The sequence below is a fragment of the Epargyreus clarus genome, unplaced genomic scaffold, assembly GCF_041222505.1.
Source record: "Epargyreus clarus isolate Ecla_fem2 unplaced genomic scaffold, WU_Ecla_fem_2.2 ptg000033l, whole genome shotgun sequence".
Lineage (NCBI taxonomy): Eukaryota > Metazoa > Arthropoda > Insecta > Lepidoptera > Hesperiidae > Epargyreus > Epargyreus clarus.
Window position 1 is genome coordinate 3,242,627 of NW_027332238.1, and position 144,179 is coordinate 3,386,805.

Consider the following 144,179-nt stretch of genomic DNA (forward strand, 5'->3'; position numbering starts at 1 on the left):
TCTACCTGCCAAATTTCAGCCCGATCCGTCCAGTGGTTTGGGCTGTGCGTTGATAGATCACTATGTCAGTCACTCACCTTTGAGTTATATATATTTAGATGGGTGTTGAGCGATACGATATAGAAAGCGATATGGGATACGGTATCGTATTGTATCACATGTTATATTGAGTACTATAACGATGCGATATAGATGATATTTTAGATATTACCAATTGATAATGATAGGAAATGATTGGTCCCAATCAGTAATAAGTCATGGATGACATTTCCTTCTTCATATTATACCTAGTAAAAAGTTAAATGTTCTTGTCTGTAGTCTTTTCTTTTGTTTTTGTAAAATTAAAATCAAAAATAAAAACAAAAATATCTCATTCAAAAATCAAATTACATTAATTAGAAAAATATTTTGAATTTCAACTATCTGCCACTGCTTCGCAAGGTATTTCATAATAAATAAACTATGGCAAAACAAATTTGTAACATATATTTATTAAATAAATAACATTTTATATTGTGCAATAACTTACGTTAATGGAGAATGTGGAACTGAAGCAATTTAGAAAATGTATTTTTACAATTTATTCTATAAAATACGCTCTTTTATAGTGTTTTTGGTCATTTATTTATTTATTTACATGCCAACAGCAACACACACAATTCATTATATAGTACTTAGAAGTACACTATAGTAGTATTAATAATATAAGGTTCGTATGAGTGTCAATTATAGGCATGAACAACGTTTATATATTAGTCTGTATTTTTAATTTGTATGGAACAATCGAACCATACGCAACCATTATAATGCTGACTGAGCATGGTAATAATGAAACAACCGCAACTGTTGCCCACTAGTTTCGATCTGTGCCATTTAACTATGATATAAGTTCTACTGATATAAGTAGTGGGACAGTAATGGGTTGCTGATGGTGATGATAAGTGCTACTTATGTGCTAAAATTTTATTTTTTAAAGAAGATAATGTATCAAAGTAAATGTCGAATTCCTTATCTATATTGCATAGTCGGTTGTATTCGGCATTTATCATGTGGGGTCCATTACAAATATTTTTGACTGACAATAGCTACTTACCATCAGGTGCACATGCTTGTCTGCTTCTCCTATATTATAAACATACAATATCGCAAGCTATAGCATAGCTTTAACTGGTCAACGCACTTAACCCAACAGTCACGCAAAGCGGTCACGAAAACTGTTTTTTATCGAAAAATATTTTTCATAAAGCCTCACCCGCCCAGATATGAAATGAAATTAACGATTTTAGTATAACTCTAACGAAAATTATAGTGTTTGTTTAAATATTTCTGTTTGATATAATAATTATAATGGATTTAGTTGTTTGAAAGTAGAGACTTTCAAGTTTATTTTTTCTTTTTTTTATAATATAGGAGTAGCAGACGAGCAGTCCAGCTGATGGTAAGCTACTAGCGTTTGGACATATGTAATCAGCTCCAGATAGGATTAGATATTATTACCTGAGGTCGGCCACAGATGCGCCGCGACCCCTGAGGACTAAGCTGGGACACCTCGGAAAAGTGTGTCTCTCTTACCACACACTTCAAACCAGAACACAGCAGCGCTACACTGCTGTTATAACAGAAATAGGTGAGGCGGTGGTGCCAGAGTCGAACCACAGAGGGTTCTACCGCCGTCAACTGTCATCTGGATTTGATTACAGATGTCCATGGGCGGCAGATGCCACTTACCATCACATGGATTGCACGCTCGTCTGCTGATTCTATTTAAAAGCCTTGTCGTTGAAATTTAACCTCTCAATAAGTGGGTCCCAGGTTGTAAACCTAGGCACCTCAGACTGATAAGTTACTAGCTGACCCGGCAAACGTTGTGTTGCCATATAAATGAAAAAATGTTAAGGGTGAACAACCCTTATCACTTAGGGGTATGAGAAATAGATAGCAGCCGATTCTCAGACCTACTGAATATGCGTATAAAATTTGGGGAAAATCGGTAAAGCCGTTTCGGAGGAGTACGGTAACTAACATTGTGACACGAGAATTTTATATATAAGATGTGCGTATTAGATATTAATTATCTCTTGTTTTAACGGTGAAGGAAACCATGAGGAAATCTACACACCTGAGAGTTCTTTAAAAAAATCTCAAAAGTATATGAAGTCTACCAATACGCACTTGGCCAGCGCGGTGGACTATGGCCTGATCCTTCTCATCTGAGAGGAGACCCGTGCCCAGCAGTGGGATAGTAATGGGTTGATGACAATAATAACAAAACATAATTCTATAGATAACTTCATAATTATTTTGAAGTATAAAAAAGCATCCAATATTTCAATATGGTGTCATATTTATTTCCCATGAGTATTCATCACATTTCATTACTAAATTAATATCTAATATAATAAAGTTGGGTATGTTCTGTCTGTTTATTGAAAATATTTTTTGATTTTGAATAAAATGTAGAACTTTGATGATTATGGCTTTACGTATTTGATCAATAAGAATGTGATTTGAAGGTGGTAGAGTCCTTTGTGGTTCGACTCCGGCGGCACCAACACCACACCTATTTCTGTTATAACAGCAGTGCAGTCCCCCTGATAGTAAGCTACTGCTGCCCATGGACACCTATAATCAACCCCAGATAAGATTATATTTCTACCTGAGGTCGATCACAGATGCGCCGCCCAGAATAGTCTAAAATCATCGTTTATTTATTTCTTTATGACTGATAGAACTTCTATCTGGAGTTGATTATAGATGTCCATATGAAATCACTGTTTTAATATAGGAGTAGCAGACGAGCATGCAGTCCACCTGATGATAAGTCACCATATGGGCATCTGTAATCAACCCCAGATAAGATTAAAGTCCTACCTGAGATGAGACACAGCGTTGCTAAACCTCCTGAGAACTAAACCATTATTATCAATCAAACTATCCAACGTTTTGTCTACCAATCGCTTAACAATTTCCGTGTACATACATCAATTTTCGATTTTTCACGGTCTAATGTCAAATCGATCTTTAGTAATGGATAGATTGATTATTAATTACCGATCGCCTTGCATAAGTATCTCTTCAAACTACACTGCTGTTATAACAGAATTGCTAAACAGATGTTTCGTACTCGCTTGTATATGTGTGGACCACGCACACAGCGAAACACATACGCTGTAGACGCGAACAAAGAAATTGGAACTGCGCATGCGTGCCAGACAGAGATAGAAGACCGGTCGAAGTGCATCCAAACACACGGGTGCGAAAGAGACGGGTATAGCTATAAATTTTCAATGCTTCCTCAGCTCTGCTTAATAATTATAAGGGTTTTTTTTTCAATTTCACAATGATAACTATTGAACTCGGTTTGACTCTGGTACCTCTGTCACAAAAAATCTGTTGTCAGTGTTAAGCGCTGCTGTGTTCTGGTTTGAAGGGTGTGGTAAGGGATCTGAGGCGTTTTAACTTAGTTATAAGGCCACGCATCTGTGGTCGACCTCAGTAGTACTAATCCAATCTGGGGTTGATTATTGATGTCCACGGTTGGCTGTAGCTACTTACTTCAATACTATAAAACTAAAACAACTTAATTACTGTAATATTATAAAAACATACCTACGGGGTTCAACTCCGGTGGCACCACTGTCACACCAATTTCTGTTAAAACAGTGTTAAGTTGTTTCGTTTTGAAGGGTGTGTAAGCGTTCCAATTTAGTTATAATGGGTAGCTACTCAACTGTGCCAATATCAGTACCCTTAGTGTGAGTTTTTACGTATTTACAAAAATGACTGTTTTTGTATTTATTGACGTATTTGCCCATACATTTCCAATCAGCGCCCCTAGCGGACTGTATCAGAACTGATAGGAAATGTATGAAAAATGCTTAAAAATACATCAGCGCCCCTAGCGGACTGTATCAGAACTGATAGCAAATGTATAAAAAATGCGTAAAAATACAAAAACAGTTATTTTTGTAAAAACGTAAAATCTCGTACTCAGGGTACAGGTACAATTCTAATTCTATCTGGGTTTGATTATAAATGTCTAAATAGCAGTGACTTACCATCAGATCCATACAAGAGATGTAGTCATTTTAATTCAATATTTTAAAAACGCCACGCACAAATTTTGGAACACGAGGCGTTCCAACTTAGTCCTCAGGGGTAGCATCTATAGCCTAACTCAGGTAGGAATCTAATCTTGAAAGTGGTAGAACCCTTTGTGGTTCGACTCCGGCGGCACCACCGCCACACCTATTTCTACCTTATAACAGTGTTAGGCGCTGCTGTGTTCCGATTTGAACGGTGTGGTAAAAGGCACAGACTTTTCCGAGGCGTTCCAACTTAGTCCTCAGGGGTAGCGGCGCATCTGTGGCCGACCTCAGGTGAGAATATCTAATCCTATCTGGGGTTGGTTACAGATGTCCGTGGGCGGCAATAAACACTTACCATCAGGTGGACTGCATGCTCGGCTGCTACTCCTATATTATAAAAAAATCTTATCTGGGTTTGATTACAGATGTCCATACAGTGACTTACTCAGGTGGACTGCATGCTATATAATTTTTCCATTAATTTTATAAAACGAAAGAAAATAATCTATTCCTTATCTAAAACAACCCTTTTGCTTTTAAATTTGACTCAAGGATGACTCCGAGCCCTTGGTTAAGGGCACAAGTTATAAATATGACAAAGGGTTGCCAAATATATAACCGACCCTTTTCAACGGGGATTGCCGTAAAAAAATTTTATTGTAACTTATACATAAAAGCAAAGGTGTTTGATTTTTTAAAGGTAAAACCCTCAGTGACCCCGGCACCACCGCCACACCTATTTCTGTTATAACAGCAGTGTAGCGCTGTGTTCTGGTTTGATGTGGTAAGAGACACTTTCCGAGGCATTCCAGCTCTATATTTTTCATACAAAATTTGCAACCTCAACCCTAGAGGTAAGGGTATCGTATGCTATAAATATCATAAGGGTTGCGAGCATAATATAACCCTTTAGATGAAATCGATTGTCAGTTCCCAATATTACGCGAAGTATATGGGGCGAATATATTATTTTATAATATTGGAGTAGCAGACGAGCACGTAGTCCACCTGATGGTACTACCGCCCATGGACATCTGTAATCAACCTTAGATAAGATTAGAGTCCTACCTGAGGGCGACCACAGCGTTACCTCTGAGGACTAAGTTGGAATGCCTCGGAAAAGTATGTCCTTTTGTCACAGGGCTCTATCTTTTGAATCGAATATACAAGTAAAAGCTAGATAACATTATTATTTTCAAAACTACAAATCACACTATAACAGAACTAAAAAGCAATAATTGTTGCAATCTAATAACTTTGCGATGAACTTTCTCTAAGGCGCTCGAACAATCTTGCCTCGAAAATCGTTAATCCTGAGGATGTTGATAAGGACAATGGTACAACATTATTAAAATCGTGTATTATCATCGGTTTTCGATAATTCGTCAAAATTTTAAATTAAAGTGAGCGATCAAAGTGGATAGAAATCGAGTTCAAAGATTCCATTACTTGTTACTTACATACATACCTACATACATACAACCCAAGCTAATAAAAGCGTGTTAAAAATAACTGGGGGTCGCCATACAAAAAATCGCTATTTTGTATCGTTTTTTGCTTCATCAATTGAACCGTAATAAGAAGACAGTACAAACCATACAAAAATTAAAAAAAAGGAAATATGGGTGGTACAAAGCCTTCATGGGCGAGTTCGATTCGCACTTTGCCGATTATTTATCCTATTTCGCCAAATTTTGACATCAAACCATACTAATTATTTTATACTTAATATTATTATACTTAATATAACTTATGAATGTTTTGTTTGTTTCAGATTGCCTCACTGGTTTCGGGAACAAAGAATCAGGTGCTTATATTCGATTAGATATTCTTTTACATATATTTTGGTCATATAAATGACCGTTTAAATAAAAATATGTCTAGTAAGAACCTTATTTAAGGTTCTGTACAAATTAAGAATAAGTGTTTCCGAAAAAAAATTGTGATGTTGAAAAAAGCTTAAACAAAAAATACAACGGATTTCTATGTCACTACAAAGTAAAAAATAATTTAAATAAATGTTGGTTTAGTACATATTTCTGAAGTCGGCGCTCATATTGGACCACACTTATGTCAAGGTACGAAAGTAATAATAATAATAATATATACTTTATTGTACCCATAATATGAGATAATAAAGACAACATACAAATATTAAACAATACAATAGGCGGCCTTATCGCTAATCAGCGATCTCTTCCAGGCAACCTTAAGGTGAGGAGTAAAAGTAAGGATGAGTAAAAATAGGTAGGGTGCAAACAACAGTAAAGTAGTGTAGTTAAGGAGTAAAAAAGAACCGCAATGAAACACCTTTTCAAATGAAAAAAAGAATAGAAATTGGTCCGGAAATACTCAAGTTATTCAATATAAACTTGAAATAGTTTTTTTCGATTTTCCGAGAAATACTAGTGAGAATTTTCGAATTTTCCACGAAATGGGACCACATGTGAAACTAGCCGCATACAGTGTTTGAATTATGTCGATCGGTCGGTATATCGCGAAATAATCGCTGGACACACATAACACACATATTATATACACGATGAATAGATAACCTCTTTCCTTTGGGAAGTCGGTTAAAAATACAAATGTTACTTCTAATTAACTTCGATGCTCTAGCATTGCCGACTTATTTTGCCGATACTGCAACTCAGGACCTGCTTTATTATATTTTTTAAAGTAAACTAAAAAAAACGAGTGTTTTATGTAGCCTATGTCACTCACAATTTCGACAAATCCAACGACACCTCAGTAAAAATCCGTCAAGCCGTTTAGGCTGCAGCGTAACAAAGAATGAGACATACATATAAGCATACATACATAAATACACACACGCACACACACATGCACACATACACAAACACAATTAACTGATCAATAGTATTATAAATATTTATTCATAAAGTCTACTAAAAACATGCTATGGAAGAGCGGCGCCACCTAACAATAAAACGCTCAAAAGATGGCTCCGATAATTGTCTGTTAAATAACCTATTGTGTACACCGCAATCATAGATTAGTAAAGATACTTCGCCGCCTTGAAATTGAATGAAGCCACAAACGGCTGATTAGTAAGTTCTTTTTTTCAATTCTTGACAAATAAAAACATTTTTAGAGAAAATTTACGAATAAATAACTAATACTGCGTAATTTACAGACTAAATAAATAATTATTTCAAATATTTTAGGGACATTTTAGCACGGAGACGTGGCAAAACTTTTTTACGCAACTATTTCAATTCACAAAACTGGGTACATTTTCTTGTTAGGAGTGAGTAATCTTTATTAATCAATACAATAAATATATTTTTGATATTTTTTATACAAACATACGCTTGAAAACCGTTACCCATTCGAGTAAAAGGTAACAAGTTGCATAGAAGTTTGTATGGAATTAAATCTAACTTTCTTAAACATGAGTATTAGAAAGTTACTTAAACATTACTTAACCCTGCTGTGAACGAGAAAAGCCTCTCAGAATTAATTGATATCCCACTGAGACATGGATTATACGCATTTTAGGGTTATGTTCTTTGTTTTATTTACTTCTTTGTTTTGAAGAGAACCCTTTGTGGCTTGACTCCGGCATCACTACCACACCTATTTCTGTTATAACAGCAGTGTTACGCGCTGTGTTATGGTTTTACTATATGTCTACTATGCTAAATACTATGTTTAAATTTTGAAGGTGGTAAAACCCTATGTCGTTCGACTCCGGCGGCACCGCCGCCACACCTTTTTCTGTTATAACAGCAGTGTTAAGCGCTGCTGTGTTCTGTTGTGGAAAGGAGACATAGTTTTCCGCGTTCCAGCTTAGTCCTCAAGGGTAGCTGCATCTGCGGCCGACCTTAAGTAGGAATATCTAATCCTATCTGGGGTTGATTACAGATGTCCAATGGGCGGCAGTAGCCAATTACGATCAGGTGGACTGCAAAAAAAAAACCCTTAAGGTCAAAAATACCCAGACCCTAAGCAAAATATGTCATGTTTTGTCTTCCGTACTTTTTCGTCCAATTGTTTTGTGTAATGCCCTAAGGGTAAGAATTCCGTAATTTAACTTAATGTAGGGCGCGAATGTTAGGTCTTATGTAAGGGTAGCAAATAAGGGTTTTGTTTCAAACGAGCATCCTGTCTTCTTGTCACTGCCGTATCGTAATCATCGTCAACCCATTACTGTCCCACAGCTGGGCACCGCGCTGGCCTAATGTGAATTGGTAGACTTCACATACCTTTTTTTTTGTTTACGAGGTGGAAACCTTAAAAAGGTACCCGACGACGTGGAAGCGACGCCGGGTTATGTGGGATTTTTACCGCTCTAAAACCACCCCGGTGGCCGTCCTCAACGCTTGTTGGAAAACTCCGGGATCTCTGACGGAACGCAACCGGAGTCCTCCAAGCGCGATGCCCCGATCGGGCTCTCCCCTGGGGGAGCAGTTTTGGCTCCTCCCACACCATCTGGTGTTTACGACGGTATGCGACCACATATACCGTCGTCCTTCCCGGGGTTGCTTGCTGGACGGTTCGAGCGCCCACTCTTGCCGCCCGCAACCCCGGAAACCCCTTTTAGTCGCCTTTTACGAAGACTTCACATACCTAAGAAATCTTTAATAAAAATGATTTCTAAGGTATGTGAAGCCTACCAATTCGCACTTGTCCAGCGCCGTATACTATGGCCTAATCCTTCTCATTCTGAGAAGAGACCCGTTCCCAGCAGTACAGTAATGTGTTAATTATGATGATGATGTAAAATTTTTCTCACGCTGCAGCACAAACGGCTTGATGGATTAACATATGAGGTGTCGTTGGATTCGTCTAATGTGGGAGTGACATAGACATTACATACCTTTTAAGCTATTTTTAAACAAAGCAATGCAATAAAATAATAATAACAAGTTTTCTGAAACTATTTTGCCGACGCTACTTAACCCGACAAGCGCTATGGCAACTCATTCGCGAAATGTGGAAATGTCGCAGATTACACAAGGGTTGGGTCGTTTAGACCCCGAGGGATATGTTTTAGTGTTGTCACTAATTTACTAAAGTGTTAAAACTTTAAATATATAAAGTTCTTAATAGTATATGTAAGTAGGAAGAAAGTCTCAAATTTCAATATTACATCGTCAACCCATTACTGTCCCGCTGGGCACGGGTCTCTCAGAGTGAGAAGGATTAGGCCATAGTCCACCACGTTGGCCAAGTGCGTATTGGTAGACTTCACATACCTTTGAGATTTTTTTTTTATAAATCTGCATAACTGCACAAATAAACCTGCATAAGGTTTCCTCACGATGTTTTTCCTGCACCGTTTAGCAAGTGATAATTAATTTCTAATACGCACATAACTTTGAAAAATCTGAGGTGCGTGCCTGGGATTTGACCTCGGACCCCTCGATCGAGAGGCCGAGTTTCTTAACCACTAGGCACAATTTTCAATATTTGGTAGGTAAATATTGGATAGATGCATTATTAATAATTGACATCATATCACGATCTGATCACGATACTAAGACAAAAGGTTTCAGATTCGATCCCGGACAAGCAAAGCATCTATTTTTAACCGACTTAAAATAAATTTATATTATAAAACTTTTTACGAATAATAATTATGAATAATAACAATAAATAATAAATAAATACATTTAATTATAAAATACTGTTACAATAAATGATTTTGCCCAAAGGGTAAAAACGGAACACTATTACTAAGCCTCCGCTGTCTGTCCTGTCTGTCACATGGCTCTATCTCCTGAACCGTAATAGATAGACACTTAAAATTTTTACAGAATATGCATAACGATGGCCGCTATAATAACAAATACTAAGAATAAAATGACTTGATAATAAATAGGGGTTGTCATATAAGAAACCATATTTTCAGTGTTTTTCACTTTATCTATTGAACCGTCATAAGTAGATATTTCAAATTTTCATTCATTTATATATGGCTGTCATAGATAAGTATAGATATCTCACCGCCTTGTAATTGAAGGAAGCCATTAAATGGCTTAAACGGCTGACAATTCTGTCAGTCATTTGATGGCTGTCATGGTGTAATTTACACGGAATAATGCCGACATGCGCAGTTAAATGGTGCAAAAACACGAAATCGAAAAAAAAGTGCGGAGAAATATCGTTTCATTCGTAAATGATCTAAAAACTACAGTTTTTTAATATTTGTCAAACACGAAAATAGATGACAGTGACAATTTCAATTGGCAAAATTCGTTATATTTTCTTGTTAGGAGTGAGTAATCTTTACTAATCTATGGCTGCTATGATAACAAATACTAAAAATGAAAAATATTGGCACGGAACCCACGGACGTTCGACTTGCACTTGGCCAATTATTCATTCTGAAAATGATATATTTCCTTTATATTAGGCCATGTTTTCACAAAATATGAATATCTGGAGTTGGGCAAATAAAGATGGTTGTTGGCGTGATGCCAACGTGAAAGATGTCAACTAGTTATAACATAGCTTATGCTCCGGTTTCGTCTGCTATATTTACAAGTTTTTATTTAACTTTAAGCGATAGCCTGGTTAAAATTCGGCCTCTCGATCGAGGCGTCCAAGTTTCAAATCCCAGGATTTTTCAAAGTTATGTGCGTATTAGAAATTAATTATCACTTGCTTAAACGGTGAAGGAGAACATCGTGAGGCAACCTGTGTACCTGAGAAATAAAGAAAAAAGTTCAAAGGTATGTGAAGTCTACCAATACGCACTTGTCCAGCGCGGTGGACTATGGCCTAATCCTTCTCATTCTGAGAGGAGATCTGTGCCCAGCAGTGGACAGTGGTGTCGCCGGAGACAAGCAAAAAAGAGTTCTACCACCTTGAAAACAACGTAATATGCCTTATTAGTTCGTTATCTTCGTGATTTGCACCTTATAACAGCAAATTTGAAGTGAATTTGCTGTTATAAGGTTTGAATTTTGAATGTTAAGGGAGACGTATTTATCCGAAGCGTTCCAGGTTAGTCCTCGAGGTAGCAACGCATCTGAGGCCTACAGACAAAGTCAAGCCAAGCCAAGTCAGGCCAAGGTCTGACAAGAATCATCTTAAAAAAATATCAAGTGTCACTATTATAATTTAAGAGATAGAGCCCTGTGACAGACGGACAGCGGAGGGTTTCGTTTTTACCTCTTAGTTACGGAACCCTAAAAAATATTTTTATGGGTCCAATCAGCACCCAGACCAAGGCCAAGTTAATTTCACCACTCAACCCATCTTGAGAAACGCATTCATAATAAAATATCAAATTAATCAAAATTTTGGATTCAATCCAAAACAAATCTTCTCCTCCATATATTATGAGGGTGCTTTCATATATTTGTATAAGCTGACCCGGCAAACGTTGTGTTGCCTTAAATAAAAAAATGTTAAGGGTGAACAACCCTTATCACTTGGGGTATGAAAAATAGATAGTAGCTGATTCTCAGACCTACTGAATATGCATATAAAATTTGGTGAAAATCGGTAAAGCCGTTTCGGAGGAGTACGGTAACTAACATTGTGACACGAGAATTTTATATATAAGCTTTTTACCCGACCGCGGAAGGTAATGTTTTTCGAGCGTATGTATTTATATATATGTATGTATCTATGTATGTATGTATGTATGTATGTATGTATGTATGTATGTGTCATTCTTTTGCGCATGCAAAGGCACAAACGGCTTGACGAATTTTAACATAATCGAAGGTGGTAGAACCCTCTGTGGTTCGACTCCGGCGGCACCACCACCATACCTATTTCTGTTACAACAGCACTGTAGCGCTGCTGTGTTTTGGTTTGAAGGGCGTAAGTAGTAAGTGGCTACTGACGGCCAAGGACATCTGTAATCAACCCCAGATTTGATTAGATATTCCTACCTGAGGTCCGTCATAGATTCGCCGCTACCCCTGAGGACTAAGCTGGAATGCCTCAAAAAGTATGTCTCTTACCACACTTCAAACCAGAACACAGCAGCGCTACACTGCTGTTATAACAGAAATAGGTGTGACGGTGGTGCCGCCGGAGTCGAACCAAGAGTTCTACCACTTTTAAATTCATTTAAATTATGAATGTAACAAGTTTTATTTTAAAGCAAGCGGGTTTTTTAGTCTATATAAAAAATCTATTTTGTCATTTCTGTCTAAACAAATAATATTCAAAATGAAACTTCTGCCGACTGTACCACCCCCGACCCCTAAATTAGTAACTACACGACCGCCCTCGTAATGAAATTTTCAACCATAACGAACTTGGGGACAGCGTACAACTATTGTTTGTATATATGTATATACTAGCTGACCCGGCAAACGTTGTGTTGCCATATAAATAAAAAATGTTAAGGGTGAACAAACTTTATCATTTAGGGGTATGAAAAATAGATCGCCGATTCTCAGACCTACTGAATATGCATATAAAATTTGGTGAAAATCGGTAAAGCCGTTTCGGAGGAGTACGGTAACTAACATTGTGACACGAATTTTCTATATAAGATGTGTACACATATATGCTAGTGATGTGACGAATATTCGTGTTCGTATTCGCAAATGTTCGCGCGGTTTTTCCTTCAAACCATAACAAAGCTGTGCTACACTACTGTTATAACAGAAATTTTTGTGATGGTGATACTCCTACGTACCTATTTCTGCCTAATAACTGCAATATTAAGCGCTGCTGTGTTCCGTTTTGGTGTGGTAAGGGAGACAGACTTTTCCGAGGCGTTCCAGCTTAGTCCTCAGGGGTAGCGGTGCATGTGTGGCCGACCTCAGGTAGGAATATCTAATCCTATCTGGGGTTGATTACAGATGTCCATGGGCGGCAGTAGCTACTTACCTTTAGGTGGACTGCATGCTCGTCTGCTACTCCTATATTAGATATAAAAAAAGATGTCCATAACAGTGACTTATTCAGGTGGACTCCATGCTCGTTTCTTTTCTATATTACAAACTAGCTGACCCGACAAACTTTGTACCGCCTCAAAATCTATTTATCAAATATATTCCATATAAAATATAGAATATATATATGGTGAAAGAATTTTTAAAATCGGTTCAGTAGTTTTTGAGCCTATTCATTACAATCAAACAAACAAACAAAGTTTTCCTCTTTATAATATTAGAATAGATAAAACGATGTCCATACAGCAGTGACTTATTCAGGTGGACTCCATGCTCGTTTGTTTTCTATATTACAAAAAACAAAACAGAACAATATATCAGAACATCGTATTATTTTTAAACGACGCCAATTATAAAGCGAACCGATAAAAATACACGCGAATGTTTTGAAAAGAATAAAAAACAAGATATTGTTCATTCAAAGCGATACAAAAGGTTGGAAAAACAGAACAAAGAGATAGGGACAAGTGTTTGTTCTTTGTTGTAATTTTGTTCTGTTCTTTTTTGCGATTTCCACAATCTGTTATAATATTCGACTGTTAATTTGTTTGATACTTGTTATAAAATTTGTGTGGGGAGATCGTCACATCTTTTTTTTATTTCGAGGGGGATTTCAAAAACCCGACGACGTGGGAGCGACGCCGGGTTATGTGGGATTTTTACCGCACTAAAACCCTCCCATGGCGCTTTTTGGAGAACTTCAGGATCTCTGATGGAACACAACCGGAGTCCTCTAAGCGCGATGCCCCTGTCGGTGTCTGCCCTGGGGGGAGCAGTTTACGCTCCTCCCGCACACTGGTGTTTACGACGGTATACGACCACACATACCGCCGTCCTTCCTGGGGTTACTTGCTGGATAGTTCGAGCTCTCACTCTTACCGCCGGCAACCCCGGAAGCCCCCTTTTAGTCGCCTCTTACGACAGGCAGGGGATACCGTAGCCCTATTCTAGTCCCGGGACTACACGGACAACCACCACCAAACCTGTCTATCGTGAAGTTCAGCGTGTCGGTGTGCGGGTGTGACTGACTTACATATGAGGAGCGGCTTAGTGCGCACGTGACGACATGTGATCGGCTTCAAGTAGAACCTGCTCTATATGGAGTTGTACAGATGTCCATTCGACAGTGACCACTCATTGCAAACAAGCTTGCAGTCCATCTGATGGTAAGTGGCTACTGCCGTATAGGCATCTATAATCAACCCTAGATAAGATTAGAGTCCTATCTGAGGTTGTCCACAGATCTGTCGATTTTAAGGACTAAGTTAGATCGCCTCCGATAGGTACCACACCCTTCAAACCGGAACACAGCAGCGCTACAGTGCTTATAAGGCTGAAGTACTTGCCAAAAGTTACTTATTTTTCGCACAAAAGTTAATTCAATTCAAATAGAAAACAATAGAAACATTACCCAAAAAAATAAGGCAACTCCACAGTTTTTAACAAGATTCATAGCAAATTAGATCTTACGAGTACGCTATACGGGTCATTATTGTCCGTAAGACAATTTCCTTTGAAGAAAAAATTTGTTGGGTTTTTCTTTCATATAACTGTTTATTCAGTAAAGAAAATGTTTGTTTTGAACCTTTATATTCTCTATGTATTTCTAGTCTTATATATATAAAATGTTGTTTATATAAGACAGTGTTTGCCCCTGATTTTGTCCACGTCATGATAGGTATAACATTTGAAGGTGGTAGAACCCTCTGTGGTTGGACTCCGGCGGCACCACCACACCTATTTCTGTTATAACAGCAGTGTAGCGCTACTGTGTTCTGGTTTGATGTGCAGTAAATACGACATACTTTATAAGGCGTTCCAGTTTAGTCCTTAAACGATGCATCTGTCGCCGACTTTAGGTGGAAATTTAAAAATTGTCAGGTGTCTTTTTTAAATTGTCAAATATTATTTTTTGACAATTGCTATGTTTTTAAAAATTGTCAAATGTCAATATTTAAAAAAAATGGCAGCTTAATTAACCGTTGTCACGATGTTAACGATGTCGACGCTGATGATGCCTGCTGCCACCATGACCACCATGACCAACGCTGACCGATACCGGTTGTCAATTGTCATGTTGACAGATGTCGATGTTTGAGCATTGTCAATTGACAGCGACTGTCAATTGTTATATTGTCTAATGCCGATCGTTACAATTGCTATCATTAAGAAATCGGTGTCTTTTATAAATTGTCAAATATCAATGTTTGACAATTACTGTTTTTCAATTGCTATCTTTTTGAAATTGTTAAATGTCAATGTTTGACAATTGCTGTATTTTAGAAATTGTTAAATGTCAATGTTTGACAATTGCTATCTTTTTGAAATTGTTAAATGTCAATGTTTGACAATTGCTGTATTTTAGTAATTGGCAAATGTCGATGTTTGACAACTGTTGTCTTTTAGAAATTGACAAATGTCGATCTTTGATACGCAAAACAGTGGATAGATTGATTTTTAATAACGGACCTCAACAATTAATATTAGATTTACCCACAGTGAAACGTAATAGATTTTAAGTCTCTTACAAAGCGCCAAAACCACAAGTTCTCATAAAAAAAATGATGTTCAAAATTTTTCAAAATCAGTGTAATTCCAGACGCAAATAGATTAGTTTGCACATCCGTACGCTAGTAACCAAAATTAACCAAACACCGTAACATGTAAATAACTTTTACCAAAAAAAAAATCAAAAAGCGCGCGTTTTATTTACGTAGTTTAAAAAAAAATGGCAGCTTAATTAACCGTGGTCACGATGTTAACGATGTCGACGCTGATGATGCCTGCTGCCACCATGACCACCGCTGGCCGATACCGGCTGTCAATTGTCATGTTGACAAATGTCGATGTTTGAGAATTGTCAATTGACAGCGACTGTCAATTGTCAGGTTGTCATATGCCGATCGTTACAATTGCTGTCTTTAAGAAATTGTCAAATTTTGATGTTTGACAATTGCTGTCTTTTAGAAATTGTCAAATATTCATGTTTGACAATTTCTGACCTTTAGATATTGTCAAATGACCATGTTTGACAATTGCTGTCTTTTAGAAATTGACAAATATTGCTCTTTGATAGGAAATACAGTGGATAGATTGATTATTAATAACGGACAATAAGTGACATCGTATTTACCCACAGCGAAACTTAACATTTAGGACTATTTTAAAGCGCCAAAACCACAAATTCTCATAAAAAAATGTTTTTCAAAAATTTTCAAAATCAGTGTAATTCCAGACGCAAATAGATTAGTTTGCACATCCGTACGCTAGTAACTAAATTAACCAAACCACCGTAACATGTAAATAACTTTTACCAAAAAAAAAATCAAAAAGCGCGCGTTTTATTTACGTAGTTTCAAAAAAAATGGCAGCTTAATTAACCGTGGTCACGATGTTAACGATGTCGACGCTGATGATGCCTGCCGCCACCATGACCACCATGACCAACGCTGACCGATACCGGTTGTCAATTGTCATGTTGACAAATGTCGATGCTTGAGAATTGTCAATTGACTGCGACTGTCAATTGTTATATTGTCATATGTCGATTTTTACAATTAGTGTCTTTTAGAAATTGTCAAATATCGATGTTTTACAATTGCTGTCTTTTAGAAATTGTCAAATGTTGATGTTTGACAATTTCTGACCTTTAGATATTGTCAAATGACCATGTTTGACAATTGCTGTCTTTTAGAAATTGACAAATATCGCTCTTTGATAGGAAATACAGTGGATAGATTGATTATTAATAACAGACAATAAGTAACATCATATTTACCCACAGCGAAACTTAACGTTTACTTAACGTATTTTAAAGCGCCAAAACCACAAGTTCTCATAAAAAAATGATGTTCAAAATTTTTCAAAATCAGTGTAATTCCAGACGCAAATAGATTAGTTTGCACATCCGTACGCTAGTAACCAAAATTAACCAAACACCGTAACATGTAAATAACTTTTATCAAAAAAAAAAAACAAAAAGCGCGCGTTTTATTTACGTAGTTTAAAAAAAATGGAAGCTTAATTAACCGTAGTCACGATGTTAACGATGTCGACGCTGATGATGCCTGCTGCCACCATGACCAACGCTGGGCCGATACCGGTTGTCAATTGTCATGTTGATAAATGTCGATGTTTCTTAATTGACAGCGACTTTTAATTGTCATGTGTTGTCATAAGTCGATCTTTACAATTGCTGTCTTTAAGAAATTGGTGTCTTTTATAAATGGCTATATATCGATGTTTTATAAATTGTCAAATGTTAATGTTTGACAATTGCTGTATTTTAGAAACTGCCAAATGTCGATGTTTGACAATTGTTGTCTTTTAGAAATTGACAAATGTCGATCTTCGATAGGCAAAACAGTGGATAGATTGATTTTTAATAACGGACCTCAACAATTAATATTAGATTTACCCACAGTGAAACGTAATAGATTTTAAGTCTCTTGCAAAGCGCCAAAACCACAAGTTCTCATAAAAAAATGATGTTCAAAATTTTTCAAAATCAGTGTAATTCCAGACGCAAATAGATTAGTTTGCACATCCGTACGCTAGTAACCAAAATTAACCAAACACCGTAACATGTAAATAACTTTTACCAAAAAAAAAAATCAAAAGCGCGCGTTTTATTTACGTAGTTTCAAAAAAAATGGCAGCTTAATTAACCGTTGTCACGATGTTAACGATGTCGACGCTGATGATGCCTGCCGCCACCATGACCACCATGACCAACGCTGGGCCGATACCAGTCGCTGCTGCAACGAAGCTGGAGCCGAAGCTGCTGCAGCTCCCCCACCCAGCGCTGATGCCTCAGATGCAGCAGCAGGCGCCCTTACATCACCACCAGCACCCTCATAGTAAGCTTGGTAAGTCCTTTGCTTTTTTAGGTTTGAAGGTAGAAAGAAGATATAATATTATTAAGAACCTCGTCAGATTATTTAAAAACCAACTTTTATAAGCCGAGAATATTAACTTTCCTAAATAAACAGAAAAACGATTAAACGAAAATGAGCAACAAAAGTGGCAGAGTAACGTCCTTTATAAAGGTCGGAAAAGAACTACTCAGTAGTCGATCTACAGTGCCCTTTTATACCCCCACTTTTAGTTAATACCCTCATTTGACAATTAAATTTTATTTACTCTTACCATCGTCCTAACAATATATATACATGTTGCTTTAAAATATCTGTATACATAATCTATTGTTTGATTTGTAACATCCTGTATCATAATGTATACAGGTTGATTTAAAATATATTTTTATAAGCCCCTGTATACATAATCTATTCCTTGATTTCTTTATGAAGATCGGAAAAGAACTACTCAGTAGTCGATGTACAGTGCACTTTTATACCCCCACTTTTAGTTAATACCCTCATTTGACAATTAAATTTTATTTACTCTTACCATCGTCCTAACAATATATATACATGTTGCTTTAAAATATCTGTATACATAATCTATTGTTTGATTTGTAACATCCTGTATCATAATGTATACAGGTTGATTTAAAATATATTTTTATAAGCCCCTGTATACATAATCTATTCCTTGATTTCTAACAACCTATATATATATAATATACACATTTTTTTTAATCAACCTGTATATTAAAACATGTCTTTATAAGTCCCTGTATCTATTGCTTGTTTTCTAACATCCTGTATGTATTAATCAAAACATTTTTTTTTCAAAATAGGCACATTGTTTCGTTATGGAGATAACGTTTCGTCGTTGCTTGATTTCTAACATCCTGTATAATATATACAGGTTGATTTAAAATATGTCTTTATAAGGCTCGTGAGCTTTTTATGTCGTCATAATTTATTGTGTATGATATTACCTTTTTATGGGCGACGTTATGTCGTTTTTATGTGACGGGGCCTTAAGTACCTGATGGGGTTGCTATCGTAAACTTACCTTCAATTTGCAGGACAGTGTTATCTTTATGCTTCGGTTATTTTATCTTTTGTGCTTAAAAAAAATTCAGTGTTTTAATATCTTTCTTTTAAATCCAAAGTGACATTCTTAATGATTTTTTGAATTTAATTTGGCATCTCTGACAGTCCGAGCATTTGCTTAAACGGTAAAGAAAAAGATTATGCTCGTATATATTATTGTAAGGTGCGACTGCCGCCCATGGACATTTGTAATCAAACCCTGATACCATTAGATTTCTATCTGAGATTTTTTTTATAATATAGAAGTAGAAGACGAGCATGCAGTTCACCTGATGGTAAGTGGCTGCTGTCGCCCATGGACATCTGTAATCAACCCCAGAGAAGATCAGATATTCCTACCTGAGGTCGACCACAGATGCGCCGCCCCTGAGGAATAAGCTGGAACGCCTCGGAAAGTGTCTTCCTAACTACCCCCTTCAAACCAGCGCTTAACACTGCTATTATAACAGAAATAGGTGTGGCCGTAGTGCAGTCTCCCTTACCACACTTCAAACCAGAACACAGCAGCGCTACACTGCTGTTATAACAGAAATATGTGTGGCGGTGGTGCCGCCGGAGTCGAACCACGATCATTCTACCACCTTTTATCGTTTCTTATAAACATTTTGTCTTTCTTTATTGATTCTTAGTGACGTAGATGAGGACATGCACACAGGCACACACACATACAAACACAGAAACACCCAGACCCAGAAAAAACTACACAGTTTTTTCAAAATTTATACAAATACCTACATGAATCGAACCCGGAACCCTTGCGTGGTGACCACTCCGCCACGCGTCATAAAATATTTCATAATGAATTAATGTAGGCGACTTTTATAATTATTGTCGACAGACATGCAGACACACCCTCTAATTAACTTATAGGGTTAGTTATGGTATATTAACTAAGGGTAGGTAGCACTGTAGGCCCATTTAAAGTTTGCATAACTATAAAAATACGAGCTTTTTCCCGCGGCTTCGCTCGCGTTACGAAGTAATATTTTCATCCCCTCTTTTATCCCCTTGGGGGTAGAATTGATCAAAATCCTTTCTTAGCGGATGCCTACGTCATAACATCTACCTGCATACCAAATTTCAGCCCGATCCGTCCAGTTTAAACTGTGCGTTGATAGATCACTATGTCGGTCAGTCACCTTTGAGTTATATATATTTAGATTGACGATAGCTATATGTGTTTGAAGGTGGTAGAGTTGGTAGTAACTGGTTCATAACAGCAGTGTTAAGCGCTGCTGGGTTCTGGTTTGAAGTGTGGTAAGGGAGACTGCACTACGGCCACACCTATTCCTGTTGTAATAGCAATATTAACTGCTGTGTTCTAGTTTGAAGTGTGGCAAGGGAGGCATAGTTTTCCGACGCGTTCCAGCTCAGTCCTCAGGGGTAGCGGCACATCTGTGACCGACCTCAGGTAGGAATTATCCTATCTGGGTTTGATTACAGTTGTCCATGGGCGGCAGTATCCACATACCATCAGGTGGACTGCGTGCTCGTATTATAATAAAAGCGTGTTAAAAAAGAGGAGACCCATGCCCAGCAGTGGGAGAGTAATAGTGACGAAGTTGTCAAAAGTATGTGAAGTCTACCAATACGCACTTGGCCAGCATGGTAGACTATGGCCTAAGTAAAGGGCTTAGAAACATTGATTGAAACCACAGAATATAAAAACAACACAACACTTTACCAACCACAAAATGAAAACTTTAACTCCACATACATTTTAAAACTACCCCTCTAGGAAAAGTGGGTGAATTATAAAAATCGAAAGCCACCCTCCACCCTCGCCCTAGGGGATGGTCGTGCAATAAATTTCACTAATTATCACACGGTGACCCACATTTCGCAAGGGTAGTTTAATTCAGACACGAAAAATTACTTCAAATATTATTACCTTACTAGTAGGGCCCATTATGTTCAGTTTTGAAGGAAGAAGCTTCTGTGATTCGATTCCAACATCACCACCATAACTATTTCTGTTATAACCACAGGCTAGTAAAGATTACTCACTCCAAACAAGATAATGTAAAGTTTTGACACTCAATTGTCACTGTCATAACAGAAATAGGTATGGAGGTGACGACGCCGAACCACTGAGAGTTCTAACACCTTTAACTTCTTTGTTTTATAATGTCCCACTGCTGGGCACGGGTCCTCTCAGAGTAGGATTAGGCCATAATCCATACGGTAGCTTACCATCAGGTGGACTGCATGCTCGTCTGCTACTCCTATATTATAAAAGAGAATCTCGTTAAATAACAATATGATATTAATGGTAGGTTATTAAAAATAATGGAGACTACTTAACAGGAAATGTATGTAATAAAATTTAATTATTTTAATTATGAATACTTTGAAAGGATTTTTATAAAGACAATGTTTTTGTTTTGCCGATGCAGAGGGTAATGTTTTGAGAGTATGTATGTATGTCTCATTCTTTGTCACGCTGCACAAACGGCTTGACGGATTAACATATGAGGTGTCGTCGAAATTGTGGGTGACATAGGTTATATTTTAAGTAATTTAATAATTGATAGTTATTGAATTAAAACAACAAACAAACATGCAATCAGTACCCTTACCATGAGTCAAAATATCCCACAATTTTACGTTACGTTTACTCAATCCATTATTTTGGTCCGTTTGCTTTTCTAGACTGAGTAAACGTAACAATAAGTGCTCAAGTATTTTTGTCTGCCTCACATGTTCGCAAAAAAGTGAGACAAAACATAAAGCGCCATTTTGTCAATTTAGACATTTAATGTTACGTTACTGACACTATAGTTGAGATACAATCCGCTAGGGGCGCTGATTGGAAATTGTTTGGGCAATACATAAACAAATACCAAAACAGTCGTATTTGTCAAAACGTAAAAACTCATGGTAAGGGTACAGTACAACTCTACAGAACAGGTTTTACCTGAAGCTGATTAGATTTGCCATATAAGCATGATGATCGCCTCATTTGTAAGTCAGTACATCCATGCTCTTCCACTGAAACACAAGAAGAAATCACGCAAAAATCTTATATATAAAATTCTCGGGTCACAATGTTAGTTACCGTACTCCTCCGAAACGGCTTTACCGATTTTCACCAAATTTTATATGCATATTCAGTAGGTCTGAGAATCGGCTATCTATTTTTCATACCCCAAAGTGATAAGGGTTGTTCACTCTTAACATTTTTTTATTTATATTGCAACACAACGTTTGTGGAGTCAGCTAATAATACATATAAACTAATAAAGCCATTTAAATTTATCTTTCAGAAAAAGTATGTACGATACTGTAGAAACTTTTTACAGATATAAATAAAGGACCATTCAAAAGGGCTGTGTTAGTTATTTCCGCTCCATTTGGCAAGGAGGATAAAGGTTAAATATCCATACATAATATTATAATATTTTAAATGTAGAGCCCTTCATCGTTCGACGCTAGCGGCACCACCGCCACACCTATTTCTGTTATAACAGCAGTGTAGCGCTGCTGGGTTCTGGTTTGAAGTGTGGTAAGAGAATCACACTTTTGTGAGGCATACCAGCTTATTTTTTATAATATTAGAGTAGCAGGCGAGCATGCTATCCGCCTGATGGTAGATGGCTACTGCCGCCCAGGGACGTCTGTTATCAACCCCAGATAGTATTTAATATCCCTACCTCAGGTCGGACACCGATGCGCCGCTATCCCTGAGGACTAAGCTGGAACGCCTCGGAAAAGTATGTCTCTCGTACCACACCCTTCAAAAGCACTGCAACGCTTACCGCTGCTGTTATAACAGAAATAGGTGTGGCGGTGGTGCCGGAGTCGAACCACAAAGGGTTCTACCACCTTCAACATTCTCTGACTTAACGAACGGATCTGTATTTGATCTCAGATAGGAATCTAATCTTGTCTGAGATTGATTACATTAACCATGTGCGACAGTAGCTTACCATCAGGTGGTGCATGCTCGTCTGTCACTCAACGTTTGACGGTTACATACCGGTCTGACGAAGGGTTCCGTATTCGATCCCCGGCCAGACAAATATCTGAATGTATTTAGATATCTGTTCTGGGTCTGGGTGTTTGTGTTCGTCTTTGTGTGTGTCTATGGCCCTCATACAGAGAAGCCTGTAAGTGTAGAAAGCGTTTATTTATTTACCTATATTATAAACGAGCTTTTGCCTGCGGCTTCGCTCGCGTTACGAAGTAATATTTTCATCCCCTATTTTATCCCCTTGGGGGTAGAATTGATCAAAATCCTTTCTTAGCGGATGCCTCATAACATCTACCTGCATGCCAAATTTCAGCCCGATCCGTCCAGTAGTTTGGGCTGTGCGTTGATAGATCACTATGTCAGTCAGTCACCTTTGAGTTATATTTAAATAGATACCCGCGTCAGCTTATAACTTATACCACGCCCGGACTCGAACCCGTAAAGGCCCGGCTAACGAACCGAGAGAGCGGACTATGGCGTGCAATTTAAATATACAGGTTGCTCTTTTTTGAAAATAAAATATTTTGACGCGCTCCAACGTAAATTACAGCTTTTTTACTTCAAAACGTAATTTCGTTTTCAGAATGTGGCCTTAATGTGATTGTTAGAATGAACTCAAAATATAAGTTAATTAAATTAAAATAGACATTTTTTGGTGAATATGATTACCTAGGTATATAAAAACGTTATGACGCTGGTAATTTATTTTATTTATTTATTTAAGGATCATACACAAAATTACAAAATACAACAGTTCTTACAGATCTAAATCTTAAAGTTAGTCTTTTTGTAATTTTAGTTACGTATGAACACAACATGCGTAGCAATTAAAGGTGCATTAACAAGAATCTTACTAAAAAATAGGAAATTGATGTTTATAGATAATAAATATATATAAATGTTATGCATTATTAAATGGAAATATGTACTATAACAATGAGTATATGGCATGAATAACATATATAATAAATATGGTATTTATGATGGCGATGCACTTATGATATACATATATATAATTGTGATTTGAAAAAAAATAAAAAAAAAACAATAAAAAAAATGTTAGTGTTTGTACATATTATAAATATTATGATATTACTTTACATACGTGCTTAGATTTTATAATAATTTGGGTTCAAAACCCTATAGATTTTATTTTTAAACACTGCAAGTTTATCGTGAAAGATGTCTAAGGTGTCGTCCTTGCTTAAAAACTCTTGTAGCAATTTACACAGTCTAGGAATGAGAGAATTACGTCCTAAGTTAGTTTTGTATATTCTATGGGTAAGTATAGGTCTTGGATACCGTGGTAAATTATTTGGAACAGCGAGTGAGAAGTGATGTAGTAGGTTAGAATTGTCGAGGATGCTATTTAATTGCTTAAACAAAAATGTCAGGTCATGCATTTTGCGTCTGTCCGACAGCATCATAAGATTAAAATTTTGGAGACGATTGCTGTACGGTTCTCGTTTATTTGATCCGTGGAAATAGAAAGAGGTAAAGCGCCTTTGAATAGACTCAATGCGGTCCTTATGAATTTGGTAGGTAGGGTTCCAAATAACAGAGCAGTATTCGAGTTTACTTCTAACGAGAGTAGTAAATAGTAGCTTTCTGGTGTTTATGTTCTTAAATTCCTTGGAGTTCCTGAATAAGAAGCCTAACATACTTCGAGCAGATTTACATATGTTTTCGACATGATTGATAAAATTTAATTTGGAGTCAAATGTTACGCCTAAATCACGTATAGTCTGTTGTTGTTGGAGTTTAACACCATTTATTTGGTATGCCATATCAAATGATTTAAGGTTTCTAGTAAATTTAATAAATGAGCACTTATCAGGATTAAGGAGCATTCCATTGTTACTGCACCAGTCCGATAATCTATTAACGTCTTCTTGGAGAGCTTTGGCATCCTTTTCAGATTTTATTTGTTTTGCGATCTTAAGGTCATCAGCAAATATAAAGTACTTAGAGTTACGCATGCAGTTAGTAACATCATTGAGAAAAATGTTGAAAAGGAGGGGTCCTAGAATAGATCCCTGTGGGACTCCTGATGTAGCATAGTACGGCGATGACATGTAGCCCTTAACTACCACCTGTGATGATCTACTCTCTAGGTAAGAGGATAGCCATGACAGCAACGATCCTCCAAATCCAAAATTTGAAAGCTTCTTTATAAGTAGTGAGTGATTGACCTTATCAAATGCTTTTGAAAAGTCTGTATATACAGTATCAACCTGAATGCCCGAGTCGACGGAACTGGAGACGAACGTAAAGAAGTTAGCTAGGTTAGTCACAGTAGATCTGGAAACCATGAAACCATGTTGTTCCTCTGATATAGCTTGTTGCACGTGTCGGAGGAAAAGAGGGTGTAAAAGGGATTCAAACATTTTAGGCAAAATGGATATTATTGAGATAGGCCGATAATTGGATATATTATTACAGCCACCTTTTTTATAAATAGGTACAATTCTTGCTCTCTTCCATAAATCTGGAAAGATTCCGGCTTGAAGGGATTTGTTGTAAATGATGCAAACTGGTAATGAGAGGCTCGGCACATTTGGCTATGAATACCGCAGGTAAGTTATCTGGACCAGCGCCTTTCCGTGTGTCAAGTCTTTTTAGTTTTTTAAAGACTTCAAACTGTGTAAAATTATTATAAATATATAATATATATAATATATATATATATATAATATATATATAATTATTATAAATACAAAAAATTAACAGCTTAAATTAAAACACCTCATATGTTTTTCTGTCAACCCATTTGGCTTGAAGGGCATGCCAAAGTCTGACACATACCTACATCCACTTTATACTAGAAAAATATTACCCTCTGTAGTCGTTTTAAAACTTTTTTTTTTTATAATATGAGAGTAGCAGACGAGCATGCAGTCCACCTGATGGTAAGTGACTACTGCCGCCCATGGACATCTGTAATCAACCCCAGATAGGATTAGATATTCCTACCTGAGGTCGGCCACAGATGCGCCGCTACCCCTGAGGACTAAGCTGAAACGCCTCGGAAAAGTCTATCTCCCTTACCACACCCTTCAAACCGGAACACAGCAGCGCCTAACACTGCTGTTATTAGGTAGAAATAGGTGTGGCGGTGGTGCCGCCGGAGTCGAACCACAAAGGGTTCTACCACCAACTACTACGTTCTACTTTACGAATTTTATTAAGTGTCTTAATAAAATTCGTAAAGTAAGAAGTCTACCAATCTTCACTTGACCAGCGCCGTGGACTATACACATGTGCATTATACTCATTCTCAGACTTATGCCCAGCAGTGGGACATTAATGAGTTGAGTTAAGAAACTCGGCCTCTTGATAGATGGGTCCAAGGTACAAATCCGAGACGCACCTCTGATTTTTCAAAGTCGTGGAAGTAGTTGCAGTTAATTATCACTTGCTTAAACTGTAAAGGAAAACACCCTGAGGAAACCTATATACCTGAGAAATCTTAAAAAGAGAAAAGTTTTCAAAGGTATGTGAAGTCTACCGATACGCACTTGGCCAGCGCGCTGAGAGGAGACCTGTGCCCAGCAGTGGGACAGTATAGGGTTGATGATGATGATAATTAAAAGAGATTGGATTAGATTTCTACCTAATAACAGCAGTGTTAGGCGCTGCTGTGTTCCGTTTTGAAGGGTGAAGTAAGGGAGACAGACTATTCGAAAGCGTTCCAGCTTAGTCCTCAGGGGTAGCGGCGCATCTGTGGCCGACCTTAGGTAGGAATATCTAATCCTATCTGGGGTTGATTACAGATGTCCATGGGCGGCAATAGCCACTTACTAATAAGTGGACTGCATACTCGTCTGCTACTCCTATATTATAAAAAAAAGTTGACTTTCAAAAATTACCTGTTATGCATCATTCATCATCATCATCATCATCATCATCATCATTCCTCACGATGTTATCCTTCACTGTTAAATCAAGTGATAATTTATTTCTATATACATAATAATTAATTGTAAATAATTACATGTAACTATAAATATATTTAAACGTCGGTAGAATAAGCAAATAATGTAAAAAGTAGCAAGTGGTAGCACCCTCTGTGGTTCTACTCCGGCACCACCGTCACACCTATCTCTGTTATAACAGCAGTATAGCGCTGCTGTGTTCCAGTTCGAAGAGTCCTCCCTTTACGTATTTTTCCGATGCGTTTCAGCATATTACTTAGAAGTAGCGTCACATTTGACACCAATCTCACGTAGGAATCTGGGGTCGAGAACAGATATCCATTAGCAGTAGCCACTTACTATTTCATCTATTATTAGGTACATTCAAAATCTGAAAGTATCCCATCTTGCTTGACTCAGCAAATCATTTCCAACCCACATACACCACGAAACCACAAGCGGTTCAGACAAAACATATCAAAATATAGCACATCAAAATTTATAAGAACACCAGAACATAAACAAAAAAATTAAGTCCTGAAGCACCCTGTAGCTCTGAAATTCGAATACCAACCCTCTACAATTCAAACCCGACCTTATCCTTACATTATAAGGTCTAAAATCCTTTAAACTAAACCAGAAACATTTCAAAAAGGGCCGTTTCGTATAGACTTAAGGCTGAATATCGTTTGAGAGTCTCAGTATTGATTTTGGATTTTGAGCCTTATTTCAAAGTACTAAAGCTGTTTCGATGTACATTTGGTTTGCTATAGGAATGTATATTGGGTTACCGATTTCGCAGGATATAGAGAGAAAATCGATATAAGGTGCCGTCCAATGCTGCGCTGTTGAGTAAAGCGATTTGTTTGATTGATTTGTTTGTTTAGATGACTCCTTATTTTTAAAATACATTGCTTAATTATAACATTTTAAGTAGCAAACTAGAATGCAGTCCACCTGAGAGGAAGTGGCTACTGTCACCCATGGACATCAGTAACCAACCTCACATAAGGCTACATTCCTATTAAAGATTATCAACTCCAGGTAAAATTACTTACCTATCTAGGATTGGCAATAAATGCAGTACGACGTCTGAGGACTAAATTGGATCGCCACGGATAAATATGTCTCCCTTACCATACCCTTCAAACCAGAAAACAGCAGCACTGAACACTACTATTATTATTCTACTACCTTCAGAATGTCACATAAGACCGTTATCATATATAAAGGTATGTATTATAGAGTAGGTATTTTTGATGTGAAACATCTATAGCCGCACGTAAAACCGATTTCTGGCGTGGCGACGCATGCCGTGGCGACGCTATACGATGGTATAGCGACGCCACGTGATATATACAGTCTATATGCAGTAGTGTGTACGGTGTGGCGACGCGTCGCCATGCGCAATCGAATTCAATAAATAGTCATCGTTATCTGGAAAAAAATCGTAATATTTTATTTTATCATTATGACATATTTAGTTCCTATCACAATATGTTCTTTTCTGCATATTACTTTTACAAAATAATGTCGATGTTTCACATCTGCCAGGCGTCCCGTGACGGCTCACATTTTTTTTTTATTTCTTACCAAAATCTTGGCTACGTGTATATAATTAGGCTATCAATATTATAAATATTATGGCACAATGAACATATCCTACCACCTTTATTTATAAATCGCTATCGCCCATAAATACGCTTTAGTTTGGACATATACGTGTCTCTTTGAGCACCCCGCAGATTAAATATATTGCCATGTAGTCAAATTTTAAATAAGTTTAACTCTTTCGTGTACTGTTTTTATTCAGTGAAAGGTACTTTTAAACTATTTTACGTTTCTACAAGTACTAATGAAGGAAGGTGGTAGAATCCTTTGTAGTTCGGCTCTGGCACCACCGCCACACCTATTTCTGTTATAGTTATAACAGCAGTGTAGCGCTGCTGTGTTCTGGTTTGAAGGATGTGGTAAGGGACACATACTTTTCCGAGGCGTTCCAGCGTTCCAGCTTAGTCCTCAGGGGTAGCGGCGCATCTGTGGCCGACCTCAGGAAGGAATATATAATCCTATATATAATCGATTAAGGATGTTCATGGGCGGCAGTAGCCACTTACCGTCAGGTGGACTGCATGCTCGTCTGCTACTCCCATATTGTATAAAAAAAAGCTTTTCTAAGGCATTTCTACTGAGTTCTCAGGGGTAGCTTGTCTGTGGCCGACCTTAGGTAGGACTCTAATCTTATCTTGGGTTGATGTTCGTTCTATCGTGCGCTCGCCCAAATCGTTCTTATAACATTTAAATTGATTTTAAGGAAATAGTGACTATATTTTCACATGTCATTTAATGGAATTCTATCTAATATTTTAGCGAGAACATATTTCTAGTTTTAAATCTATTTCCAGCCCATAACATTTAACTGCCATCAGCTGATTGCAAGCCGCCATCTTGGATAAAATGGTCGTAGTTAGTGATATATGTTTGATTGGTTTAATGCAGCCAAACTGCTAGTCCGCTCTGAAGTTGCGAGCAGGCGTAGTCATACAATTTGCTATGGCGACGCGATTCATTTCTATATTCAGAGCGGACTAGCAGTTTTACGCGGACTATATGTATGTTACTAAAATATAGAATTGAATTTATAGATATTTTCGTAAAAGCGGATCTACCTTTAGGCAAAGTCATGCCTAGGGAGCTGACTCTGACTTGGAAGGTGGTAGAACCCTTTGTGGTTCGACTCCGGCGGCACCACCGCCACACCTATTTCTACTTAATAACAGCAGTGTTAGGCGCTGCTGTGTTCCATTTTGAAGGGTGAGGTAAGAGACATACTTATCCGAGGCGTTCTAGCTTAGTCCTCAGGGGTAGCGGCGCATCTGTGGCCGACCTCAGGAAGGAATATATAATCCTATATATAATCGATTAAGGATGTCCATGGGTAGCAGTAGCCACTTACCGTCAGGTGGACAGCATGCTCGTCTGCTACTCCCATATTGTATAAAAAAAGCTTTTCTAAGGCATTTCAACTTAGTTCTCAGGGGTAGCTTGTCTGTGGCCGACCTTAGGTAGGACTCTAATCTTATCTTGGGTTGATGTTCGTTCTATCGTGCGGTCGCCTAAATCGTTCTTATAACATTTAAATTGATTTTACGGAAATAGTGACTATATTTTCACATGTCATTAAACGGAATTCTATCTAATATTTTAGCGAGAACATATTTCTAGTTTTAAATCTATTTCCGGCCCATAACATTTAACTGCCATCAGCTGATTGCAAGCGGCCATCTTGGATAAAATAGTCGTAGTTAGTGATATATGTTTAAAAACTGCTAGTCCGCTCTGAAATTGTTGCGAGCAGGTGTAGTCATACAATTAGCTATGGCGACGCGATTCATTTCTATATTCAGAGCGGACTAGCAGTTTTACGCGGACTATATGTATGTTACTAAAATATAGAATTGAATTTATAGATATTTTCGTAAAAGCGGATCTACCTTTAGGCAAAGTCATGCCTAGGGAGCTGACTCTGACTTGGAAGGTGGTAGAACCCTTTGTGGTTCGACTCCGGCGGCACCACCGCCACACCTATTTCTACCTAATAACAGCAGTGTTAGGCGGTGCTGTGTTCCGGTTTGAAGTTTGTGGTAAGGGAGACAGATTTTTCTGAGGGGTTCCAGCTTAGTCCTCAGGGGTAGCGGCGCATCTGTGGCCGACTTTAGGTGGGAATATCTAATCCTATCTGGGGTTGATTATAGATGACCATGGGCGGCAGTAGCGACTTACCATCAGGTGGACTGTATGCCCGTCTTCTACTCCTATATTATAAAAAAAAATGCAATGCAATGCTTCGTATAAGTATGTCTTACTACACACTTCAAACCAGAACACAGCAGCGCTTAACACTGCTGTTATAACAAAAATACTGGCGGTACCGCCGGAGACGAACTTCAGAGCATTCTCAGTTGAGTAGCCACTTACCATCACACGAACTGAACGCTCGTCTGCTACTCTTATATTATACCATAGATTAGTAAAGATTACTCACTCCTAACAAGAAAATGTACCCAGTTTTGAGAATTGAAATAGTTGCGTAAAAATGTTTTTCCACGTCTCCGTGCTAAAATGTCCCTAAAATATTTGAAATAATTATTTATTTATTATGTAAATTACGCAGTATTAGTTATTTATTCGTAAATTTTCTCTAAAAATGTTTTTATTTGTCAAGAATTCAAAAAAAGAACTTACTAATAAGCCATTTGTGGCTTCATTCAATTTCAAGGCGGTGAAGTATCTTTACTAATCTTTGTGTTATACAAATAAAAAGCTCTTGAATACGTACCATAGAGCCAAAAACCAAAAGAAAAATACAAGAATTAGGCAGTGGAATCGTAGCCACAAATTTTAACCAAAGCTATGCGGAACCAATTTACATAACGACTTCCTTACTGAACCCTAAATTTTATGCCTTGAATATATTATAACTACCTTTAGAACTGCTTGAATTATGGTAATTAGACCTCTAAATCGGGCAGTGCTATCTTAGTGTTTAAAATGCCTCTAGATTAGCTTAAAGGTTCGAAGTCCTAAGTTAGTTCTTTGATTTTTTTGTTAAGTGTATCGTCAACCCATTACTGTCCCACTGCTGGGACACGGGTCTCTCAGAATGAGGAGGCCATAGTCCACCGCTGGCCAAGTTTGAAGGTGGTAGAACCCTTTCTGGTTGGACTCCTGCGGCACCACCGCCACACCTATTTCTGTTATAACAGCAGTGTTAGCGCTACTGTGCTCTTGTGGTAAGGGAGACATATTTTTCCGAGGCGTTCCAGCTTAGTCCTCATGGGTAACGGCGCGTCTGTGGCCGACCTCACATAGGAATATCTAATCCTATCTGGGCCTGATTACAGACGTCCATGGGCGGCAGTAGCCACTTACCATCAGGTGGGCTGCATGTTCGTCTGCTAACCCTTATAAATATTTAAAAAAAGTATACATCTCAGATTTTTTTACTTAAGTATGTACATCGTCAACCCATTACTGTCCCACTACTGGGCACGGGTTATGGGCATAATGAGGATTAGTCCACACTCCACCGCTAGCCAAGTGCGTATTCGTAGATTTCACTAGTAAGATCTTTTTATAGATCTGTCAGGTATGCAGGTTTCCTAACGTTTGCTTCGCCATTGCACATAACTGAAAAACTAGAAGAACGTGCCTGGGATTTGAACTTTGAACCCCTCGATCGAGATATCGAGTTTTTAGTACTGTATGTACCAATCTTTGTGTAATTTTACATCTTACGAATGTACACACTGATATACGGATTTTATTTATTATTTTTTTTTTTGGGAAATTACGCTTTGAAATATACTTACGAAATTATACGCGAAATTGAAAAAAAACTTAACCGTTCGGTAGTAAAACGGAATCCTGTTACTAAGCCACCACTGTCTGTCCGTCTGTCACAGAGCTCTATCTTTTAGACCTTAATAGAAATACAGTTTAAATTTCACAATGCGTTTACTTCTAAGAAAAAAATACGAGTATTAAAAAAAAAAAAAAAAAATTTGGTGGTACAGAACCCTCCGTTTGCGAGTTCGACTCTCACTTACCCAGTTATCATATTATTCCTGAGATAATTGGCTTCGAAAAAAACATTTAACCATTTTTTTATTTTCACATGGAACCCTGAAAATTCCCTAAAACGTCTTTATCCTTAAACCGTATCCCAAATTCTTTTGTTTCATTCCTGAAAAGATATTTCAATTGAAATAACTCGAAATAATTCGCCAAGTACGAGTGGAACTCGCACATGGAGGCTTCCGTACCAGCATTCATTATTGTTTTCTTATTTTTATTCATTTTATTATTTTCAACAATACTTAGTCACTTGACACGAAAATAGATGGCATTGGGGTGATGATGAATTTATAATACGTAAACAACGTATAATAAATAAATAATAATAAATAATATATAAAGTGGCTACTGCCGCCCATGGACATCTGTAATCAACCTCAGATAGGATTAGATATTTCTACATGAGGTCGGCCACAGACGCGCCGCTACCCTTGAGGACTAAGCTGGAACGCCTCGGAAAAGTATGTCTCCCTTACCACACCCTTCAAACCGGAACACAGCAGCGCTACACTGCTGTTTTTAGGCAGAAATAGGTGTGGCGGTGGTGCCGCCGGATTCAAAAGACGAAGGGTTCTACCACCATCTAAATTAAAACTTCATACTGATCACTTTCTTCTAAAAGTAATACAATATTTAGATACTCGCCGAGCAGACGAATAGACACAAATATGAAAATCACCAAACTCGGGGATATTCGGTACTCGCCCCGATGCTCGTCTGTTTTTCGCGGGCTGTAGCTATTTCAGGGCGAATCAAAGAGTTATGCGTTTCTGTTCGTGTGCAGTGTTCACATGCTCGGCGTTGTTCGCTAAACCATTCGGTGGATTGCTCATAGAATAAATTAGGTTTAATGTTTTGAAGGTGGTAGAACCCTTTGTGGTTCGACTCCGGCGGCACTACCGCAACACCTATTTCTACCTAATAACAGCAGTGTAGCGCTGCTGTGTTCCGCTTTGAAGGGTGTGGTAATGGAGACATACTTTTCCGAGGCGTTCCAGCTTAGTCCTCAGGGGTAGTGGTGCATCTGTGGCCGACCTCAGGTAGGAATATCTAATCGTATCTGGGATTGATTACAATGTCCATGGGCAGCTGTAGCCACTTACCATCAGGTGGACTGCATGCTCGGCCGCTACTCCTATAATAATAAAAAATAGGCTTAATGATAATCCGCTTCAGTTTATAAATTATACCATATTTTCCTTGCAAATTCTTAGCTGTTTAATATATCTTTTTCTTTTATTTGCCTCTTTTATGTCCTTTTAATCTCATAAGCCCGGTTCACGCTTGACATTGCGCCGGCAAAATTTTCCTTATACATAAATGAGGAAAAAGAATAAAAAAGACTAATTTTGCACGAATGTTTTTTTTTTAATAGTATTAACATTGAATATGGTAGAATTATTTGTTTCGACTCCGGCGGCACCACCGCCACACCTATTTCTGTTATAACAGCAGTGTAGCGCTGCTGTGTTCTGGTTTGAAGTGTGGTAAGAGACATACTTATCCGAGGTATTCCAGCATAGTCCTCAAAGGTAGCGGCAATTGTGGCTGACCATGTAGGGATCTAATCTTATCTGGGGTTGATTACAGATGTCCATACGACAGTTGCCACTTACCATCAGGTTCACTGTATTCTCGTTTGCTATTTTAATTTCATAAAAATTTTACCACGCTTTTATTAGCTTGATCTGTATGTATGTATGTATGTATGTATGTATGTATGTATGTATGTATGTATGTATGTATGTATGTATGTGTGTATGTATGTGTGTAACGGAATCTTTGAACTTCATTTTTACCCACTTTGAACGGTTCGATTAAGTTAAAATTTTGAACACTTACCAAGAACCGATGGCAATACACGATTTTAATAAGTTTATCCCATTCCTCTTATCAGGATCGTCCGGATTAACTATTTAATTATGCTATTTTAGAGTGGTTTTTAGTTCTTAAAATTATTTATCTATTCAGTACTGTACATAGGATTTTATTAAATATTATAATTGAGTATAAAATTGTACTATGTCATATTACTTCATTAAATATGAAGTAATATGACATAGTAGCTGACGTAAATTTAGTAATTTCTAAAAATAAGTAATGGTGGCATTATTGAAATTTAGGGATAATAGCATTTTAAGGCGATCTCGTCTCCCAAGAAGGTCCTTAGGGAGGTCTAAGAAGAAAATTAATGTACCCCAAGGCCTTTTAGGGACTTTGTGACATCATTAAATGTGAAATGAAAATGTTTTTAGAGATCTTTTGCGAATAAAGCTGTTAATTACTAATGATCTCAAAGTACCGTGGTCTTGGATTCGACTCCTGGTCAAGCAACACTATTATCTACACTAATATTATAAAGAGGAAAACTTTGTTTGTTTGTTTGTAATGAATAGGCTCAAAAACTCCTGGACCGATTTTAAAAATTCTTTCACCATTCGAAAGCTACATTATCCACGAGTAACATAGGCTATATTTTGTATGAAATATATTTGATAAATAGATTTTGAGGCGGTACAAAGTTTGCCAGGTCAGCTAGTTAATTATAAATGTGAATGTGTGTTTGTTTGTCACACTTTCACGCCTTAACTACATAACCGATTGTCATGAAATTTTGTACACACGTTGTCAGGGTCCAGAAAAGGACATAGGGTACTTTTTATCCTGAAAAAAATACTGTTCCCGAGGATAAAAACCTCTGACCGAAGAGGTGGTGAGCGAAACCACGGGTAATGTTCCATTTAGCCACAAATTACTAGTTACTTATGAACTAAGTTGGAATGCCTTGTGTTCCAATAGGAATATCAAATTAATTAAGAAATCTTGTAGACAACCAATACTTCTCGTAGACTAAGCTGGAATGCCTCGTGTTCCGACTAGCCCAGCAAACTTATTAAGAAAATGTCCAATAGAATCTATGAATCCCGTAGTCTTAGGTGGAATGCCTCGTGTTCTGATTATGATAGCAAACATATTAAGAACACTCTAATGACACCCTTGGACTAACCTGGAACGCCTCAGGTCCTGATTATCCAAGCAAACACATTAAGAAACACTTACGCTTCTCGTGATCTAATTTGGAATGTTTCCAGTAATTAAGTAAGAATTCCTTGTGTCCCGTTAACTGACCAACAAAAAATATTAATGCTACCCATAGACTAAGTCGTAACGCCCCATGTCCCGTTTAGTACATCAAGAAATCCCTAATTTAGCCTTATACATTTTTCATTGCGGCAACCATTCTGAATGTTTAATGTTTTACAGCACTTTCAAAACATTGAAAAGTTTTAATAAGCCATTTGTCTCACTAAAACATATAAGCGAAAAGCGATTAAGATTAAAATTTAGCTTGAAAACCGTATTTATAAGACTAAAGTAGCAGACGAGAATGCAGTCCACCTGATGGTAAGTGATCACTGTCGTCCATGAATATCAACCCCAGAAAACCCCAACAAAATCAACCCCAGAAAAGATTTGCCCAGATAAGATTAGATTCCTACATGAAGTCGGCCTTAGATGCGCCGTTACCCCTGAGAACTAAGCTGGAGTGCCTCGGAAAAGTGCTCCTTTACCACGCCCTTGAAACGAAATATAGCGGCGCTTAAGACTATTATAAAGATGAAATAGATTTGGCGGTGGTGACGCCCATAGACATTTGTGATCAACCCCAGATAGGATTAGATATTCCTACCTGAGGTCGGTCACAGATGAGCCGCTACGCCTGAGGACTAAGCTGGATCGCCTAGGATAAGTATGTCTCTCTTACCACACACTTCAAACCAAAACACAGCAGCGCTACACTGCTGTTATAACAGAAATAGGTGTGGCGGTGGCGCCGCCGGAGTCGAACCACAGAGGGTATAGTCCGCGTAAAATTGCTAATACGCTCTGATTATAGAAATGAATCGCGTCGCCATAACACATTTTATGACTACATCTGCTCGCAACAACTTCAGAGCGGACTAGCAGTTTGGCGCGGGCTATACCACCTATAATAATATAATAATAATTGATAGCCTAATTTTAGTTACTTGTCGACAATGAGACAAGTTCCTAAAGTTTATCATACAAAAGTTTCTTCATAAAACACAGTAGAATTTTACTGCCAAAATATGGTTATTTGAAGATTAAGTCTCGGCTTCTAATCCAGATGATGATTTATATTTAAAGAAGATTGGGATTTGGTTGGGATTAAAATATTTAAAATTTGTCAAATTTTGTAATATGCTCAAAGGTTTAGACCGGGGTGGTAAAGTCCGCACCAAACTGCTAGTCCGCTCCGAATATAGAAGCGAGTCGCATCGCAATAGCATATTGTAGATATTAGTGGGACGAAGACAACGCCGGACCCCCCCGCACCCTCCGCTGCCCGCTCTCGCCCGCAGTTACATACCTGCGTTAGTGTGTCCTTACGTTGCTACGGAGTATATGCTTGTAGTTGTGTTCGACCGCATTGGCTCTCTGACTGACACTTGTGCGCATTAACTTCAGAGCGGACTTGAAGTTAGGCGCTGACCACCGCCACACCTGTCTATAGTGGAGCAGTTCAGTGTGTCGGTGTGCGGGTGTGACTGACTTACATATGCGGAGCGGCTTAGTGCCCACGTGGCAACATGTGATCGAACGAGAACTTGTTCTGTGAACTTGTGATTTGACTCCAAAGGTTCCTTTTTCTGCCTAATAACAGCTGTTGTATTCTGGTTTAAAGGGTATGGTAAGAGATACATACTTAATACTCATCCAAGTCGTTCCAATATAGTCCTAGTAAATAGGTGTGGCTGTGGTGCTGCCGGAGTCGAACCACAGAGGGTTTTACCAAGTAGGTGGTGAAACCACCTGCAAAAACCACCTTTTAGTTTTGAAGGTGGTAGAACCCTTAGTGGTTCGACTCCGGCGGCACCACCGCCACACCTATTTCTACCTAATAACAGCAGTGTTAGGCGCTGCTGTGTTCCGTTTTGAAGGGTGTGGTAAGGGAGACAGACTTTTCCGAGGCGTTCCAGCTTAGTCCTCAGGGGTAGCGGCGCATCTGTGGCCGACCTCAGGTAGGAATATCTAATCCTGTCTGGGGTTGATTACAGATGTCCATGGGTGGTAGTAGCCACTTACCTTCAGGTGGACTGCATGCTCGTCTGCTACTCCTATATTATATGAAAAAAAATGTTTAAAATTTGTACAATTTTGTAATATGCTGAAAGATTTAGAACCAATGTAGTTCGACCGGGGTAGTAGAGTCCGCGCCAAACTGCTAGTCCGCTCCGAATATAGAAGCGAGTCGCATCGCAATAGCAAATTGTAGATATTAGTGAGTCGAAGACAGCGCGGGACCCGGCACCCTCCGCTGCCCGCTCTCGCCCGCGGTTACATACCTACGTTAGTGTGTCCTTGTGTTGCTACGGAGTATATGCTTGTAGTTGTGTTCGACCGCATTGGCTCTCTGACTGACACCCGCGCGCATTAAATATCAGAGCGGACTTGAAGTTTGGCGCGGACTATAGGTACCACCGATATGTATAGAGTGAAGCAGTTCAGCGTGTCGGTGTGTGGGTGTGACTGACTTACATATGAGGAGCGGCTTAGTGCGCACGTGGCGACATGTGATCGGCTTCAGGTAGAACTTGTGATTTGACTCTAAAGGTTCCACCGCCACGCCTTTTTCAGCCTAATAACAGCTGTTGTATTCTGGTTTAAAGGGTACATACATACATACTTAATACTCATCCAAGGCGTTCCATTATAGTCCTAGTAAATAGGTGTGGCAGTGGTGCCACCGACGAACCACAGAAGGTTTTACCAAGTACAAAGTGACCGCTCCGCCACGCGCGTCGTCAAAATAAAATGTATTTTACAAAAATACTTACTAAAATCCTACTAGACAGATCTTAAGTCCGAGACGGTCTCAGGCGTCACTGTAATACGACAGGAGCCAAGGATTAAGGGATGAAGTCTTCAGGGTTGTAAGAGTAGTGTGTCTACGTTTAAATGGGACACTTAAAAATTGAATTCTTTTTAACCTACTTGAAAAAAGAAGATTCTATGGCAATCAGAGGTTTATAGCAAAGTTACTTTATTGCAACAATAATTACTTTTTAGTTTGATTAACTATAAAAACGTGGTTTTTAGTTTTTTAAACCATTTTTTAACCGATTTCAAAGAAGGTTTCTCAATTCGACCGTATGTATGTTTTTTTGTATGTTTGTTCGGGGGTAACTTCGTAGTTTATGAACCGATTTTGATGATTGTTTTTTGTTAAAAAAAATATATTTCAAAGGTGGTCCCATTATAAGGAAATCAGGGTCTGATGATGGCAGACCAGAAAAATCGAGGGGCACTTTCAAAAATCTTAAGGGCGACAAAAAATACAACCGACTTCTAAGTCACTACAAAGTGAAAAATAATTGAAATAAATGTTGGTTTAGCATAGTACGTAATCAAGTCGGCGCTCAAATTGAACACGCTGTTTACGCCGTTATCCAACGAAATATATTGAGCGCCGACTTCAGTAGCACTACCATGAGTTTACAAAAGTATTACTCGCTAGCGACTGCGTAAAATAAATGTATGAAAAATTGTACAGCGCCTCTGGTGGTTACTCGTAGAACTAAAATCCGTAGTGGCGTAACTCGATACGTAAAAAACCTATCGAAATCAAATCGCTAGCGAATGTCATTATGATCTATTGCCATACAAATTCGGTCCCATGAGTCATTAATTTGACAGACGTTGTCAAGAAATACCGTAACGATAGTAGTCATGTTATTCACTAGCAAAATGACAGTAGTTTTCTATTTACAATTTCTATAGTGGCGTTTCTATGCCAACTCATGGTAGAGCTACAGTACTATGTACTGAACCAACATTTATTTCAATTATTTTTTACTTTGTAGTGATATAGAAGTCGGTTGTATTTCTTTGTTACTTTTTTATTGTAATAACGCAATAACATTCAATTTTGAAACTACTAAAAAGGTATAAAAAATCAATTACGCTTTTTCATATAATCATGATGATGATGATTCCATGCAAATCTTGTACAAAGCATAATTCGTGTTTCGAGCTCCGAGGTACGGATTAAGATATAATTTTTCAGTATTTTTCAGTGAAAACGTTGACCTAAATGCATGAAAAGCAATTCGTTTCAGAAATCATAAAGCATTCGAATTTTTGCACTCCTCTGTCATATTGCTGCAGTTAGTCCTTTGACAAAATTTAGCTGTTAGGAATTTTGAAATTCCCAAAAATAGGCCACATTTGCTACAAATAAATTTGTTTTTTTTACTACGCTTTTATTAGCTTGACTTGTAAGTGTCTAGGTATGTATGTACGCAACGGAATTTTTGAGCTCGTTTTGTACCAACTTTGAATGGTCAGTTTAGTTCAAAATTTTGAACAGTTATCAAGAACCGATGACAATACACGATTATAATAATTTTGTACCATTGTCCTTATCAGGATCATCAGAAATAACGACTTTCGAGGCGGTGTTCAGATGTGGTGTGGACTAAAGTATAACTAATTAGTGATGATGTTATCGATCCACAAAGTTCACTAAGTCGCTAGATGGCGTTAATTATTAAGATTAAACTCATGACAAAGTTACTAGACTGTAACAGTTATTACTTTTTAGTTGGATTAACTATAAAAGTATAGTTTTTAGTTTTTTAAACTATAATTTATTTTACATTGTGGTCAGAAACTTGGCCTCTTACGCCGGTTATTAATAATCAATCTATCCAATTTTTGATCCTTTTTTTTATGAGGGGGAAATCTTCAAAAGGTACCCGACGACGTGGAAGCGACGCCGGGTTATATGGGATTTTTACCGCTCTAAAACCTTCCGATGGCCGTCCTCAGCGCTTGGTGGATAACTCCGGGATATCCGATGGAACACAACCGGAATCCTCCGAGCGCGCTGCCACTATCGGGCTCTGCCCTGGGGGGAGCAGTTTACGCTCCTCCCGCACACCTGGTGTTTACGACAGTATGCGACCACATATACCGTCGTCCTTCCCGGGTTTGCTTTCTGGACGGTTCGAGCTCCCACTGTTGCCGCCCGCAACCCCGGAAGCTTCCTTTTAGTCGCCTATTACGACAGGCAGGGGATACAGTAGCCCTACCGTAGTACAGGGACTGTAGTCCCGGTAACATACAGGTCAAGCTTATAAAAGCGTAGTAAAAATAGTCAAATTATTAAATTCGACTTTATTTAGAAAGACTTTCTTGTTACATTTTTCCTTTCAAAAGTAAATTTTAAAGCGCCAATTCGCTTCTAATCCGCATCTTGTCGTATTAGTCTGAACGTTGAAAATATTTTCTTGAAATGTTCTCTACAAAGACTGTCGCCTCGGAAAAATATTTCTAATAGAAGCTAAGAGAATTGTTGACATTTTTATAAGAGCAACAGATGGTTTAGACTGTTCTTAAGTTTCATTTAATAATTTTTATTAAGTTAAGATTAATACTACTTCGCAACAATCCGCTCCTAATATGTATGATGGTATAAGTATATTTTTTTATAATATAGGAGTAGCAGACGAGCATGCAGCCCACCTGATGGTAAGCTACTGCCGCCCATGGACATCTGTAATCAAACCCAGATAGAGATATTCCTACCTGAAGTTGGTCACTGATGCACCGCTACCTCTGTGGACTAAGCTAGAACGCCTCGGAAAAGTCTGTCTCCCTTATCACACCCTTGAAAACGGAACACAGCAGCGCTTAACACTGCTGTTTTTAGGTAGAAATAGGTGTGTTCTACCACCTCCGAATATTTCATATTTAAGCCTTGAAGTATGTACCACTCTCTCCCACAAAGGATACGTGCAGATGCAATAAATAAAAAAATATAAACCACCATACTTAATAGCATAGATTTCCGCGAAGTAACGCCGGTTATAATTAACTATATGGCAATTTCGTTTTTTTTTTTTTTTTTTTTTTTATAATATAAGAGTAGCAGACGAGCATGCAGTCCACCTGATGGTAAGTGACTACTGCCGCCCATGGACATCTGTAATCAACCCCAGATAGGATTAGATATTCCTACCTGAGGTCGGCCACAGATGCGCCGCTACCCCTGAGGACTAAGCTGGAACGCCTCGGAAAAGTCTGTCTCCCTTACCACACCCTTCAAACCGGAACACAGCAGCGCTTAACACTGCTGTTATTAGGTAGAAATAGGTGTGGCGGTGGTGCCGCCGGAGTCGAACCACAAAGGGTTCTACCACCTTCGTTGTATTATTAAATAGCTTGAAGGTGGAAGAACCCTCTGAGGTTCGATAGCGGCACCACCGCCACGCCTATTTTTGTTATAACAGCGTTAAGCGCTGTGTTCTGGTTTGAAGTGTAGTAAGGGAGACAGGCCAAGAGTGATAGCCTAGTGGTTAAGAGACGCGGCCTCTTAATCGAGGGGTCCGAAGTTCGAATCCCAGGCACGCACCTCTGATTAATTTTTTTTAAAGTTATGTGCGTATTAGAAGTTAATTATTACTTGCTTCAACGGTGAAGGAAAACATCGTGAGGAAACTTGCGTACCTAAGAATTCATAAAAAAATGTTTTCAAATGTATGTGAAGTCTACCAATACGCACTTGTCCAGCGCGGTGGACTATGACCTAATCCTTCTCACTCTGAGAGGAGACCCGTGCCCAGCAGTGGGAAAGTAATGGGTTGAAGATGAAGGGAGACATATGTTTCTGAAGCATTCCAGCTTAATCCGCAGGGGTTGTGGCATATCTGCGGCCGACCTCAGGTGACCGCTGACTCTAAGAATCTAATTATCTGGGGTTGATTACAGATATCCATACAGCAGTAGCCACTTATCATCAGGTGGACTGCATACTGGTTTCCTACTTCTATATTATAAAAAATATCTTTTAGTTAGAACCTTTCTTACGCAAACCAGAAATCTATTACTTATGTTATTTGCAACAATACAATTTACTCGTTTTTATTATTCAATCTAAGTTTACGAGTTTTCTCTGTGGAGAAAGGAATTGTCCACGCTTTTTTCAATTTAACTTGTGAAGTCAATTATTGTAATAGTTATTTCAAAGTTATTATCTACAAGACGTACCTGTGACTTCGTCCGCGTTCAGTACCCTTACCATGAGTTATCAAAACATTCCGCAATTTTACGTTACGTATACTCAATCCATTATTCTGTTCCGTGCTTTAGTAGACTGAGTAAACGTAACAATAAGTAAGTGCTCAATTCTTTTTGTCTGCCTCACACATTAAAAAAGAGAGACAAAACATAAAGCACCATTTTGTCAATTTAGACATTTAATGTTACGTTATTGGCACTATAGTTCTGATACAATCCGCTAGGGGCGCTGATTGGAAATTGTATGGGTAACACGTAAACAAATACCAAAACAGTCATATTTGTCCAAACGTAAAAACTCATGGTAAGGGTACAGAATATAACGTTAATTGTACAACGCCATCTATAGACCTCACGGAGCAGCAGTAAGCTGGAATTCTCGGCTTCGCAAACGTCATGCAATTTAGAGAAGTTATTTCTTTAAATAGTAATAACTTTTGATAGACCAGATCAATTTTAATGAAATGAAGACTAATTGTTAATTCTAGATACGGACTATGAATATATTGTTAATCCATTGAATTCAATTTAGTAGTTTTGGATTAAAACGATTGCAAACACACAGACAAACAGACAAAAATTCTGAAAATGACAGAAATTGCTATTATTAGATACGTAGGTAGGATAACTGACAAAGTTATCCTACCTACTTACTTTTTGCTAACTATTAAAATGCAGTGATAGCTTAGTCATTAAGAAACGAAGCCTCTTTATCGAAGGGTCCGAGGTTCAAATCTCAGGCCCTGATTTTTCAAAGTTATTTATGTGCGTATTACAAGTTAATCATCACTAGCTTAAACGGTGAGAGAAAATATCGTGAGGAAACCTTAAAAATGTATTCAAAAGTAGGTGAATTCACACTTAGCCAGCGCAGTGGATTATGGCCTAATCCTTTTTAATCTGAGAGGAAACCCGTGCCCAGCAGTGGGACAGTAATGGGTTGATGATGATGAACTTTCTTTTAACCGCGGCTTGGACTGCTTGCTCTTCTGCTACTTATCTCATATATTAAATTCTCGTGTCACAATGTTAGTTACCGTACTCCTCCGAAAAGGTTTTGCCGATTTTCACCAAATTTTATATACATATTCAGTAGGTCTGAGAATCAGCTACTATCTGTTTTTCATAGCCCTAAGAGATAAGGGTTGTTCACCCTTAATATTTTTTTATTTATATGGCAACAACGTTTGCCGGGTCAGCTAGTATTTTATACAAAAAAAACTCGTTTAACATTACTCTCCGCAGTCTGCTAAAATATCAGTTCAATACAAAGTTTACAGTACAATACAAAAAAACTAATCAAACAAATCAATTCTCGATAGCTTCGCGTATTGGACCGTAAAATTTCCCCCGGGAAGGACTCATTGAAGTTAGAACAGATGTAGCTATTCCCTTTTTTTACTAACTGAAAATTAAATATTTTGTATTTACTAGACTACGACATGAGGGTTTTTTGTTTTTTGATGTCACCATCACATTACTATCCAATTGCTTGGCACGGTCACTATTTTTTATAACACAGGAGTAGCAGATGAGCATGCAGTCTATCTGATGGTAAGTGTACTGCCGCGCATGTACATCTGCAGTCAACCCCAGATAAGATTTAATTCCTACCAGATGCGCCGCTATCCCTGAGGATTAAGCTGGAATTCCTCGGAAAATGTCTCCCTTACCACCTTCAAACCAGCGCTTAACACTGCTGTTATAACAAAAATAGGCGTGGCGGTGGTGCCGGAGTCGAACCACAGAGGGTTCTACCTTTTAAACGAATTGACGATAAAACATCGTTAACTGTATGTTACAACTACTTTTACAGCTTAATACAAAAAACAGTTCAATACAAAAAGTTTTACAGTATAATACAAAAAAGACCTAATCAAACAAATCAATTCTCGATAGCCTCGCGTATTGGACCATAAAATTTCCCTCGGGAACTTATTGAAGTTAGACGTACTAGTTATTCCCTTTATACTAACTCGAAATAAAATTCAAGAATATTTTTACCAGACTGCGCCAATGGGTTTTTCGATGTCGTCGATTGCTTCCCACTCCTGTTACTGACTCATAATAAAATTCAATTTTTTTACCAGACTGCGCCGAAGGGTTTTTTTTTATAATATATATAAGAGTAGCAGACGAGCATGCAGTCCACCTGATGGTAAGTGGCTACTGCCGCCCATGGACATCTGTAATCAACCCCAGATAGGATTAGATATTCCTACCTGAAGTCGGCCACAGATGCGCCGCTACCCCTGAGGACTAAGCTGGAACGCCTCGGAAAAGTCTGTGTCCCTTACCACACCCTTCAAACCGGAACACAGCAGCGTCTAACACTGCTGTTATTAGGTAGAAATAGGTGTGGCGGTGGTGCCGCCGGAGTCGAACCACAAAGGGTTCTACCACCTTCAAATTTTTCGATGTTGTCGATTGCCGTCCCACTGCTGGCTGTGGGCTTACTCACAGAGAAGATTTAGGATATAGTTCACCGCACTGGTAAAGTGTACTAGACTTTACGTACCTTTGAGATTTTTTAAAGTAACTTAGTTGTGTTTATTTCCATAAGATAAATTTCGTAGTAATAATTAGTTACTAGAAATATCAAAGGTGCATTTCTGGGATTCGAACCTCGGACTTGCGATTGAAAGGCTACGTTTCAAACCACTACGCTAGATATGTGCCTAATATGAGCACAATACCATATAACTAAGTACATGATTATAACAAATTTTTTACATTTTTTTCATTTTACAATTATTATTATTATTTTTTGTAATACTCGAGAAAACCTTTGTTTTTTGTATTTTTCTTTCATAACGTTATTACTTAATGTATCGGGGTTGATGGAGGGCTGGAGTCACCCCTCAGCGAGCAATTAATGCAAGTAGGTCGCCGCGATGATACATAATGTATTGCATTTGCATATTGCATTGCACCTGCTTAATGATAATGACGCTTTCATTACGCTTATCATTATTAACTCACTACGAAGGTCTGTACTCAAAAATCTCAGAATTCAATGTAATACAATGATACTAAATGTCAAAGATGTCATATATGTGATCAGATACAAAAAATATACTTTAAAAATAAATAATGACATAATGTATTGCATTTGCATATTGCATTGCACCTGCTTAATGATAATGATGCTTTCATTACGCTTATCATTATTAACTCACTATCGGATTTATTGAAGGTCTGTAGTCAAAAAAATCCGAATCAAATGTGTTGCAATGACACAAAAGTTAATGTTTATGTGAAAAAATAAAAAGTGATACTTTAGAAATAAACAAAAATTATGACGTAATTATATTTTTTTCGACAGCTTAAGACTCTATCCGTCATTGAATTATCACAAAAAATATGATTCAAACAGCTCTAAATATTGTTTATTTTTTATTAGTAAGTAACAAGATTACATAACAAAAAGAGACAATAACAAAAGTAAACTTTAAGTAATAGAAAGTCAGTTTTAATATACAAAAAAACGTTTTTACTTTATTTTTCTTTCATAACGTTATTACTCAATGTATCGGGTTGATGGAGGGTTGGAGTCACCCCTCAGCGAGCAATTAATGCAAGTAGGTCGCCGCGATGATACATAATGTATTGCATTTGCATATTGCATTGCACCTGCTTAATGATAATGAAAGCGTCATTGGACTTTTCATTATCATCATTATCAAACTATTCTTTTTATTTTTTATTATTACGTCGTCAACTTATTACTGTCCCGCTGGGTCTCAAAGTAAGATAAGTTGTATTGAACATTCAGTAAGATAAATAATATAAGGTTTTCTATAAAACTCTTTGACATTTCAAATAGCTTACGTTTTTCTGTGTTATTTATAATAAATAATATAATTTAGTAAAGAACATTAGCAACGTTGTGACTAATAAGTCATAACAATAAAAATATTATAAAAATATTTGAAGAATCAATTTTTATTGTTATGCTCAAATGATTGATAAAAAATATTTACTGAAAAACTATATGTTATTATTTATTTTTAAAGTGTAATTTTTGTATCTGATCACATATATAACATCTTTGATATTTAGTATCATTGTAGTACATTGAATTCTGACATTTTTGAGTACAGACCTTCGTAGTGAGTTAATAATGATAAGCGTAATGAAAGCATCATTATCATTAAGCAGGTGCAATGCGATATGCAAATGCAATACATTATGTATCATCGCGGTGACCTACTTGCATTAATTGCTCGCTGAGGGGTGACTCCAACCCTCCATCAACCCCGATACATTGAGTAATAACGTAATGAAAGAAAATGCTAAACTTTAGAAAGATTTTTCTCGAATACTCATTTAAGAAATATAGAAGGGGAAATAAAAGAAAATCTATTCAGAAAAAAATAAAAATAAAAATTACCAATTTATATTTCGACAGTAAACAAACATCTGGTGTGGTAGGAGACAGACTTTTCCGAGGCGTTCCAGCTTAGTCCTCAGGGGTAGCGGCGCATCTGTGGCCGACCTCAGGTGGGAATATCTAATCCTATCTGAATCCTTACAGATGTCCATGGGCGACAGTAGCCTTTTACCATCAGGTGGACTGCATGCTCGTCTGCTACTCCTATATTTAAAAAAAAGTATACATATCTCGAAACACTACCTTCCGCGTTCCTATACAAACATACGCTTAAAACATTACACTCCACACTCAAAAGAGTAGTTTACACAAGACAGATTTTAGCCTTTCGAGATTTATCAATCCGTTACTTAGACCAGATAGACACGGGAAATTCTAGGCAAAGCGAAAAAGCCGGTATTTGTGTCAACCGAGATTATGGCGGAGCGGAGTGCTGGCCGCCGCACTTTGTTAAATGTAGGCGGATTGCACACGATGGCACATTTTGTTTCGGGAAATATGTTGCTTTTACGCATGTATGTATGTATCTATGTATGTATGTATGTATGTAATGGTGAAGAAAAACATCGTGAGGAAACCTGCATAACTGAGAAATTTTAAATAAAAAGAAGTTTTCAAGGTATGTGTAGTCTACCAATTAGCACTTAGCCAGCGCGGTGAACTATGGTTAATCCTTCTCGTTCTGAGATGAGACCCGTGCCCAGCAGTGGGACAGTGATGGGTTGATGATGTTTGTATGTATGTATGTTTTTTCTAAGGGGAAAATACAATTACGTATCATAGGGTAAAGCGAAAAAGCCGGTATTTGTGTCAACCGAGATTATGGCGGAGAGAGTGCTGGCCGCCGCACTTTGTTAAATGTAGGCGGATTGCACACGATGGTTTGTTTTGTTTCGAGAAATATAAGAGTATTTTTTTATAATATAGGAGTAGCAGACGAGCATGCAGTCCACCTGATGGTAAGTGTTTACTGCCCATGAACATCTGTAATCAACCCCAGATAGGATTAGATATTCCTACCTCTTTGTTGTTCGACTCCGGTAGCGCCACCGCCACACCTATTTCTGTTATAACAGTAGTGTAGCGCTGCTGCGTTCTGGTTTGAAGGGTGTGGTAAGGGAGACATACTTTTCCGACGCGTTCCAGCTTAGTCCTCAGGGGTAGCGGCGCATCTTTAGCCGAACTCAAGTAGAAATATGTAATTCTATCTGGGATTGATTCCAGATGTCCATGGGTGGCAGTAGCCACTTACCATCAGGTGGACTGCATGCTGGTTTCCTACCTCAATTAAAAAAAAAGAAAGTCAAAAACAACTTTTCGAAAAGTTGCTAAAAGTGCCTAGTGCCTAAGCCGCCTAAACAAAATGGACGTAGATTGCAAAGCCGGTCGCAATGGAGTGGAGGTAGTGCTTTGTGCATATTAAGCACTTCCGAAGGTCGCAGGTTCAAATCCACAATGAGTGTTTTTTAACTGACTTCCAAAAAGAGGTTATCTATTCATTTTCATTCTTCTTTATGTGCTTATGTCCAGCGATTACTCCGCTGAGATGTTTTTTATAATATAGGAGTAGCAGACGAGCATGCAGTCCACCTGATGGTAAGTTACTGCCGCCCATGTACATCTGTAATCAACCCCAGATAATATTATATTCCTATATGCCTACTTGAGATAGGCCACAGATGCGTGACCCCTGAGGACTAAGCTGGAACGCCTCGGATAAGTATGTATCTTACCACACTTCAAACCAGAACACAGCAGCGCTACACTGCTGTTATAACAGAAATAGGTGTGGCGGTGGTGCCGGAGTAGAACCACAGGTTCAACCACCCTTCAACAGACTCATAATCTTCCATCTTGTCTACTCAACGATCAACTACTTAGTGGACTCTGCTAAACACATTCTAACTAAAAGTAATATAAAACAGACAACGTGCTATAATGGCGGATAAGATGTAATCTAACTGAATAAAGACAGTAGCCGTCAGGTAACGACCCTTGTAGCGGAGTGCTCACTATACCAGACACGCAAAGGGTTGCAGGTTCGATCCCCGGCCAGACAAATAAATGATAAATTTAGATGTCCGTTCTGGGTCGGGGTGTTTGTGTATTCGTATGTGTGTCCATAGCACCCACGGCACAGAGAATCGTAGTGTGGAACAGTGAGTCTAGAAATAGTCTTTTTTTAGATCAACTGTATGCTCGTCTGCTGTAAAAAATCCCACTGCTGGGTACAGCTGGGCTTGTCCTTGTAGTTCCGGGACCAGAATAGGGCTACGGTATCCCCTGCCTGTCGTAAGAGGCGCCTAAAAGGGGGCTCCCAGGGTTGCGGGCGGCAAGAGTGGGAGCTCGAACCGTCTAGCAAGCGACCCCGGGAACGGTATGGTGGCATACCATCGTACACAATAAACGATGTGGCGAGCCCGACGGGACAACACGCTAGGAGGACTCCGGTTGCGTTCCTTTGGAGATCCCGCAGTCCTCAATGCAGCTGAGGACGGCCACCGGGGGGTTTTAATACAAGATTGGGTGGTTGTGTACTCGTTTTTGTATGCGTATACTTCACCCACAACAAAGGACCCTAGTGTGGGACTGTGAGTGTGAGAGTGTATTTTTGAAGATACACTGTATGCTCGTCTGCTATCAAAAATCCCACTGCTGGGCACAGCTGGGCAAAAACCAGAATACCACGCTTAAATTAACATGTCCGTTAAAATTAATTAACGTATTTAACGAGTGAATATAAAAACCACTGTTATTTTCCAATTAGTTCAAAACTCACTGATGCGTCGAAACCGCCCGTGTGGAAAGGGCTTAACGTCATAATTACACTACCACAGAGTTCATTAACGTAGAAATGACAGTTATTATATAGCCTGAAGGTTGTAGAGTCTGTGGTTCGACCCCGACGGCGCTGCCACACCTATTTCTGTTATAACAGTGTTAAGCGCTGCTGTGTTCTGGTTTGAAGTGTGATAGGAGACATACTTTTCCGAGGCGTTCCAGCTTAGTCCTCGGGGGTAGAGATACATTTGTCTCCGATCTCAGTTAGAAGTCTAATCTTATCTGAGATTGACTACAAATATAGACGCCATTATCTATTTTGTCAATTACGGTTTAAGAAATAAAACCCTGTGACAGACAGCAGACGCTTTCTAATAAGTTCTGTTTTTAGGGTTCCGTACTCAAAGCGGAAAAACAGAACCATTTGTCCATCTGACCTTCTGTCCGTCAGTCACAAGGCTCTATCTCCTGAATCGTAATAGATAGACACTTGAATTTTTTATAGCATACTAGCTGAAATATGAAAATTGAAATTTTTATAGGAAACGTTGTGTTGCCATATAAATATAAAAATGTTAAGTGTGAACAACCCTTATCACTTAGGGGTATGAAAAATAGATAGTAGCTGATTCTCAGGCCTACTGAATATGCATATAAATTTGGTGAAAATCGGTAAAGCCGTTTCGGAGGAGTACGGTAACTAACATTGTGACACGAGAATTTTATATATAAGATGTATAAGGACCACTATAACAGCAAATACTAAAAATAAAAAAGCTGAAAGTAAATGGGAGTCGCCATACTAGAAAGATATTTTTCGAAGTTTCTCGCTTTATCTATTAAACCGTTATAGGTAGACAAATTTTCACAATACATTTACTACAAAGACTGCTAACAAATACCAAATATAAAATTTTGATAGTACGGAATCCTCCGTATGCGAATTCGACTTTCACTTGGCCAATTTTAAGGGTACGGAATCCTAAATGCTTAAACGACTCTACTTCATGTCAAAAAAGTTATTTAATTACTAATAAGTAATTTCTATTTATGATTGACTCTATATAAGGCCTATGGTATGAGGTACTGGCCACTCTCCCCACACAAGGCCCTCCCCCGGTCCTCAATACTGTAATACTGATTAATTGGCGAAAACATTTCGCTAGAATTTATTTTTAATTGAGCCCTTAATATAGAGCCTACACAAACCTACATCGGATTTATTTTTATGTACTTACTCAAAATTATATTTTATGTAAGAAATAGCAAACGATTAAACATATCGGATGAGTGGCTGTCGCTAAATTTAAAGGTACAACTTTGTGGCGCGACTCAGGCGGCACCACCGCCACACCTATTTCTGTTATAACAGCAGTGTAGCGCTGCTGTGATGGTTTGAAGTGTGGTAAGAGACATACTTTTTTCAGGCATTCTAGCTTATTCCTAGAGTAGCGGCTCATCTGTGCCCGAGTAGGTATTTAATCTTATCTGAGGTTGATTACTGATGTACATGGGCGGCAGTAGCCACTTACTATCAGGTGGACTGCATGCTCGTCTGCTACTCAAATATTATAAAAAAGTCACATGTCGCCACGTGCGCACTAAGCCGCTCCTCATATGTAAGTCAGTCACACCCACACACCGACACGCTGAACTGCTTCACGATACACATAGGTGTGGCGGTAGAAGTGGAAGCTTAAAGGAATGATCCAAAATAATTTGGAAGGTTTCTTGATTCTTAGGCAAAGGGAGATCTCACGCCGGGCTAGGTGATCATGTCCGGACAACAGCCGTGCTCCGACAGTCTCAGTTCGGAGCTTGTATATATGCAAGATTTATTTATCAGGACGCACGGCAGTGCCTCCGCCAAGTCGAGCCATTTATTTATTTGGGAAACAAACAATTCATACTATATGACATAGGTAAATGATTCATACATACAAGCAGAGGAATAATTACAGTTTCCACTATTAAATTTTACAAACAGATAAAAACAAAATAAACATGAAGTACCACAAAGAAAAGGAAGAGAAACACATACATTAAAATAATGCAAAAAAAGATGTAAAAATCTATTAAAATTTTTGCATTATCTGTCGTACACGTATCCTGTAGATACCTATCGAGTTACAGAAAGGGTCGACACTTTGAAGGTGCTTGTTGTAATAATTACATGACCGAAATATAAAAGTACTGCTGGTATACTTAGTTCTAGTAAGAGGAGTGCAGAACAACGCTCTACATCGAGAGTTGATTCTGGGGCAACTAAAATTGATTTGAGAAAACTTCGACAGCGTGATTCAGAATACTCGTGGCGCCATCTCTTGAAAGTAGCGGGAAGTCGCAACAACTCTAATTCAAATTTCTTTTGTTTCAGAGCACTACCACATCTTCGTTGGTGATCTCAGCCCTGAGATAGAGACACAGAGCCTCCGAGATGCCTTCTCGGCCTTTGGTGAAATTTCGTAAGTAACGGTTTTTTTATTTTACTTCAGAACCCTGTTTATTCTTGTATACCTTGCAAGCAAGAATGCAAGTTGGTGAATTTTATCGATAATTTAAAACTATTACTAAATATTAAAATAGGAGAATTGAAGGTAGAACCCTTTGTGGTTCGGCTTCGGCGGCACCACCGCCACTCCTATTTCTATTTTAACAGCAATGTAGCGCTGCTGTGTTCTGGTTTGAAGTGTGGTAAGAGACATACTTACCTGAGACGGTCCAAGCTAATTCTCAGAGGTAGCTTCTGAGGCCGATCTCGGTTAGAAATCTAATGTTATCTGGGGTTAATTATAGATCTATTAGACGCAGTAGCCTTACCATCAGGTGGACTGCATGCTTATTTACTTCTATATAAAAAAGTAAAGCTATTTTTTAAACCTATTTTAGCGAGCATTTTTAAACAAAGACATGGGGTAGAACTATTTTGTTTTGTAGGAATGTAGGACTGTTGGCTGAAAAGCTACTTTTATAAGGGTTTGGTGTTACTTATAGCGGAGGCATACGCTGTAGCGGGGCGGACAAAAATGCTCTTGATATTTTTATATTTTTATTTCAAGATTTAAGAGATAGCGTTAATTATGTTAAGATGAACATTTTAACATCATCATCAAGCCATTACTGTCCCACTGCTGGGCAGGGATCTCCTCTCAGAATAAAAAGGATTAGGCCATAGTCCACCGCGCTAGCCAAGTGTGGATTGGTAGACTGCACATACCTTTGTAAACTTTTTTTAAAGATTTGTCAGATATGCAGGTTTCCTTACAATGCTTTCCTTCACCGTTTAAGCAAGTGATAATTAATTTCTAATACACACATAAGTTTGAAAAATCCGAGCCTGGGATTCAAACCTCGGACCTCTCGATCAAGGCCGAGTTTCAACCTAGGTTTCATAGCCTTCATATTCCAAAATCGCTGACACTACGACCATACAACTATAACTAGGCGACTGGCGGTCTTCCAACAGACGAATCACATATTGTTTATGACTCGTGTTTCATTATTTTCATGAACTCAGTCCAATTTCAGTATAATTGGGCTAAGGGTTGAAGGGTGGACGGAATTTAGATAGTACTTACTTTTTTATCCGACTGCAGAGAGTAATGTTTTTTGAGCGTATGTATGTGTGTGTATGTATGTATGTATGTATGTATGCATGTTTGAATGTATGCTTGTGTGTATGTTTGTATGTAAGTATACAGTGTGTCTCTTCTTTAACACGCCCTGCAACCCAAACGGCTTGACGGATTTTAACATATGAGGTGTCGTTGGATTCGTCTAATGTGGGAGTGACATCCTCATCCTAACTTATAACATAATGCGAATATGACTTTATTTGTTACTTTACTATTGTTTTTTTTTTCAAAAGGAATATTAAAAATGATGCGCGTACAGGCAAGCACCATGATATTGTGCGTATTACATGCAAGCATAAAAGCTATATAATCTTGTATGTATTACATAATTATCCGTCAAAATTTATTATTATTTTTCGTCAAAACTATTCAATTTTCTAAGTGCTTATAACTCAGGGAGATTTATATGTAACTAAACTCACTTTATGAACGTTTTCAAGAGAGCCCTTTATATTTTTTTATAATGCGGCAGGAGCATGCAGTCCACCTGATGGTAAGTGGCTACTGCCGCCCATGGACATCTGTAATCGACCCCAGATAAAATTAGACTCCTACCTAAGGTCGGCCACAGATACACCGCTACCCTTGAGGACAGAGCTCATACACCTCGGATAAATATGTCTCTTACCACACTTCAAACCAGAACACAGCAGCGCTACACTGCTGTTATAACAGAAATAGGTGTGGCGGTGGTGCCACCGGAGTCGAACCACAAAGGGTTCTACTACCTTCTATACTATACTACCTTCAATTATTATACTAAGGTTAAACGGTAGAACTGAAACTAAACTATAATTAAACTTGTCACCTTATCTACTCTGGAGTACTCTGGACCGTCTTTTAAAGCGAAATTATGAAGAAACTTGGTAACCGACCGAACTCTTATCAACCATTTTCTTTCCCGAGCTCATAAACTTTTATGTACCTCATTAAAAATTTACCCTACTCCGCTGGAAAGAGACGGAGAGCTTTTAACGTAAGAGCGAGTGAGATGGGTATAGGGTCTTAAGTGAGGTACGGAATGCACGAAAATTTTTGCTGTCATTATAGTCTTATATTTAGACAAAAATGAACAAATAATTGGGTAAGTGCTAGTCGAACTCGCTCATGGAGGGTTCAGTACCACCAAATGTTCGATTAATTTATTTATTTTCAGTATTTATTATAATAGCAGCAATAGAAATGAATACATTATGAAAATAAATCTAATAAATCGAAAAAATGTTAAATAATTGGGGGTTTTTGTATGGCCATTTATTTTGAAGATTTTTTTATTTATTTTGTTTTCGATATGAAAGTGCCTGACTTTTCTAATTGAGTGAAAAATAAGGAAAATTTATTTTTTGTTACAGGGACTGCCGTGTAGTGAGAGACCCTCAGACCCTGAAATCCAAGGGATATGGCTTCGTATCATTTTTGAAAAAATCTGTAAGTATTGTATCCGTAAGTGTTGTAGTGTAGTATCTTTATATAAGTGGATATTTATGCATAGATTAGTAAAGATTACTCACTCCTAACAAGAAAATGTACCCAGTTTTGAGAATTGAAATAGTTGCGTAAAAAAGTTTCGCCACGTCTCCGTGCTAAAATGTCCCTGAAATATTTGTAAGAATTATTTATTTATTATGTAAATTACGCAGTATTAGTTATTTATTCGTAAATTTTCTCTAAAAATGTTTTTATTTGTCAAGAATTCAAAATAAGAACTTATTAATTAGCCGATTGTGGCTTCATTCAATTTCAAGGCGGTGACATAGATAAGTAAAGATACTTCGCCGCCTTAAAATTGAATGAAGCCACAAACGGCTTATTAGTAAGTTCTTTTTTTGAATTCTTGACAAATAAAAACATTTTTAGAGAAAATTTACGAATATATAACTAATACTGCGTAATTTACATAATAAATAAATAATTGTTTCAAATATTTTAGAGACATTTTAGCACGGAGACGTGGCAAAACTTTTTTACGCAACTATTTCAATTCTCAAAACTGGGTACATTTTCTTGTTAGGAGTGAGTGATCTTTACTAATCTATGACTTATCTATGTATTTATGTGTAATTCTATAATAAATAATTAGTACAAAAAATTTGTTACTACTTTTAGGTAAAAAATTGTAGACATCAAAGTTATGAAACATTTCATCTACTTTGATTCCGAACTCATTTTACTTATTTCATTTCATTTCACGCAGGAATAGAAGCAAAAATATTATTTACATATCAAAAAATCTTTATGTAAATTTAACGCAAAGGACTTATTAGGACTATTTTCATTAATGATTTTCAAATCTGTTTTTCATGTCTCCTTTTGCCAAATATTTATACATTTTGAAAATGTGTTTTTCCTTTTGCCAAATATTTTATTAGAGTTTTTTATTAGAGTACATGTTTTTTAATGATGTTCTTGTAATATATACTTTCTATTTAGCTTAAATTTCCCGAAATTTGGTGACACTCTGTGCTTCTTACTTTGTAATTAAAAATTCTCAAAATTTGTGATAACAGGAGGCGGAATCTGCGATAGCAGCGATGAACGGCCAGTGGCTGGGCTCCAGGTCGATCCGCACCAACTGGGCCACACGGAAACCACCAGCGCCGAAGAATGAGCGTGAGTAGATTTTACCACCTTCCGAAATTAACGAGAGTTGTTATTACCACCATCAAAAATTAACGAGAGTTGATATTACCACAGTAGGTTAAGAAGAACGTGAGTAGGTGTTACCACATTCGGGAATTAGCGAGAGTTGATATTACCACCATCAAAAATTAATGACAGTTGATATTGCCACTGTAGGTTGGAATGAACGTGAGTTGTTATTACCGCCATCGTTTGGAAGTTGATATTACAACCAGCAGTTCTAATGTTTATGAGTTGTTAGTACCACCGTTGGTAAGGAAGGGCGTGACTAGATGTTACCTACACGAATTAACGCGAGTTGTTGTTACCACCGACGGTTGAAATGTTTGTGATTTGTTAGTATCGCAATTGGTTGGAAAGAGCGTGAGTTGATATTACCACCTTCGGTTGAAATGTTTCTAAGTTGATATTATCACTGTTGGTTGGCAAGAGCATGAGTAGCTATTACCATTACCATTACCACATGCGAAAGGCGGAATCTGCAATAGGTCGATCCGCACCAACTGGGCCACACGGAAACCACCAGCGCCGAAGAATGAGCGTGAGTAGATGTTACCACCTTGGAGAATTAGCGTGAATTACTATTACCGTCTTCTGTTAGAATGATCAGGAGCTGATATTACCAGTTTTCAGTTAGAAATAGCATAAGTTGTTATTACCACCCTGCGGTTGGAATAAGTGTAAGTTGATATTACCACCTACAAGAATTAACGAGAGTTGTATTACCACCGTTGGTTGGAATGTTTATGAGTTGTTATTACCACCGACTGTAGGAATTAGCACGAATTGATATTACCACCCTTAGGTAAAAAATAAGTAGTTTTTACCACCTGATTGTAATTGTGAGATGGTATTACTACTGCGTAAACAGTATTGCTATTTAACACCTTACCATCTTTAGGCCATTTTGGTGTCATTCTTGGCTTCAGGAAGAACACCACTTATATGAATTAGATGAACTGATTGCTCAGTTCCTACTTGAATGTGTAAAAAAGTTACTATATATTAAAGATAACCAACCTACTTTTTCCTCCAAAAATATCGATGACTTTAGTATAAACATTAAAAATAAAACATTTTGAAGATGGTAGAACCCTTTGTGGTTCGACTCCGGCGGCACCACCGCCACACCTATTTCTACCTAATAACAGCACTGTTAGGCGCTGCTGTGTTCTGGTTTGAAGGGTATGGTAAGGGAGACAGACTTTTTGGAGGCGTTCTAACTTAGTCCTCAGGGGTAGCGGCGCATCTGGGGTCGACCTCAGGTAGGAATATCTAATCCTATCAGGGGGTTGATTACAGATGTCCATGGGCGGCAGTAGCCACTTACCATCAGGTGGACTGCATGCTCGTCTGCTACTCTTATATTATAAAAAATGTAAGACAATCTAGAATTTTTAATAAAGTAAAAATTTAAGAGCTACGTAAAAGAATTTAAAAATATAATATTACTTAACTAAATTGACTACATAAATCATTTTCTTGCTTATTTCTCCTGAATTAAATTTATATTAGAAAGAAGATGTGGATGTTACTTATTTACAAAGATCACGAGTATAAAAGGAATTTATTATAAGATGTATAAAAATAGATAAAACGTATATTTCAATTAGTATTACGGCTCCTTAGATACGGTCGCAAACAACTGGAATACGCGCATTATTAATAATCAAACTATCCATCGTTTTCTTTACCAAAGATCGACATTTGACATTATCTGCGTATTAAAATTTTGGTGGGCAAAACTTGGATAGATTGAATATTAAAAACAGGCTAGCGATTAAGTAGTGGATTAGACATTTGATTATAACATGTGCCACTCGTCGGTTGCTCAAACAAATTTGACGACGAAGCGAAAGCGAACCCCTCCCCCCTCTTTTCATAGCCATTTTGGACCCCCCTTTTTGAAGTAGACCCATTATTATAATATGTCCACACGTCAGCCTTACCATCACATTGTGTGCACATTTTTGGTACTTTAATTTTACAAAAAACACTCAATTTTACACTCAATCATCAATCACTAACATTCACTAAAATTCGAATAAATTCGAAGATGGTAGAACCCTTTGTGGTTCGACTCCCACGGCACCTCAGCCACACCTGTTTCTATCTAATAACAGTTAGGCGCTGCTGTGTTCCGGTTTGAAGGGTGTGGTAAGGGAGACAGACTATTCCGAGGCGTTCCAGCTTAGTCCTCAGGGGTAGCGGCGCATCTGTGGCCGACCTCAGGGAGGAAGTATCCGGCAGTAGTTTAGTTTGTTACATTCTTACGTAAAAAGAGAAACGGGTCTATTATCGTGTTACGTTTATCGTTATAGCTCCTATAGTAATCATTATGTGTAGCACATCACTACCTGTCCATGAAGTACAGTATCTGTGTGAGATTTTAACGAAAACAACAAAATTACATGGGCGTCGATCTGTCATCGAGAAAATAAAGAAATGGAAGTATAACAATAACCTTATTCACAAATAAATTGATATGTAGTTAATAATATTCTCAAACAGAACTAAAATCAGCGTGAGTAAGCTAAAGTGCTGATACCACATCGCGAGCGGTAATAACATCTCCATATAAATCCACTCGCAGTAATTTCCGGTATACTAATGCCTTCCGATGTATTTCGTAGGTTCCGGTGTTTTTGCATCACTTAGCTCAGTGGTGGTTATGTATCGAATATAATACTATCAGTGAGGCAAGGAATGAGTTAATTTTGTATTTTTCTTACTTTTATTTTTCTTCTGAATGATTGTAAAGAAATTATTTACTTTTGTACTTTGGTAATAAACGAAACAGACAAAAAATAAATTATGAGGAATATAAAATAAAAATAAAAGACTAAATTTACTTTGAATTAATTTTATACTTTCACTTTTGCGCCTGGTCGGGATCAAACCCGGACTTAGTTATCACTTTATACTTATATTATTACTTATACGAGATATTACTTAAATAGTTTTTAGTATGTAGAAGGTAGGACCTTTTATGGTTCGACTCCGGCGGCACCACCGCCAAATACATTATTGTTATAACAGCAGTGTAGCGCTGCTGTGTTCTGGTTTGATGTGTGGTAAGGGAGACATAGTTTTCCGGATTAGATTTCAGGGGTAGCGGTGCATCTGAGGCCGACCTTAGGTAAGAATCTAAACTTACCTAGGGTTGATTACAGATGTCCATACGGCAGTAGCTTACCATCAGGTGGAGCATGCTCGTCTGCTACTTAATATTATTAAAAAAACATCACCTCGCATGTTGGAAGACTTTTACCAAAACTACTTTAAATTTTGAAATGCGATTCCTATGAATATCTATTACGCAAAGTATTTCCCACTCGCCCCTGGGGGATACCTGAGCAGTGAGCATTTTACTTTAGTACGGGTTCGTCTACGAATCCTACACATCATAAATTGCTATCTATAAGACCACATTTATATGTACAGATATTTCCTTTTATAATATAGGAGAAGCAGATGAGCATGCAGTGCACCTGATGGTAAGCTACTGCCGCCCATGGACATCTGTAATCAACCCCAGATAGGATTAGATGTTCCTACCTAAGGTCGGCCATAGATGCGCCGCTACACCTGAGGACTAAGCTGGAACGCCTCGGAAAATTATGTCTCTTACCACACTTGAAACCAGAACACACCAGCGCTACTTTGCTGTTATAACAGAAATAGGTGTGGTGGTGGTGCCACCAGAGTCGAACCACAGAGGATCCTACCATCGTATTTCTGCCTAAAGACAGCAATGTGAAACGCTGCTATGTTCTGGTTTAAAGGGTGTGGTAAGAGACATACTTTTCTAAGGAATTCCAGCTTAGTCCTCAGGGGTATCGCGCATCTATGGCCGACCTTAAGTAGGAAATTAATCTTATCTGGGGTTGATTACAGATGTCCATGGGCAGTAGCTTACCATCAAGTGGACTGCGTCTGCTACTCTTATATTAGTGTAACTAAAAAGGGTCCATATCTTTCTTCATGAGCCTTTTCTTCCACAGTGAACACAAAACCGCTGACCTTCGACGAGGTCTACAACCAAAGCTCTCCGACCAACTGCACGGTGTACTGCGGGGGCCTGACCACAGGCCTCACTGAGGAGCTGATGCAGAAGACCTTCCAGCCCTTCGGGACCATCCAGGAGATCAGAGTCTTTAAGGACAAGGGCTATGCGTTTATCAGGTAAAATTGAGACAATCTTTAAGAACCTTGAAGTTCATATATCATCTTCAAATTCAACAATTTACGATAAGGGCTTAGGACATAGGCATCGTCATTAAAATATTACTGTCCCACTGCTGGGCACGGGTTTCCTCTCAAAATGAGAAGAAATAAACCATATTTAACTACTGGTTATGTGCAAGTTGATAGACTTCACAAACCTTCAAAGCATCGCGCAGAAACATGCATACCTGAAAGAGGTTTAAAAAAATTCGAAATGTGTATGAAGCCTACCAATACACACTTGTCCAGCGCGGTGGACAATGGCCAATCCTTCTCATTCTGAGGAGACCCATGCCCAGCAGTGGGACAGTAATGGGTCGAAGACGACATACCTTCAATTTTTTTTAAATAAATCTCAGGGATGTATGAGGAGACCTCACGATGGTTTCTTTCATAACTAAACCATATTATAGTAATTTGTTTCTAATTCGCTCATGACTGCACCTGAGATTTGAATCTCGGACCTGCAAATTGGAAAGTTGAATTTCAAAGCACTAGAATATGTGTACTATGTTACTATTTAAACGTAATTTTACACCGTTACTTAATAATCGATCCATTCTTGCCAACCAAAGATCGGTATTTGCAAATTTTATTTCTAAATAATAGAAATTGTCAAATTACGATCCTTGGTAAGTAATATTCAGATAGATTGAGTATAAATAACAGGCCCTCGATCTCTATCTTTCTAAATGCCTACCAGAGAGAAATACTTGACAATTTTATTATTTCCTATTAGAAATTCCGATCTTTGCTATGTACAATTCGGACAGATTCAATATTAATAACGAAACTCTAATGTTCTAAATTGTGAATTTTAATTCTTTTCCAGATTTTCGACCAAAGAAAGCGCCACCCACGCTATCGTGGCGGTCCACAACACTGATGTGAACGGGCAACCCGTCAAATGCTCTTGGGGGAAGGAGTCTGGGGACCCTAACAACGCCCAGGCACAAGGACAGGTGATAGTTAGATTTAAAAAATGGCTAAGTGAAATTTAGTAGAAGTGTAGTATTTATCATAAAATCCGGAATATCCGGAATAAACTGACAAAGTGCGAGTTGGACTCCACGGATTAGGGGGGAGGGGTCATGAACCCTGTGACCCCCCCCCTCGCCCCCCCTGGGACCGCGCCTGAAGTGCGAGTCGAATACACACAAGGAGAGTTCCGCTCCACCAATTTTTACTCTAGAATAAGTAGAATAGAATATTATTTATTTGCTAAAATATGATACAATTTTAACATTAATAGATTTACAACATCCCCTTATTATTTGCCTGTAAGGCGTGCAAATTTTTATTAGATATAACTACAATTGATCCTACACAAAAGTACGTCATCTTATAAAATTCTCGTGTCACAATGTTAGTAACCGTACTCCTCCGAAACCGCTTTACCGATTTTCACCTAATTTTATATGCATATTCAGTAGGTCTGAGAATCGGCTACTATCTATTTTTCATACTCCTAAGTGATAAGGGTTGTTCACTCTTAACATTTTTTTATTTATATGGCAACAACGTTTGCCGGGTCAGCTAGTATTATAGAAAAGTAAGAATAGTTATAAAAAGAATTAAATTATAAGTAACTAGTTTTTGCCCGCGGCTTCGCCCGCGTTTAAAAGAAAATAATATAACATACTAACATACATATATCTGAAAATTCGTACCTTCAACTTTGCTAAAGATCATCACTTGATCAAATGTATAGTTTACGATTCAATCCTTACTAATATCGATTAAAATAATCGATGTTTTGGGTCCAAAACATCGATTCTCCGATTAATCGATCTTAGATCGCCATCCCTGGTTCCCGTGGGATTTTCGGGATAAAAACTATCCTATGTCCTTTCTCGGGTCTCAGACTATCTTTGTACAAAATTTCATTAAAATCGGTTCAGTGTTTTGGGCGTGAAGAAGAGACAACCAGACAGACAGAATTACTTTCGGATTTATAATATTAGTAAGGATAAATTGTCTAAATTAAATAAAATATATAATAAAATTAAAATAAGAATTCCTAAACAATTTGATTACTGTTAACTAGAATTTCTTGTTTTATTTTTCATATTTGTTATCATAGCAGCCTTAGTAAAATCATTGTGAAAATTTGAACTGTCTACTTATTACAATTTAATAGATAAACCGAAAACCGTCGAAGAACTCTGTAAAAAACAAGTGTCTAACTATTATGGTTCAAGAAATAGAGCCCTTAGACAGACGGACAGACAGCGGAGGCTTAGTAGGGTTCCGTTTTTACCCATTTGGGCACAGAACCCTAATAAGGAAATATTCTGAATTCAAAATGGCGGATGACGCAAAATGGCGCACAAATTATTTTTAATATTACTTTACCATCTGACAAATTCTATCTGCACGAAATACACCGCTAAAAACATTTTATTTAAAGAAAACATAAATAAATTTTATTCTTAATGAATATTTCAAAGTGATTAATATTAAAATGTTCTTAACATTACTTTGATGAAAGACTTTCTTTATAATGTAAATTATTTTATCAACGATTGTTGTTAAGGAATTAATGGATTTTTAATGATCATTAATTATTTAAGGAAGGCAGTGAAGTTAGCTGCGCATTAGATTAATTATCACTTGCTTTAACGGTGAAGGAAAACATAGTGAAACCTGCATAGCTGAGAGATCTTTAAAAAATTTGCACAATTTGCGTTCTTGCCACGAACGTGTAAGATGTGGAATGAGGTTCCTCCTGAGGTGCCGGAGCGCTATGACGTGGGGTTCTTCAAAAAGGTGCCAAAAGAGCTCTCATACAAAGCCGGCGATGCATTGACGACTCCTCTGGTGTTGCAATGTCCATAGGCGGCGTTAACTACTTTCCATCAGGTAGCACGTCTGCTTAATCGTTAGGTTAAACAATTAAACAAAAAAATCTACAAGGTATGTGACGTCTACAAAAACGCACTTGTCCAGCGCGGTGGACTATGGCCTAATCCTCATTCTGAGAGGAGACCCGTGCCCAGCAGTGGGACAGTGATGGGTTGATGACAAGTATTCATGTATTCCGTTGTAAATTCCTAAACTCTACAAACGTTTAGCTTGAATTAAATGATACAAGCTCTTGGAAACTTAACACACCCCAGCCCAACACTCACTCATTTTTCATTATATTTTCTGAGATTGCTGCACACTTGACAAACCGTCACAAATTCATACATGTGGATGGAGCGTTTGTCTTGTATTGTGTAAGTTTGCAAGCGCTGTCAAAAATATTTTTCAAAGATTACGAATTATTTAAATTCCATTCTATAATCCATGTCAAATGAATATTGACATTAAGCTCCAAGAACCCTCGTCACAAGGATTACGTGGTAATGACGATTTATAACTCCGCTGAATATCCGAATTGATGTTACGTGAAACAATACGAAATAATGTTGACTTTAATAATTTTATTCATGTGCGGACAGTCAAGATTAATTTACAAATTTATACGTTTCAAAATGAAAACCCAGCTATGTAATTGCGTTCTAAGAAATAAGACATAAGATATTCTTATAATATTATTTTTAGGTGTAGTTTCGAAGGTGGGAGAACCCTTTGTGATTCAACTCCGGCGGCACCACCGCTCCTCCTATACATTTCTACCTAATAACAGCAATACTCTGAGAGGAGACCCGTGCCCAGCAGTGGGACAATAATGGGTTGATGATGTAACAGCAATGTTAAGCGGTGCTGTGTTCTGGTTTGAAATGTGGTAAGGGAGACATACTTATCTAAGGCGTTCCAACTTCGTCCTCAGGGGTAACGGCGCATCTGTGACCGATCTCAGGTAGGAAAACCTTATCCTATCTGGGATGATTACAGATGTCCATGAGCGGGACTAGACCCTTACCATCAGGTGGACTGCATACTCCTTTGCTACTTCTATATACTATTTAGCATTAAGTCCGCCTTGTGCACTACATTTTTTTAATTTGATCAATAAAGAATAAATAAATAAATATAGTCCTTAAATTTCTACCCCCAGCTGAGCGGCACTGCCTATAGCCCCTTCGGCGCTGCATACTCCGGGGGAGTACCCCCCGCGTCCTACTGGTACAACACGTACCCCCAGCAGCTGGGCGGCTTCCTCCAGGGGGTCCAGGGGGTGCAGGGGTACTCCTACGCGGGACAGTTTGCTGGCTACCAGCAACAGTATATGGGGTAAGTATGAGTGATCGGTAATATCATTGGTGCATGGAGGTGGAACTCTTAGTTCCATGGAGGCACCACCGCCACACCTATTTCTGTTATAACAGCAGTATTAAGCGCTGCTGTGTTCTGCTATAATGGAAAGACTATGGTTGAAAAGAGATTTATTTTTGAAGGTCCCTTCGTATATAGACCCCTTCGTAACTAAATTCGGAAGGCATCATCACTACACCCATTTCTGTCTTATAATAACAGTGCTACGCTTATATTTTCTAGTCTGAAAGGAGATACATTAATACGAGGCGTTCCAAGGTTTGGAGGTGGTAGAACCCATTGTGGTTCGACTCCGGCGGCACCACCACCACACCTATTTCTACCTAATAACAGCAGTCTGAGGCGCTGCTGTGTTCCGTTTTGAAGGGTGTGGCAAGGGAGACAGACTTTTCTGATGCGTTCCAGCTTAGTCGTCAGGGGTAGCGGCGTATCAATGGCCGACCTCAGATAGGAATATGTACTCCTATCTGGGGTTGATTACAGATGTCCATGGGCGGCAGTAGCCACTTACCATCATGTGGACTGCATGCTCGTCTGCTACACCTATATTATAAAAAAATGAATGGCAAATTGCTTGCAGCATGGGCGGAGTGCAGCTCCCTTGGGCTCTCGGCGGGGGCGTGGGCGGCGTGGGCTCCGTGGGCGGGGTAGCCGCGATGTCCCAGCCGCCCCAGGTCTTGCACTACCCGCTCCAGCACTTCCAGGTTCAACCTGTGAGTATTGTACTAAGAAGCAACTTATAGAAGTCATTATCAATAGGATGATGTTCCCAGCATGTGACAGTGATGTGTTGACAACGACTAAGATATTTCTAGAAATCATCAAAGACATGAATTTCCCAGCTGGACAGTGATGGGTTCACAATGTAATCTACTAAAAATATATTGAATGAAACCAGTACTTTTGAAGGTGGTAGAAACCTCTGTGGTTCCACTCCGGCGGAACGACCGCCACACCTATTTCTGTTATAACATCAGTGTTAAGCGCTGCTGTGTTCTGGTTTGACCGGTGTGGTAAGGGAGACATAATTAAAGGCATTCTAGCTTAGTCCTCATTGGCAGCGACGCATTTGTGGGCAACTTCAGGTAAAAATCTAATCCTATCTGGAGTTGATTACAGATGTCCATGGGCGGCAGTAGCCACTTACCATAAGGTGGACTGCTCATCTGCTACTCTTATATTATAAAAATACGGTTCAAAAGATAGAGTTCCGTGACCGATGGACAGACAACAGACTCTTAGTAATAGGGTTCCCTTATTACCCTCTGGGTACCTTGATATAAAACGCCTGATTGACGACGTTCCGTTACCGCTCCGTTGCCGCAACGCATCATGTGTATTGGCTTACTATAGTAAATTTACATGTTTGTTTGCAGCAAATCGGTGAGGATGAGTGGCTGGCCCCCAGCCTCCTCGTGTGAGGTCAACGACCACCGCCTGAGCCCTGCTGCTGTCTTCAAAGAAATTGCGAACACTACGCTTAGATACATCTAAGTTCTGTGTTCACTTGTATTGTTATTTTGTATTGTGCTCTCGTCTCTTGTATTTTAATGTTGCTTACTGTTCGTTTTCAGTTGTATTTTATATGTATTATGTTGTAACTTTGATTGTTTTTAAAACAATACAAAAATGTTAATTGTATTCTGTCGTGTTGCATTGTATTGTTTCGTTAATATGAAGTTATGGAAACAAATGTTCTTTTTGATGTTATGTTGTATTTTGGTTCTTTTGTACTTTGTGTACATTATTTAAATTATGGACGTGTTTAATTTTATTTTACTTGAAAATATTTTAAATTGAAATGTAATTTTACTCAAAAATGTTTCACTGTTTTATCGTAGTCTCAAAATATTTTGATAGTATGACAATACTTTCTACTTTTACTAGAACTGAAAACTAAATTCATCATTTAGACATCTAGGTGGTCGGGAATCGAACCGTAACCTGTAGGTGTCAGACTGATATCGTTACCGCCCCACCAAGTAAATTGTCATATATACACCGTATGGTAAAGATATCTCCGATAATTAACTACGTATCCACACCTTTATAACGCTCCAAATATGTCTTATATCTGGGACTAATTGCTAATATCTATAAACGATGCAGTCTAACTACTTTTACGCTCGGCGATCAGCGATTTCGGTACATTCAAAAGCATTTTTTGAAAAGAAAACGTTTGAGCGCCGGTCGCATCTACTTTTAGACCGCTCAATGTAGCTGAATACTCGATGCTACAGCATTCCTGCAATTACTAAAACCTGTTTGATACTAAGACCAAATACAGCTATTCGCCAAAACGTGATGCAGCATTTATGCAATCGCCAAAACGCAAATCGCGGATGCTAGTAGCTCGTCTGCTAGTAACATTACTGCTTATTCGTTACAACCCATTCTATATCCTTTTTGGGAACATGATTTGTCTAACAAATGAGCAACAAAGCAAGCCTAGTACCAATTTTATTCCCCCAAATACATTTTTGAATTGATTACATTTCAAATTTATTATATTTCTAAATTTCGTAGAAATTACACTTAATTTTATATTGAGAAGACCAACAATGTATTTTTCATTATCTTATGAATGATTTTATGAATAATGTTACACTAAGTGCTATATGTTAGAATGTATTTTTATTTTGTTGTGTATTTATCGTCTTTAGTAGTATCCGTAGTTGCTTTATGTATTTTATGTATAGTACAGTAGATTTGCATTGTGTTACATTACATTTTTAGAATTACAATGATGTTAGTGCAAATACTATTCGAGAAAAATGCAACAGGGGGTCAAAAATGGCACGAATTGCTTCGAGAAAAGAATGGTACGGCCGTGCCGCTTTTGTTTTTGTTTTTTTTTTTTTTGGCTCGACTTGGCGTAGTCACTGCCGTGCCTCCAGATTAGAATTTGTCGTGTTGCCTTCAACTGACTCTGATCACACGAGAGTCATTGCATTGGATAGTTTGGCACTTTTCAAAGTTTTTTTGAACATAAGTCAGTGTAGTAATTTTTTAACACTTACATCATTGTAATTTTAAACATTTTGATAACTGTATTTTATTTTTACGACTATTGTTTAGAATTTTTTGGTGTTTTTATATGTATTTTACGTATTCTAGTCACTTCGTGATGAAAAGTGCCATATTTTCTGGATATTTTTACTGTTAAGGATAACAAAGACGTTATGTTTTTAATTTATTTTTTTATATTTGTTTTATACATTTTTTATTTTATTAAAAATTATATTTTAAAGTTTAATTTAATTTTAAGAATAGCCATTACATTTTTATTTTGTAATACCTTTGTTCTTATACTTTTTCAACTAAAAATATGTTATCTATTGAAATTTCCATATTTTTTTATTCTATCTATCTATCTATTATTTCCATATTTTCTATTCTAAAGCGGCAGGTATGATTCAGCGGTTGAGTGGCTTTGAGCCGAAAAAATAAAAAAAACGCCCAAGCGGCAATATTGATATTCGACGAAAAATATGAAAAAATGTGAGTCATAGTAACGAAATATAAATATTATTTCAGTCTTCTGCTTATGACTGCATTGACATGCGTAAAATATGGAAAAAGTACTTTTTAGAAAATATATAGTTATTCAACGTAAGTTAGGTTAAGATAGGTTAAGATATATCAGTGTCACGCGGGCCAACGGTTGCGGGAAAACGAGAAAGGAAATGCACAAAGGGGAAATAAATTTGTGTGAAAAATATAATGAGTGTGAAAGTAACTGGATTTCACCGGATCATAAATGTTTATGTGACAAGGAGAAACAGATGAAGTAAGAACTTGCTTCTGCACTAAGATGATGAAAGTAACTGGTTTTAGCCGGATCATAAATGTTACGTGACAAGGAAAAACAGATGAAATAAGAACTTGCTTCTGCACGAAGATATAACTGGTTTTAACCGGATTGTAAATTAATCGTTTATGTGACAAAGAGAAATAGATGAAGGAAGAATTTGCTTCTGCACAAAGATAACTGGTTTCAACCGGATTATAAATAAAATGTTTACGTGACAAGAAGAAATAGATGAAGGAAGAACTTGCACGAAGATATAACTGGTTTTAACTAGATCATAAATGTACTGTTTACTAGTGACAAGGAAAAACAGAAGCAACAAGGTAAACCCAAAAATGCAAGTATGTAAACCGGTGTTACTGTTATATAACATAGTTAAACCTTTGTGTAGAGATTCTACAGTACTTAAGTGAAACTAACAATAGCTAACTGAAAATCCATTGGACAATTACGGATGAAGTTTACACCACAAAAGGTTCATCGTAGAAGAATTATGTCATATAATGTCATATGTTAATATAATGGCTAAAAAGTCTTACTTGTCGGCGTAATAAAGTTAATGATTTTCAAAATCATGGGAGCATAATTCTAACTTTACTACGTCATTGATAACAAGTGCTAAAGAATCTTCACAAGAAACTACGAATATATTCTACGAGATGACAGTCTATTCAATCAACGATTTTATCCGTTGCAGAGTTAAGAATATTGCTAGTGATCTTTTTGACAAGAAATATGGCGTTCTTTCTATAAATGAAGCAATGATACGGTATAAAATTCTACAAATCAATTAAGATCACCACATCAATTTTGGGGTGAAGGTGTTGTATTCCGATCTGAGGACCTGTAGACTGTGGTATCAGAAGTACAGTCAAGTATAACAGCCTCAAGGCTAGATCCTATGTGACAACGGTACGATGCCTGCAAAAGTAATTATCCATTGAGCAGTATTGTAGCTATATTGGATTCGGAGTTGGAGGATATATGAGATACGTTGGAAGTTACCTAATATTGTCCAGAATTACAATGAAAAACAATTTCCTTGTCAAAACTGATATCGCTGTGGAAGTGGTGACGATAGTGCTTTTATACTTATTATATTTGTATGGAAGGTACATACGCCGCATGAATATAGTACCAAACATCTGATAGCACAAGTTTAGTGTAAGATTTAGTGGACAAAAAATGTAGATTTTTGGAAAAATGTTTAGTAGGAAAAATCTAGTTGAAATAGGAGAGGTCCCATCACGAGTGAGACGTTTTATAAGACATTTTATATGCGAGGAAGGTAGGATCGAATATAAACATAGTTTTTAAAATATACGATTAGACGAATGCTATACAAAGAATTTCTAGTCGTTTTCTTTCCACGGGCACGTCTATATAGGAACCGGTTTCCAATCACACAGCGGTTGTTCATTCAGCGCGCTATTTATTGCGAATAAATCGACTGTTACAGGAAACCCGTCGCTCTATAAACGCACCCAATGTTTCTTTCTCTGAATTCCGTGACATTGCCAAATTCAGAATCATAATTTATAGACAAATCATGATTATTATATCTATCTACTGTTAAAAAAATGGTTGTGTCTAACTATTAATGGATACTTGAAGATCATTAAAAGAACTTTGAGAAAATTACAGAATTGTAGCGAAATATTAGATTTATTTACGGTGTAAGGAAAGAAAAAATATTTATTGTGTAGCATGTAAGAGCATTTAACCCTTTACTGTAGTTAGTATAAAATGGAGCGGGAGAGTGATTCGAAATTTCTTTCCTGAGTAAAATCGTGTAAAATTCAGTTGCTTATTTCCTTTCCGTGTAAATTTCGTTTTCTTAAATTTTCGTGCTAACACCTCACCTGGTGTGTAGTGTTCTAAAGTAGTATGTACTACTGGATGTCTTTTTTGAAACTTTTTGACGAACAACGCAAGTTTCTGCGTCGATTCGGCTCATACAATATTTTATAAAGGATGTATTTTATAAATTATATTGAAAATATTATTTCTCTTTCGTAGTTTGTTTTCTATTTAGCTGTTATTATTTGATGCATGTAGTAAAACTTGTCAGACATATCGCTAGGTATTTATATTAAGATATTTATATATTAAAACTATACTATATTAGTTGATTTCGGCTAAGATACGAATCTATAAGTCAATTTATTTGATCCTGTCAATCGGAAACGAGAATCTATGTATTTTGAGTATGAAAATGGGATATGAATCAGTAGTGAGACTTTATTAAGTCATTGAGAAGGGTAGTTTAGATTTTCGTACTCAAAACACAAAGAATGAGGTTCGACCTCTTAGTAAATCTGAATAACTATATCACAAAATGTATAACAAACGGTTAGATAGAATAATTTAGATATAGTCACCATAAATGACTAGGATTATATGATTATATGAAAAGAATTCATTGAAGAATAATTTAGATATAGTCACCATAAATGACTAGGATTATATGATTATATGAAAAGAATTCATTTTCGCCTATTGCTTGATGTAGGTAAAGATAAGCATACATATATCCGTATAAATAAGGAATTAGGTATAAATATGTAATTTTAAGAACTGCCGACCGTCTTCTCTTCTTTGGTGGACCCAAAATCGACGAGTCGTTGCCTTTCTTGTTGCTATGAACTTCCTTCTAATTATAATATATATATAGATTACGCTAGACTAAGTATATAAGGTACGGCATTCTGTTTGCATACGGCTAAGTATATACGAGGGAACACCTCGGTTAGCTAGGTAAAATTGCGAGAAAATAAAATAATATTATATATACAAATTTATTGTCGAAATAAACATAATAATATAACTTACGTGTATCTTTTAGATAGGCTATTGAATTTTTGAGTGTTTTTTCGTTTTCATTTGTCCTTTGTTCATTTGTTTTAGTTGATTCCATTGTATAAGGTATGGTATATATATAAAAATTAAGTCCCAATGAATAACACCAAATTTTGAATAATCCTCGACTGTAAATCTTATAATGTAGAATTGGCGATGGTTATAAACCCTTCTGAATCTTCGGTAATCATATAAAATGCCTTATTGATGATATTTCTCTCACGTATTGTATCGTCTCTTGTGTTTCGTTTACGTCGCATTGTGTGGGAATGGTATCTCCAAATTTTACACGAATAAGGTTTCATATTCACTTACAACAAATACGAACGAAAACGAAAAATAAATAAAACATTATTATTACAATATATAATCAGTAGAAGTAATAATAAACATAATGTACTTCAACGTCAAATTTTAATTTCATTAGCAGTGCACAATTCTAGTCTTGTGACATGATCCTTGACTGACCACTCACTGGCTAATATATCTTGAATAAGTGGTAGCTTTTGCGAATACGTGGTTCACGCGACTGTCAATTGCTTGGCGACTTTGTAGACATCTATACAGACGCGTAGACAATCGATGAGAGAATTTTCGAATAAATCAAATGTGTACCGTCAGTCGCTCGAACAACAAAATGGACGCCAGAGCGACAGTGGCTTAAGCAACTGTTCAGTAGTTTAAGCAAGATCGTAGACTGCGCAACTGTTACACAGGCGATAGTAGCCTTTATGGTCAGCCTTGGCATAGTTGACATAAATGTAATATTAATTTAATCTGTTTAAAAATGTGTTTTATTTCAAAAAAGATTCTATAACACGCAGTGTAGTAATTTGATTGTTGAATTATTCATTTTTATATTCAGTAAAAAAAGGAGGTACATGAAGTCATCGTGACTAAAATAATGTATTTATTTATTCTAAACATAATAAACTCATTTTCAGTGTTTTTATTAATAATGAAATATAAGTAAATATATTGAAATAACATTTGGAAGTACCATTTTCAACACAGCAAGTGCCAAAAACTTTTTATTTGTTCTCTTTGTGTCTTTCATCTTTTCTATAAATACTTACCGTCTTCAGAAAATATAATGGATAACACCAATTCAGACTTAATCGTGTATTAATCCTCTAAGAGTGATTCTAAAATTAGATTTTACAGCCTTGAATATTTCAGCAAGATTTGTATCAAAATATTTTCGAAAATAGATTAATTTATTCAAATATCTGATTTTGTAAATAACTAAGCTTGGTAAAGCTGTATTTGTTGTATAATAATATTTTTGGCGTTAAATAAAACAGACAAATTTTGTTTGTAGTGGAAATTACCCTGACATACACTTGGTGGTTTTGGTTTTGAAATGAAATTTTCTTTTCAACTATTTGGATTTTGACAAAATTTCTCTATATTCGAGGCTGTAAAAGTATAGACTGTAGTTCGTGATTAATATTAAAATCTCAATGTATTAAGTTCACAAAATCTCGTAGATTCTCTTTCGTTTTAGAAATTGCTAGACTTTTGATGTGTTGTAGATGTAACCCAGTCGCGTGCTTAGAGAACATTGTTTTAAAACACAAAAAATAAATGAAATATTTTTTGAAATGTGTAATGGATGGATATTTTGTATCCATTGTGTCTTGTAGTGTTTTTGTTCTACTCGTTGCGGCGTGGGAGTGATCGTTTTTTATTTATTTGACATGCAAAACCCATATTAATAATGTATGCGATAGTTCATATAAATTAAACGTTGGAGACGTTTGCCTGTTATGTAAACGAATCTACGGACATGTTTATTATCTGTGACATGTAAAAGCCAATATTAATAGTAAATGATTATTCATATTACATATAAACGTATCATGGGCATTAATTTGAGTACAATTTATCATGCATAAAAGTTGTCCCAATTTCATCGACTAAATGCAGTTAAAAATGTTAAAGATAATATCAAAATGAAATTTAAAACAATGTATTATTTGCTTTCAATATATTGTAGGAAGTTAATAATACAGTTGTTTGCTACATAACTTGCTTTTTAAATGAATAACATGTCATTTATAAATGAAGAATGGTCATTTCCATCCGTTTAGATGTGATGTATCAATGGTTCTTCGTGTCAAGTGTAAGAAGTCTGGTTTGTTTCGAAGTTAGCAATATCTTTAAAATTACTATCACGACGTTTGGAGTGAGAACTGACATGTATGTGTGTGTACGTTATTGTGCAATGAACAATAAGGTATAGATTTTTGAATGGTATATTTGTTTTAAATGATATTGTTCTTAAATGAAGGGCTGAAGAAAATTTAGTTGAAGAAAACTTAATAGTAACAGAGATATGTTTTTTGAATACAAAGAAAAAGATAGATAGAATGAGAGAATTCGTATGATTAATTTATTTATTTAATAAACAATTTAGTTGTGGAAAATGAATAAGGATTTCCACGGTCTACGGTAGATTTTCAATTTTGAAACTGGTTTTCCACAAAGTCCCTTTCAAATAACTTAAAGGAAGAGTCTTATTTAACGTATAATTGCAGCAGATTGCACCTTAACAATTACAATGACGTAGGTGAGTCACTCGATATCAATGCATTAGAATCAGGCGTGTTGCCTTCAGCTCCCTCTCAATCTGATCAACACTACTGCGATCTAACGAAATTTATCGTAATTACACAAGAGTCAAATTGCATTTGTGTCTGAAGCTTTTTAAAGTATTTTTGTACCTTCAGTGATGATTTTTTACCTAACTCATTGTAATTAAGTAACATCAAGTAGTTTGCGAACTGGAGATTTATTTCCGTTGCACAAAAATACCCTTAGAAAAGCCCGAGAATGTATTTCTTCCTGTACGTATGTATGTATGAGTGTGTACATTGGTGTGTGTTTGATATGTGTACATCAGTGTGAGTGTCTGTCAGTTCTCACTTGAAACGCCGTGCGAATCAGCAATAATAATGCAATAGGTGTGTAGTAGACTTTTTATTTGGTGTACCGCTAGAGACTTTTTGATAGGAGCAATCGTAAAATGCTTCTAATCTATGATTTTAGTCGTAATCGTGAATTGGAAACGTAAATGCACCTTTAATTTCTCTTTCTAACTATTTCTCCCTCTTTTTTCTACCGTCCATGGGTGTTGTTTAGATTTAAGTAATAGAACGTTTGATTTTGCTCATTTCTTTCAGTAACTAACGCACACTGATTTCGTAGATGATCAGAGCTTTTTATTTTTAATGAAACAAAATCATATTGTGATCTTTCGAACTTACTATATGACCACGAGATGTTAGTGATTTTAACTTTTCCCTTTTGTATTTTTATTAAAAAAAAACTACTACCTACGCGACTAACATTATCATAGATTTGTGACCTACATATATAAGATTATATGCTATACTTATACTTATGTGCCGGCGTTTTCCAAACGGAGTAAAATTGCACTTATTGGAAAAACTCCGACTTGCAAATGTACACAAATTGGAAAAGTGATTTGTAAATCCTTTATTGCAATTACAATTTTGTACATTTGCATTGTAACGCATTTTTTTCCAAAAAATATGCAAAAAGCCGGACGTAGGATAAATTATTTTCGTACCCCGTTTAGTGTTTTTTATTTATTTCTATTTTTTTTTGAGCTCGCATAAATTTAGTGAAGGAAAGTAGTGTTAAAGAAAATAGTAAGTTAAGTATATAAAAATAAGTCTTTTATGCTTGTCTGTTATGTTAAACTCGTGTGTTGAAGTTTCTCTTTATTGTTTTTGGAAAATCTTTTCCGTTGTAGACGAAATTTTTGGGGAAAATTATTTTACACCGAGCGGAAAACTTGAAAAAGGAAATTTCAATGTTGTTCTAAATTCAACAATTCAAATTGTTCTTTAAAGAACAGTTGACGAATAGAACAATTTTCCCCAAGAATTTCAAGAAACTGTTAAATTTATTTAATGTTTTAACTTGTTTAAAAGTTATCGAAATGAAAAAAATAAATAGTTGTATTCACATACATACTCCGTACCTACACATAGGTAATTAATAATTATAATAACATATGAAATATAGCATATAAGATAATATGATGCGATAAAGGCAAATAAAGTATTATTGTGTTTTATTTCACCCTTCCATCCCTAAGTCCTCATAGAATAAATATTATTATTATAAAAACAAAAAATCCGACTGCTTAAAAGTTTGTTACTCACAATTTAGACGAATCCAATGACACCTCATATATTAATTCGTCAAGCCGTTTGTGCTGCAGTGACAAAGAATAAGACATACATATGTATGTAAGTGATAAAAATATCTGTGTCTGTCTATATAGTATTATGTCAGTCAAATAGACCATAACCATATGCTAGAGATGTACTAATATAAATGTGTCTGATAGTCACAATACAGGGCAGACATATCGGCTATAGGCTGCAAGTAGAAGCCCTATTCTGTACGGAGTTTGTTACAGATGTACATGGGAGCAGTGATCACTTACCATCCGGTGATCTGCATGCTCGTTGGCTACTTAGAAATTATAATAAAGATGTGGAATCTTAAAATACACAATTTTGTGCAATGGCATGAAATTTATATATGTCAACGGAAATGTATGTAATCCGTCATTGTATACAATTCCTAGGAATTGTATGTTATTATGTAATTCCTAAAATTTCCCGGAAATGTGTGAAATAAAATATATTAAGTAGACACATTTCCTAAATAGCAATCGGAAATGTAAAACATTTAAGATATAAATAGGTCAGTCTTACAAAATTTCATACAGGATTAGTTAGGTTAGGTTGGAACCTAAAATAAAATATAAAACTAAGGAGCGGGTGAGTCCGATTCACGTTAATTCGGACTTAACAATATGATTCATAGTTACTTTAATGCAATAACCAAGATGCCATAAGTAATAAAAAATATTATTCTCATTATAACAACGTGTTTTATTACAGAAAGCATTATTTTTATACATTTCCTAATACGATATTGGAATTACATACATTTCCTAGGACTTGTGTATAATACCTAGATTTCATACATTTCCGGTAACATATACATCTGTATTCAAATTTCGCGCTCTCAAATGGAAAATAACTCATCATGAGTGATTGCCGAACAAAACCGATAATGTACGTAAACAACCGATTGCACATAGATCGAATATAAATCTTGAGTAGAGGTCAAAATAAGATAAATAATTTATTGTCATTAACTTTATTCCAATCTATTATTTATGTGTACTTCTTAAGCAGTAAGTATTGTTTAAATTTGACTTATTTGATACTTAACTATTGCAAATTTTAAAAAAGGAAATTTTATGGTTTGACGTACCTCAATACGCACCGTTGAAGGCACCCTTTATGGTTCGACTCCAGCGGCACCATCGCCACACCTATTTCTGCCTCATAACAGCAGTGTTAAGCGCTGCTGTGTTCTGGTTGGAAAGGTGTGGTAAGGGAGACATACTTTTCCGAGGCGTTCCAGCTTAGTCCTCAGGGGTAGCGGCGCATCTGTGGCCGACCTCAGGTAGGTACATCTAATCCTCTCTGGGGTTGATTACTTATGTCCATGGGCAGTAGCCACCTACCATCTGGTTCCCCTGGGAACGGTACTTTTTTTCGGGAAAAAACATACCGAATGTCCTTTCTTAAACCCTTGACAATTTGTGTACAAAATTTCTTAACAATCGGTTATTTAGTTAAGGCGTGAAAGTGGAACAAACAAACAAACTGACATGATGACCCGTGTGGCGGAGTGGTCACCATACTGGTCTGACGCGCAGAGGGTCCCGGGTTCGATGCCCGGCCAGACAGATATCTAAATGATGAATTTAGATTTCTGTTTCTGGGTCTGGGTGTTTGTGTATTTGTCTATGTGTGTGTCCATGGCACCCACGACACAGGTTATCCTAGTGTGGGGCTGTGAGTGTCGAAAGCGTTTATTTATTCGCATTTATAATATTAGTTAGGATTACTATTCAGATATGGTGAAGATTTTTAATTCCTATTTAATCCAGTGTATCTAATCTAATATCTTGAAACGAGCAATTTTTGTATGTATATATACGAGTATATATATCAACGATCTCGAAAACGGCTTCAACGATTTTCTTGAAATCTATACTGACATTATAAAGAGGAAAACTTTGTTTGTTTGTTTGATTGTAATGAATAGGCTCAAAAACTACTGGACCGATTTTAAAAATACTTTCACCATTCGAAAGCTACGTAATCCACGAGTAACACAGGCTATATTTTATATGAAATATATTTGATAAATAGATTTTGAGGCGGTACAAAGTTTGCCGGGTCAGCTAGTTTTGTATAAAAGGTTTCGGGAGCGATAAATCGATCTAGCTAGATTTTATTTTCAGAAAATGTCGATTTAACCGTGTTTTCGTTGAATAAAAATCTCCTCCATCCTCCATTTACGAAGTAAGAATAGCTCGGTCGGGAAATCGGGCGCTTTAAAACAGGAAACCCGGGTTCAAATCTCGGTCTGAATGTTTCTTTCTCTTTTTCTCTTTTTTCGAGTTACTTCTTTTTATGAGAAAAACTGTTCTTGGGAGCCTTAAAGAAACAAGAAATACATTGTAGTTTTGTGTTATTATTACATTTTTGCTGCTATCAAATTGCAATAGCAAACGTTGTTATCCACTTGGTGAAAAGCTGCTGTTCTCATCAACCCATAATTATCCCACTGCTGGGCACGGGTCTCCTCCCAAAGCGAGAAGGATTAGGCCATAGTCCACCGCGACACCATGAACCATGAAATTTTGTACACACGTTGTCAGAGGTTCAGAAAACATAGGGAACATTTATCTCCATAAAGAGTACCATTTGAGAGCTGCGGGTATAAGCTAGTAGTTAATAAATAGATAGATTTTTTATTTATTTTAAATACCCTATTAAATTTACGCCTATCGGAGATAGCGTCCTAGTTATACTTTCCTTTTAGTGTCGTTATAACCGGTTTGATCATTTCTTTACATAATAGTCATTATTTCATGTGAAACACAGTTTAACAAACATAAATTATACTGGTGACTTAGAGTAATTTCTACTTTTAATCGTACAACAGACTTGCTACTTTTTCTAAATAATAATATAGGAGCAGACGATCATACAGTCACCTGGTAAGTGGCTACTGCCATGGACATCTAATCAACTCTAGATAGGACCCTAGCCGAAGTCCACAGATGCGCCGCTACCCTGAGAACCAAGCTGGAACGCCTCAGAAAAGTATGTCTCCCTTACCACACCCTTTAAACCAGAACACAGCAGCTTAACGCTGTCGCTATTAGGCAGAAATGGGTGTGGCGGTGGTGCCGCCGGAGTCAATCCACAAAGGTTTCTACCACCTTCAAAACCACCTTGCTACGTTAATCGAATCATCTGTTTTCTGAAGTTGGATTCAACGATTAAATGATACAGTTATACGTTGCTAGCAGTTTTAAGACGCTCGATGCAGCATCTTAATGCAGCACTATGCAGATAGCCTTTGTGGCTCGACCCCGGCACCACCGTCACACCTATTTCTGTTATAATAGCAGTGTAGCGCTGCTGTGTTCTGTCTTGAAGTGTGGTAAGGAAGACATAATTATCCGAGGCATTCCACAGTTGGATGTGGCACATCTGTACCCGTTTTGTAATTCAACAGGTGTTTGCGAAATACAAAGTAATTTTTTGAAATATTAAAATATAACAGTCTTATTTGTCAGAAGCGGCATCGATCTGAAGGTCAATATACAAAACACGTGTATTGTGAACGCCCGAGCACCGAATGTAGCGGGAAAGTACATGGACGTATTCAGCTGGGCCGAACGGTCGGCCTTTTTGTGGCCGAAACCGAAACTTGGGCCGAAACTAGATTTTGACTGAAACCGAAACCGAATCTTCGGTCGGAATTTTTTGTTATATTTACTAGTTTATTTTTTGAAATATACAATTTGGACTTATTAGAAGTGGCTCGCCGTGGTACTAAAGGTCAAGACACGAAATTCCTGAGCCGCAAACGACCCAGTACAGCCGAACGTATCCCGAACGTATTCGGCTGGGCCACACGGTTGGTCCTTTCTGTCCGAAATCAAAAGTAAGGCCCGAAAACTCGATTTTAGCAGAAACTGAAACCGAAACTTCGGTCGGTTATTTTTTGTTATATATACTAAGATATTTTTTGAAATATAACAGTTGGACTTGTCAGCAGTGGCTCGTCGGCGTACTGAAGGTCTAAATTCGAAACTCCTATTCGAAACGTATTCGGCTGGGCCGGACGATCTGCCTTTTTGTGGCCGAAACCGAAACTTCGGCCTAAACTTTTGTCGATTACAATAAAGTAGCAAGTCTACTAGGCCTGTTATTATATCTTTTCCGCACATTTAAACCGTAACTTTCCAAACGTTTACGTAGTTGGTAAGTCGTGTTAAATGTTACAGTTGTTTGTCTTAATTGTTATTTCAACTTTATTGTCATTTCGATTTAATTTGTGTGGTTGTTTTTTAACAATATTAAAGTGGCAGAAGATTATGCGTCCACCTGAGGTGAGTGGCTACTGCGGTATGGACATCTGTAATCAATAAGATTTTCTCTGAGGTTGGCCACAGATGTGTTCCTACCCTTGAAGACGCCAGATCGCCTTGGATAAGTATGTTTCCCTTACTCACCCTTCAAACCGGAACACAAGCGCTGAACACTGCTGTTATAAGGCTGCAATAGATATGGCCCGTGGCGGTATAGTTATCGTCATGTATTTTTTTTTGTTATAATATAAGAGTAGCAGACGAGCATGCAGTCCACCTGATGGTAAGTGGCTACTGCCGCCCATGGACATCTGTGATCAACCCCAGATAGGATTAGATAATCCTACTTGAGCTCGGCCACAGTTGCGCCGCTACTCCTGAGGACTAAGCTGGAACGCCTCTGAAATCCAGAACACAGCAGCGTTTAACACTGCTGTTATAAGGCAGAAATAGGTGTGGCGGTGGTGCCGCCGGAGTCGAACCACAAAGGGTTCTTCAAACCACCACCCATGGCCACCTAACCATCACCACCTTCAAAATGTCAAACCATTACTGTCATATCATGCCGGGTGAGCTAGTACATATACAATATAATTTAAAAATAACATCACATTTATATTACTTTTTTTTCAGGTCAAAATGAAGCGTTGCTTCTTCTTATTAACTCTTTGCTTCGGGGTCGATTGTTTAAGAATTTTATCAGTGTTCCCGAGTCCCACGAAGTCCCATTATTCCCCTGGGAGACGTATTATACTGGAATTGCTGAAACGGAATCATGAGGTGGTCTCAATTAGTCCATTCGATGAAGGGTCTATGAAGAATTATACGTGGATAGAAGTCGAAGTAAAGTCTATGTTGACTGCTGGTATGTTTTACGTTTTATTTAATAACTAGCTTACCCGGCGAACTTCGTTCCGCCTTACAATGAATGTGTAGGATTTTAAAATTAATACAAGTTATTCGGTTCATTTTATTATAGAAAACAAAAACGTTAAACGTGAATACCATACTTTCTTAGATTTGCCCTTCTCTAGATTTGCTCTTAGCAACAGATTCAGCGATTCATTTTTATATTATAGAGATAATGTGGTAGAACCCTTTGTGGTTCGATTTCGACGTCACCACCGTCACACCTATTTCTGTAATAACAGCAGTGTTAAACGCTGTGTTCTGATTTGAAGTGTGGTAAGGGAGACATACTTTTCCGAGGCGTTCCAGCTTAGTCAGGATTAACACATCTGCGGCTGATAGGACTCTAATCTTATCTGGGGTTTATTACAGATGTCGATGGGCAGCAGTAGCCACTTACCATCAGGTGGACTGCATGCTCGTCTGCTACTTTTATTTTATAGAAAAAAATATCCCCCTATCGAACCCCCAGCAATAGAGACCAAATCAAACCACAAATCCCTACGTCTTATTCTTAATTTATTTTAAATTTTATTTTTCAGTCCCAGCGCTCAAAGAAAAATTCGGCGCGGACTACTCTGTTTTTGGCTACCTACGATATGTCTGGTCAACAATGAATACATACGTGACATATATAACGAAACAACCTAAATTATCCGAATTTTTGAGAAACGATACATCACATTTCGACGTTATATTCGTACATGACTTTTTCCAACCTATTTTTTATGTTTTTGGACATAAATATAAAGCTCCTTTGGTAACGATGTCGACTTTTGGCGATGCACACTATATTCATAATTACATGGGCGGCCATTTTGATTTCTCAGTACCCCATGAGTTCTCAAACTTAAAATATCCTTTGAGCTTTTACGATTGGATCAAAAATATTTGTTACGTCACATACGATGTTATTGGAAGGAAATTCTATTTACATAAGCAACAAAATAAACTTGTTGAATTTTTTGGTTTGGAAAATGTGCCACATTTAGAAGATTTGCAAGCTAATATAGCGACAGTGCTTCTAAATTCGCATTTCACTACTTCCATTGTTAGGGAAAGTTTGCCGAATGTTATAGAGGTTGGCGGTGTGCATATTGAAGATGTGAAGCCTTTAAATAAGGTAAGATAAATAAATTAAATAATAAAGATCATGTAATTATAGAAACATAATTAAAATTAAACCATCCATCCAAGGACATAACAAGGATTGCAGCCAAGTGCATCCCACCTTATAATAAATTAAAGCCGTATGGGCATCGGTAACCAATTATAGAATCGACATCAACCTTGTCCCACTGCTGGGCACGGGTCTCCTCAAAGCATGAGAAGGATTAGGCCATAGTGCACCGCGCTGGCCTAGTGCGTATTGGTAGACTTCACATATAGATTTATAAAATAAATAATGTCAAAGGTATGTGAAGTCTACCAATACGCACTTGTCCAGCGCGGTGAACTATGGCCTAATCCTTCTCATTCTGAGAGGAGACCCGTGCCCAGTGGGACAGTAATGGGTTGATGATGATATTTGTCTCTCATACTAGAATACAGCAGTGCAACTTTACTATTATAATAGCAGATCTTTACATACAATGGATTTTTACTTTATATATTTATTATTTCTAATTCTATTCAGGAATTACAAGAAATCCTAGATGGAGCAGATCACGGTGCCATACTATTCAGCCTGGGTTCGTTTATAGAGTTCGAGTCCCAAAAAGAAGAATTCATTTCGGATATTATCAAAGTGTTAGCCAGTTTGAAGCAGAGGGTTTTAATTAAGTGGAACGCTGATAAGAATATTTCAATGTATACAAATTTGTACGCTTTTCCCTGGTTGCCACAGAATGATGTTTTGGGTAAGTAATGCTTCTGTCATCATCATTCAACATTCTTAAACATCCATCAAACATCGTTCAACAACATCTATCACCATCATTCAACTTTCATCATCTTTCACCCAACATTCAGACAGTGAGTCACAAGTCATCATACCTCATTCAACTTTCATGAGCATTTCACTCATATTATTCAAATAATTGATCATCAGCCATCAAATATCATTCAACATTCATCATCTTCTATAATCTAACATTACTATCCATCGATCTAGGTTTCATCTTCCAACATCCAACATTTTTAACCATCCATCCTTCCGAATTAATTATCAACGTTACTTCATTCATTATCATCTACGATCATTCATTGAAAAAACAATTTATGACTTTATCACAGCTACCTTAAATAATATTCACGGCATTGATAACCTAATGGTTAAGAAACTCGGCCTCTCGATCGAGGGGTCCGAGGTTCAGATCCTAGGCACGCACCTCTGATTTTTCAAAGTTATGTGCGTATTAGAAATTAATTATCACTTGCTAAACGGTGAAGAAAAACATCGTGAGGAAACCTGCATATCTGAGAGATTTATAAAAAAAAATCTCAAAGGTATGTGAAATCTACCAATACGCACTTGACCAGCGCGGTGGACTATGGCCTAATCCTTTTCATTATGAGAGGAGACCCGTGCCCACCAGTGGGACAGTAATGGGTTGGTGATGATGATGATGATGACCTTAAATATGAGCTATCTTACAGTGGACAGCTTGAATATGAGCCGACCATCTTAATCTATACTTGGCCACGCATCTGTGATCGCCTTCAGGTTAAACATGTTCTATGTGAAGTAGATTACATGCCACCACTAAATTAATTGCAGCTGCTGTTTTGTGGTTTGAAGGGTGTAGTAAGGAGACATACTTTTCCGAGTTCCAACTTACCACATCAGCTTAGTTCACGTGTGGCAGTAGCCACTTTATCCCTGTAGTTCCGGGACAAGAATACGGCTACGGTATCCCCTGCCTGTCGTAAGAGGCGACTAAAAGGGGGCTTCTGGGGTCGTGGGTGGTAAGAGTGGGAGCTCGAACCGCCCGACCAACGGCCCCGGGAAGGACGGCGGTATGTGTGGTCGCATACCGCCGTACGCACCAGACGGTGCGGTGAGCGATAAGCTCACCTGGGCGGAGCCCGACGGGGCAATGCACTAAGAGGACTCCGGTTGCGTTCCTTTGGAGATCCCAGAGTCCTCTACGCAGCGCTGAGGACGGCCACCGGGAGGGTTTTAGTGCGGTAAGAGGGGACTCTTACCGCACTAAAACCCCCAAAAAAGCGACACAGGGTTATGTGGGAACATAACCCTGTGTCGCTCCCAAGGCATCGGGTACCTTTTGAAGGTTTCCCCCTCGTGAATAAAAAAAAATAAATAAAAGCCACTTACCATCGTGTGAACCTCATGGTCGTCTGCTACTCCTACTACTTTATTATAAAAATGTATTTTGTTCCAGCTCACACAAATATAAAACTATTTGTAACACATGGAGGTCAACTTAGCAACCACGAATCAATAGTGCACGGTGTACCAATCATATGCATACCTTTTCAAGCAACACAGACACAGGTCTGTCTAAATAGCGTTAAATTGGGTTACGCTTTACACATACCAAAGGATCATTTAAATATCCATAACTTTAATGAATCCATACAAATGATTCTACAAGATGGAAGCTACAAACAGAAGGCGTTGGAAGTTTCTAGAAGGTTTCAAAACAGGCCTGTATCTGCGCTAGATGCTGCTGTGTTCTGGATTGAATACGCTGGACGACATAAATATATTTTTAAAAATTATGAAAATAATTTTCATATTTGTCTATGGTCGGTGTTGTCTATGGTTATACTGGTCGCTGTTTATAGTGTTGTCAGATATAAAAATAATCTGTTAAAAGTTAAAGTTAAAGAAAGTTAACTAAGGATTTGAAAATAAATTTGATCTTTTTTTTAAAACCTTGTTTTATTTCTATTAATGCTTATAACAGTTCATGTGATTGTGATTAAATATAAACAAAGAATTAGTATAGAAAAATTGAGATAATTAGGCGTCGTAGGCCTACCCTGTACCCTGAGTCCCTAAGAGAACTGTTTCCCACTATTAATGTATTGACGGTGCATAGTCAATACATTTATGAAAATATTATGTATGTAAGAAAACACACTGATATGTTTGAAAAAAATAGTAACCACCATAACTTTAATACCAGAAATAGAAATAAATTAGCAATTCCTAAACATAGATTATGTAAGGTGGCTAGATCTTTCATGGGTAACTGTATTCGCTACTACAATAAAATACCGGACCACATTTTGAATCTCACAGAAAAAAAGTTCAAACATGTCGTTAAACAAACGCTATGTAAAAAAGCGTAAAACTTAGTGATTATTTGAGTGTCAAAACGGTGTGGTTTGAAGTAGTTCCAGCTCCACATGTACCATTACGTTGACATTGTAAAAACCTTTTTTTTTAAACGTGTGTTATGCAGTTTCTTTCGCCGCTTCTTCTCCATAACGAAACACCTTGTGATGTGGTGGTAGTTGTATTGACATTCAAAAGTGCTCTGTACAGAACCTATTATGAATAAAAAAAAATGATTTGATTTGATACCTAAGGATAACGTAACATACGAACAGACAGTCCGCCTGATGGTAAGTGGCTACTGCTACCCAGAGACATCTATAATCGACCTTAGATAAGATTAAACTCATACTTGGAAGCGGCCACAAATTCACCACTACCCTTTAGGAACAAGCTGGAACGCCTCGGAAAAGTATGTCTACCTTACCACACCCTTCATAAAAGAACACAGCTGTTATGAGGCAGAAATAGGTGTGGCGATGGTGCCGCCGCAGTGGAACCACAAACAGTTCTACCACTTTTTTATTCTTAGTAGTAACTCTGTCTGGTTGTCTTTTCTTCACGCTAAACTAAACCATACTATATAATCACTAAACCACTGAACCGATTTCAATGAAATTTTGTACAAAGATAGTCTAAGACCCTAGAAAGGACATAGGATAGTTTTTATCCCGGAAGTCCTACAGGAACTAGGGATGGCGATCTAAGATCGATTAATCGGAGAATCGATCTTTTGAACCAAAAAGTCGACTATTTCAATCGATATTAGTAAGGATTGAATCGTAAACTATGCATTTGATCAAGTGATGATCTTTAGCAAAGTTGTTGTCCATGAGCCCGCGAAGGTTTCAGAGTTGGTACGACAAATTTTCGCCAGATAGTGCCACTGTCGTTCCAATGAAGGTACGAATTTTCAGTTTTATGTATGTTAGTATGTCATATTATTTTCTTTTAAACGCGGGCGAAGTCGCGGACAAAATCTAGTTTCTCTATAAATTAAGTAGCAAATGTCAACCTCAGGTGACATCGTATATGTGATGTCTTCTGGCAGAATCTGTTCTATACAGAGTACGTTACAGATGGGATAATCTTTAGTACGAAGAAAGAAGATAGCGTTTCTTTTTCATTACGAAAACGCCCCTTCAGACGCGCTTACCACAAAAAAAAATGGCAAAGAAATAAAAGACCAAATTAAATAAAACTCTATATTAATATAATAATAATATTGTGTGTCAGTGTATCCTTTGCACTTCCCCGCCACATCCGCAGATCTGGCGTTCCGAACGCCGCGTTTTTGACGCGCGTTTTTTTCAGTCAAAACGAATATTGACTATTTTTAAACGCTATACAATTACAGCTACGTGAAAGAAATCAACAACTTACATTATTTTATATACATACCTACCATACGTAGATTTTTAATTCATATAAACTTTCTCTAAAGCTGATCTATACTTAAAGCTTAGAATAAACTTAATTCCATAATTTCGATTTAAACTTTATCTTTGATTAATTAAAAATTATCCTTAATTAATTACTTTTTTAACATTTACAAAATAGTCAAATACCCACATTTTAAAATTTCGAAAAACAAAATTTTTAAAACGTACACTAAATACATAAAAATAAAAAATAGAACACATCGTAGTCTAACCCATGATTTATAATAAAAAAATAACATTTATTTTTTTGAAAAATACACAATTTTCAAATTAGTATGACGTAAGTGCAAAAAACTTCAAAATGACAAAAAAACACTTTAGAAGTTTTTTTTTATACCCATGATTTATAATAAAAAAATAACATTTATTTTTTTGAAAAATACACAATTTTCAAATTAGTATGACGTAAGTGCAAAAAACTTCAAAATGACAAAAAAACACTTTAGAAGTTTTTTTTTATAATATACGAGTAGCAGACGAGCATGCAGTCCACCTGATGGTAAGTGGCTACTGCCGCCCATGGACATCTGTAATCAACCCCAGATAGGATTAGATATTCCTACCTGAGGTCGGGCACAGATGCGCCGCTACCCCTGAGGACTAAGCTGGAACGCCTCGGAAAAGTATGTCTCTTACCACACCTCAAACCAGAACACCGCCGCTACCCCTGAGGACTAAGCTGGAACGCCTCGGAAAAGTATGTCTCACCACACCCTTCAAACCGGAACACAGCAGCGCTACACTGCTGATATAACAGAAATAGGTGTGGCGGTGGAGTCGAACCACAAAGGGTTCTACCACCTTCAACTATCAAATTGAACACTACAAGTGCCAAACTATCCAATGCAATGCCTCTCGTGTGATCACCGTACCCGCAAGATGGCGGTAGTGTCGATGTCGGGTGAGAGGCAGTTGAAGGCAACACGGCAGTTTCTAATGCATTTCTCTCGAATAGTATTAAATTTGCACTTACATCATATTAATTCTTAATATGCGACTTAAAAAATATAAAATTCGCTTCAACAAAAAATTAAAACAGTCACGACACTATCTCACCTCTCGCTCGATCTCTATAATATGTGAGTGAGACAGATATACACAAAGTATTACAACTTTTAAACCATTTCATACTACGAAACATATCGTGTATTTTTACAATATAATAATTTTACAAAATTACATACATAGATAGTAAAAAAACTTTTTTATACTCATAATAAGTAGCAAACGAGCATTCAGTCCACCTGATGGTAAGTCACTGCTGCATGGACATCTATAACCAACCCCAGATAGGTAGACAGACTTCTGAGGTTGGCCATAGTTGCTTTGCTACATCTAAGAACTAAGAAGGAGAGACTCTGATAAGTATGTCCCCCTTACCACACCCTTCGAACTAGGACACAGCAGCGCTTAACACTGCTGTTATAACAGAAATAGCTTATTTATAATATTTAAGTAGCCGACGAGCATGCAGTCCACCTGATGGTAAGTGGCTATTGCCGCCCATGGACATCCATAATCGACCTCCAATAAGATTAGATTCCTATCTGAGGTCGCCCACAGATGTGCCGCTACCCTTGAGGACTAGCTGAAATTCCTAGAAAATGGAATCTGCCTTACCACACTTCAAACCAGAACACAGCGCTACACTGCTGTTATAACAGAAATAGGTGTGGCGGTGGTGCCTCTGAACTGGAATACGACCATTTACTTAGCAGAATTACATTTAAAACCGCCAAATACATAATAAACATGATTTTGGGAATAATTACAACCGCTATAGAAATTAATACTATGACCATTTGTAAACTAAATCAAATTTTAACAAAGCACTCATCAATTTTATTTTAACAACCATTTATTAAATTTTACCCTAAAAAGGTATGAGATTTTTTAGGGGTAAAAAGTAGAGAAAGAGTAAGAGAAAAGTAGTCGTTTGAAATTAATCGATTTTAAAATCGATTCGCTAAATATCGATATTTTATTTACTTATGTCACCGACGAGGGTAAAAAACGGAGAAAAAGTAAGATAAATAGTCGTTTGAAATTAATCGATTTTAAAATCGATTCCCTGTTAATAAATATCGATATTTTGTTCACTTATTTGTGTCACCGATGATGTATTAATTTATCGATAATTTGAATACCGATTGATATTATAGATAACTGTTACATATAACAAAATATCGATATTTTAATTACATACTTATATAGGGTGTTGCAAAATTAATCATCATCATCATCATCATCATCTTAAGGAGAATATTCGACTGGAAAGCGAAGTGTTACCGGCAGAAATCTTAAGGGAAGTCGTGGAAAATATGATAAAACAGGCGCAAATTTGTGTCAACGCTAGTGGAAGACACTTGACAGTATTATCTTTTCTAATTAGCAAAAAAAAAGTTACAGGTAAAAATCTCCATTACTTTTTTATTTAGTACAAAAGTTATTCAAAAACAAGATTGGATGATTAAGCTTGCGCCATCCTGTATAAGAAATATTATGATATATTGATCATATACTACAATATAATGATCAAAATATCGATTTCTTGGTCGCATACTAGATTTATCGATTAATTTTTCAACATATACGAACCGCTTACTTTCTTCACATATTCAAGAATTATTTATTTTGACAATTCATATAAAACATCGATATTTTTGCCATTCGATCGATAAAAATTAAAATAATCGATCATAATTAATATATCAATATTTTTACCACAATATCATTGCCAGATATTAGTCGTCGATATCCACAAAGATCATAAATTCAAAATATCGATAAAATATCGATATTTCTTGTAGATAAATATTAATTAATTAATGTTTATTGCATGTAATATTCGATGTCTATAATATTTCATAACAGAAAAATCAATATTTAGTATAGTCCGCGAAAAACTTCTAGTCCGCTCTGAATATAGAAATGAATCGCGTCGTCATAGCAAATTGTATGACTACACCTGCTCGCAACAACTTCAGAGCGGACTAGCAGTTTGGCGCGGACTATACATCACTAATCTGTAACTTTCGACTTCAGAATAATCTTAAAAAACATTTTTACATTTTACATACAGTTGATATATAATCACATTGTTTTTCACAAATACATGAACTGATTTTGATTTTATATACAGTGACTTTTTCAAGTGAGCCTTCAGGGCCAAATCCGAAATTATAATAGCGAAAAATGCTGAAACGAGTTACGAGGCCGATTTTGATAAAAACTAATACTGCATCATTCTATTTTAAATCGATATCCTTAGCCAGGAATCGAAGGATTTCATTTTGAAAAATCAAACATCCTGTATTATTCCACCATCGAATAGTGTCGCTTATAAGGATCAAATTCTGTTAAGTAATGATAAATGACAAACTAAAGAAAAAATCAACAGGTTGCATTCCAGGGGTGCCGGCAGAAGTGGAAACTTTCAAAACCTAACCTGAATAATAAAATATAATAAATAAAAAATAACACTGACACCCATTAACATACTTTTTCTATGCTGACACCGGATGACATCTTGACTTTTGCAGTTTGATATACCGTCTTACGAATTTTCGATCAAGTCACGTGTCCTGACGCAAGTTTAACATTTTTTACGCATAACAAAAAGGTCACAACGCCGTTAAAGAAGTTTTAACCACAAAAGTTAGAGCACCTATTATATCTATATTATACGTATGGATTGGATCAAATATGTTCTGTAAAGAAAAAATGTCGACTACAGCGCCACCTATAGAGTCCAAAAGTATCTTTCAAGGTTGGTTATACACACTGAGTTTTTAGTTATACATTGAATACATATTGAGGGTAGTACCCTCTGTGGTTCGTTCAGCGGCACCACCGCCACACCTATTTCTGTTATAACAGCAGTGTGCAACGCTGCTGTGATGGTTTGAAGGGTGTGGTAAGGGAGACAGACTTTTCCGAGGCGTTCCAGCTTAGTCCTTAGGGGTAGTGCATCTGTGGCCGACTATAGCTAGGAATCTTATCCGGGGCTGATTACAGATGTCCATACGGCAGTAGCTTACCATCAGGTGGACTGCATGCTCGTCTGCTACTCCTATAAAAAAATAAGGTACACCACCGCCACACCTACATATGTCTATCGTGAAGCAGTTCAGCGTGTCGGTGTGCGGGTGTGACTGACTTACATATGAGGAGCGGCTTAGTGCGCGCGTGGTGACGTGTGATCGGCTTCAGGTAGAACCTACTCTATATGGAGTTGTACAAATGACTATACAGTGACTTATCAGATGGACTGCATGCTCGTTTACTACTTTTCTTGTATCGTCCGCGCCAAACTGCTAGTCCGCTCTGAAGTTGCGAGCAGGTGTAGTCATACATTACTATGGCGACGCGATTCATTTCTATATTCAGAGCGGACTAGCAGTTTTACGTGGACTATTCAAAAAAGTAGATTTTTTTCAGATTGACTCGATTATTTGCGAAATAGGTGCTTAATTTATATAAATGTTATTAATATTTACAAATGAATGAATTTTGAACACTATAAATGGTCAGTAGCCATCAGGCAAGCACAGTTACATGTATATAGATAAAACTAGTGTAGTGAAGTAGAGTCCGCGCCGAACTTCTAGTCCGCTCTAAATATAGAAACGAGTCGCGTCGCAACAGCAAATTGTAGATATTAGCGGGACCCCGACACCCCCCGCTGCCCGCTCTCGTCCGCGGGTACATAGCTGCGTTAGTGTGCGTTACGTTGCTACGGAGTATATGCTTGTAGTTGTATACGACCGCATTGGCTCTCTGACTACACCTGCGCGCAACAACTTCAGAGCGGACTAGAAGTTTGGCGCGGACTGTAATATTAAAACCGGATCCGGTTAACGGGGCATCCGATTTTTATATCCGGATATCCGGATGACGTTAAACACCTGATATTACCGGACATTACCGGATCCGGATATCCGGATGGCGATAATTTAATTACCGGATTACAAGATTGTAGTGACGTAAGTCGCTATACTGATTAGGCACGAAGATTTAGGTTAGATTCCCGAGACAGAAATGTATATAAAAGGTAGGTTATGGGTGTTTTAATAGCACCCACGATAACGTAAGTAAATTTAATTTAATTTGAGTTGAGAAACTCTCAAAACAAAATAACTTATAACTATAAGCAGTGATAGCCTAGTGGTTAAGAAACTCGGCCTCTCGATCGAGGGGGCCGGGGTTCAAATCCTAGACACGCATCTCTGATTTTTCAAAGTTATGTGCGTATTATAAATTTAATTATCACTTGCTTAAACGGTGAAGGAAAACTTCGTGAGATAACCTTCATACCTGAGAGATTAAAAAATAAGTTTTCAAAGGTATGTGAAGTCTACCAATACGCACTTGTCCAGCGCGGTGTACTGTGGCCTAATCGTCATTCTGAGTGAAAACCCGTGCCCAGCAGTGGCACAGTAATGGGTTGATGATGATGATGGGTTGAGAGTAAAAATAAATATAGTTCCGTAGTAAAATTCATAATTAAAACGATAAAATCGTAATCGGAAACTTAATAAAGTTATCATATCAGTTATTTAAAATTCATTAACAAATGTCCGACATTACATCTAAGTATATACTTTATACAGGATATCATCCGATATACCGGTCCGATATATCGTATCAATTCGATATGACTTCATAATAAGTATATGCATATATGTTAGCTTTTACCAGCGACTTTGAACGCGTAAATCATAAAAATATGAATCATAAATAAATATAATATAATACAAAATTTAAACCCCTATTTTATATTTTTAGGGGTCTATTTACCAAAAACTCTGCAAAGTTATTTTAATATTACTAACAAGACAACATCACCCCTATTACCCCCTTAAGGATCAATTTTTTGAAACGGTGAAAAGTTATTCTAATATTTCTGACCAGAAAGCCAAATACTAAGTTTCATAGAGCTTGCTTCAAAACCGGAAGATTTTCATACAAACTTTTAACCCCTACATAATCCCCTTAGGAGTGGAATATCGAAAAATATCGGACCGATATCGGATAACACAGACAGGACAAGTCCTTTTATAAGTAAAAATTTAACGTATCCGATATTTTATCGGATCGTATATCAGACCGAAACCGGATAGCACATCAGTTCACCAACATCAGATCGTATCCCGGACCGATATCGGACAGCTCAGACCGATCAGACAGAATAAGTATACATTTAACGTATCCGATATTTTTATCGGATGGTATATCCGACCGTAACCGGACAGCACATCAGTTCACCAACATCAGATCATATCGCGAACAGATATCGGACAACACGGACCGATCAGACAGAATAAGTGTAAATTTAACGTATCCGATATTTTTTTAGAACCGGATAGCACAGTTCACCATCAGATCGTATCGGACAACACAATACCGGACCGGACGAACATATTCGACGAATCACATTTACACCGGTCGTGGCGACATAACAACATTTACAGCTACAACACACCGGGCGTCAAAAACGCTGCGTTTGAACCGCTCGCCAACCGCCTATTGCTTCAAGCGCTTGTAGTCCGCGAGGTGGCTGTTTAGATGCTGCGCGAGTTGGTCCGCGCGGACGAATGATGCCTGTAACATAAATATGTAATAATTAAATTAGCCTTATAGGTAAAGAAACGTCATTAAGTTAATGTCAAATATTTGTCATAGAATAACCAACTAAATAATAATATCAGTGATAAACTAAAGTGTATGTCAAATGTTTTTGTTTTCTTTTTCTTTCCAAGTCAAATATGTGAAATTTAAAAATAACTAAATAATAAGCCAGTAATAAGGTAAAGTGTCATTAATTCATGTATTTTTTCCTTCTTTTCCTAAGGTCATTTTTGTCTTTCTTACTTTTCAACCCTATATTTTTTGTTTACATAGTAGCTGCTGTATGTTTGAATATGTGAGTGTAAAAGTGACTGTATAGGTAAGCATGAATGAGGATGAGTGAGTACGAGGGTGATTTTATGGACGAAGATGGGTGAGTGTGTGAGGGCGTATAAGTGAAGATCAGAGTGACTATGAAGATGACAGTGAGTATGACAGTCACGATGAATATGAGGGTGCGGGTGGATGAGCTAAAGGGTGAATGTTAGGAAGAGTACTGTTGTGAATAGATTGCCAGGGCGAGCATGACTATGATGGTGTGCCAGGGTGAGTATGACTATGATGGTGTGCGAGGGCGAACATGACTATGAGGGTGTGCCAGGGTGAGCATGAATATGATAGTGTAAGAAGGTGAGTATGACTATGAGGGTGTGCCAGGGTGAACATGACAATGATTGTGTAAGAGGGTGAGCATGACTATGAGGGTGTGCGAGGGCCAGCATGACTATGAGGGTGTGCCAGGATGAGCATCACTATGATGGTGTAAGAGGGCGAGCACGACTATGAGGGTGTGTCAGGGTGAACATGACAATGATTGTGTAAGAGGGTGAGCATGACTATGAGGGTGTGCCAGGGTGAACATGACAATGATTGTGTAAGAGGGTGAGCATGACTATGAGGGTGTGCGAGGGCGAGCATGACTATGAGGGTGTGCCAGGATGAGCATCACTATGATGGTGTAAGAGGGCGAGCACGACTATGAGGGTGTGTCAGGGTGAACATGACAATGATTGTGTAAGAGGGTGAGCATGACTATGAGGGTGTGCCAGGGTGAACATGACAATGATTGTGTAAGAGGGTGAGCATGACTATGAGGGTGTGCGAGGGCGAGCATGACTATGAGGGTGTGCCAGGATGAGCATCACTATGATGGTGTAAGAGGGCGAGCACGACTATGAGGGTGTGTCAGGGTGAACATGACAATGATTGTGTAAGAGGGTGAGCATGACTATGAGGGTGTGCCAGGGTGAACATGACAATGATTGTGTAAGAGGGTGAGCATGACTATGAGGGTGTGCGAGGGCGAGCATGACTATGAGGGTGTGCCAGGGTGAGCATCACTATGATGGTGTAAGAGGGCGAGCATGACTATGACTATGAATGTGACTTAAAGTCAGTGAGACGATGACGATGTGGATGAGTAAAACTGAGTGTAGGCGTGGGAGTGACGGCATATACATATATGTGTACGCACCTTGCACACGACGCAGCGGTACAGCTGCCGCGCGTGGTTGTGCATGTGGCGGGTGAGCGAGTGCGCGTGCCCGAAGCGCTTGCCGCACTGCGAGCACGCGTGCGGCAGTCTCGCCGCCGGCGGCGTGGCGGAGTGAGCGCACGCCCGGTGACGCCGGAGTTGCTCGTAGCGGGCGAATGTAGCGCCGCACTCGGAGCAACGACCTGGGGGAGAAAGAGGGGGACCGTGAGATATAGTCAAGTCGGTAGAGAAGAGTGGACGAGGGAGGCGCCGTTAGCAATGGACATGATGACAAATTTTGAACTCCCCTTCTATAATGTAGGTACATGTCTACTGATTCCAAAAATCGTATTATTTCGGCAATAAATTCAGTATCAACGGAAACTGAATTTATTATTAGCATTTTACAAACAAATTTTGAATTAAGCGCGAAAACACTCACGGGTGTCATGGCGTCCGCGAGTGACGTCACGCTTCGATATCCCATAGAAAAGTTCAAGCAATACGGTGGCACGCCAAAAAAATGACGTCATTTCGCCCCGATTAGCGTTTTAGACAAGATGGCCGACTGCAGTATTTTATACTTTAATTTTATTGAAAATATAATGAATCCTAAAGTTTTTATTAAAACTGGGCTATTTTTGAGAATGCTTTCAACATATTGTTTTTAAGTAAATCATTTATTCTTCGATTTTTCAATATTGTCATCATGCCTATTGTTATAATGACAATTATAACAATAACGAATCCCCGGCTGAGATACCACCGCCACACTTACGTGTAAAATGAGGCATTTATTCTTTTCGGAGTTGGAAAGATGTGGATCCTTAGCTGCTTTAGGGGTGAAGTGGTCTGTCCCGGGCCCTCGACTTTAGGGGGCCTCCAAACACAGTTGCTAAAAAAGGTTGTCGGACCAAACTATCTATGAAATGTGTATCAGTCATCGAAAAGGTCACCGAATCACAGGCAAACTGAGGCCTCCATTCAAGTTTCCGCCCCGGACCCTATCCACTTCTGTACGCCACTGGTGTGGATTCCGGCTGTGTTAATTAGCATCCTAATCCTCAGATATAGCATTTAATGTAAATTTTGTATATACATGTTAATTTTTAGTTCGTATTTAATATTGCTTTTAACTAGACCACGACATTAATGACAATGATGATAGAGTAACAACTGACCAGCTCGCTCGTCAGCCGTGTGGTTGCCGTCGTGTGCGGCCAATTCCGCCTCATCCTCGAAGCACTTGCGACACACCTCGCATCGCACGGTCATAGCGCCGCGGTGCGCTTCAGCCCTGTAAAGAACAATAAATTATTGAAAATTTAGAAAATAAAACATAATATTCAGTATTTTCAAAAGTTTTCTAACAATTAGTGTAATTAACCGACTTCAAAAAGGAGGTGGTTATCAATTCGGCCGGTATCTTTTTTTTTTATTTTTTTTTATTTTATGTATGTACACGAATTACTCCGCCGTTAGTGGTCCGATTTTAATAATTATTTTTTTATTGTTTAGGGACGAGCTGGAAATTGGTCCCATTTAAATATGGTTAGAATCCATCGATGGGTTCTGGAGAAAATGAGGGGAACTCCTCCACCCATGTAAATATAACAGCCATAACTTCGCCGTTTATGATGAATAATTGAGTTGTGTTTGAAGATATTTGGTGTAGGTTCGAATAGAATTGCAAAGTCAGTTCATCATTGACTATTTAGTTAGGTTAGGTTGGATCATATAAGATAATATAAAACTAAGCGAGCAGGGCGCGGGAGCGGCCTGCGAGCGGGCGGTTCCAATCAATGTAAATTCAGACCTTACCTTCATTCATGATCACGTTTTTGCAATTTTATATTGTATTAATATAAATGTTAGTATGTCATCACTAAAAAGGGTGAAAAAATTTTTTTAACAAAAAATACAACCGACTTCTATGTCACTACAAAGAAAAAAATAATTGAAATAAATGTTGGTTTATTACATATTTCTGAAGTCAAAGTAAGGGAGACATAAGTATTTCGAATAAGTAACCAAGGCATTCCAGCTTAGTGCTTAGGAGTTGCAACGCAGTGGCCGACCACAAGTAGGACTCTAATCTGAGATTTATTACAGATGTCCAAGGGCAGTAGTGCCTTACCATCAAGTGGACTGCGCGCTCGTTTGCTAATTCAATATTAAAATTAGAAAATAATATGGGTGGCCACTCACTTGTGCTCCCAGAGCTTCTCGCGGCGGTTGAACGTCGCGTTGCAACAGTCGCACTCGTAGCGGTCGGTCGAGCGGTGCACACTACAACAACAACAAATGGGTGGCCACTCACTTGTGCTCCCACAGCTTCTCGCGGCGGTTGAACGTCGCGTTGCAACAGTCGCACTCGTAGCGGTCGGTCGAGCGGTGCACACTACAACAACAACAAATGGGTGGCCACTCACTTGTGCTCCCACAGCTTCTCGCGGCGGTTGAACGTCGCGTTGCAACAGTCGCACTCGTAGCGGTCCGTCGATCGGGTCCGGGAGCGGCTGTTGCCGCCGCCCTTGTTCTGGTGGATGCGACGGTGGATTCTGTTGGACAAGGAGAATTGTCCTGTTATTATCCGTTACTAGAAATCAATCATACAACATATCATTCATTGGATAGTAAAAGAAACAAACACGAAATTTAAAAGAAAAAAATGTTTAATAAACATCTTATGCACGCACACGCACACACACATATTCATACATAAGTACATACGCTCGAAGACATTACCCTCGTTTAAATTTACTCAATATTTTTGGCCTCTTGTACAAAAAACACATACACGCTCTAAAATCATTACCCTCCGCAACTCCGCAAAAGTGCACTTGAAATTACCCTCACCATCATAGATTTTTTGGCACTTCTAGGGTAATATTACCCTCCTTTAAAATATCAGCCTCATTTTAAAACATTACCCTCCTCAAAACATTCTCTTCTTCACGACACTCTCCTCACGACATTACCCTCCTTGATAAAATAAAAAACACCCTCCTCCCGACATCACCTTCATTGATAAAATAAAAAAAACATCGACCTCACGACATTACCCTCCTTGATGAAATAAAAAACATTACCCTCCGCACTCACTTGAGATTAACCTTCGTGGAGTTCCACTTCCTGCAGATGTGACACTGGAATATACACACATATCTAAACACACATACAGACATACATACAAAATGATCAAATAACATTACCCTCTGCAAGGTGCATTCACTTGAAATTACAATTATCGTTATATCATTTTTGCACGTCTAGGGTAGAAAACATACATTACCCTCCTAAAAATATTACCCCTCCTCACTACATTACCCTCCTTGGTAAAACATTACCCTCCATTAAACATTACCCTCCGCAAAAATCACCACTCACTTGAGATTAACCTTCGTGGAGTACCACTTCCTGCAGATGTGACACTGGAATATCTTGTCCGGCGACTCGTTGTCGGACTCGCTGATGTCGTCCTGTAGCGACGGCGCCGGCATGTCGGACCGGTCCCGTTCTGGATCGGAATCGGAACCGGATCCGCTCACCGATATCGTGCCGGATTGGTTCGTGCCCGCGTACGACCAGGCGCCGAAGGAGCTGTGAAAAAAGAAAAAAATAATGTGAGCCGTCACGGGACGCCTGGCAGATGTGAAACATCGACATTATTTTGTAAAAGTAATATGCAGAAAAGAACATATTGTGATAGGAACTAAATATGTCATAATGATAAAATAAAATATTACGATTTTTTCCAGATAACGATGACTATTTATTGAATTCGATTGCGCATGGCGACGCGTCGCCACACCGTACACACTACTGCATATAGACTGTATATATACCATCGTATAGCGTGGCGACGCGTCGCCACGGCATGCGTCGCCACACCAGAAATCGGTTTTACGTGCGGCTATAGATGTTTAACATCAATAATTTTGGTGAATAAAATGAATTTAAGAAACAGCTAGTCTTATGTTGGAAAGACTTTAGGATTAATATGAATTGGGTTAAAAAACGTGCGTGTAACGTAACACACGTCATAAGTAATACTACTTTGGCGTTATTTAAAAAAAAATCGTTTAAATGTGTTCACTGTGACTTATTGTCATGTGGCATGTGATCGTTAAACCTCAATACCACTACCCCGCCGACCATTGCTTGCTTCCGTATACCCCCTACTTCCCTCACCTGTCATTTCCCGGGAGTAATGGGGCTATTGTTCTACCCCACCTTCCCCTGCTTGCTACGTTGACTCCCACTATCTCCCAGATCCCCCAGTTTACTGCTCGCTATGCAGCACCCTCGCTACCCCACAGAAACCCCCCGTCACCCACAAACTCGTCGTTCCCCACCGTCCATCACTCGCTACACCCCACACTCATACCCTCACACTATCCCCCAAACCCCTATCCCCACTCAACCCCCACTATCTCCCAAACTCCCCAAATCCCATCCAGTACCCCCACTACCCCCCAGAACCCCCCGTCACCCCCAAACAACACTCAATCGTCCTTCCCCACCACCCACTGCTTGCTACAATGTACCCCTCACTATCCCCCAGACCCCCCACATCCCGCAACTCACTTATCATTCCCGGCGGGTCGCGGCGCGTCATCCCCATCCGCGGCATCATCCGCACTATCAGTGTCGCTGTCCGTACTGTTAGAACTGCTACTGCTGCCGGAGGACGAAGACGAACTGCTGCCGGAGGACGTGCTGCCTGTTGGGGACATAACTTGCTGTTTTTATGAGGTCACCATGTTTATTTATATAAGATTTATATAAGATGTGTCCCGCGGTTTCACCAGCGTTAAAAAGAAATAACGCGGGTGAGACCGCGGGGCACAGCTAGTCCTAAAATTTAAGTAGCCAAGTTACTCCGTATTACATCAGCTACCTGCCAATAATACAAAAGTCCCGTCAAAATCGGTTCAGCCATTTTAGAGATTAGCCAGAACAAACAGACAGACAGACAGACAGAAATTTTAAGAAATGTTATTTTGGTGTATGTACCGTAATAGTATGTATATTCATATGCATGTAGTAAAAAGCGGTTATTTCAATATGAAAAACCGACACTCCAATTTTATTTATATGTATAGATAGGAGTGGCAGAGAAGCATACCTGCGAAAACTTAAAAAAAAAACGTGTTCAAAGGTATGTGAAGTCTACCAACATGGCCAGTGCGGTGGACTATGGCTTAATACTACTCTTATTGAGAGGAGACCCGTGCCCAGCAATGGAACAGTGATGGAATTATGATGAGATAAGCATGCTGTCCACCTGATGGTAAGCTACTGTCATATGGATATCTGTAATCAACCCCAGATAGGATTACATAATCTTACCTGCGGTCGGCCACAGATGCGCTGCTACTCGTGAGGACTAAGCTGGAATGCGCCGGATAAGTATGTCTCTTACCACACTTCAAACCAGAACACAGCAGCGCTTCACTGCTGATATAACAGAAATAGGTGTGGCGGTGGTGCCGCCGGAGTCGAACCACAAAGGGTTCTACCACCTTAACCTTATAGTATAAAAGTTACAAACGAGATGTAGTCCATCTGTCGGTAAATGGCTACAGTTGCCCATGGAAATCTATAACTAATCCCAGATAAGATTTGATGTATGTCGCATGTATGTGTATGTATAACACATAGTGTAATCCTTACCTGAACTGCTGCTCCCCGAATCTGAATCAGAATCTTCCAATTTCTCAACTCGTGTGTCCAATTCTTTCACTGATGCACCTGAAAAAAATATTATTTTATGTATATTCTGTAAAATACCTATAAGTTGATGAAACTTAGGAAAATATGGATGCTAATTGAGGCTGCTAGAACGAGAGTGGCCTAACTGCATTTCAATGATTATTGACCTATTTGTATTTTCGTACTTTAAAAATGTTGTATAGTCCGCGTAAAACTGCTAGTCCGCTCTGAATATAGAAATGATTCGCGTCGCCATAGCAAATTGTATGACTACACCTCCTCGCAACAACTTCAGAGCGGACTATACACTTTTATTTTTCTCCATAGTGTAAATCGATTTTGGTAGTTAGGATACTGTGGTTCTAACAGGTTCAATCTATCAAGTGTGATGATGATGATAGCAATAGTGATGATGATGATAGTCACAATGATAACAATAATAATGATGATTTATTTATTAAATTATTTATAAAGTTTGCGAGCAGCGCAATAATAACAAAGAAAATAATTTAACTATTAAATGAAGTGGTTGAACGTCTGCCTCTCGGTCGAAGGGTCCGAGGTTCGAATCCCAGGCACGCATCTCTGATTTTTCAAAGTAAAGTGTGTATATGAAATTAATTATGATATTAGCGGTGAAGGAATATATCGTGAAGAAACTTGAGGGATCTTTTAAGAAAAGTTCTGATGTATGTGAAGTCTACAAATCCACACTCGGCTAGCGCGGAGGACTATGGTCTAAACCTTCTCATTCTAAGAGAACCCATTCCTACAATTTGACGCCGACGGCAAAAATAATAATGATAATAATGGTGACGATAAATAATAATAAAGATGATAATAATAGTGGAGATAATGATGACAATATTAAATATAATAATCATGATGATAACCTTACCATCAGAACTTCTGACCGAGAGAACTTCATCATCATCCTGTTTCAACCTCTGCACCTGATCCATCGGTGGTTTCTTGAAATTTGCCGCCAAAAGGTGAGCCTCGTACAGATCATCCTGAAAGAAAAATTCTATGTTAAGTAAATAAATGTTAAATATTGACGAAATATGATCAGCGTATCGAAGAGGTCACTATACCGATCTGACGCGCAGTGTTCCGGGTTTGATCCCTGGCCAGACAGATAGATATAGTGATACCTATGTGTTGAATTTAGATTTCTGTTCTGGGTCTTGGTGTTTTTGTATTCGTCTTTATGTGTGTTATTGGCATCCTAGTGTGGGGGCTATGAGAGTACACAGCGTATTTTTAAAGCGTTTTTTATCTATACAAGATGAATTTAACAAGTGAGCCCTTATGGTCAAATCAGAAACCATAAGGAATAGCGAAAATGCTGAAAAGAGTTACTGCATCATTAGGTTTTTTTAGTCTATTTCCCTAGCCGGGAATCGAACCAATTCATTTTGAAAAAAAAAAACTCTAGTCATACTCAGGACTGAAATTTTTTAGTCAACCCATTTGCAATTTTCTTTTTTTTTGAAATATTTATTCTTCAACCTATTTGTATTTTTTTGACATATTTAATTTCATATAAAAGAAAAACGTTTCATCCATTAACCAGCTCCGTGAAGTTCCTTTACTGGTATCCTCTTCGAAATCTACAAACCCCATGCAAAACGCTGCCAAGCGGTGACAGAAAAACCTTTTGCTATTCTACCCGTACGAAGGGCTACGCGGGCTAGTAAAATACAAATAGTTAATCAGCTGGATAACATACATTACCTTGTCAATATTAGCGTATTTCTCATGAATATGCCTGATTGCGCGCAGATTTTCGTCTAGGCTGAGAGAATCTGACGCCTGGCCTGGCGATCCTGTCATAAAAATGGTAACAATACATAAAAAGTGATAGAACGCTTTGTGATTCAACTCCGGCGGCACCACCGCCACACCTATTTCTGTTATAACAGCAGTGTTAAGCGCTGCTGTGTTCTGGTTTGATGTGTGGTAAGAGACATACTTTTCCCAGACGTTCCAGCTGAATCCTCAGGGTTTGCGGAGCATCTGTGGCTGACCAAGGACGGAAGGAAGGGAGGTCGGAATATCTAATCCTATCTGGGGTTGATTACAGATGTCCATTGGGGCAGTTGCTACTTACCATCAGGTGGACTGCATGCTCGTCTGCTAATCCTATGTTATAAAAAGAAATACATACAAAACTGTGTGGTCTACTGGAAAGACCGATGTTTTTTGAAAAATAGGCTGATTTTTTTCAAAATCATACAACAAAAAAGACATATATACGGTCAAATTGAGAAACCTCCTTCTTTTTTTGTAGTCGGGTAAAAAGCCCATCGAATTTGTATTGGTCTACTGAAAAGACCGTGGTCTTTCGAGTAGACCGCATTATATCTAATAGTCTTTCTACATTATATACAATCGTCTTATTATTTACCTTCCACTATATTATTTACTTTAAAATTCATACAAAACAGTTTTGTTTTCAAATTTCTTATTAAAAACTATTTACTATATTTTTTAGAAAGACCAAGTTCTTTGCAATAGACCATTTAAATAATACACTATATGGATTGAATAATAAACAATAACAGTTTTAAATGTTAACAATGCAACCTAAGTATTTAAAAAGGGGCAAAGATCCGACTACATTTCACAGAAACTCAAACATATTTCTTCAGATAATAATAAAATTAATTATAGAGTTCATAATTGAAAAACTCACCCAAATCCGGTTCATCGTCGCTATCCAGCGATATCGGTTCCTGATTTAGTGGCATTAGGTTAGTACCGACGCGGATTTCTGCAAATAAACAAAATACACACTTGTAGACAGAGGTGGTTATATCTTTCCAGGATGGTATAGTCCGCGCCATACTGCTAGTCCGTTCTGGAGTTGTTACGAGCAGGTGTAGTCATACAATTTGCTATGGCGAAGCGATTCATTTCTATATTCAGATGGGACTGTCAGCTTTACGCGGACTACCTGATAACAGCAGTGTTAGGAGCTGCTGTGTTCCGGTTTGAAGGGTGTGGTAAGGGAGACAGACTTTTCCGAGGCGTTCCAGCTTAGTCCTCAGGGGTAGCGGCGCATCTGTGGCCGACCTCAGGTAGGAATATCTTATCTTATCTAGGGTTGATTACAGATGTCCATGGGCGGCAGTAGCCACTTACCATCAGGTGGACTGCATGCTCGTCTGCTACTCTTACATTATAAAAAAAAAATAGTTTTTGGGCAGACATGCTACTTTTAGAATCGGCGACTGATAACTCTCTGCTTTTTCGATGAATCTTCTGCTCTCTGCTTTCGTTCATTTAATACGCCCAAAGACGCCCTAATGTAAGGTTTACTTTAATATTAAGTTAGTAATAATAAAGCTTTACTCAAGATAAAAACTCTTAACTGCTAAATTTTAGTTCGGATCCGGTCCACGGGGACGCTGAGAGAGCGAAAACGTAAACGGAGACCATTTTCGAGTAAACGTAAAAACTCATACTGTGTTCGTTTGTCCACCGCACCGTCACCGAGCCGATACCGAGAACGAGATTATTTCGGGCCGATTTTAATATGTGACGGCGATGGTTTGTCCACCGCGACCGATATCATCGGTTTAGTTTGTTCCAGCTGTCACGCGTGTGACGGCAGTGTATGGACAAGTTCAAACAAAATCAAATCAATTGAATTTTTTTTTTATTCAAATTGGTTCTTTACAGAGCACTTTTAGAATGTCAATACAACTACCACCACTTCACAAGGTGTTTCTTTATGGAGAAGAAGCGTGTTTTATATTGCCGGCACATCGGCCCGTCAAAATCTCGGTGCCGATCTAGCGGTCACGCCGATCTACTCGAAATATCGGCGGCCGGGATGACGGTGCTCAGGTGACGGACGCGCGGTGGACAAGCGGCTATAGTAAATGTATGTACGCTACTACGGCGCCGTCATAAAATAAAATAATAATAAACGGTTTCTACACTCACAGCCCCACACTAGGATTTCCTGTGTCGTGGGTGCCATGGAAACACACAGACAAATACACAAACACCCAGACCCAGAAACAGAAATCTAAATTCATCATTTACATATCCGTCTGGCCGGAGATCGAACCTTTGCGCGTCAGACCGGTATGGTGACCGCTCCGTCACGCGGGTCATTAAATATCGGTAGGTATCGGCTCGGTGACGGTGGCGGTGGACAAACACAAAGAGTACAGGACTGCACGCTCGTTAGCTACTTGTAACACAAAAAGAGTAACTCACTGGGTTGCTGCTTGCTGCCCGCTGCCATCTGATCAGTCTTCCGTGGCCTCCCCCTCTTACCCTTCACGCGATCCGGTGTGTTCTGGGGAAAGAGGGATTAAAGTTACTCTTCAGTCTTCACATTACACCCATTGATACTCACCACAAATATATGACATATTGTTCATCATTGTGTTATGTTACTAAGCATACCATTTATTGGTTGGACAGAGTCTGTGTTTAAAGTGCTACAAATCAGAAAAAGTACTACAAAAAGAGAAACAACTGTCATTTATCTGATCAAGTGACAAAATATCAATAACAATATTTTTGAAAAAAATTAAATGTGGTAAAACTATTTGTGGTTCCACTCCAGAGATAGTATACACCTATTTCTGCCTAATAAGTAAAGTTTTTAACGATGCTGTGTTCTGGTATAAGGGGTGTGGTAAGAGACATCTGATACTTATTCCGGTCATTTTAACTTAGTCCTCAAGGGTAGTAACGCACCTGTGGCTGCACTTAGATAGCAATCTAATCTCATCTGAGGTTCATTACAGATCCATACGGCAATGGCCACCTACCATCAAGTGGACAGCATGCTCGTTAGCTTCTACGTTCTTTTGCATTTGCAAAAACATATTTCATACTGCTTAAACATATTGGCTCAAAATTAGTTTTAATGGTAAATTTCGACATTCACTCAATTCCTACGACTTACAGGATCATTCTTCTTAGCGCTAGGCGTCCTCTTCGTGTATTTGCGTTTCACACGCGGCGTAGTGTCACCCGTCGAGGAGGACGCCGCCGAATCTGTTTAGAGAATGATACTTCTACATTGGTACCACGAAAAAGTTGCTTCACAAATTTGATGATAGTTATATTGCTTCTGTGTTACTCGATCACTATTATCTATTGGATATTGATACTTTTTGTAAACCAAATATATAATGCTGTCGGAAAACTCTGTTTGAATTAAAATGTGTGTCAAGTTTGATTCTTGTTCTAGCTCTCATACAGAACGGTCGCGACGTACTAAATATACTCTGCTATTTCCTAGTTTTCTTTCATAATCTAGGCAAGCATGCCACACCTTAGGCCTTCGCATCGCGTACCATGCGGCTGTCTGCTAATAAGAACCTTTTTTGGCTTCGTCGCAAACCTTTTTAATACGCTTTTTTTTGTAATTTTTTCTGTTTGAAAATAGAAATGTTCCGTGGCGTTCCTTTTTACCCGACTGCAAAGCACAATATTTTTGGAGCTTATGTATGTCTTATTCTTTGTCATCCCCTACAGCCCGAAGGGCTTGGAGTATATAAACATAATAAAAATCGTTGGATTCGTCTAAATTGTGGGAGTGACATAGACATTTTTTTTTTAAATAAATGTGTAGGTTCTGTATAAAATATTGATCCTGAGGTAGTTCCTGACCATGTAACTAATGTGTCCAGATCAATCTAACGCGAAGACCGATTCAATATGGGTAACATCCTATCTCAGATAGGTTCGTGCTTGTATATGATTGTCGATATGTCATAGAAAAGATTGATAGACCTTGAAGAAAATCAACCTATTACAATTAATGATGCAAGATCCATCTATCTTCAAGAAAATCTAAAAAATAGGACCTAATTTATTTATAGCGAAACTAAATGAAAATTTTGAAAATTCTTAATCTTACATGAATATAAACATACGAAAAAATCTTAAAGTTATATTTTTATCTATCTACGAGAATACAACATTTATTTCGCATGCCACAAAAACGATTCAATACATTTATAAAAAGACATAAAAATTTAATTTCCAGGTATAAAAATAATTATCTAAAAAAAAATACCGATTTCTTGTAATCCCATGCATTCTATTTTTATAACTACAATTTTTACGACTACCTACACCGAAAAAATATTTTTTTAATCTAAGTTATCTACGCAAATTGGTCATGGCACTAATTTAGGATATTATAAAATAAAAATATTACATGCAGACAAGAAAATTACCATGCTTATACCAAAAAAATACAAAAAGTAAAAAAAAACTAAATTTTGAATTTTATTTAAATGAATTTATTTAAATAAGTTATTTTTGTTCTATCTACTTTATTTAACGTTATTGATGTATTAAAAAATAAAATAGTATGTTTTGTCTAAATTCTAGTAATTTTTAAGGATAAATAAAAAAATCTAGATCGAAAGCACATCCAAAAATAAAATGACTCAAATACCATCACCAATTTGAGCATTCTAAACTTAGTAAAAAAAAAATTTGAAAATCCGAAAAATTTCGAAAAAATCTACACCCATGCAACCTAGCTACGATTTACCTTTTCGTTTGATAAATTTCGAATTTCTCCGTATAATAATTTTTTTGTCCCCCATTTTTCTCACAACACCCCCTTTTTGGGGCAACGGTCTTTGTGGCAACTTTTGCGCGCGTTGTTGCAACTTTTGTGGCACTTTTTGTTGTGACTTTTGTTGTAATTTCTGTTGCATTTTTTGGGGCATCTTTTGTTGTACTTTTTGGGGCACTTTTCTCAAAGGTTGCCCCGTGGGGTTGCCTTTGGCGGGAACTTTTTTGACTACCCTCAGCGTTGTGTTGTTTGATATCACATTATTCTGTTTCACGATTATACCTAGCCGTGGAAAATGGTAAAGATGATTGAAAAACACGTAGGTATTATAGAATATTAAATTTAATTTACAAAAAAAACTGAGAAACTTACATAAAACCACTTTATAGTTATACTAAATTATACCTAAATAATAAAAATGTTTTGTAACTGAATCCTTATCCTGTCCAAAATCCTAAGTCTTCAAAATCTATGCTCCAGTGCTTATTATAACATTTATTATGATATGGTGACCAATTATATTGTAGTGTATTATAATATAATTAACTCCCAAATCATTATGAAAATGTTTTGTTTCTTTATTGATATGGCAACTTACTACCCTCTTACAAAAATTAAGAAAAGATGGAACTGTTCAAATTAAATTAAATTCATTCAAATTAAAAAAAAACAAATAACATTTTTAAATAGAATTTGAAGTATCGTCTTTTCATTTCCCTGTGTCGTTTAAAATAATAAGTGAGTATGATGAGTAAAAGTAACCTAACCTAGGAAGTCTAACCTAATACCACGTTCCCTGAGATGTCACACAGGCTTGTGTTCTTCATCATTTAAAAATGGATTGAGAAGGAATATCAGATTTGCTTTTACCCCTGTATGTATATTGATATGTAACATCTCAAGCGAAATTACATATACTTATTAGGAAGATGACGTTTGACGCTTAAACATATAGGGTGGCACAAAACTAATCACCCTATTTTGTTTTTGTATAAATTTTGTACTGAATAAAAAAAGTGAAAACAGTATTCGGACAATCGCAGCTCTTAAGGAGAATATTCGACTGGAATGCGAAGTGATATCGGCGGAAATCTTAAGTAAAGTCGTGGAAAATCGGGCGCAAATTTGGAAATGTGGAAGACACTTGGCAGATATGATCTTTTCTAATTGGCAAAAAAAAAGTTACAAGTCCTGGTAATGATTTCTATTACTCAAAATCACTTTTATTCAGTACAAAAGTTATTCAAAAACATAATAGGGTGATTAATTTTGCGCCACCCTGTAAAATGTTTAATTTAAAGTGAAATTGAAATTTGAAAATAACTAAAAAAATCTCTTAATTTTATCACAGGTAACACATTTGATCCTTCTCATTCTGAGAGATCCGCGCCTAGCAGTGGGACAGTAATGGGTTGATGTTGATGATGTTGATGATGATGATGATGATGATGAACACATTTGATGAACTAAATAGTAAATAAAACAAACGCGTATTAACTTTGACGTTAAACTAACGATAGAGGCAGTTATTGCTAATTAGACTAAACTAAAAACCAATATCATATTAAAATTTAGCTGCATTGATATTGCAATAATAATTTACAGTGTGTAAAAAGGCATATTTACATCAAGCATATATTAGCTCAATTACATATATTATCATAATTTAAATATTAAAAGAGAGGACATTTATATTGTTATTGTTTCTATTCGTAACAATTTTTAATAAACAACAATTTAATTTTACTGTAAAAAATGAAAATAATTTGATTTATATGTGTTACTCAACTTTATTTTTATTTATTTATAAAATTAAGATCTAAATTACTCTCACATCGCGGTTAAAAAAGTTTAAGTATAATCAATAATTATCATGATGATTAAAACCATATTGATACTAATGATAACAATGATGATTATAATGATGACGAATATGATAATGATGATAGGTGAGTAATAAAACTTACCACCAGTCGCGCGTCTTCTGTATTCCCTTTTCGCTTTCTTTTCTAAAGCTTCTGAAACAAATAATGATGTTAACAACATAAAATGCACCTTTTTATCCGACTCTGGAGGGTAATGTTTTGGTGCAATTTTTCTATTTTTTTTTTGTTTTGTAAGAGTTTATAGAAGACACTCTATGCGGGTATACATATTTTACGCACTCTTTTTATGAAATATGACAAAGAAGAATGACTTATTACGTGCGTTTATAAGTATGCACTTGTTTTTTTAACATGACTGGAGTAGCAAACGAGCATGCAGTCCACCTGATGGTAAGTCACCACCGTTTGGTCATCTGTACCAACTCCATATAGAGCATGTTCTACCTGAAGCCGATCACCTGCCACGTAAGCATTAGGCCGGTCGGCTCATATGTAAGTCAGCCGACATCCATACCTATGTTTTAAGAAACTGCTGTTTTTTTTTTGTTTTTATATACCACTGTTTTTTATAACTTTCAGCTGTATAGACCTCACAATATTTTCCTTCACTATTAAATCAGGTGATAATTAAAAAATCAGAGCGGTCCCTTTTTGTATTTTATATTATGTGGTTATGATTGATAGTAGAACAGGAAAACACGAACCAATTTCCCTAGCTCTTTTCCTCGCCAGATATTCTGGACTAGTTTTGTCCACGCGTGGGCGCCCACGCTTGCGTTTCTCGCCCGTGTCTGGTCTGTTGTTCATTACCGCGGCTGTCGACAATTGTTTTTTTTTTTATTAATTAATATTTCATTTTGTTAAGTTTTAGTAGGGTTGGGTTAGGTTAGGTTAGTTTAAGTTAGGTTAGTGATTTAGTATTTTGAGTTTGATAGAGATAAGTTGAATATTCTCGTGAATACCGCGACTAAGGCCGAACACCCATTGACTACTATTGCATGAACGATAATTTCTAAAGCTGCACTCGTATTTCTTAAGCTTCTGAACAGTCGCTTTAGCCACTGCCGCCCGGGCACCCAATTCGTTGCTTAAACCACCGACGAACGGTACATGTTTGAGTTAATTCTAAAAGTCTGTTAGCAGTCGATTACTTCTGCGTTTGTACATAAGCATAAGCTTTTTTTTTATAATATAGGAGCATCAGACGAGCAACCAATCCGCCTGATGGTAAGTGGTTACTGCCTCCCACTGACATCTGTAATCAACCCCATAGGATTAGATACCTGAGGTCGGCCACAGATGCGCTGCTACCCCTGAGCACTAAGCTGGAACGCCTCGGAATAGTCTGTCTCCCTTACCACACCCTTCAAAACGGGACACAGCAGCGCCTAACACTGCTGTTATTAGGTAGAAATAGGTGTGGTGTGTACATGTTTGAGTTAATTCGAAAAGTCTGTTAGGAGTCGATTACTTCTGCGTTTGTTCGTACGCATAAGCTTTTTTTTATAATATAGGAGCATCAGACGAGCAAGCAATCCGCCTGATGGTAATTAGTTACTGCCTCGTATTTGATATCTGTTATGAACCCCAGATAGGATTAGATTCCCACCTGAGGTGGGCCACAGATGCGCCACTACCCTGAGGACTGAGCTGGGACGTATTAGAAACGTATGTCTCCCTTGCCACACCCTTCAAACCAAAACACAGAAGCATTTGACACTGCTGTTATGAGGCTGAAATAGGTGTGGCGATGGTGCCGCCTGAGTCGAACCACGAAGGGTTCTACCACCTTCAATATACTAAATAGTTGCCGAGCAACTTTCTGACAGTTGCCTTCACCGCTCCTTAGTCCTTAAACTACCAGTTGCTTAAGCGATAGTAGCCAATGGGTAGCCTAAGTATTAAAATCTTCTTATCCATTCCCTGTATTATTATTTTAGCGTCTTTTAGCAATAAATCTAGCAAGTGGTTAGTAAATGAGTTATTCGTCGAATAGCGATTAATATCTTTAAGCGAGGCGAACAAATCCTTTTTGAAAAATCGTTACCCAATGAATTTTGAAGGATTACGCATAGTGATATAGATGGATTATAGTCATAATAATGATGATGATAGTAATGATAATGATGATAACTATGATGAAGACGCATAACAATGACGCTTACTAGGTTTACAAGCGTGACCAGAGTGATAATGATTATAATGATAATGATGATGATAACTATTATGAAAACAATAATAATAATTGCAAGCTTTATTGACGAGACCAGAGACTTGGCCGCATACTTGCTACAAGCACACCATACAATAATGATTCGTGAATCCATATTACATGTACAAGGGGTGGATTTTTCACAACGAACCAATGTAAAAAGCCACCAATACGACAAATCCACACCCTGTAGTTGTAGCATATAATGAAATATTACAAGTCGAATACATAAATATTTACTACGACAATATATACAGACATTTAAATATTTCTACTTACATAAAAACGTGTGAAATATAATTAAGAAAGAAAGAAACATATAACATTCGTTATCTACTATTTTGTGCATATAATGACATAATACAAATATTTAGCATAAATATTTACTACGCAAAGAAAACACTACAATAATCTAAAAATGCTACTTACAAATAGATGTATGAAATATAAGTTGTGAAGAAAGAAAGAAACATCGAAAACATTAATTATCTACTATTATGTGTCACGTTGACATAACATAAGTTATTGCCATAAATAATTACTAAGAAAATAAAACACCACAAACATCTAAATATTGCTACTTACATACATACATATATATGAAATATTAGTAATAAAGAAAGAAAGAAATTGTATTCTCTACAAATGGTAAACAGCTTGTAAAAGGTGATAAAAATTTGAAATAAAAGTCATCAGTTTTTTAAACTAAAACATTTTAGTATACCCACCTGTAAATTTTGAAAGCAATAGCCACACCAATATATTTTAGACAAAAATCATATATATATATATATATATCTATTTTCAAAAGCATTTTTTCACACCACCACCACAAAAAACATACTCTAGCAAACTTTTAAACACTCATATTTTCCAAAGCAATCCCATGCCGCGTTCCTGCTTGACAAATCGTCACAAATTCAAACATGTGGACATAACATTTGTCTTGGTTTATGTAGGAAGTCCACCTGATGGGAAGCCACTGGCTATGGATATGTAATCAACCCCAGATAAGATTACAATTCTAACCGATCGGCCACAGATATACGCCGCTACCCGAGGTCTAAACTAAAACGCCTCAGAAAAGACCTGATGGTAAGTGGCTACCGCCGTATAGACATTTGTAAGCAACCCCAGGTAAGATGATCTCCCTTCCGAAACACTAAACCAGACCATATAGCGTTTAGCACTGCTGTTATTAGCCTTATACTTGAAGCGCACACCTGTACCAACACCATAACACCACACACATAGACCTAACCATTGGTAGGTCACTGTGTGTGGTTCTAGAGAAGTCTCTAGCCTCTTTCCCCCTTAACGTGTGACGACATTTCTGAATGACCTATTAAGCTCATACTTGAAGAACCACACCCTGTATACATATGATCCCATACTAGGCATATACTTGAAGCACACCCTGTAGCACACCATAGCACCAAAACATAGACCTACCCATTTCTCTAGCCTGTTTCCCCCATAACGCGTGACGTCATTTCTGAATGACCCCCTATTAAGCTTATACTTGAAGAACCACACCCTGTATACTTATGACCCTTATTAGGTTTATATAATACGTGAAGCACACCCTGTACCAACACCATAGCACCACACGCATAGACCTACCCATTTCTCTAGCCTGTTTCCTTGCCGCCAGATTGGCTAGGTACTCAGGGCTGGTTTTGTCGATCCGAGGCCGCCCCCTCTTCCGCTTGACAGGAGGGGGGGTGACGGCAGTCTCCGCCGCTGTGGATGGGATTTTTGAAAAAAAACAGCAAAAAATAACAAAAAAAAATTAAATTAAGCAAATAAATTTACATATGTATCGGGGTATAACTAATAAAACAATAAGGGGCTCTATGGTAATTAAATAAAATATTATATTTAAATTTCATCAACATAAAACAAAAATGAATGATGTCAAAAATTGAAAGTGACATAAATTTAAGAAAAATGGTTTTAAATGTAATCATAATTATTATACAAAACAAACAAAAAAAAAGTAATTGATTTAAAAATAATTTTGAAAAAAGTATCAAAAATATAATCAATAAAATAAAACAAAAATACGTTAGTAAATTAAAAAAAAGATATCAATATTATTATCGAACAAAAAATATAAGAAGTTGATTTAAAAAATAATGTTGATACATGGTCTTAATAATAATCAAAATTATTATAGGACAAAAAAATATAAGAAGTTGATTAAAAAAATAATTTTGAAACATGGTCTAATAATAATCAAATATTATAGGACAAAAATGTAAGTACATAGTTATTTAAAAAAATAAATTTAATATTCTATACCATATTTCTAAAATGACAAAAACCATGCATATCAAAAAATCTACGCAGAAGCCAAAAAATAAAAAAATATATTCTACAAATATGTGGATCATAAAAATCATGCCTCCATCAATTCTATCTAACATTCATTTTATAGTAACCTTACCATTCCACACTCAAAATTATTATATAAACTAAAATAATATGGATATAGTCCGCGCCAAACTTCTAGTCCGCTCTGAAGTTGTTGCGCGGCAGGATTAATTAGCATATACTTCGTAACGTAAGGCACACTAACGCAGCTGTCTTCGTCCAGCTGATATCTACAATTTGCTATTGCGACGCGACTCGTTTCTATATTCGGAGCGGACTAGCAGTTTGGCGCTGACGATACCAGGCGTGAATATGTTGATAAGTCGACCTACATATACAAATATGTTTATATACCAATATTTATGTATTTTTAAGTGAAAACTTCTTTAGCGGCGTTTTGAACTGTTTATGATGGATAAAAAATGTTAAACTCGCGTCAGGGCACGTGGCCTGATCGAAAATTCGTAAGACGGCAAAGCAAACTGCAAAAGTCATGATGTCATCCGGTGTCAGCATAGAAAACTTATGTCAATGGGTGTCAGTTTCATTTTTTATTATTATATTTTATTATTCAGGTCAGGTTTCGCAAGTTTTCGCTATTGCCGGCACTCCTGGAGTGCAACCCGTTGATTAAATTTTTTTTATTATAATAAACATTAGGATTGTTTCATTTATAATGTGAATAAATAGGTAAATTAACGGTTCTTTATTACCGCACACACACAACTTGTAATTTTTAAAATAACTCTCTCACTAAAGAGTACAAATAGCTGCAATGAAAAGTGTGCATTTTCGACTTGTTAACTTATCCACGCCTGGTGTAGACCGCGCCAAACTGCTAGTCCGCTCTGAAGTTGTTGCGAGCAGGTGTAGTCATACAATTTGTTATGGCGACGCGATTCATTTCTATATTCAGAGCGGACTAGAAGTTTAATGCGGACTATACGGATATAATATTTATTATATATGATTTTTTTTATTATGAGCAAAGATCGCCTATTCGTTGAAACTCTTAATCGGTTAGAGGTTCGATTCCCATACACGCAACCCTAATTTTTCATAATTATGTGCGGATTACAAATTAATTATCACTTGCTTCAACGGTGAAGGAAAACATGAGGAAACCTACATTCCTGAAAGTTCCTAAAAAATATCTCAAAGGTGTGTGAAGTCTACCAATACGCACTTGTCCAACGCGGTGGACTATGGCCTGATCCTTCTCATTCTGAGAGAAGACCCGTGCCCAGCAGTGGGACAGTAATGGGTTGATGACGTCGATGTTGTTTTATTGTAGGTGGCGCCATCTCTTGTCGGACATTGTAAAATCATAACTATACCGTACCTTGGTACAAAAGCTATGGTACCCAGTATAGCAAAAATCGTTTGTTTCCTATCGAAGTGACGTCATATCGGTATCTAAAATGGCGACTAGCGTTTTAGATTTAACAGACTAAAAGTAATTATTTTTTAAATTGAATTCATAAATTAGTAAAGATATATCACCGCCTTGTAATCGAAGGAAGCCACAAATGGCTGACACATACGTAAAATGGCCGACGGTGCATCCATTACGTCTGTACGGTCATGGTGTAGTTTACGCGAATCAATGCCTACATGTGCAGTTAAGTGGTGCAAAAACAACACGAAATTCAAGAAAAAGTGCGGTGAAATATCGTTTCATTCATAAATGATCTAAAACTACATTTTTTTAAATATTTTTCAACCACGAAAATAGATGACAGTGACAATTTCAATTGTCAAAACTGGTTACATTTTCTTGTTAGGAGTGAGTAATCTTTACTAATCTATGATCGAATTATAAAATTCATACTGATTTCCCATATAAGATTAGACCTGAGGTCGGCCTCAGATGCGCCGCTACCTCTGAGGACTAAGCTGGAACTCCTCGGATAAGTATGTCTCTTACCACACTTCAAACCAGAACACAGCAGCGCTTAACACTGCTGTTATAACAGAAATAGGTGTAACCATTACTGTCCCACTGCGCACAGATCTCTTCTCAGACTGTTTAGGTTAGGTTAGGTTAGGTTACCCAAGTGCGAATAGATAGATTCAATTATTCAGATACTCAGATATGAGACACTCACCGACATTCATTTCTGGTTTATTTCTGGACGCGTACAGTTCGACCGCAGGCGGTATGAAGTGTGATACAGGCGATCTGTAGTCCACGCTGAGGGGTAGAGGTGGTACTGTAAAAAAATATACAAATTATATAAAAATATATATATAAACATTGACGATTAAAAAATATACATTACTGACCCAGCAAACGTTGTGTTGCCATATAAATAAAAAAATGTTAAGGGTGAACAACCCTTACCACTTAGTATCACTTACATTTTAGGGTATGAAAAATATATAGTAGCCGATTCTCAGACCTACTTAATATGCATATAAAATTTGGTGAATATCGGTAAAGCTGTTTCGGAGGAGTACAGTAACTAACATTGTGACACGAGAATTCTATATATAAGATTATATACACTTTACTGTTTTACGTTTAAATTTTATGATATAATAAATGGATTATTATGTATTCCTTTGTTTCCACTATGTATTCCTTTGTTTCCTAAATAAATAAATTGACATGTATGGCGGAGCGGTCCCCATACTCGTCTGACACACAAAGGGTTTCGGGTTCGTTCCCAGGTCAGACAGACATCTGATAGTGAATTAGGGATATATTTTCTGGGTCTGGGTGTCTGTATATTTGTCTATGTATGTGTCCATGGCACCCATGTCACAGAGAATAATGTGAGACTGTGAGTCTAGAAAGGTTTTAAAGGTGGTAGAACTCTGGTTCGATTCCGGCGGCACCACCACCACACCAGCCTCTGTTTTATAATAGTAGTGTTAGGCGCTACTGTATTCTAATTAAAAGAGTGTGGTAAGGGAGACATACTTTTTCAAGGCATTCCAGCTTAGCTCCTTCCAACCTCATATAGGAATCTAATCTTATCTGGGTTTGATTACAGATGTCCACGTGCAGTAGCCACTTACCAACAGGTGCACTACCAACTGCATGGTCATTTACCACTTCGACATTCCAAAAAAAATTTTTTTGTGTTTTATTGTTTACTGTGATATGTCACACTTCTGGACCATGAATAGTTAATTGGTTGAGGTTTAACACGGCATGCTCGGTATGTGACCTGTGTCACATCCAACTTTACTATCCATCTTCTCATCTAATATCTATTTATTTATTTATTTATTTATTTATTTAGACATACCAACAGCAAAACATATAAACACATTTACATTGAACATACAACCAGACAGATAATACTTATATGTAAGCCAATTATAGGCATGTACAGCAATCTAATATAAATATATATAACTCAAAGGTGACTGACTGACATAGTGATCTATCAACGCACAGCCCAAACAACTGGACGGATCGGGCTGACATTTGGCATGCAAGTAGACGTTATGACGTAGGCATCCGCTAAGAAAGGATTTTGATCAATTCTACCCCCAAGGGGATAAAATAGGGGATGAAAGTTTGTATAAACCTTCTTAGTTAATAATATTACTTCGTAACGCGAGCGAAGCCACAGGCAAAGGCTCGTAAATACATAGTTTTATTTATGTGTGTCTTGGGCATCCTTCGTTTGAGCCTACAAGTCGTATGAGTCTCTTTTATGAGGCTCTATGCCAAGGGGTTTGGGTGGTCTATTATTCTCTTTCGGTAGGTAGCAGTAACTTAAATAATGACATATATACCTGCATCCAATCCATATATGTCTCCATTCCGTTCCAACTTCGGTTTCTTCTCCGGAGACTCTTTATCCTCGCTGGAAGAGGACCCTTCCCTTGCAAGATGCATCACTGAGTCCAATTTTCCCTCACATAAAGCCATTTCTTATACTTATAATGGATATATACAACCTGAAATTAGAACAAATATTTATATTAACACTAGCTTAAGCAGTGATAGCCTAGTGGTTAAGAAACTGGACCTCTTAAAAGAAGGGTCCGAGGTTCAAATCCCAGGCATGCACCTCCTGATTTTTCAATGTTATGTTTGTATTAGAAATTATTTATCACTTTCTTAAACGGTAAAGGGAAACATAAAGAAACCTGCACACCTGATAGATATTATAAAAAAAAAATCTCTAAAGTTTGTGAAGTCTACCAATATGCACTTGTCCAGCGCGGTGGACTTTGGCCTAATCCTTCGCATTCTGAGAGGAGACCCGTGCGCAGCAGTGGGACAGTAATGGGTCTATGATGATGAAACTTTTACCTACAACAGTGGCGGACTAAGGTCGTCGTAGGCCCACAGCAGAAAATTGAATGGAGTCCCCCAATGTAAAAAGTTGATTTTATTTTACAATATTACAAATGTTTCATAGACGTATACTAAGCCGACAAATACGTATTCCAGTTATGGGGATGAGTGTGGCCTTACACATACCACAGATTGTTTGGTTATGATGACCTTGCTTTTAGAGTTCAGTATGAAATATCATGAAATGGAACCTGTATAATCTCATATTAGCTAAAAGAAACTGTGTTTGGGGGCACCCAGGGATCAATTTTGTTAGGTAAAATGTGTTACACAGTTTTCTCACCACCATTTCTACTTAATGAGTTTAAGGCACTTTAAGGCTATTTAGTTTTAGTGTTTAAGGTAGAAATATGTGATAGAGCAGAGGTTTAATAAAACTTTCCTGAACTATGATGGTTTTTAAAAGATGGTGGTAGGCCTCCTATCATGTAGTGACCATTTGGCGGACTGCATTCTCATTTATTATTTTAATAACTTTAATAAATAAAATAGAAAGATACTTCACCACCTTGAAATTGGATGAAGCCACAAAACCCTGACTTGTCAGGGTTTTTTTTAATTGTTGACAAATATAAAACATTTTTAGAGAAAATGTATGTATAAATAACAAATACTACATAATTTACGTAGTAAGTAAATAAGTATTTCAAACATTTAGGGGCATTTTAGCATGGAGAGGAGTTTAGTGTGGTAAGGGAGACAGACTTTTCCAAGGCGTTCCAACTTAGCCCTCAGTAGCGGCGCATCTGTGGCCTACCTCAGGTAAGAATATCTAATCCTATCTGGGATTGATTACAGATGTCCATGGGCGGCAGTAGCCACTTACCATCAGGTGGACTGTATGCTCGTCTGCTACTCCTATATTATAATAAAAAAATGTACTTATGAGGGGACCATTTTGGTCCTGAGGTGGCAATGCACGGGATCGGCTTCAGGTAGAACCTGCTCTATATGGAGTTGTACAGATGTCCATACAGTGACTTACCATCAGGTGGACTGCATACTTGATGTTACTTTAATAACATAAAACTTACTTAAATACTGTAATAACTTAGTTAGTTTAGTTAGTTACTTTGAGTAACTGAAAAACTTAGTTAAATACAATACTAAGTTTAATTAGAAGTTAGTAACTTTAATTAGTAAGAAGTTACTTTACTTCAGTTAATGTTACAAAAGAAATGTACAGTACATAATATATAAGGTGACTATCTTAGCCCTTAGGTGGCAATACATATGATTGGCTATATGTATATATATATATTCTATATGGAGTTGTACAGATGTCCATACAGTGACTTACCATCAGGTGGACTGCATGTGCATTCTCTACAGACTTATAAAAAAAAGTAATATTTTGTTAGAGTTCATTGAACTTTGAAGACAATTTTTTTGTTTTTGTTTGATACAAATACTGCAACTTTTTGAAGTAAAAAAGCTAGTCAGAGAATCAAAACAGTTGACAAATTATAACTGCACTTAAATTATATGACTCACGAGTTGTATAAATTAATAATTGTTGAATTCTAGCTTACATACTTTGAATGTACTGAAAATTAAAGAAAAAATGTTTACGACACCTACAAAATCGATTGTTATTACAAAACAGAACGTAATTGTTAATTTCAAACAAATACAATGTCTAATAACAAGGATTAATTGCTGGCGTTATCAACTATGCACAGCATAAAACAAGAAATTCATTTCTTACTCACCTTAGGATGAAGACATTTTGTACTAAACAAAAAATCCAATAATAAACCGTATAACAAACGTAAAACTCACACTAAAAACAAATATTAAACTAATAAACTCACTTTAAACTTGATTAAACATCGAATAATTATTATAAAAACGAGAATTTACAACGAAAAACTTAATCTTCTATCAGAATGGTGCAGTATTAAGGCAAAGGTGTTCACGTTAAACGGACGTTTCTCGCGATCAAATTATACACGCACTACATTATTATGCGAAAATATTCGTTTTAAAACTATTCGCAAAAGTTTTCGTCGCCGATTATCGGAGATATAAACAAAAATCGCAAATGCTCAAAACTCTGAGAACGTCCATTACTTTACCAGGAAGGCGATGCTACTGCCTATGATGTGAGAGAGAAAGATAAAATCATTTTTATTGCTGCAACACTGGTGATAATGCCGCCATTTTGGATATACACGTCAACTTTTCTACTTGTACTCAAAACAGCATAACTCACTTTGTAATGACAAACAAATTAATTCTTTATGCTACTTTATAACAAGAAGTATAGTTGTGTACCTGATATAAAGAAACCCTTCAAAATGGTTTCTACTAACATGATATTGAAATCAGTCGGGTTATACTAAAAAGAAGCAATTTTCGGAAATATAACCCGAAAATGTCTAAAAATATTTTTTTAATAACAGTCTACTTTTTAGGGATGTGAATTTAGTTTTTAATAAAAATAAATTAATCGATGAATTATTTTTTTTGCCTTCCAACAGCAACATTTACTCCGGTGTAAGACAAGTACACTGAGAGGAAACAGTGTGAAAAAGCAATAGTTATAGGTAGGTCGGTCGCTGAGTTGGCATTGTATTATTACTTTAGCTTCGTTATCAGCAGTCGTGCTTATATTCGTGTTATCGAGGCGATGTGCTTCACCTCGCTCGCTTATTTACTCGTTCATAACACGTCCTTTTTTATTTTCATTTTAATTTTACTGTTCTAGAATTAAGTTTATTTTATTATAATCGCGTTTTGGTTCGAAAAAAATGATTCAGGTTTTTTTTTGGTAATTGGCAGTCGTTTATTTGGAATAGAATAAATAAAACAGTTGATAAACGATTTTTCATCAGTAAATTATTGCTCAGCAAATAAATTACTCCGTTTAATTGTATTTGTATGTTACGTAATATTGTTTATTAGTTATTTAAAATTGTAGTGGCTCTTCCATACATTGCAAAGAGATCAAAATTTTAATTTATATGTAATATAAATGAAATTGACGCTATAATGAGTACATAAAACAACTACTTTCTTCACAATTTTACATGGCAACCAAATTAGTAAAACCTTTGTAATTTTTATTGTAAAATTCTCTAGCTCTGGAATAGATTATGACCTAGACTTCCAGTAAAATTGAAACTAACCTAAATTCAATAAACAACCTTGAATCCCATTTAGATGTATTTCTGTAGCCATTTTGATCCGTCGACATGATTCTAATCTCAACATGACCTATTTTAGGTTTTATCAATAAATGAGATGGATGATCTCATTTCCTACTATTACAGTAGGAATCATTATATTTTCTGTAATATAGTAATATGGCGCTGCCGCGCTATGATCTAATGTTGTTATATGTATGTTAATTTATTTCTTAGGGGTAGTAGCGTAGTACATGTCTGTTACTTTCCTTTGTTTGTAGTAAAGAATGATTCAATGAAATATTCTACGGACCATAGTATGTCTGCTTATTAGTTGCACAAAGAAATCATTATGAGTTTTTTTTATTGTTTAACCTAACGATTAGGCAGACGTACTACCTGATGGAAAGTAGTCAACGTCGCCTATGGACATTTGCAACACCAGAAAAGTCGCTGCATCGCTGACTTTGTATGAGAGCTCTTTTTGCACCTTTTGAAGAGCCCCATGTCATAGCGCTCCGGGAATACCTCAGGAGGAAGCTTTTTTCACGTTCGCGGCAAGAACGTCCGTGCTAACGGAACCGTGGAGGACCGCCACGAGTCCAGCTGGTGTGGATGGAACTTCATCCTTCGACAAGTGGTGCGATGGAGGAATGGTGACTTAGGCACCAGGTCAAATAGTTCCTCGGAACACTCACCATTGTAAAGCCGATGGAACATACAGAGAGAACCTATGTCCCTCCGCAAATATAAAGATTCTAACCGATCGGAGATCATCGGGTCGTTGACGATTCGGACCGCGCTTTTCTACACGGAGTTAAGTGGGTTAAGTTGGTATTGGGGCGCCCCTGTTCAGAGATGCGAGCAGTACTCCATCTGGGGTCTCACTTGCGCCTTATAAAGCAGAAGGAGTAGACCTTCGATAACTATCTGCACAAAAAGGCTTCAACACAAAACAAATAAGATCTTTGTATTTGGATGTAATACATGAATTTAGATTTATTATCCTGATATTCATACTACAGAGCTATAACCTTATTAATGCCAATAATTTTATTTTAATCTATTAAACTATTTTAATACGGTACAAATAAGCGACGCTTCAGGGTCGGTACATATCTGACGGAAAATGCGTCGAGCGTATTATCGGTTGCGTCTATTCGGTTAAAGTAGACTGCCACGTTACGCGTCTTGTCAGTTTCTACGTTCAGCATCTATAAGGCAGTAGTTTTGTGTGATATTGAATTTTGAAAATGAAGCCCATTGAAATAATAGCTATTTGAGAGGATTTTGAACAAGATCGAAAAGAAAACGTCGACATTTGATGCATCCTTGAAATACAAGAGTAACAAGTGGCCAATTTCATTGTCTTTATGCAAGTTTAAGAGAAACAAAATTTATTCAGCTTTACCGTATGTCCGTTGAATCTTTTGATGATCTCCTTAGGATTGTGAATGTTTCATAACTAAAAATTATACGAAATTTCGACGTGCCATTACCTACTCCAGAAGAAAGATTGACCATTACATTGATGTAAGAAATTATACAGGAGTATACTGTTTTCTTGTTTAATGCGACTGGAAGTATTAGAATAAGACAACTTTACGGATAAGACAGCGATATATTTTAAACTTATTCTACATATTTAATTACACGTTTCGAACTTTGTAGCTTCATCGGACTGGATGTTATATTGTTGCACTGTACTGGTTGTTTCAAATCTATATTTTTTTACCAAATTCATTATGTCTAATCGGAAGTCAAAATTTTGTTCTTCTGACATTTTCTTCATTTGTGGGAGTAACGACAACAAAAACTGTTTATCTGAGTCATCATCTTGTGCTGATTTATCCATACTTTTAATTAATGACCTCTGAAACAGTCTCATATCCTGAACTTTACGACTAGCAGACTTGGAATTGGAACTTGATGATTCGCTTCCAGATTCTTGTAGTTCGTTCTCTTCTTCACTTGTATCATCAAACTTATCTTCTGTATTACTAGTTGTAGGTCGCATTTCTTTTATCACATCTAAGAAACGAAGCATTTCTAGGTATGGCGTTCTCCTCTTCTTTGGAGCACTTCCACTGCGGCCATCGGACTCTTTTCTTCTCTCTCTAACATAGTAATCACGGAGATGTTTCCATTTTTTCTGGAGGTCAACAACTGAAATAAAAAATAATATGACATACTAACATACATGAAACTGAAAATTCGTATCTTCACTGGAATGACAGTAGCGCCATCTGGCGAAAATTGGTCGTACCAACTCTGAAACCTTCGTGGGCTCATGGACAACAACTTTGCTAAAGATCATCACTTGATGAAATGCATAGTTTACGATTCAATCCTTACTAATATCGATTAAAATAATCGACTTTTTGGTCTAAACGATCGATTCTCCAATTAATCGATGTTAGATCGCCATCCCTAGTTCCCGTGGAATTTCCGGGATAAAAACTATCCCATGTCCTTTCTCGGGTCTCAGACTATCTTTGTACAAAATTTCATTAAAATCGGTTCAGTGGTACCTAAACCACAAGTGAAGAAAAGACAGACAGAGTTACTTTCGGATTTATAATATTAGTAAGGATTACAGGCTTAGTAGAGCGCGTAGATGTGTTGAGTATGCATTTGGACTATTCTCTAATAAGTGGAGAGTACTTCACACCGCCATCCTCACCAAACCCGATTTGCGATAGAAATTTTGAAAGCTGCTAGTTAATTTTGTTCTTCGACGAAGAGACTATCTTTTGACACATGCCATCCTAATGTCATAAAATTTTTGAACTAACTTTATATGAACGTATAACACGTAATTGGAAAGTCAAATTCTTCTAAGCATACAATTTTGAAATAATTTATTTACAAGAATAATTAGTAAAATTTATAAATTGGAGTACATATTTCATTTTAGTTAAAATGTGTCCAGAAACCAATTTATCAAACATCAAAAAGTATCATAGGGTGTCGTTGCTATATTATATCAGTCGCGTAATTTAACAGTGTACGACAATTTACGGCTACAGCTTGCGGCTTCAAACCATTCGGTTTCTTCCGATTGGAAACCATAATCGATTAACTGTCAAATAATCGAAACTTAGAATTACCAATAATTATTTGTTTATCGATTTTTCATCATAACAACAATAAAATAATCAAGATTTTGTTCCTCAGTGAATGTTAAAATAAAAAAAAATCAGGTAACGATAGCACGGACATGCTTTATTTACATAATCTTCTGAAAATGATTAATTTTTTAAATCTCGAAATACTTTATTTCTTTCCTCTTTTTTATTAAATCTTAAGATGATTTAGAAAAATACTAAACACACAACATACTAAATATTCTGTTTACAAAATGATGACAAATTGCACTAATAATGATAATGATGACATATTGCACATGATGACATATTGCACTAATAATAATATCTAAATGAAATGTATGTAATTTTATCTTTGACATTGATTAAATTTTGTATCATATCATATCATAATTAAATTTTTGTAATTTAAATTAATTTTTATCATTCACGCTGTAATATTTTTATTTTTTTTGTATTTCTTATAATTATTATATGCCCGCTTGCGGCGGGAATGTAGAGGGATATCATTTTATGACTGTACATGTAGCTAGCTTACCTACATTCCATAATAAACGAATTTGATTTGATTTGATTTGATTTGAAAAATATTAAGTAATCTATACAATACGATATGGAGTTGTAATCGATTTGTAGTAAAAATCGGTTTCTTTGGTTATCGATTTGTGTGGCACGTGCTTAGTACCGTAGCGATGGCATGTGTCAAAATGGGCCTATTAAATTGTGACGACTATAATAAAATAAACATTAACTTACGTGATTCATGTTTCTTTTTTGTGTTATATGTCTTCCACTCAACTAATAATATTTCTGCAATTTCCTCCCAAGCCCGTCTCTTGGCTTGTCGGTCGTTATAAGATTTTTCTTTTAAGTTCCATAGACATAATCTATTTTGTACTTCCGTGATAAATCGTTCTGTATCAAACATTTTATATGTAAAAAAACGTCTTTATTAGTAGACTATCTATGGTAAAAAACCTCATACGGCCAGTACACAAACGACGTATACACGTGGCGCATGGCCGACCGACTGACAATGCGTTGACGGAAACGGAACAGACGTCGTAAGCTCGACGCACTAACGCATCATCGGTTAAGTGTGAAAGGTTCAATGTTTTCTTATATTGTCTGTTCTGGCGTAACGCGACCGATAATACGTGACGCATTTTCCGTCAGATATTTACAGATATACAGGGTGTCCCGTAAGTACCAAGACAAACTTGGGGAGAACATAGGTGAGGGTCTGATCTCTCTGGGTGACCTCTTACCTTAATAAAAGTGATACCGTTTTTGCACTACCAATTGCTTTAGATTTTTTTTAATTCAGCCCTCTTCATCTTCTTTCGTTAACTGCGTGTACAAATTTGGTCCTGCAGTGTTTATTTTTTTTGTTAAATACTATCAGATAGTTGGTCTACCATACTGAAATATAAATTGGTTAAAAGAAGTAAAGGGACCTTTAAAAAATAGGGCTATTTTTCTTTTTTTTCATCATCATCAGATCATCAGATCAGTCCACGTTTGTCGTGGTATTCACGGAACACCCTGTATACTAGACTTCTAAAGTAGCTTTTCTATAGTGTCACTGTTATCGGGCGACTATCCGCCAAAATCTTGTTTTTCTACTTGTGACCCCTGTTATAAGATGCATTCAACCGCATTCAATAGACGTGAATGCTTCTGTATAACAAGGGGTTGAAACTGTGTAATAAAAAATGGGGCTTTAACCCCTAATACACCTGTACACAGTAACAATATGTATGTATGTACACGTAACAATGTATAACTGATCGTTTTGAAAAGTACCTTGCCATACCTATTATCCCTAAAGGGTTAAAGGTTTAATCTTTGCGCACATTTTATGACGCGTGTTCATGGCTTGCAGTGGCCATTTATAATAGTATATAGTCCGCGGCAAACTGCTAGTCATACAATTTGGTATGGCGACGCGATTCATTTCTATATTCAGAGTGGACTAGCAGTTTTACGTGGACTAAATCAGAGGTCAAACTACATGGTGGACTTCTCAATATTAGTAAAAGAAATATATATTGTATAAATTATGACCTTTCCTATACAGATATAGGCCGTTCTCGGCGCTGCGTAGAGGACTCCAGGATTTCCAACCGGAATGCAACCGGAGTCCTCTTAGCGCGGTGCCCCGTCGGGCTCCACCCAGGTGTGCATGACGCTCACCACACTGTCTGGTGTGCATGACGATATGCGACCGTCCATTCCGGGGTCGCTGGCCGGGCGGTTTGAGCTCCTACTCTTGCCGTCCGCAACCCCGGATGCCCCCTTTTAGTCACCTCTTACGATAGGCAGAGGATACCCTAGCCCTATTCTGGTCCCGGAACTACAGGGACCAGCGTGGTACACTATGGTCTAAACAACTCTGAGAGGAGAGCCGTGCTCAGCACTCGTCCGCGATCCCGACGGCAGTTGTTCGCGTACGGGCCCGTCTCGGTTCGGGATGAAGCTGGAGCTACTCCAGCCGCTCATATTTGAGGTGCGCGTGGGAACACCGCGGGCGCAATCTCGAAGCTTGATGGCGTTGTTGACGTAGGACATCCCCGGGTCCTACTCCAATGCCTCCGTTATGGGGGTAAGAGATGGGCGTGGGTAAACCTAAGTGGGTAAGCCTAAGGATTTCTCTCTCTCCCGCTCCGCAGCCTTACTTACTGAGCTATAATTGCACTGATATGATGTCTTGTCAACAAAATACTAAGTAATTTAATTTAAAAGGAACATAAATTATTGCCGAATTTCCCGAACGCGTTTTTTCTAAAAGGAAGTAAATAAATAGCCTTCAAACAGATCACAAACGGAACGTTTCCGATTCGTTTTGATGTTTCTATAGAATACAGTACCTATTGATTCAGGTGATATTCACTTTGAAGTAATTTAAATATGTTTACTATCTTACTTATGTTTCGATAATTTGGTGTAACGCGCAAGCAATCTTGATGATGGAGGATCACTGTCGTCCATGGACATTTGTAATGAGATACAAATAGTACTAGAAATCTACATTAAGTTATTCTAAAATGTGGCACTATCCCTGAAAACTAAATTGGAACGCCTCTTTTACTTGTACCTGCGTTAATATACCCTTCAAATCAGAACACAAAAACTCTTTACACTCAGGTTAAATTAGAAAATATTTTTTCAAGCAAAATTAGAAGAAATAAATGCCCTATTCTTGTCCTTTGAACTTTCAAAGGACAAGAATATGTCATTTAAGTTTCCTTGTGATATCTCCATTAGTCATTATAGGATGTGTAACTTAGTTTTCAACTTGTACATAACTTGAAACATCAGAGGTACTTGCGATTCGAACTCTGTTCCTTTAGTGTGAAAGGATGAGATTCATACAATGAAACTTGGCATCCTCACTATTATTTGGAAGTTATCACTTATATTAGATCCCGTGCTCTTTGTAAGAACAGATAGTTCTTACTAATATGAAGATACATTGATTACATTGAGCCTGTACTCTCTATAATAACACTCTACGAGTATATTCGATGATATCTCCTATGCGTATTTAGCTTTAAAATTAAGCCTACATAATGGTCAACTTGAAACCGTGAAAATAAAACTATAATAATAAGGTTTAATGATGAAGTATAGTTAATTTGAAAATTACACAAATTAAGTAAATACCAAGCAATTATTAAATAGGTTTAAGCTTAAATATATTATAATCCTGTAATAATAACCTAATTAAATAAACCAATATGTAATTATTTTATAGTTAAAGACAAATTAATTAATAAAACAAGCATCGAATCATTTAAATGACGTATTTTGTAAATTTAATGTTAAAACAATAAAAGTAATATATGAATAAATGCAAGATAACATATTCAAAGCTAAGTTTAAATAAACCAGAATCCTGTTTTATTAATTATTATACATTAATTCAGCAATACAAAAGACTAATACAATAGATATTAAAAACTATTTTATATAACAACAATGAAACGGCCGTGTAATAAACGTTTTGTTATCTCAGTAAAATCAATAAAACAAATATACGCGAGGGGGTGAAAGAGATAAAAGTTGATTTAAAGCTCAAGTGGTGTTGTTCTATTTATTAGAACATCGATATAATGTCACATCACTAATTTCACATTTTTTTACTTTTTAATACATTATTATGTAAAGAAAATATCATACTGTCACTTTTATTACATGAACTTTTTACTAGTTTTCAAAGTTAAATAATTATGTAATATTACATTTGCCGAGGTATTTTAAGTATAAATAGGTTTGTTTAATAGTGCAACTGTTGAATTCGTGGTAAATTAAATTCGACTGGGTGATATCACCCCGTGAAAGTAAATATCACCCAATGGAATAGGGTGATGTCAGGGCCGGATTTAAGGGAGGGCAACCGGGGCGACCGCCCCGGGACCTCCACAAAAGAGGGGCCCCCACAATAGAAACGTCGGATTGTTTTTTAATTTCGACTAGTAAACACTAATAAAAAAAATATGTATTTTTTCCTTTGATATTTTTTTCGGTATTTTACCTTTATCTACAGTACTTTGTACAAACATGAATACTAGATGAATCTACCTGCGTTTCACAATAAAATATTTATTGAAAAACTCAACTGAAAAAATTGTTCATTTTATTCGGAAAATAATTTGAGGCCAGGGGGCCTCCACTCCTTTGTTGCCCCAAGGCCTCTAGACCTCTAAGTCCGGCCCTGGGTGATGTATTATACTCCAGAGACCAGTGATGGCCACCAGTTTTAAGTAAAACCTGCTTTAGAAAATACAATGAAAATACGTCCACGCTTCTAAAGCCAGTAACATTCAGAATAATAATGATTATGTTGAGTTATCTTACATGTTACAAGAGTTTTAACGATCAATTGGTTAAAATAAAGCTTGGGTCATTATAAAATTCAAACTCAGCCCACCAAAAATTATAATATCAACCTGATAAATAGAGAAAGCGATAAAAAAAAACCTACATAGGATTAATATACATAAGGAAACTGAAATAAGTGCACAATACTCTTATTGTGCACTTACAGAAAAATTATATCATTTTAATAAGCATTCGATTATTACAAACTTTTTAAATAAATAAATTTTGTTAATCCAAGTTGCGTTCGAATTGAAAATAAAAGGGGGCGTATTCAACAATTTTGTATAATCTTTATACAAAATGAATAAAATTTATTATCTGTGTTAATTTTATTTAATGTTGCCAGAAATAGAATTATCCTCAAAATTGGGCAATCGTCTACGGAGGCACAAATGACAATGACAAAAACTTCATTATACAAAATTAATGTTTTATTCAGATTATAGTTTGCCAAACTTAAAAGGGAAAGTGGAGGGAAAAAACCTCGGGGAAGATCTACTAGGTGGTCTGACCAGATCAAAGGCCTCACCAAGATGTCGGTTACGGAGTGCTTTAGAAAAGCAGACGACCGAGCACACTGGTTGGATATGCAGCACACCTGCATAAAATACTTCCAAAGCAGGCACGAACTTCAGCCATAAAGGAACGAATAAGAAGAAATTTGCCAAAATATAAATTTTAATCTGGCAACTCCAACGTCAAATATGACAACGACTTGTCAGTTGTCACATGATGCAATTGAAACAATAACAAGAAATAAACGTATTTTTATTATTATTAATGTAAATAAAACAATAATATTAAATATTAAAACCGACATGAGTTTATTAATTTGTTTAACGCTATATTAAGACTTATTTTTATACACGACTTTTATATATGCAAGAAAACGTGAACCAAACTTCGTAAAAACTTAAGATGAGTAGGTGCGATTTTAAAATAGTTTTATTAGGCAGCGAACATGTTGGGAAGACTAGCTTAGTGTTAAGATTCGTTAATTGTAGGTTTAATACCGGTACACCGTATCAAAATGTAAGTTATTTCAGTTTTTTAGTGTAATTACTCATTTTTCAGTAATTATATTGGTTATGAAGTTGTAAACAAAGAATTGTGTCAACAATGGAATTTCATAGTTATTATTCTTATTTTTTAATACTAGAGACGAAAGTGGTAGAATCTTTTCTGGTTCAACCATTGAGACACCACTTACATGTAATCCTGACTAACAATAACAGTGTTAAGCGCTGTATTTTAGTTTACAAGATGTGGTAAGGAAGACATTACTTATTAGAGTGTTATAGACATAACATCAGAGACTTATCTAAGCTCGGCCACGCAGATAGTTGAGCAAAGCTAAGACTCTGTCATGTTTATGTGTGACAAAGATAAATACAGAAAAAGCCAGACAGAAATTTAAAGTCATTATTTAGATATCTGAGGATTGAACCCAAAACCCCCTACTCTACTAAGCTGGATGCTGAAATACCACAGATAAAAATGTCAGTTACCCTTCAAACCAGAAAGAAAACAGTAGATGCTATACAGTTTGAAGGTGGTAGAACCCTTTGTGGTTTGACTCTAGCGGCACCACCGCCACACCTATTTCTACCTAATAACAGCAGTGTTAGGCACTGCTGTATTCCGGTTTGAAGGGTGTAGTAAGGAAGACAGACTTTTCCGAGGCGTTCCAGCTCAGTCCTCAGGGGTAGCGGCGCATCTGTGGCCGACCTCAGGTGGGAATATCTAATCCTATCTAGGGTTGTTACAGATGTCCATGGGCGGCAGTAGCCACATACCATCAGGTGGACTGTATGCTCGTCTGCTACTCTTATAAAAAAAAACCATTATAATGAAGAAGTAGATAGTATGATGATACCTTCAAAAGCAAAATGGTTTCTAACACTTTTATAAATACAATATTATTTATGTAACAGACGATAGGAGCAGCTTTCTGTGCAAAAACAATGCAATCTGGTGACAAAAACTTCAATATTGGTATATGGGACACAGCCGGCAGTGAAAGGTATATTATTCTTATATATAAGTCCTACTTTTGTATTTTTGCTTCCAAAAAAGTCAAAAAATATTTGCTAAAAGAACTAAAATCTTTTTATACGTTATTGCATTATTTTATGTGTTTTTTTTATATGTGAGTAGCAGACGAGCATGCAGTCCACCTGATGGTAAGTAGCTACTGCCGCTCATGGTCATCTGTAACCTCAGATAAGATTGGACTCCTTTTTTATAATATAGGAGTAGAAGACCAACATGTGGTTACAGCGTTAAGCGCTGCTGTGTTCTGGTTTGAAGGGTGTGGTAAGAGACATACTTATTCGAGTGTAGTTCTCAGTGGTAGTGGCGCATCTGTGACCAACCTCAGGTAGGAATATCTAATCCTATTCGGCGGCAGTAGCCACTTACCATCAGGTGGACTGCTAGCTCATCTGCTACACCTATATTATATAATAATAATAAATCTTTATTGAGCCAATGTAGACCTGTATCGTTTGACAAATTATTTAATAATAATTTATAATGTTTGGTACGTGCAAGTGAACACTGCCTTCTATACTAAGCATAGCCTGCATGATAGAAGGCAGGGCTCTTCACAGAAATGTTTCAGTTTATAGACATGAGTAACAGTCATATGATAGCTATAAAAATAGTTAATTTACAAAAATCAAAAGTGTTGTGAAAGTGTTTTTTACATGTGTGGTGTGGTATAGATTGTGTGTGTGTGTGTGTGTGTGTGAGTGTGTGAGCGTGTGTGTGGGTGTGTGCGCGTGTGTGAGTGTGTGTGTGTGTGTGTGTGCGCGCGTGTGTGCGTGTGCGTGTGCGTCTGCGTGTGTGTGTGTATGTGTGTATGTTTGGGAAATGTGTGTATGTATAGTAAACTAATGAATGTCTACTTTAATATTTAAGGAAATTACAGTTAATAATTCTTCAGTTTCTTGGTAGTTTTATTTATTTTTAACCAGTTTGTTAACTTTGCTAAGTTTGTAAAAAAAAAACTATTAACAATACCCAACCTCAATACCTCAGGTACGAGGCAATGACAAGAATGTACTACAGAGGTGCCCACGCAGCAATCATATGCTACGAACCTACCTCAATGGCGTCCTGGATTAGACTAAGACATTGGCTGCTAGAACTACGGACAGTGGAGGAGGTAAATCTATTTATATCTATAGTTAATAGACAGAAGTGCCCACGACTTCGCCCGCTTCGCTTCGCTTCTTTGTACTTTCATTGCAATGACTGTGGCGCCATCTGTCGGAAATTGGTCGTACCAACTCAGAAACCTTCGTGGGCTCATACACAACAACTTTGCTAAAACATGATCAAATGCATAGTTTAAAATTCTATAAAGGATGTACAGATAAACATTCATTTTTATATAGATTTCTGGCCAAGGGAGGTCTCCCTGTCAGTCTATTTGATAACAAAATCTATTTTCTTAAACTTGAGGCTTTCCTTTAGTTTGTCATTTATGATTACTCCCAAGAATTTGATTCTTATAAGCGACACTACGATACTGGAATGATACAGGTGTTTTTTTTCAAAATTAACTCGTTTAATTCCCGGCTAGGGAAATAGATTTTTGAAAAATCGAATGATGCAGTTTTCGTTTTTATCAAAATAGGCCTCGTTACTCCTTTCAGCATTTTTGCTAAGCATTGCTAATCCTTATAGTTCTGCCCTTTATTTATAATATAGGAGTAGCAGACGAGCATGTAGTCTCCCTTACCACCCTTCAAACCAGAACACAGCAGCGCTACACTGCTGTTATAACAGAAATAGGTGTTGCGGTGGTGCCTCTGAACGAACCACAAAGGTTTATATTATTTTCAAATATAAGGTCATATTTTCCAGGATTGTAAAGTATATCTATGCGGTACGAAAAAAGACCTGATAGACACAGGTGTGGCCTCTCGGGAGGTCCCAGAGGACACAGTGGCTACCTACTCCCAAGGGTTGCACGGGCATTTCCTGACTTCGAGTAAAACTGGGGAGAATGTTGGTAAGTGTAACGGAATTTTAAGGGATCTCTTTTATTCAATTTATATTATGTTGAACGGACAGATTAAATAGACGAAACAGACATTGTTCGTTTTTGTGTCTGTCAGTCCTTCCGTCAGTCTGGACATCCATCCATCATTAATCCATTGATAGTCACAGATCGTATCTTGGCGAACCCAGGGGGCCTACCACCATCTTTTAAAAACCATCATAGTTCAGGAAACTTTTGTTTCAATATTGCATCAACATTATTTTGTTTCGTACCACGACCTCCTTAAAACAGTAAAATATTCCGTCATACACAGTTGAAGAAACTGCAAAATTTCCTGCAAAAAAAGAATGAATAATTTCGACCGACATAATACAAAACTGCTTATTGTAATATTTTAAAAACAATCTTACTTTAACGAAGTCGTGTTACGAAATTTAAATGTATGATTGAAATAATATTGCTTTAAGAGATGGTAGTAACCCCCCTGGTGTCGTTAGTTGAGGATATCATTATCAACCCATTACTGTCCCACTGCTGGGCACGAGTCGATTGATAGACTTCACAAACTTTGAACAACTTTTTTGTGAAAAAATTTATGTATTATTTTAAACTTACAGAAGAAATATCTCTTTTAAAGAAGAATTGTAATAGTTTCATTTAATTTTCTACTTTTACAGAAAGATTATATGTTTTACAGAAGTTGTAATTGTAACATTTTTGTGGTAGCATTTTTGTTTGAATGGCAGTGATAGCCTAGTGGTTAAGAAACTCGGCCTCTCGATCGAGGGCTCCGAGGTTCAAATCCCAGGCACGCACCTCTGATATTTCAAAGTTATGTGCGTATTAGAAATTAATTATCACTTGCTAAACGGTGAAGGAAAACATCTTAAGAAAATGGGCATACCTGAGAGATTAAAATAAAATCTCAAGGAATGTGAAGTCTACCAATACGCACTTGTCCAGCGCAGTGGACTATGGCCTAATCCTTCTCATTCTGAGAGGTGACTCGTACCCAGCAGTGGGACAGTAATGGGTGGATGATAGTGATATTTTGTAATTAACTTTTAATTATTTAGTCATTGATTTTATATTTTATTGAATTATATTAAAATTTGTATTGTTGTCTACACTAATATTATAAAGAGAAAACTTTGTTTGTTTGTTTGTTTGTAATGAATAGGCTCAAAAACTACTGGACCGATTTTAAAAATTCTTTCACCATTCGAAAGCTACATTATACACGAGTAACATAGGCCATATTATATGAAATAACGACAAAGTTTGCCGGGTCAGCTAGTGTAATTATATAAAAAATTGTATTCTCGTCATTTAGACAAGGACAATACATATATTTAATTTAATTAAGAGAAAATTTAATAAATTAAGAATTTTATTTAACAGAAGTACAATCTCTTTCACAGAGGAATTATTCCAGAAGATCGTAGACGATTGTGCGGCGGATGTAGCTGTAATGAAGAACGTTGAAGAACAGAGAGTACAGCTGCAGAGGGAAGAAGAAGAAAGAAATAAAAAGAAGGATTACTGCTTTTGTTGATGACGTCACATTCTGTGTTATACAGGGTGTGTTTTTTTTTAACAAATTTCTGTTATAACAGCAGTGTAACGTTGTTTTGTGAAAGAAATAAAAAGAATGATTGCTGCTTTTGTTGATGACGTAACATTCTGCGTTATACAGGGTGTGTTTTTGAACATAATTATTTCTGTTATAACAGCAGTGTAACGTTGTTTTGTGAAAGAAATAAAAACAAGGATTACTGCTTTTGTTGATGACGTCACATTCTGCGTTATACAGGATGTGTTTTTATAACAAAGTTTTGTTTTAACAGCAGTGTAACGTTGTTTTGTGAAAGAAATAAAAAGAAGGATTACTGCTTTTGTTGATGACGTCACATTCCGTGTTATACAGGGTGTATATTTTGACATATTTCTGTTATAATTTAGGACTACTGCATTGTTAGTGTGGTAAGAGGGATACTTATATGAGTTCCATAATTGTCAGGGATGGCAATCTATAAATGTAAATACCACTGTTCTTTAAGTTGCCCCAAGAACTCCATCCTATTGGTGATTTCTTTTTTATAATATAGGAGTAGCAGACGAGCATGCAGTCCACCTGATGGTAAGTGGCTACTGCCGCCCATGGACATCTGTAATCAACCCCAGATAAAATTAGATATTCCTACCTGAGGTCGGCCACAAATGCGCTGCTACCCCTAAGGACTAAGCTGGAACGCCTCGGAAAAGTCTGTCTCCCTTACCACACCCTTCAAACCGGAACACAGCAGCGCCTAACACTGCTGTTATTAGGTAGAAATAGGTGTGGCGGTGGTGCCGCCGGAGTCGAACCACAAAGTGTTCTACCACCTCTAAATTACAATACTTTAATTGATTACAGATGTCCAATTGTACAAAAAGCAGTGATTTTATAAGCTGCATGCTATACTTGGAAAGTGGTAGAACCTTTCATGGTTCTACTCTGAAGGTATAGCAGTGTTAAGCGCTGCTGTGTTCTGGTTTGAAGTGTGGTAAGGGAGACATACTTTTCCGAGGCGTTCCAGCTTAGTCCTCAGGGGTAGCGGTGCATCTGTGACCAACCTCAGGTAGAAATATAATACTATCTGGGGTTAATTACAGATGTATATACGGCAATAGCCACTTAATATCATGTGGACTGTATGCTCGTCTGCTGCTCCTATATTATAAAGAAAAATATTTGGCCACCTACCCTATTTCTAAGATTCACCCTGTATAACATGTGAGAATAAATATTTTTATCACAATTTGACGGTTGCTATTTTCTCCTTGCTGCTTTAAGGGGAGAAAGAGATAAAAAGACAGCTATTGAGTGCATTATTTAAATGTGGTCTCAATTTTTTTAGTTTTGGATTTGGCCATGAACGCTCATTTGAAAAATTCATCCTGTATAATATAAAAGTAGGAGTCGAGCATGCGGTCCACCTGATGATAAGCTACTGCCGTTTGGATATCTGTAATCAACCTCAGATAGGATTAGATTCCTACCTGAGGTCGGTCACAGATGCGCCGCTACCCCTGAGGGCTAAGCTGGAATGCCACGGAAAAGTATGTCTCTCAGGGGTAGCGGCTGACCTCAGGTAGTAATCTATCTGGGGTTGATTACAGATGTCGATACGGCAGTAGCTTACCATCAGGTGGACTGCATGCTCGTCTGCTACTCCTATATGACAGGAAAAGCGCCCTAAGTGTAAGATGGTAGCCATTCAAATATTGTGGTGGGCTTAAGGAAGATTATTGGAATAAATATGATTAGATTTTACAAGGAAAAATACCCTATAATTAATATTGTACAGAATTTTTATACTAATAATAAATAATATTGTAATGTCTTAATTTTAAGTTTGAAAGCGAACAAAACTAACTAAATTAATATTTTAATATTTTTGTTTGTGAAGTATTATATAATTATGTTTATAATAATGAGCTAAAGGAGTGCTATTTAAAAAAATATGCGTTAAATATTTTAATATTGCGTCCACACTTTTTGCGCAAACACCCAACCTCTATAAACACAAACGTGTGGACAAGTCGCAAGCTTGCGGCAAATTCCCTTTGATGTGATAAAAAAATCCTAGAGTACTACATACCAAAACTATCCTTGGAAAATAAGCTTTCAAATAAACAAAATCTCATCCAAGTTGGATCAGTAGTTTTTGAGAAAATCGCGAACATACAAATTTTCATACATACATACAGACAGACATACAGACATACATACATACATACATACAGACATACGTACATACATACATACATAGCAGTCGAATACATAATCTTTAAAGTCAATTAAAAATCAACAGTCCATTGTAGGTATAGACTATAAGTGCTTGCACTACACAAAGTAAGTCAAACACTAGCTACACATTTGAATTTGTAATGGTTTGTCGAGGCTAAGCAAACGTGTGAACGCGGCATTACAGCGCCAAATGTCAAAATTACCGCGTGACAAGAAAAAAGAATTAGAGTGGTTAGACCCTCTGTGGTTTGTTGAGGCTAAGTTTGATAGATAGATAGCGCCAAATGAAGGACAAATTGACTACGTGACAAGAAAATTAAGAATGAAAGGGGTAGGAAAAATTGACTGCGTGACAAGAAAATTAAGAATGAAAGGGGTAGGAAAGATTGACTGCGTGACAAGAAAATGAAGAATGAGAGGGGTAGGAAAGATTGACTGCGTGACAAGAAAATTAAGAATGAAAGGGGTAGAATCCTCTGTGATTTGACTTTAGCGGCACCACCGCCACACATATTTCTGTTATAACAGCAGTGTAGCGCTGCTGTGGTCTGGTTTGAAGTGTGGTAAGAGACATACTATTTCGAGGCGTTCTAACTTAATTCTCAGTGGTAGCGGCGTCTGAGGACTCAGGTAGGATCTATTCTTATCTGGGGTTGAATACAAATGTCCATACGGCAGTAACTTACCATCAGGTGGATTGCATGCTCGGTTTGTGTGAAGTTAAATCTATGTTTGTTGGCCGCCATCTTAAAAAGTGTTTTTATTTAGTAGGGTTTTTGTTTAATAATATTTTTATAAATATCGATATTTATATCGATTATCTCATAACGTCTTATCCCTACCGTGCGCTAATGTAATATTTTTAGGGTTCCATACCCAAAGCGTAAAAACTATCCGTCTGTCACAGAGCTCTATCTTTTGAACCGTAATAGATATACATTCAATTTTAACAGAGTATGTATAATGGTGGTCGCTATAACAAATACTAAAAAAATATCTTCAGAATAAATGGGTGTCGCTATACACGAAACAGCTATTTTATTTATTTATTTATTTATTGCAAAATACACACACAACTTACAACATAATATAAGAGATATGTGATGCCCTGAGAGGGCGTCGCAAAAATACTAGAGAGCAGCATTAATTTATATTAGGTTACATTACATACATTACATTACATTATTTTTAGACGATTTTCGCTTTATCTATTGAACGTTAATAGATAGACAGTCCAAATGTCCACAATGTATCTACTTCAATGGCTGCTATAATAACAAATACTAAAAATAAAAAATAAAAAATGTTGGTGATACGGAACACCGGAATGTAAGGTGGTAGAACCCTTTGTGGTTCGACTCCGGCACCACCGCCACACCTATTTCTGTTATAACAGCAGTGTAGCGCTGCTGTGTTCTGGTTTGAAGTGTGGTAAGAGACATACTTATCCGAGGCGTTCCAGCTTAGTCCTCAGGGGTAGCGGCGCATCTGTGGCCGACCTCAGGTAGGGATCTAATCTTATTTAGGGTTGATTACAGATGTCCATACGGCAGTAGCTTACCATCAGGTGGACTGCATGCTCGTCTGCTACACCTATATGATAAAAAACTTCGCTAATTATTTCGGTTATGTAATACTTTTAATTTTGGAAAATTTTCAGAAAACTCGATGTGTATTTCAATGTCTATGTAATATTTCAAGAAGCTTTAATTTTTTTATTACTTATAAGCTAATATTAAAATGACTATTGTTTAAATGCTGTATATGTGTAATTTAAATATATTTTGAAAATATTGTTGTTTTTATTCGTTATACTCCACTGCTCCTTAGTATATTTTTTGCGTTTGATTGGATTGATTAAGCAGTGATAGCCTAGACGTTAAGAAACTCGGTCTCTTGATCGAGGGGTCCGAGGTTCAAATCCCAGGCACGCACCTCTGATTTTTCAAAGTTATGTGCGTATTAGGAATTAATTATCACTTGCTAAACGGTGAAGGAAAACATCGTGAGGAAACCTGCATACCTGAGAGATTTAAAAAAAGACTCAAAGGTATGTGTAGTCTACCAATACGCACTTGGCTAGCGCGGTGGACTATGGCTTAATCCTTCTCATTATGAGAGGAGACCCGTGCTCGGAGGTGGGACAGTAATGGGTTGATGATGATGATGATGTTTGATCGTTTCAAACTTGATATTGAATGAGTTTGCCAAACTCGTCGACATATATGTCGACTGTGTTCTGGTTTGAAGAGTGTGGTAAGGGAGACATACTTTTCCGAGGCGTTCTAACTTAGGGGTAGCGGCGCATATGGCCGACCTCAGGTAGGAATATCTAATCCTATCTGGGGTTGATTACAGAAGGCCATACGGCAGTAGCCACTTACCATCAGGTGGACTGCCAATAGTTGTTTTTGCCTATACAAGACTTTTTTTCGGGATAAGAGGTATCCTATATACTTTTCTGGACTCCTGAGAACCTGTGTACAAAACTTCATGACAATCGGTTATGTAGTTAAGTCGTGAAAGTCTAACAAACAAACTCATACTCGCATTTATAATATTAGTTGCGATTAGGTTAACAGTTAAACCTCTAGTAAAGGACTTTTAAGAATATAGTCATCATCATCAACCCATTGCTGTCCCACTGCTGGGCACGGGTCTCCTCTCAGAATGAAAGGATTAGGCCATAGTCCACCGCGCTGGACAAGTGCGTATTGGTAGACTTCACATACCTTTCAAAACTTTTTTGTAAGATTTCACAGGCATGCAGGTTTCCTCGCGATGTTTTTCTTCACCGTGTAATTAATTTCTAATACGCACATAACTTTGAAAAATCAGAAGTGCCTGGGATTTGAACCTCGGACCCTCGATCATGAGGCCGAGTTTCTCAATGAGGCTATCATTGCTATTAGCTAAGCTAAATTTTGCTGCTAAAATATATAAATATCGATAAAATCTGTGAATAGTACATCACTAATTGTGTAGAGGAAAGTAGGAATCTCAAAAAGAAAATTCCACTAAAAAAATGCATTAAAATGAACTTTGGACTTCCCTATTATTATTTAGTCGATAAATTATTTAGTATTTTGTACAGAGTATCGAATAAATCTAGAGATGGCATAGATTGACATTATATTTTATAATATTGTAAAAGTGGCAGACGAGCATGGAGTCCACCTCATGGTAAGTGGCCACTGCCGCCCATGGTCATCTTTAAATAAATAAAATAAAATAAAAATAAAAAGCCTATTTATTCCGGTAATATACATTAAGTAAAAAAAATTGTCAAGTTACATTATATATTATTATTATTAGTAGCAGTCATCTTTAATCAACCCTAAATAAGATTAGATTCCTACCTGAGGTCGGCCACAGATGCGCCGCTACCCCTGAGGACTAAGCTGGAACGCCTCGGATAAGTATGTCTCTTACCACACTTCAAACCAGAACACAGCAGCGCTACACTGCTGTTATAACAAAACAGGTGTGGCGGTGGTGCCGGAGTCGAACCACAAAGAGTTCTACCACCTTGAGATAATTTACGGAATAGATACCGAAATTTTCAACTATCGGACTGTGATAAACAAGACATTGCTAGATTCTTGACAAAGGGATCTCCCTGTGGGCTAGGTGATCATGTCTGGACAGCGGCCATGCTCCGACAGTCTCAGTTCGTAGCTTGTATATATGCAAGATATTTAGAAATCTTCGATAGCGTGATTCGGAATACTCGTGGCGTCGTGACGTCATCTCTTGACGAGTAGAGGGAAGTCGCCTCAGCTTGATTATTAATCAACGATACAAGATTTATTAAAATTTCGATCTTCAATAGGCAAAATCGGATAAAATTGCTTAAAAATAATGTGAATAATTGACATATAGGTCTATTTTATTATTACTCTGTGCAAATACCTGTTACTTTACGAAAATTCTTTGTTTGTTGTCAAAATAAAACAATTACTGCCTCAGGGCGAAGGAATTCTTCGCAGTGTATCCGGAAAGAACCTTTATGTCGATACTTTCATTATAAAAACGGTGTAAGTCACAGACTTAAAGGTTTTTCATTTTTGAGAGCTTGTGTGTACAAAGTAGCGTATAATTTTTCATAATATAAGTAGGAGTAGTAGACGAGCATGCAATCCACCTGATGGTAAGTGGCTACTGCCACCCATGGACATCTGTAATCAACCCCAGATAAGATTAGATATTCCTACCTGAGGTCTGTCATAGCAGCGTCGCTAGCCCTGAAAACTAATAATAATCATAAAAATATATGGAGCGCCTCGGAAAAGTGTGTCTCTCTTACCACACTTCTCAAACCAGAACACAGCAGCGCTTAACACTGCTGTTATGACAGAAATAGGTGTGGCGGTGCCGCCGGAGTCGAAACACAAAGGGTTCTATCACCTTCAAATGTGTAAGAAACTAATGTGTAAAGGGTGCAAGTAGGATAGCACGTCTAAATGAATACGCAAGAAAGAGATAAACATAGTTCGCATGGTACAAATACCCTGCGACCCGTATTTCATGTGCCACTTTTCGAAGTTCGTTCTATTTTTAGTTTAATCTATTTATATCTTATTTCTTTTTTTTTCTTTTTCTTTTTCACATTCTTTCTTTTTTCATGTTCTCCTTACTCCTTTTTTCATTTTTATTTTATTTCCTATTTATTATTATATTTTTATAACTATATTATACTATATATGTATAGTTTTTATTATGTATCAATTTTTCTGCACATCCCTAAGGTTGACTGGGAGATAATGCGATTTAGCATTAAGTCCGCCTTTTGCACCACACCGTTTTTAACATGGTCAATAAAGAGTAAATAAAAAAATAAAAAAAATAGTGATATATAAATGATTTTAACGCTGTTTCTTGTATTTTGTACCACACACCGTTGACGTATGATCATGGTGGCTAGCCTCGCATGTACTCATTAAGGCTAAGGGTTGCCACCGATAAGTTATGTTATAATTAAAAATATTATTATTTTAATTAATAATTTTATATCAACTTTTGTCTTTTTAAATTTGACATATCTAATCTAATTGTCAAAATCATTTTGTTATTAAGCCAAAATAGGTGTGGCGGTGGTGCCCAAATCTATTTCTACCTAATTATAATCAATGTTAAATGTAGATGTGTTCTGGTTTGAAGGGTGTGCTAAGAGAGATATACTTTTCCGAGGCGGGTAGCGGCGCACTTATGGCCGACCGTAGGTAGGAATATCTAATCCTATCTGGGCTTGATTATAGATGTCCATAGGCAGTAGCTTACCATTAGGTGGACTGCACGTCCATCCGCTACTCGTATACTATAAATAGAATATTATTTATAATAAGTGTATTTTACACTTAGTGTCAAGTGTCAACCCTACCAGCAGCGCCCTGCCTCTTATTTCTTGCCACAGATCAGTGTGCACATACTAACTGCCTGAACGCGCGCTTCGAACAAAAACTCTAAAACAAAAATTTTCCACCTTAGTATTAAAAAGCTAACAATTCCTACACATCTCCAGTGTTTTATGGCACGCGAAAGTGTAAAGTGTTTTTCGTGCTAAGTAAAAATAATTTTAATATTTATTTACACTTCTAAATTTATTATTAAAGTGTGGAATTTATTTAATTTTATTGAATATTCTTGTGTGTATTTTAATCAAGTAATATAAAAGTGTTTTAAAAGTGTATTGTGGTAATTCAACTTTAGAAGATTTTTTTATAAAATGAAATAGGTAAGTTTATTTATCTCAGCTCAGGAACCACTTTAAAAGACCTCATTTATGTATGAAACTCGCTGGTTTAGAGAGGTCAATCTGGGAGTTATATTGGTGGCATATTTCATTACTTTAACAAAATTTTATTTTAATAATTTATAGCCTATGTTACTCAAGGATAAATTACCTAATATATTAAAAAAATATTTATTCAAATCGAACTAGTAGTTTCGGAACTATTCAATGCAAACAAACAACCAAATCTTTCCACTTCATAATCTTATACATATATAAAATTCTCGTGTCACGATGTTAGTTACCGTACTCCTTCGAAGCGGCTTTACGGATTTTCACCAAATTTTATATGCATATTCAGTAGGTCTGGGAATAGGCTACTATCTATTTATCATACCCCTAAGTGATAAGGGTTGTTCACCCTTAAAATTTTTATTTATATGGCAACACAACGTTTGCCGGGTCAGCTAGTTATATATAATATTAGCATAGATATAGATAACTAGAAGTATTTAAATCTTTTTAAATGTACTTTGTTAATTTCGATCTTAAAAACCGGCGGACCATGGTTCAAAACCGACACATGCAGTTGTGTATTAAAAATTAAATGCGTCTTAAAAATTAATTATTACTTCCTTTAACGGTGAAGGAAAACATCAAGAAACCTTTACACCTGAGTTCTTTAAATATTCTCAAAGTTTTGTAATGTTTAGTCTCAGATATTTTTATAACATACCTACTAGCTGACCCGGCAAACATTGTGTTGCCATATAAATACAAAAATGTTCAGGGTGAACAACCCTTATCACTTAGGGGTATGAAAAATAGATAGTAGCCGATTCTCAGACCTACTGAATATGCATATAAAATTTGTTGAAAATCGGTAAAGCCGGTTCGGAGGAGTACGGTAACTAATATTATGACACGAAAATTTTGTATATAAGATGAGTAGCAGACGAGCATGCAGTCCACCTGATGGTAAGTGGCTACTGCCGCCCATGGACATCTGTAATCAACCCCATAGGATTAGATATTCCTACCTGAGGTCGGCCACAGATGCGCCGCTACTTGAGGACTAAGCTGGAACGCCTCGGAAAAGTATGTCTCTTACCACACTTCAAACCAGAACACAGCAGCGCTACACTGCTGTTATAACAGAAATAGGTGTGGCGGTGGTGCCGCCGGAGTCGAACCACAAAGGGTCTACCACCTTCAAGAATATTGCCTGAGAAGATCCATGCCCAGTAGTGGGACAATAATAATCCATGGTCGATTTTTGTTTCTTTATAAATTGTTATAAATAAGTGTTTGTAACACGCAAGCATCTAATCCTCTATAATGATAGGAGTTTCCTGTTTTAGTACATTTATCAAATTATTTAAAAAAGGCTTATATAAGCTTATGACCAATAGTTTGTAGTATGTACAAATATAATTTATTTACTAGCTGACCCGGCAACGTTGTATTGCCATATAAATAAAAAAATGTTAAGGGTGAACAACCCTTATCACTTAGGGGTATGAAAAATAGATAGTAGCCGATTCTCAGACCTACTGAATATGCATATAAAATTTGGTGAAAATCGGTAAAGCCGTTTCGGAGGAGTACGGTAACTAACATTGTGACACGAGAATTTTATATATAAGATTATAAACTATTTATTTATTGTGTATTTAACAGATATTTAATTTTCAAATAAATAATAGTAGCTTACGGATTTTTTAATCACTAATAAAGTCGTCATCAACCCATTACTGTCCCACTGGGCACGGGTCTCCTCTCAGAATGAGAAGGATTAGGTCATAGTCCACCGCGCGGCCTAGTGCGTATTGGTAGACTTCACCTTGATTTATCTAGTATGTTATATGAATAAATTTGTATGTAATCTTTTTACAATTACCATATTTAGTAACTGAGTCATATACCTACTTAAGTATAAAGTTCTGATGGTATTAATCATAGATTAGTAAAGATACTTCGCCGCCTTGAAATTGAATGAAGCCACAAATGGCTTATTATCGTAAGTTCTTTTATATCACGGCGTGCGTAAATGGACGTTTTACGCACGCTTCGCGTGCGCAAAACCCCCATTT

At 37.2% G+C, this 144,179-nt stretch overlaps 6 protein-coding genes across 10 annotated transcripts in view; 4 read left to right on the forward strand and 2 right to left on the reverse strand.

The window, feature by feature from the left end:
- Positions 1-17,626: 17,626 nt before the first annotated feature.
- LOC140755685 (cytotoxic granule associated RNA binding protein TIA1) lies at positions 17,627-67,015 on the forward strand. The gene is made up of 9 exons (XM_073091001.1): positions 17,627-17,847; positions 52,122-52,209; positions 54,732-54,807; positions 55,887-55,989; positions 60,024-60,204; positions 61,079-61,208; positions 64,253-64,428; positions 65,051-65,183; positions 65,847-67,015. Exons 1-9 carry the CDS (start codon positions 17,658-17,660, stop codon positions 65,889-65,891), a joined length of 1,122 nt encoding a protein of 373 aa, XP_072947102.1. The 5' UTR covers positions 17,627-17,657; the 3' UTR covers positions 65,892-67,015.
- Positions 67,016-79,560: 12,545 nt separating this feature from the next.
- Positions 79,561-84,363, forward strand: LOC140755371 (UDP-glycosyltransferase UGT4-like). The gene is made up of 5 exons (XM_073090565.1): positions 79,561-79,673; positions 80,286-80,517; positions 81,104-81,684; positions 82,198-82,420; positions 83,906-84,363. Exons 1-5 carry the CDS (start codon positions 79,659-79,661, stop codon positions 84,361-84,363), a joined length of 1,509 nt encoding a protein of 502 aa, XP_072946666.1. The 5' UTR covers positions 79,561-79,658.
- A 6,816-nt stretch (positions 84,364-91,179) lies between these two features.
- LOC140755683 (uncharacterized) lies at positions 91,180-119,528 on the reverse strand. The gene is made up of 19 exons (XM_073090998.1): positions 119,144-119,528; positions 116,864-117,028; positions 115,219-115,323; positions 112,358-112,477; positions 109,227-109,337; positions 108,604-108,654; positions 106,610-106,918; positions 105,005-105,096; positions 104,305-104,386; positions 102,770-102,847; positions 101,809-101,900; positions 100,970-101,084; positions 100,033-100,110; positions 98,944-99,079; positions 97,744-97,956; positions 96,786-96,914; positions 95,535-95,650; positions 94,354-94,556; positions 91,180-92,852 (listed from the first exon to the last, which is right to left on the reverse strand). Exons 2-19 carry the CDS (start codon positions 116,997-116,999, stop codon positions 92,775-92,777), a joined length of 2,244 nt encoding a protein of 747 aa, XP_072947099.1. The 5' UTR covers positions 117,000-117,028; positions 119,144-119,528; the 3' UTR covers positions 91,180-92,774.
- A 2,632-nt stretch (positions 119,529-122,160) lies between these two features.
- On the reverse strand, positions 122,161-124,710 carry LOC140755471 (uncharacterized). Its single transcript, XM_073090742.1, has 2 exons — positions 124,423-124,710; positions 122,161-122,725 (listed from the first exon to the last, which is right to left on the reverse strand). The coding sequence occupies exons 1-2, from the start codon at positions 124,592-124,594 to the stop codon at positions 122,205-122,207; spliced, it is 693 nt and encodes a 230-aa protein (XP_072946843.1). The 5' UTR covers positions 124,595-124,710; the 3' UTR covers positions 122,161-122,204.
- A 4,560-nt stretch (positions 124,711-129,270) lies between these two features.
- Positions 129,271-134,261, forward strand: LOC140755445 (ras-related protein Rab-24). Its single transcript, XM_073090706.1, has 5 exons — positions 129,271-129,582; positions 130,485-130,573; positions 131,593-131,719; positions 132,424-132,571; positions 133,984-134,261. The coding sequence occupies exons 1-5, from the start codon at positions 129,469-129,471 to the stop codon at positions 134,115-134,117; spliced, it is 612 nt and encodes a 203-aa protein (XP_072946807.1). The 5' UTR covers positions 129,271-129,468; the 3' UTR covers positions 134,118-134,261.
- Positions 134,262-141,751: 7,490 nt separating this feature from the next.
- The window catches only part of LOC140755664 (uncharacterized), a 32,752-nt gene continuing 30,324 nt past the window's right edge, over positions 141,752-144,179 (forward strand). For all 5 annotated transcript variants that reach the window (XM_073090973.1, XM_073090972.1, XM_073090975.1 and 2 more), the window contains exon 1: positions 141,752-142,089. The gene's annotated coding sequence lies outside the window, so the exon portion shown is untranslated. The remainder of the gene's footprint in view (positions 142,090-144,179) is intronic.

Coding starts and splice junctions, on each gene's coding strand:
- LOC140755685 (XM_073091001.1), top strand. CDS start 17,658: ATGTTAACGATGTCGACGCTGATGATGCCTGCCGCCACCATGACCACC. Junction 54,808..55,886: donor TATCATTTTTGAAAAAATCT/GTAAGTATTGTA, acceptor TTGTGATAACAG/GAGGCGGAATCTGCGATAGC. Junction 64,429..65,050: donor TACCAGCAACAGTATATGGG/GTAAGTATGAGT, acceptor AATTGCTTGCAG/CATGGGCGGAGTGCAGCTCC.
- LOC140755683 (XM_073090998.1), bottom strand. CDS start 116,999: ATGGCTTTATGTGAGGGAAAATTGGACTCAGTGATGCATCTTGCAAGG. Junction 101,085..101,808: donor AATACGCTAATATTGACAAG/GTAATGTATGTT, acceptor TTTTTCTTTCAG/GATGATCTGTACGAGGCTCA. Junction 92,853..94,353: donor ACCGCTGCGTCGTGTGCAAG/GTGCGTACACAT, acceptor TTTATGTTACAG/GCATCATTCGTCCGCGCGGA.
- LOC140755471 (XM_073090742.1), bottom strand. CDS start 124,594: ATGTTTGATACAGAACGATTTATCACGGAAGTACAAAATAGATTATGT. Junction 122,726..124,422: donor AAAAAAGAAACATGAATCAC/GTAAGTTAATGT, acceptor TTTTTATTTCAG/TTGTTGACCTCCAGAAAAAA.
- LOC140755371 (XM_073090565.1), top strand. Junction 80,518..81,103: donor AAAGTCTATGTTGACTGCTG/GTATGTTTTACG, acceptor TTTATTTTTCAG/TCCCAGCGCTCAAAGAAAAA. Junction 81,685..82,197: donor ATGTGAAGCCTTTAAATAAG/GTAAGATAAATA, acceptor AATTCTATTCAG/GAATTACAAGAAATCCTAGA.
- LOC140755445 (XM_073090706.1), top strand. CDS start 129,469: ATGAGTAGGTGCGATTTTAAAATAGTTTTATTAGGCAGCGAACATGTT. Junction 129,583..130,484: donor CCGGTACACCGTATCAAAAT/GTAAGTTATTTC, acceptor TTTATGTAACAG/ACGATAGGAGCAGCTTTCTG. Junction 132,572..133,983: donor TAAAACTGGGGAGAATGTTG/GTAAGTGTAACG, acceptor TCTCTTTCACAG/AGGAATTATTCCAGAAGATC.